The sequence below is a fragment of the Chiloscyllium plagiosum genome, unplaced genomic scaffold, assembly GCF_037043375.1.
Source record: "Chiloscyllium plagiosum isolate Xiang-an unplaced genomic scaffold, Cpla_swu_hap1 HiC_scaffold_2, whole genome shotgun sequence".
Classification (NCBI taxonomy): Eukaryota; Metazoa; Chordata; class Chondrichthyes; order Orectolobiformes; family Hemiscylliidae; genus Chiloscyllium; species Chiloscyllium plagiosum.
The window spans coordinates 19,953,050-20,068,132 of record NW_028270140.1 but is presented as its reverse complement, the minus strand read 5'-3'; the positions used below and the strand labels follow the sequence as shown (position 1 = coordinate 20,068,132).

The following is a 115,083-nucleotide window of genomic DNA, read 5'->3' as shown; positions in this document are numbered from 1 at the left end:
CAGTGGTGCGTGTATGGTATAAGCTGCCAGAGGAAGAGGTGGATCCTAGTACAATTACAACATTTAAATGAATAGGCAGGGTTTAGGGGGACATGGGCCAAATGCTGGCATATGGGACTAGATTAATTTAGGATATCTGGTTGATATGGACAACTTGGGTTGAAAGGTCTGTTTCTATGCTGTTCAGCACCATAACTGATTCTACATGCACTATGGCAACAAGAGTAGGTAACATGCTAGGAACTGCGCAGCAGGTAACTCACCTCCTCACTTTCCACAGCTTATTCACCATCTACAAGACACATTGGATACTCCCCACTTGCTTGGATGAGTGCAGCTTCATCAACATTCAAGAAGCTTGACAGTAACCGCTAAAAGTAACCGCTACTTTAGCCACACATCCAAAAACATCCACTCCCTCCACCACCAAAGCTCAGCAGCAGCAGTGTGTAACATCTCAAGATGAACTGCAGAAATTCACCGAAGATACCTTGGCAGCATTTTCCAAACCTATGATCACTGTCATCTAGAAGGACAGGGTAGAAGAAAAATGGGAACCCTACCACCTCCAAGTCACTCACTATCCTGGCTTGGAAATATATCACCATTCTTTTCATGTCGCTGTGTCAAAATCCTGGAACTCCATCCCTGGATTGGAGAGAATGGAAATTGTGAGTCTACCTAATGCAAATGAATAAAACATTTGAGTTGTTCATGAAAACTGCTCTCATTTCCTCCTACCATTCTAATTTTAATAGATAATAATGCAAAGGCAATACTCACCAGTCTTTGGCACCTAGTCACAGGCCTTTAAGAAATAATTCACCCAGCATAATTTAACAAGCATACGTTATTTATAAAAGATATTTAAAACCTGGACACCACAGTTTATTCATAACTAATTATCAACATAATTCAAAGAAAGGAAAGTGCTGGATATAAAGAAAGAACAGTATAGCAATTTGCTTTTTAACACTTTATTACCTTGTTGAAACTTCTTTTCTCTTCTTCTACTTCTTGTATTATCTACTTCTATTTCAGATTATTCTCTTTCCTAAGTTTTCATTATGAACTAATTGTGTCTCAGATTTACTCTGTCTTTCTAAATTCAGAAAAAAAAATATTTGTCTCGTTTGTTTCACCTTCCTTCAGATTATTCTCTTTCATAAGTTTTCATTATGAACTAATTGTGTCTCAGATTTACTCTGTCTTTCTAAATTCAGAAAAAAAAAATTGTCTCGTTTGTTTCACCTTCCTTTCTCTCATGAGCAAAAAAAAGGAGCCGACTCTGGTATTTGCCAAAAGGTCATTCATCCAGTTTTGTTTTGAAGCACCTTAAATTGTGCGTCTGATCAGGTTATTTCCTTCTTCTTATTGCTTAGCTTTGGATTTGGCCTGTAGCCATTTCCCGCAGCTTGTTTATTGAGCAAGACTTACATTCTTGTTAGGAAGAGGCAGGAGAGACATTTAGACTTCTTCGGCACAGCAACAGTAACACTACTAACCATGTTTCAAATTTTGCTCATCCTCCTGGTGACTTGGACTGGATCCTGTCTTTGTGGTAACGTGCTTGTCTGGCCCATGGAAACCAGCCACTGGCTGAACGCAAAAAATATTATTGAAGAATTAATCGGAAAAGGTCATAATGTGACTGCCTTGCTAACCACAGCTTCAATCTTTGGAGTAAATAATCAACCAGCGCACATGAAGACAGAAATGGTGGAGGTTCCAAGTGGACCAGAAGACATAGAGACAATGATCGATGTTATGCTGAAGTTGTGGATGTATGAGAAACCCTATCTATCTGCATGGGAGTTCTATGAAAGAATTAAAGTCATTATGTCCAATATGATCACCTCTAACAAGGAAATCCTCAATGCTATGTTAGGGAATGCAGGATTATTGGACAAACTGAGACAATCAAAGTTTGACATCATCCTTGCTGATCCAGTAGTTGTCGGAGGAGAACTGTTGGCTTTACAACTTGGGATTCCTTTTGTCTACACCCTAAGATTCTCCCCAGCTTCTGCAATGGAGAGAAAGTGCGGTCAATTACCAAGTCCTCCTTCATATGTACCTGCTACTTTGTCAGAGCTTCCTAGTTCAATGACCTTTACACAGCGAATTAACAACCTCCTCTCCTACAGCATTCAGGATTTGATCTTTTCCACATTTTGGGGACAATGGGATTCATATTACAGTGAGATTTTAGGTAAGGATTTCAGTTTTATAAATGTTATGGGAGTGCATGAATAGAATTTTAATTTACAATATCATGAATATAAGAAAAATAGGACATTCTCTGACTTAACATGAGTATGAATTAGCAAATGGATTTGCAAGCAAGAAGCTTTTGTAAATGTAATTTGAAGTGTATGTATTTGAAGTGTATGGCTTTTGTCTGCATTGGTTTTAACACAACAAAACAAAATCCAGGAATCAGATCCTGATTTTCCCAATTACAACCCATAACGTGATATGATTCGGCTTTGCCTTGGAGAGAATCAAGTTGCTGCAGTGTTCTCTTTTTAGTGCAAGAAATGGTTTTGAAACAGAAAGGCATTTTTGTTTATTCTTAACTAAACTTTTAAGTCCTTTCCTTTTTCTCTCCACTGTTCGATGAAATGTTCGAAGTTTTATGCAAATTTTTGGAAGTTAATGGCTAAAACAAAGGTTTGTGAAGAAAAGGAAGAGTAATTATTCTTGAGCCAACATTTCTTCCCTCAGCACCAGGTTTGAGAAAGGAGGGAGGAGGGGATGCAATTTCATGCCACCGTATCAGTTTGCATTACTGTTCAGACTTTTCACAATTTTGTTTAGGCTGGTGAAGGATGAAATGTAGAAACCAGCATGAATTGAATCAGTGACTGATTAAGCTTGTTGATGAATTTGTTGTCAGCTCATCAAGGGCCAGTTTGCTATTTTTGCAGGAATGCAAAGGATCCATTCTGGATCTGGAACAAGTGGAAAGGTATGACTGAACAATGAGAAACCAATTAAAGCCAAGTAATTGAATTAGGTGGGCCTATAAAAGGATCCAAAGATAAGAGGAGGTATTGGCTGAACAGAATTAATTGAGCAAATTATCTATGCATTCTTGGTCATGAATGAAGCGATGTTCCTGGGATGAGACTTGGTAAGATGGTGGCGATTCAATAGAACTGCTGTGGATGGCTCTGCCTAACAGCCAAGGTATATTGGTGTTTTATACCTGCCCAACTTATATGGAGGAATTGTTAAAACCTTACAGAACACATATTCATTGACAATTTGGAGTGGGAAGGATGCCAAAAGGGAAAGGAGCGAACAAATAGCGGCAGGGACGACACTCCCTGGCAGCACTGGACACACCAAAGGCCGCAGCAGTGGCCTCTCCTGAACCCCTGGGGGACCTGACGGACTCTCAGGAATTAGCGGCGGTGATGGCAAGATTTACCACAAAGGTTGAAGCTGCAATGGCGGAGACCTGTGCCTAGGTCCAACCCATCGCATCCATTCTGCAGAAGCATGAACGGGAACTTCAGGGCCTCGGAGTGGATGGAGGAGACGGAGGGTCGAACCATGGCCTCGGAAGTGGCAATCGAGTCCTCATCCGGTCGGATCTAGACACTGGAGCAGGAAGTGTGGGCCTTGCGAGGTCGATCACAAGGTCGATGTCCTCAAAATTGTGGTTGGAGGACGAATCTTTAGATTGACGGGCTCCTGGAAGGTGAAGATGGTGGGCAATCAGTCAGCTTCTTTGAACACTGACTGCTGCAGTTCCTGGGCCTTCAAATTGAGTCCAGCCGGCTGCAGATTAAAAGGGCCTATATGGTCACAGTGCACAGGACTGGGCCGGTACAGCACCCCCACCCGGTCCTAGTGCACTTCCTCACATACAAGGACAAGCAAAGAGTGATAGAAGCTTCCAGATTATTGGGGAAAGATCCACAGGCACTGCTGTGCAAGGGGTCAAAAATCACATTTTTCCAGGATTTCTCAGCTGCTGTAATTCAAAAGAGGAAGTCCTTCGATGAAGGTAAAAAGAGGCTGAGGAATCTGGGTATCCAGTATTCCATGAGGCACCCCACAGTGCTCCGTTTCAGCCGTGAGAACTCAGTTTATACGTTTGACTCGGTGGATAAAGCCAAGAACTTTGTAGACACTTTAAAATAGAACGATTGGTCTGAAGAATATGATTAATGTTCGTCCGCTCTTCCTTCTTTCCCTGCTTTTTCCCTTTTTTCTTTCCCTGATAATTAAAAAAAAAAATCTTGGAATAAGTTGTTCCTATTATATTTTTATAACTAGATTTTATCATGGGACATTTTGTGGGTGCCCTCTATTGTTTTCCCTTTTTTTTTGTTTGTTTTCCCTTTTAGTCACACGTAGGGGTGACATGGAGCCAGGAATGGGCAGAGTGCTTATCCTGACTGTCTGTCTTCTTTTACTAACTTAAGGATCATCTTGTTTATTTACTTTTTTTTGCCTAAGGCTGGGGTACAGTCCAGGCCTGAAGGAGCTGTGAAGGAGGGGACGGGTAGGATGAGTGCCCCCTATAGGCAGGGGAGAGAGTCTCCCATTCAAGGTTTTATAGTTGATTTTCTTTGTAGTTTTTTTTTGGCAGCAATAGTTGTTTGTAGTTTTTACATACAAAATTCTGTGACTGTATGAGTCTTCATTTACTTGTGCACGGTGCATTTCAAGCTGGGTTCTCCCTCCCAGGACACTTGCACCAATCAACTGCACCACCCCATGGCCCAACATTTCAACTCCCCCTCCCACTCTACTGAGGACATGCAGGTCCTGGGCCTCCTCCACCATCGCTCCCTCACCACCCGACGCCTCAAGGAAGAACGCCTCATCTTCCACCTCGGAACACTTCAACCCCAGGGCATCAATGCGGACTTCACCTGTTTCCTCACTTCCCCTCCCCCTCACCTTACCCCAATTCTAACCTTCTAGCTCAGCACCATCCTCATGACCTGCCAATCTTCCTTCCCACCTATCCACTCCACCCTCCTCTCTGACCTATCCCCACCTCTATCCACCTATTGTACTCTTCACCCCGGAGGCTCCCTGCCTTCAATCCTGATGAAGGGCTTTTTGCCCAAAATGTCAATTTTCCTGCTCCTCAGATGCTGCCTGACCTGCTGTACTTTTCCAGCATCACTCTAACCTAGACTCTGATTTCCAGCACCTGCAGTCCTCACTTTTGCCAAGGTTGATGCAAGGTCAGGTCTCGTCAATTACAAAGTTGTGTGGGTGAGGCAGTACTGTTCAAACTTGTGGATCACCTGAAAGCTGTTACCTTGCAAAACAGGTAGGAGCAAAACACATCTGGCCCCTCAGAACAGCCAGAAGGCCTGTCAGACCCTGTAGGTTCTTCCCCCTCTGTCCAGTGTTGAGCAAACCTCAGAGTCTCAGTTGGATACAGCCTCGATACCATTACCGCTAGAAAAGAGGAAGCTCTCCCGACCTGCTCCGGATGCAAGAGGCAGGCTGTGATCCAGTAAGCACTGCACATGTCAAGAGTCCATACCAGAGGAACTGGATTTGGGGCGAAAACATTGGAGGAACAGCTGCAAGCCAAAGACCAGGCCTACATCCCCAGACTTAGTGGGGATGGGATGAAGTGAGTGGAATCAGGTTGACCTCACTGACTGAGGTCATTGACCTGGGCCAATCAGGAAAGCCCTGGCTGACCAAAATAACCAGGAGACTCGGGGGGGGGGGGGGGGGGGGGGGTTAAGAAAAGGGAAAAGAAAGAGAAGAAAAAAAATATAACCAGGAGACTAGAATCTCTTCAGTCACAAAAAAAATATAAATGGTAGATTTAGAAACTCCTCAGTAAAAAAAAAAAAATAACCAGGAGAATCTCCTCAGTTCAGGGACTGACTCTGGGCTGGCTGGCATTACAGTCAGTATGTTACTGTTAGTTTCTGCTTCCCTTTTGTTTTGGAGGGGGAAACCTGATTCCTGAACTGGCTGAAATATTTAGCCAGTTTGTTAACTTGCAATCCTCTTTTTTATTTTTTTTTAAACCCTCACACTACCACCTAAGTGCGGTAGTGCTTATTTTATCCCCAGCACCCATGGAACTTGCAATCCTCTTAGTGAGGACTGATTGTTAAACTCCTGACGCATGTAATGTGTTTCAGGTGAAACTCAGTTCTCATTAGGGGATTGTTGTTTCACTGGCTGGTTACAGCCTTTGTGTTACTCTTTTTGAGAAAAGGACAATGTTAATTTTGTGGTAGGGCTTAGCCCTTGGACTGTAGTTTTCTTTGTTTTTTTTTGTATGTGTCTTCACTTTTTTGATTGGTGTTTTGACTGAGCCCTGTGGAAGACATACATTTTACCAGAGGAGCTGTTCCTGTGGGGAGGCCTAGCCCTGGACTGGGCCTCTGAAGATTGAACACCTGTATGCGTGCTGGGAGGTGAGCAGTTGCTGTATCCTGGAGTTTGGGAGAAGACCTTTCCTTCAGGAGTGGACCAAACCCCTGTGAGTTAACTGCACCCGTACTATGTACTGTGTTCTTGTGAGTGGGCCTGGCTCTCCAAGGCTGGACCAGGACTCTGTTGAGACTGAACTGTGGGGTGTGCATTTGCTGCCTCCAGGAGTGGACTCTGCCCTTGATTGTGGACTGTTTTTTAACAACGGATTCTGCAGTTTGGAGCGGCCTCTAATTCTGACATTGCACATTGTATACTGGAGTGGACTCTTCCTGGAAATGGATTCCATATCTTGAAGACTGTATAAATTTGGACTGTGTACCAGAAGGGAGTTTTTTTTTTTGGGTAACTAACTGTGTTGTGGTGTTTCTTGGGTCTATCACCCGCACTGTCTTGCGTGTCCCTGGGTCTGGCAGGCCTTGCTGTGAGCTGGGAGGCTCATGGGTTGTCCTGAAAGCTGTCACCCTGAGAGCCGGAGGGTGGGTAGGCCATGCTGTGAATCTGAAGGTTGGTAGGTTGTCCTAAAAGCCGGAGGGTGGGTAGGTCACCCTGATGCCAGTCACCCCGAGAGCTCGATGGTGGGTAGGCTGTTCTGAGCACTGTCGTCCCGATAAGGGGTAATCGGGACGGGCTGTCCTAGAGGTGGTCGAAAGGTGTCAGAGCAGCCGAGAGCCAGAAGGCAGGTAGGGGTGGGCTGAGATCCGGAAGGCTTGTGGGCTACCCTACACGCTGTCGTCCCAGGGAAGGGGACGGGCTGTCCTAGAGGTCGCCGAAAGGTGTGCCAGGATAGCCCACTGGTCGGAGGTGCAACGGGGTGGGTGAGAGCCCAATGGTACCTAGGGGCAGACCGAGAGCCAGAAGGCGGGTAGCCGTCCTCGGCGCTGTCACCCCGGGCAGGTACTGGGGCGGGCTGCCCCAGAGGTGGTCGAAAGGTGCTGAGGGTGGTTAGTGAAGCTGGAAGGTGGGTAGGCCGTCCTGACTGCTGTCACCCTGGGCGGGTACCGGGGCGGGCTGTCCTAGAGGTGGTCGAAAGGTGTGTCAGGGCGGACCGAGAACTGGAAGGGGCATGGGGTGGACCGAGAACCGGAAGGTGGGTAGGGGCGGGCTGCCTTAGAGCGGTCGGAAGGTGGGAGGGGCGGGGGCTTGCTGGGTCTGTATTGTCTGCACTTTTGTATGTAACGGTATTGTCTAATGTATAAATGTCATTGTCACTGTCTTGTCACATGTGGAACTGGGATTTGAGGTTTGTCCTCCTCTCCCTGTAAAATGGTTGAACGGTAGGGTTCGGGGCCTAGCTTTGCTGCTCCTCTCCCTTGTAAAACTGCTGTCTTTTGTGTACAGCTGTCAATGTTTTTGTAAACTGTTTTGTAATTTGTTTAATAAAATAAAATAAAAAAAAAAAAAAAAAAACCAGGAGACTCGGGGGGGGGGGGGGGGGGGTTAAGAAAAGGGAAAAGAAAGAGAAGAAAAAAAATATAACCAGGAGACTAGAATCTCTTCAGTCACAAAAAAAATATAAATGGTAGATTTAGAAACTCCTCAGTAAAAAAAAAAATAACCAGGAGAATCTCCTCAGTTCAGGGACTGACTCTGGGCTGGCTGGCATTACAGTCAGTATGTTACTGTTAGTTTCTGCTTCCCTTTTGTTTTGGAGGGGGAAACCTGATTCCTGAACTGGCTGAAATATTTAGCCAGTTTGTTAACTTGCAATCCTCTTTTTTTTTATTTTTTTTTAAACCCTCACACTACCACCTAAGTGCGGTAGTGCTTATTTTATCCCCAGCACCCATGGAACTTGCAATCCTCTTAGTGAGGACTGATTGTTAAACTCCTGACGCATGTAATGTGTTTCAGGTGAAACTCAGTTCTCATTAGGGGATTGTTGTTTCACTGGCTGGTTACAGCCTTTGTGTTACTCTTTTTGAGAAAAGGACAATGTTAATTTTGTGGTAGGGCTTAGCCCTTGGACTGTAGTTTTCTTTGTTTTTTTTTGTATGTGTCTTCACTTTTTTGATTGGTGTTTTGACTGAGCCCTGTGGAAGACATACATTTTACCAGAGGAGCTGTTCCTGTGAGGAGGCCTAGCCCTGGGACTGGGCCTCTGAAGATTGAACACCTGTGCGTGTGTGTGTGCTGGGAGGTGAGCAGTTGCTGTATCCTGGAGTTTGGGAGAACACCTTTCCTTCGGGAGTGGACCAAACCCCTGTGAGTTAACTGCACCTGTACTATGTTCCTGTGAGAGGGCCTGGTTTTCCAAGCCTGGGCCAGGACTCATGGAGACTGAACACCTGTGTGCTGTGCATTTGCTGCCTTCAGGAGTGGGCTCCGCCCTTGGTTGCGGACTCTGTTTTTAGCAACGGATTCTGCAGTTTGGAGTGGACTCTATTTCTGACAATGCACATTGTGTACTGGAGTGGACTCTTCCTGGAAATGGATTGTATATTTGGACTGTGTACCAGAAAGGACTTTTATTTTTGTAACTAACTGCATTATGGTGTTTCCTGGGTCTATCACCCGCACTGTCTTGCATGTCCCTGAGTCTGGCAGGTCTTGCTGTGAGCTGGGAGGCTCATGGGCCATCCTGAAAGCTGTCACCCCGAGAGCCGGAGGGTGGGTGGGCCATCCTGTGAACCTGAAGGTTGGTAGGCTGTCCAGAAAACCGGAGGGTGGGTAGGCCACCCTGATGCCAGTCGCCCTGAGAGACAGATGGTGGGTAGGCTGTTCTGAGCACCGTCGTCCTGAGAAGGGGTAACCGGGACAGGTTGTCCTAGAGGTGGTCGAAAGGTGTCAGAGCAGCCAAGAGCCAGAAGGTGCGTAGGGGCGGGCTGAGATCCGGAAGGCTTGTGGGCTACCCTGCACACTGTCATCCCAGGGAAGGGGGATGGGCTGTCCTAGAGGTGGCCGGAAGGTGTGCCAGGATAGCCCACTGGCCGGATGGTGCATCGGGGTGGGTGAGAGCCCAATGGTACATAGGGGCAGACCGAGAGCCAGAAGGCAGGTAGCCGTCCTCAGCAATGTCACCCCAGGCAGGTATTGGGGCGGGCTGTCCCAGAGGTGGTCGAAAGGTGCTGAGGCTTGTTAGTGAAGCCGCAAGGTGTGTAGGCTGTCCTCCGTGCTGTCACCCTGGGCGGGTACCGGGGCGGGCTGTCCTAGAGGTGGTAGAAAGGTATGCCAGGGCAGACCGAGAACTGGAAGGGGCATGGGGTGGACCGAGAGCCGGAAGGTGCGTGGGGTGGGCTGCTTTAGTGGCCGGAAGATGGGAGGGACGGGAGCTTGCTATGTCTGTATTGTATGCACCGTTCATGTAACTGGATTGTCCTTTTATGTACAAATGTCATTGTCACTGTCTTTTAAATGTGAAACTGGGATTTGAGGTTTGTCCTCATCTCCCTGTAAATTGGTTGAACTGTAGGGTTTGGGGTCTGGCTTTGCTGCTCCTCTCCCTTGTAAAATTGCTGTTGTATACAGCTGTAAATATTAACTGTTTTTGGTAAACTGTTTTGTAATTTGTTTAATAAAAAAAGTTATAACCAGGAGACTAGAATCTCTTCAGTCACAAAAAATATATAAATGGTAGATTTAGAAACTCATCAGCAGTAAAAAAGAATTAACCAGGAGAATCTCTTCAGTTCAGGGACTGACTGTGCTGGCTGGTGTTAGTCAGTATGTTACTGTTGGTTTCTGTTACTTTTTTTTTGGAGGGGGAAACCTGATCTCTGAACCGGCTGAATTATTTAGCCAGTTTGTTAACTGGCAATCCTTTTAGTGAGGACTGTTAAACTCCTGATGCACATAATGTTTCAGGTGTAATTCAGTTCTCATTAGGGGATTGTTGTTTCACTGGCTGGTTACAGCCTTTGCGTTACTCCTTTCTCAAAAATAAAAAAAATGTTGTTTTTTTTTTGTGGCAGGGCTTAGCCCTTGGACTGTAGTTTTCTTTACTTTTTGTATGTATCCTCACTGTTTTTGGTGTTTGGACTGAGCCCTTGTGGAAGACATGCATTTTACCAGAGGAGCTGTACCTGTGGGGAGGCCTAACCCTGGGACTGGGCCCTCTGAAGATTGAACACCTATGTGTGTGCTGGGAGGTGAGCACTTGCTGTATCCTGGAGTTCTGGAGAAGATCTTGCCTTCAGGAGTGGACCAAACCCCTGTGAGTTAACTGCACCTTTTAAAATGTACTGTGTTCTTGTGAATGGCCCTGGCTCTCCAAGGATGTGCCAGGACTCCATGGAGACTGAACACCTGTGATGTGGGGTTTGCATTGGCTGCCTTTGGGAGTGGACTTTGCAGCTTGGAGTGGACTCCATTTTGGACAATGCATCTCAAACTGGAGTAGACTCCATTCCTGCGAATGGACTCTACATTTTAGAAGACTCTATATCTGGACTCTGCACCAGAAAGGACTCTTCTTTTTGTCATTAACTGTGTATTGTGGTGTTTGTTGGGTCGATCACTGTCTTGTATGTCCCTGGGTCTGGCAGGCCTTACTGTGAGCTGGGAGGCTCATGGGTCGTCCTGAAAGCTGTCACCCCGAGAGCCGGAGGGTGGTTGGGCCATCCTGTGAACCTGAAGGTTGGTAGGCTGTCCCGAAAGCCGGAGGGTGGGTAGGCCACCCTGATGCTAGTTGCCCCGACAGCCAGATGGTGGGTAGGCCGTTCTGAGCACTGTCGTCCCGAGAAGGAGTAATTGGGACGGGCTGTCCTAGAGGTGGTGGAAAGGTGCTCAGGGTGGTTAGTGAAGCCGGAAGGTGGCTGTCATCACGGGCAGCTACCGGGGCGGGCTGTCCTAGAGGAGGGCGGACCGAGAGCCAGAAGGTGGGTAGGGGCGGGCTGCCTTAGAGTGGTCGGAAGGTGGGAGGGACGGGAGCTTTTTGGGTCTGTATTGTCTGCACTTTTGTATGTAACAGTATTGTCGCATGTACAAATGTCATTGTTGCTGTCTTTTATATGTGGAACTGGGATTTGTGTTTTGTCCTCATCTCTCTGTAAACTGGTTGAACGGTAGGGTTTGGGGCCTGGCTTTGCTGCTCCTCTCCCTTGTAAAATTGCTGTTGTATACAGCTGTAAATATTAACTGTTTTTGGTAAACTGTTTTGTAATTTGTTTAATAAAATATTATAACCAGGAGACTAGAATCTCTTCAGTCACGAAAAAAAACATAAATGGTAGATTTAGAAACTCCTCAGTTTAAAAAAAAAATTAACCAGGAGAATCTCCTCAGTTCAGGGACTGACTGAGCTGGCTGGCCACAGGCAATGTACTGTGCACAAGTAAATAAAGGGTAACTTGGTGAGGGCATACCAGCCTCTGTGCAGTTATTTCACAATGGTACTCGCAAACCTGAATTTTTCTTATTTTAAAGGTAAATATAAGGTGTAACGTTGCAGATGCAATTTGATTGGTCAAACTACCAGATTTAAAGTAAAACACACTTTAGCCATCCACTGTTGTTAAAATGCAGCAAAAAGAATTAGAATTATTTAACTCTTTTGGAAAACTTAACAGATTAATAGATACAATAACTATTAATTATTAACTGTTCCAATATAGCAACATCCCATAAGTACACCCTGAGCAAAATGCAAATTCAGAAAACAGATTGGTTCACATGCAGCTCCTGTATCAGGGAAAGAACTCCCAGCTTTTGGTAACAGAGAGAGGGGGAAAAGTTAGCTTCCAGATCCTCAAGACCCCAACAGCATCTGCTGAAAACTAAAATTAAAAATCCTGGTTCTGTGGAAACCTGACCACTCCCATTTAGGGTGCTACTGTTGCTCTGTATTGAAGAAAAACTAAAGGCCTCACAAATTGTTTACTCTCGGCTCTGTACGATACCCCTGCCTCAAAACCTCTCTTCAAAAAAAAACCAGGACAAAATACACCTCTTAAAGCCACAGTATCATCACAATCAACAAGTTCCTAATGGTGGTAACATGTGCAACTAGATTCTGGATTAGTGGTGCTGGAAGAGCACAGCAGTTGAAGCTCCTCAGATGCTGCCTGAACTGCTGTGCTCTTCCAGCACCACTAATCCAGAATCTGGTTTCCAGCATCTGCAGTCATTGTTTTTACCTCAAATGTACAACTAGAGACCAGTGATGTAAAATTGTCACCAAGAAACCAAATTGGGAATTCAGAAGAAATGTGTTACCAAGGATGTGGTGAGAATGTTAACACAATAGTGAGGTCTAGTTGAGGCAACAAATAAAAATTCCCTTTAAGGAAAATCTAATGAAGTAAGAGAAATAAATATATAATGTTATGAGTTGGATAAAGATTGGTGAGGAGATTTGAATGGATTATAAATGTCAACATGGAATACTTATGCTAACTGATTAGTTTTTATGCTGTATTTTCTAATTTTTTTTCACTATCACCTAATTATATTAGGCACAGCATGTAGCTAAGATCTTTCAAACAAAGAAATTTTCAACTTTTTGCTGTGACTTATAATAATGTTTTAAAATTGCATCTAAAAGCAAAAACAAAACCTGGCTCAGGAAAGGTGCATTGATTAAAAAGCACTTGGAAAAAGCATGCAATAACATCACAAAAAAATTGATTTTTGGCAAATCTGCAAAGCTAGTTTAAGGAGAGCCTTCAAGTACAATTGCAGCAATTCAACAATTCCAGCAAGGCAGGCAGAATCAGCCAATAACTCTGGTAACTAGACAACCAACAGAATAGGAGGAGGAAGTGAGTACTGCAGATGCTGGAGATCCGAGTCAAAATGTGTGGTGCTGGAAAAGCATATCCTGCTCCTCGGATGTTGCCTGACCAGATGTACTTTTCTAGCACCAGACTTTTCAACCAACAGAATAGAGTCCAGCGTCTGGTACTATATGGCGTCCTCTGTGTTACCTCAGAAAACTGAGTTGGAGCCTGCAATATGAAGCACAAAATCAGGTGCAAAGTACTTTTGTTTTATTCGTGAGAGGGATGTGGATGCTGCTGGCCTTGTTAGCATTTATGACCAATCCTGTGGTCTTGGAGAAGGGAGTGGTGAGCTGCCGCCTTTAGTGGCAGTAGTCAGTGGTGTAAAGAAGCACCTATACTACCTTTTTTAAATTCACTCATGGATCATGAGTATAACTGGCTGGGCCAGTATACATTGCCCATCCCTAGTTCTCCTTGAGAAGATAGTGATGCATTGCCTAATTAGAGTCATAGACGTCTGAGCACAGAAAAAGACCCTTCAGCCCATAGTGTCTGTACTGGTCAAAAGCAACTACAGTACCTAACTATTCTAATCCCATTTTTCAGCTCTTGACCCATATCTAGGGGAGCCAATGGCCTAGTGTTATTATTGCTGGACTGTTAATCGCAAAACCCAGGTAATGTTCTGGGGACCAGGGATCGAATCCTGGCATGGCAGATGGTGGAATTTGATTTCAATAAAAATCCAGAAATAAGATTGTAATGATGACGATGAATCAATGTCGATTGTCAGAAAATCTCATCTGTTTACTAATGACCTTTCGGGACAGAAACTGCCATCCTTACCTGGTCTGGTCTACATGTGACTCCAGATCCACAGCAATGTGGTTGACTCTTAACTGCCCTCTGGGGACCAGTTAGGGATGGGCAATAAATGCTAGTCTAGACAGCAACGCCCTAATTCCATGAATGAATTTTATAAAACCTAAAATGTCTTGGCATTGCAGGTGTACATCTGAATACTTCTTAATGGGTTATGAGGGTTTCTGTGTCTACCACCCTTACAGACAGTGTTCCAGATTCCCACTGCCCTCTGAGTGAATATTTTCCTCATATTGCCTCAAAACCTTCTGTTGCTTACCTTTAATCAATATCTTCAGTCATTGATCCTTCCAACAAGGGAAAAGGTTCTTTCCTGGCTATCCTGCTTGTGTCACTCATAATTTTCTCCATCGTAATCATGTTCACCTCTGCTCCGAGGAAGTCAACCCCAGTTTATCCAATCTCTCTTCATAACTAAAACACTCCAGTTCAGGCAACATCCCAGTAAATCATCTTGAACCACTGTAGTCGTGTGCTGTTAATAGATCCACATGCTGTTGGCGAGGGATTTTAATCCAACAACACTGAAGAAATGGATGAAAACGTTCCTCCTCATTTCAGTCATAAATGGAATACTCCGCACACTTAGATTGTGAGCCTAGGTACTGGCCTCTCCTGCCATCGGGAACATTCTTCCTGCATTTACCCTGTCTCGTCATGTTAGAAATTTATATCTCCCTCGTTCTTCTGAACACCAGTAAATACAATCCTAACTGATTCAACCTCTCCTTATATGTCACACCCCATATCCTAGGAATCTGTCCAGTAAACCTTTGTTGCGTTCCCTCTACATTAAGAATATCCTTCTCAGAAAAAGAGGCTAAAATGTACACAATATTTCAGGTGTGGTCTCACTAGGTTCAGTTTGTGAATTGAATACAATTCTGTTGCAGCTATTGGCCCACGGGTGTCCAGCTCATGGGTGTCCAGTTCATGAGTGTCCAGTTTTGAGTTACTAGATCTGTTCAAAGTCTCTCCCAGTTAGCACAGTGGTAATAACATATCATTCAATGGTAAATATAACCTCAGCAGGAAGATGGGACTTCATCTCCACAAGGACTGTGCAGTTGTTATCCCTACCAATACTCGCATGGATGGATGTATCTGTGACATGTCGATTGGTGAGAATCAAGTAAAATAGATTTTTTTCCCTCTTGTTAGTTCCCTCACTTGCCACAGAGTTAATCTAGTCTTTAGTGTTATGTCCCTTGCACTCCAACAACTCAGTCAGTAGTGGTGATACCAAGTCACTGTTGGTGATAGGCATTGAATGCCAGAGCACATTCTATGCCCTTAGCCCTCAATGCCCCCTGCAAGTGATGTTCAACATGGAGCAGTATGGTACATGAGCAGAGGGGGCATGGCAAATGGTAATCAACAGGAGGAGTCCTTACCCACGTTTGACCTGATATCAGGAGGTTTCACAAGGTGCACAGTTAATACTGAAGACTCCAAAGGCAATTCCTTCCCAACTCTGCTGTCACTTCTGGTAGGTCTGTCCTGCTGATAAGACAGAATATACCGAGGGATGATGATAGTGATTTAAAGGGGGCATTGTGATTCTGTATGTCTGTGAGACTTTTGCTTGGCTAGTCTGTGGTTTGCCAATTTTGATCCACGCCATTAGACATTAATGAGGAAGATCTTCAAGAATTAACATGGCTATGTTTGCTTAAGTCAATGTCAGGTGGTCAGTCCAGTTTCATTCTATTCTGTAGACTTTGATTGGCCATTGTAATTTAAGGACAGGGCTAATATTAAGGCTAATATTAATCAAATGCAAATGATTGAGATAATTTTGGTGTATTGCATTTGTGAGACCCCTCAGCATTTAGTTTTACACCAGATTTTACAGGCTCTGAGCAACGAATATGCCAGACATTCCAGCCAATAACTCATTTGTGAATCTTTCATGGCTTAATTTTAACTGCGAATCTTATGGAAGAAAATCCTCTGGTACAAGTTACTATTAGGAGTTAAAACACAGCCCTCTCAAAATGATTGTTTAGAGAGCGATAGTGATCAATGTCGGTGCAGGAATGTTCACGATCATCTGGTCACAGTTTCTCATGAAACAACAGTCAACATTCTTTTGGACAATGTTTTAGAGGAAGAAATGCTGACATGTCAATTTTGAAAACATTAAATTCTTTAAATGTTAAAATGATTGAGTAGTTCTGTTAAAACCATGTTAGTAAATCGTCCTATGGCTGTATGGCAATCAAATATATTTGCTGATACACTCAAATTCACATTAAACTAACTTATAACATCTTTTGACCAACCTGTCAGTGTTCCTTGGTGTCAGGCTCAGACTCAACCAACTTTATCCCAGCCATAGAATCAAAGTCCCTCAAAGTCTGGTTTAGCATTCGCTCTATTTCCCTTGAGAACATTGAGAATGCAAATCCTGTTCTAGACACTGCACACTTACTGAAACAAATGCAAAGTTAGGTCTAGGGCTGCCTGCTTAAGAATGTTTTTGAGTGGTCTGGCCTAGTCTGTAACAGATTGAGGGCTCTTTGCAGGATTTTACACAGCGAGTGATAAGTGCTAGTGTCTTTATTTCTGGTGTTAGAGCTGAAAATGTGTTGCTGGAAAAGCGCAGCAGGTCAGGCAGCATCCAGGGAACAGGAGAATTGACGTTTCGGGCATAAGCCCTTCTTCAGGTCTGGTGTTAGTTTGGTTGGGTAGACAAAGCTTGAGATAGTAATGGCTCTTTCAGTCACCAAAGGTTTTCTGGATGTGGATGAGGTGACTTTGGAGGTTTTGCAATAAGTGAATAAGACCAAGTCGCAAGAATTAGCAGAGAAGCTGGAATTGGAATTGCCTGCTTCTGTGGGGAAAGGAGAGATAATTACAGCAGTAGCCCAACATTTAAACTTGCTGGAGAAACCATCAGAATCGATAGAGATGATGACAATTCAATTGCAAATGAAGCAGCTTGAGTTAGAGGCGAGAGGTAAGGAAAGGGCAGCAGAAATGAAATAGTTTGAGTTACGATTAAAAGTGGAACAGAGAGAAAGAGAGAGAGCAGCAGAACCGAGAGAAAAAGAGCAGCAGAAGAGAGAGAACAAGACAGAGCTTTTGAACTTCAAAAACTAACACTTAAAAAGGAAAGTCAGTGTAAAAGACTGGAGATAAAGGCTGAGGAAAGGCTTAGTGAGGAAGAGAGGGAGGATGAGCAAGCTAAACAAATGCAGTGGCCAGTGGCAATGTGGATTTTGTTGATCCAATGAAATTTGTAGGTAGGGCTAGTGAGATATTCAATTCCTATCAGAGGAGGTATCTGGGGCGTATCAGGAGGTGAAAAAAGCCATGTTAAATGCATATGAGCCTACACTAGAAGCCTATAGACAATGTTTCAGCAATCTAAGGAGGGACCCTGGTCAAACCTATGTTGAGTTTGAAAGGATCAAACAGAGTAATTTTGATAGATGGATAAGAGTTTTAAAAAATGAGCAAACTGATGATGCCCTTAGGTAATTATTTTGGAGGAATTCAAAAATTCACTGCCTGAAGTAGTGCAAACTCATGTGGAAGAGCAGAGAGTTAAAACAGCAAGGTTAGTAGCTGAAGTGGCTGATAATTGTGAGCTGGTCCATAAAACACAGTTTGGCTTCCAGAATCAATTTCAGTCCATGAGGGATACTAACTGGGGCCAAGAGAAATCCTCACGTGGAAATGGAAAGGTAGATCTCGGTGAAGATCATAAGGAGAACTTACCACAGGGTAAAAAGAAACCCTTGAGGGGGACAAAGACATTAAAAAGCTCCAGTGTTTTCATTGTAATAAAGTGGGCCACACAAAATCACAATGTTTGGTGGACTAGGAGAAAGCCAGATGTAGGAAAACCAAACAAGCCTGGAAGTTTTGTTGGACTAGTAACAAAAGACACAAGGGAAGTTAGACATCTGCCTCAGAGTGCACAAGATGATCAGAGGTTGATTAAGGAGCAAGTGCTAGATCTGCTTAAAAAAATATACCTGCAAGGGTAAAGTTTATTCACATAGGTCAGGATGTTACAATATTAAGGGACACAGGATCCTCTCAGTCTGCAAAGCTGAAGGATGAGGAGGTATGCACTCCTGAGGGATTATTGCCAGAAAAGGAACTGGTAACAGGAATTCATGGTGAGACAAAAAGTGCTCAGTTATGTAAAGTGAGGCTGGAGAGTCCAGAGAAGAATGGAGAATTTGTGGTAAGAGTACTGGACAAACTGTCAGCTCCAGGAATACAATTTTTCCTTGCAAGTGATATAGTTGATTCATCGGTAGGCGTGCTGCCTACTATAGGAGAAAGTGAGAACTGCAGATGCTGGAGATCAGAGAGTGTGGTGCTGGAAAAGTACAGCAGGTCAGGCTGCATCCGAGGAATAGGTGAATCAACATTTTGGGCAGGAACCCTTCATCAAAAATGAGGCTGGGAGCCTCGGGGATGGAGAGATAAATGGGAGGGGGTTGCGTCTGGGGAGAAGATAGCTGAGAGTGCAATAGATGGATGGGGGGGTTGGGTAAAGGTGATAGGTCTGAGAAGTGGATGGAGTGGATAGGTGGGACAGGCCACGAGGACGGTGCTGAGCTGGAAAGATGGAACTGGGGTAAGGTGGGGGATGGGGAAATGAGGAAACTCGTGAAGTCCACATTGATGCCCTGAGGTTGAAGGATCCTGAGGTGGAGATGAGGCGTTCTTCCTCCAGGTGCCAGGTGGTAAGGGAGTGGTGATGGAGGAGGCCCAGGACCTGCATTCCTTGGCAGAGTGGGAGGGGGAGTTGAATTGTTCAGCCACAGAGTGGTGTGGTTGATTGGTGCGAGTGTCCCGGAGATGTTCTCTGAAGCACTCTGCGAGAAGGCATCCAGTTTTCTCCCAGGACGACCGGTTCCACCACAGAAGACACCAGATGGCCTCCTTCTTTAAAGACCAAAATTTCCCCTCCCATATGGTTGAAGATGCCCTCCAACACATCTCAACCACATCCTGCACCTCTGCCCTCAAACCCCACCCCTCTAACCGCAACAAGGACATAACCCCTCTGGTCCTCATTTCCACCCCACCAACCTCTGCATAAATTGCATCATCTGCCAACATTCCCGCTACCTACAAATGGACCCCACCACCAGCGATATAGTTTCTTCCCTACCCATATCCATTTTCCACAAAAAATGTTCTTCCATGACTATCTGGTCAGGTCCACGCCCCATAAAAACCCACCCTGCCCTATTGGCAGCTTCCCCTGCCACTGCAGAAATTGCAAAACCTGTGCCCACACCTCCCTCCCCACCACTATCCAAGGCCCCAAAGGAGCCTTCCACACCCATCAAAGTTTCACCTGCACTTCCACAAATGTCATTTACTGTATCCATTACTCCCAATGCAGTCTCCTCTACATTGGAGAGACTGGATGCCTTCTCCCAGAGCGCTTCAGAGAACATCTCTGGGGCACCCGCATCAATCAACCCCACTGCTCCGTGGCTGAACATTTCAACTCCCCCTTCCACTCTGCCGAAGGCATGCAGGTCCTGGGCCTCCTCCTTCGCTGCTCCCTCACCACCTGACACCTGAAGGAAGAATGCCTCATTTCCACCTCGGGACCCTTCAACTGCAGGGCATCAATGTGAACTTCACCAGTTTCCTCATTTCCCCTCCCCCCACCTTACCCCAGTTCCAACCTTCCAGCTCAGCACTGTCCTGATGACCTGTCCCACCGGTCAATCTTCATTCCCACCTATCTGCTCCATCCTCCTCTCTGACCTATCACCTTTACCCCGACCTATTGCACTCTCAGCTACCTCATCCCCACCCCCTCCTGTTTATTTCTACACCCCCGAAGGTCCCAGCCTCATTCCTGATGAAGGGCTCCTGCCGAAATGTTGATTTTCCTGCTCCTCAGATGCTGCCTGACCTGCTGTACTTATCCAGCTCCACACTCCCGTGCTACCTACTCTAGTTGAAAAACCAGTGGAGACGCAGGCAACTGAAGAGTTGGAGAATGTTTAACCAGGAGGTTTCTCTGATTGTGTGATTGCAAGATCATAGAGGCAAAAGTTGAAGCAGGAGAGATCAAAAGGCACAGATAAGCAAGCTGACATAGTGTTATCCGAAACTTACTTTGATCAGATAAGTGGGACAGTGCAGGAGCAAATAGGTAAACATGCCAGTATATTTAGCTCTGCTAAGCTGATTGAATTACAGCAGAAAGACAAGGAGTTAAAACAGGTTTATCAAAAGGCATTTACTGTACTGAGAAAGAAAGTGAATGCATTCCTGTGTGTTATTATTTAACAAATGATGTCTTAATGAGGAAATGGAGACGATCACACATTCAAGCAGACAAGAAATGGGCAGAAGTTCACCAAATTGTTTTGCCAGTCGGGTATAGAAAGGAGGTGTTGCGAGTGGCACATGAGCTACCACTTGAAGGTCATTTAGGGGTGAGGAAAACACAGGCTAAAATACAATGACATTTTTACTGGCCTGGACTACACAAAGATGTCGTTGAATTTTGCCAGACGTGTCAGCTAATTGGAAAACCACAGGCAGTAATAAAACCTGCATCTTTAATACCTATTCCTGCATTTGAGGAACCTTTCACAAGAGTCTTGATTGATTGCGTAGGTCCCCTACCTCAAACAAAGTGGGAATAAGTATTTATTAACAATAATGGATGTGTCAACTAGATTTCCAGAAGCAATCCCATTATGTAACATCACAGCTGAAAGGGTTGTAGAAGAATTACTTAAATATTTTACTAGATACATACTACCAATAGCGATCCAGTCAGATCAAGGATCAAACTTCACATCCAAACTATTCAAGGAGGGTATGGATAACTTGGGAATAAAGCAAATCAAATCTACTGTGTACCATCCAGAATCGCAGGGAGCGTAGAGAGATGGGATCAAACACTGAAGACCATGTTAAGGGCTTACGGTCAGGATTATCCAGATTATTTGGGATAAGGGAGTTCCGTTTGTACTTTTTGTGATCAGAGATGCACCGAATGAATCGAGCAAATTCAGTCCATTTGAATTACTTTTTGGGCATGAAGTAAGAAGCCCATTAAAACTGGTTAAGGAGAAATTAATAAGTCAGAATTCAGAGACCACCCATTTGGACTATGTGTCATATTTTAGAGAATGATTAAATAGAGCTGGAGAGCTGGCATTTAAAATTATCACAGCATACAATGAAACAAGAAGCGGATAAGAAATCAGAAATTCATAATTTTGCAATTGGGGATAAGGTATTGGTGTTACTTCCAGTAACAGGTGAGCCTCTAGAAGCAAGGTTTAGTGGACCATATCAAATTGAGTGAGGTGAACTACTTGATAAGGACTCCAGACAGGAAGAAATCTCAGAGTGTGTCACGTGAATATACTCAAAAGGTATTTTGATAGGGAAGGAAAGCAAGAGGAGAAACACAGAAGGAAGAACCAGGCTCAGAGGATTCTGAATTGGACTTTCCTCAAATCAAATTGGACAATGAAGAAGTTGTCAAAAATTGGGATAAATTATTGAGTTACCTTCCACAAGAAAATCGAAATGACCTGAAACAGTTATTATTACTATCACATGAGGAGATATGCAGTAATAAACTGGGAAGTATGAACCTATTTGTGCATGATGTAGGTATAGGAGATGCTGTTCCGATTAAGCAACATCCTTATAGGCATAACCCTCTAAAGTTGGCACAGGTTCAGAAGGAGATAGAGTGCATGCTCCAAGATGGTATAATTGAAGTGAGTTACAGTGACTGGAGCTCACCCATAGTCATGGTGCCTAAACCAGATGGTACCCAACGGTTATGTGTGGACTATTGCAAAGACAACGCTGTTACAAAGACTGATGCATATCCAATTCCACGGCTGGAGGACTGTGTTGAAAAAGTGGGACAAGCAACTTACATTTCTCAGTTGGACTTGCTCAGGGGCTACTGGCAATACCTCTGTCGGAGAGAGCAAAGGCAATTTCAGCTTCCATAACACCAAATGGACTATATCAGTTCAAAGTCATGCCATTTGTTATGAAACATGCTCCAGCTACATTTCAGAGACTGACTAATAAGGTCATTGTCAGATTACCCAACTGTGTGGTATACATTGATGACCTGGTGATTTTTAGTCACTTAGTTAAGGAACATTTACACCATTTATCGTACTTGTTCGAACAACTTCAGAAGGCAGGCTTGGTGGTAAACCTACAGTTCCTGGGGTTGCGTGGATTTTTGTGCTGAACTTTAGTAGTGTGTCTGCTCCACCCACCGAATTGTTAAAAAAGGGAAAGAAGTTTCAGTGGACAGCAGACCATCGAAAGGCATTTGACAGCCTAAAAACTGTGTTAACCATTGCCCCAATATTAGCCACACCAGAATATACAAAGCCTTTCAAGGTGGCTATCGATGCGGGTGTCGGTGCGGTGCTCCTGCAGGAGGGTGATTAAGGGATAGAAAGACCCATCGGATATTTTTCCGGGAAGTTCAACGTTCATCAACAGAAATATTTAACAGTGGAGAAAGAGACTTTAAGCTTGGTGTTGGCATTACAATATTTCAGTGTTTACACTTCCAGCAATGCATCTGAGATAATCGCATACACTGATCACAAGCCATTGACATTTGTGGAAAAATTTAAGGACAAAAATGCCAGACTGTTTAGATGGAGTTTGTTGCTGCAGCCATTCAATTTGACAATTGTGCATGTGGCAGGTCGCGAAAACATGATAGCCGATGCATTATCAAGACTTGAGTGAGATATGGGAGGCGTTCGGTGGGTGTGCTGTGGTCTGAATTTGCATGGGGTTGTGCATGTTTGCATTTTTATAGTTGAATTGAATTGAATTTATTGTCACATACCAAGGCACAGGTAAAAGCTTTGTCTAGCGAGCAATACAGGCAGATCACAGTTAAGTAGCATAGATAAGTAAATAATAGGTAAACAGTGGCGTAAACAAAAACACATTATGTGCAGGCAAATGTTAGAGTTTGAGTCCATTCAGATTACTAATCGGGTTTTGAAGGGTTAAAAATGGAGCCATCTTTTGGTATTGATGGTTCATTTTTTCTAAGGGGGGAGGTGTCACAAAGCTAGTCCCTTTTTTTCTAAAAACTGTTCCCTGGCTCAAGGAGTCATACAGTCAAGGACTCATAGAGATGTACAGCACGGAAACAGACCCTTCGGTCCAACCCGTCCATGCCGACCAGATGTCCCAACCCAATCTAGTCACACCTGCCAGCACCCGGCCCATATCCCTCCAAACCCTTCCTATTCATATACCCATCCAAATGCCTCTTAAATGCTGCAATTGTACCAGCTTTCACTACTTCCTCTGGCAGCTCATTCCAAACACGTACCACCCTCTGTGTGAAAACGATGCCCCTCAGGTCTCTTTTATATCTTTCCCCTCTCATCCTAAACCTCCGCCCTCTAGTTCTGGCCTTCCCGACCCTAGGGAAAAGACTTTGTCTATTTACCCTATCCATGCCCCTCATAATTTTGTAAACCTCTATAAGATCACCCCTCAGCCTCCGACGCTCCAGGGAAAACAACCTCAGCCTGTTCAGCCTCTCCTTATAACTCAAATCCTCTAACCATAGCAACATCCTTGTAAATCTTTCCTGAACCTTTTCAAGTTTCACAACTTCTTTCCGATAGGAAGGAGACCAGAATTGCACGCAATATTCCAACAGTGCCCTAACCAATGTCCTGTACAGCCGCAGAATGACCTCCCAACTCCTGTACTCAATACTCTGACCGATAAAGGAAAGCATACTAAACGCCGCCTTCACTATCCTATCTACCTGCGATTCCACTTTCAAGGAGCTATGAACCTGCACTCCAAGGTCTCTTTGTTCAGCAACGCTCCCTAGGACCTTATCATTAAGTGTATAAGTCCTGCTAAGATTTGATTTCCCAAAATGCAGCACCTTGTATTTATCTGAATTAAACTCCATCTGCCACTTCTCAGTCCATTGGCCCATCTGATCAAGATCCTGTTGTAATCTGAGGTAACCTTCTTCACTGTCCACTAAACCTCCAATTTTGGTGTCATCTGCAAACTTACTAACTGTACCTCTTATGCTCACATCCAAATCATTTATGTAAATGACAAAAAGTAGAGGACCCAGCACCGATCCTTGTGGCACTCCACTGGTCACAGGCCTCCAGTCTGAAAAACAACCTTCCACCACCACCTTCTGTCTTACATCTTTGAGCCAGTTCTGTATCCAAACGGCTAGTTCTCCCTGTATTCCATGAGATCTAACCTTGCTAATCAGTCGCCCATGGGGAACCTTGTCAAACGCCTTACTGAAGTCCATATAGATCACATCTACTGCTCTGTCCTCATCAATCCTCTTTATTACTACTTCAAAAAACTCGATCAAGTTGTGAGACATGATTTCCCACGCACAAAGCCATGTTGACTATCCCTAATCAGTCCTTGCCTTTCCAAATACATGTATATTCTGTCCCTCAGGATTCCCTCCAACAACTTGCCCACCAGTAAGGTCAGGCTCATTGGTCTATAGTTCCCTGGCTTGTCCTTACCACCCTTCTTAAACAGTGGCACCACGTTAGTCAACCTCCAGTCTTCTGGCACCTCACCTGTGACTAACAATGATATAAATATCTCAGCAAGAAGCCCAGCAATCACTTCTCTAGCTTCCCACAGAGTTCTAGGGTACACCTGATCAGGTCCTGGGCATTTATCCACTTTTATGCATTTCAAGATATCCAGCACATCCTCCTCTGTAATCTGGACATTTTTCAAGATGTCACCATCTATTTCCCTACATTCTACATCTTCCATGTCCTTTTCCACAGTAAATAATGATGCAAAATACTTGTTTAGTATCTCCCCCATTTTCTGCGGCTCCACACAAAGGCCAACTTGCTGATCTTTAAGGGGCCCTATTCTCTCCCTAGTTACCCTTTTGTCCTTAATGTATTTGTAAAACCCTTTGGATTGCCAAAGCTATCTCATGTCCCCTTTTTTGCCCTCCTGATTTCCCTCTTAAGTATACTCCTACTGCCTTTATACTCTTCTAAGGATTCACTCGATCTATCCTGTCTATACCTGACATAGACTTCCTTCTTTTCCTTAACCAAACACTATACCTACCAGCCTTTCCTTTCACCCTAATAAGAATATACTTTCTCTGGAATCTCGTTATCTCATTTCTGAAGGCTTCCCATTTTCCAGCCGTCCCTTTACCTGCGAACGTTTGCCCCCAATCAGCTTTTGAAAGTTCTTGCCTAATACTGTCAAAATTGGCCTTTCTCCAATTTAGAACTTCACCATTTAGATCTGGTCTATCCTTTTCCATCACTATTTTAAATCTAATAGAATTATGTTTGCTGGCCCCAAAGTGCTCCCCCATTGACACCTCAGTCATCTGTGCTGCTTTATTTCCCAAGAGTAGGTCAAGTTTTGCACCTTCTCTAGTAGGTACATCCACAGATTGAATCAGAAAATTTTCTTGTACACACTTAACAAATTCCTCTCCAACTAAACCCTTAACACTATGGCAGTCCCAGTCTATGTGTGGAAAGTTAAAATCCCCTACCATAACCACCCTATTATTCTTACAGATAGCTGAGATCTCCTTACAAATTTGTTTCTCAATCTCCCTCTGACTATTAGGGGGTGTATAATACAATCCCAATAAGGTGATCATCCCTTTCTTATTTCTCAGTTCCACCCAAATAACTTCTCTGGATGTATTTCTGGGAATATCCTCCCTCAGCACAGCTGTAATGCTATCTCTTATCAAAAACGCCACTCTCCCTCCTCTCTTGCCTCCCTTTCTATCCCTCCTGGATTTATATTGGGTTTTAAAGGGAGTTTGCTTCTTTGGACTGTTGTGTGTATTCGGAACAGCATAATTAAGTCTAGCTGGATAGATTGAGTTCTGTAGGGGTTCTTTATTCTGTTCTTTGTGTTTCATTGCATAATTTTGTGAATAACGTTTTTGCCTGTTTTAAAATCCAATAGTTAACCTAGCTATCTTACTCCGAGTAATTTTCACTGTACACTTACCAAAACAAATTGCAAAGTTAGGTCTAGGGCTGCCTGCTTAAGTATGTTTTGAGTGGTCTGGCCTAGGCCATAACAACACTTAAGCACATAATCAATTGAGGGACTATTGGAATATTATACTTGTGATGAATTAGATTAGATTACTTAGTGTGGAAACAGGCCCTTCGGCCCAACAAGTCCACACCGACCCGCCGAAGCGTATACCACCCAGACCCATACTCCTACATTTACCCCTTCACCTAACACTACGGGCAATTTAGAATGGCCAATTCACCTAACCTGCACATTTTTGGATTGTGGGAGGAAACCGGAGCACCTGGAGGAAACCCACGCAGACATGGGGAGAATGTGCAAACTCCACTCATTGTTAAAGCAAAACCTCATCTCCTTGTAAGTATACTTAAACAACTCCAGAGCAGTTATCAGAGAAGAATGGCAGTTCACCGTGGTGCCCTGGCCAATATTTATCCGATGTCTGACATTGTAAAATGGCTTATCTGGTCATTAATTCATCATTATTTGTGGGACCTTGCCATAGGCTAATTGGTTGCCACATTTCAATTGTAAATACACAATAAATGTACTTTAAAGGCTGTAAAGTTTTTCTGGACATCCCAAGTTCTTGAAACGCACATTATTCCCACATATGAGTTCAAATAGTAAGAGGTAATGGGGTACTGCCAATACCATTCACTGAGTAGTAATCTAGAACACTAGACTAATGTTCTGGAACAAGGGTTTGAATCTCACCATAGCAGCTGGTGAAGTTTGAATTCAATAAGATCTGGATGGTGACCCCAGAACCACTGTCAATTTTCATAAAAATCCACCTGGTTCAGGAACGCTTTTTCAGGATGGAATTCTGGCCTATTTGTGAGTTCAGATCTGCAGTAATGTGGTTGCCTCTTAACTTTCCTCTACATTCTCTAGAGCAAGGCAGCTCCATTTCGGCACCATCCAATTGGCTGGTCATGCTTTGCGTACAGCCTGAGTCACAGTTGGCTCTGTATTAGTATCAAGCTCTTTGTGCTTGAGGAGAGCATCTCTGCTGCTTTATGACCATGGGGCATAGTCCATGCTGTTGAAAAGGTGTAGGAGATGTCTCAAGCACTACATGACATAAGAGCAACTGATTAACTGATCAGGGACTGGCTTTCATAGTGCTGCTCTAAGACTGGAGGATATCCATGGGGTAACTGTCTGGTCTCCAGTGCCAAAACGGTACACAGCACAAATTGGAGGGACAACGCCTCATCTTCCACCTGGGCAGACTACTGCCCAGAGGACTAACATTGAGTTCTCCAATTTCAAATAACCTCCCACCCCATTCCCCAACTCCCTTCCCAGCCAATCCCCCTCCCTTCCACTGCTCCCTGCCACCAGGTCATTTATTCTTCCCATTGATCAACCAGGTCATATCCTCTACCTATCCCCACTTCATCACCCTGCCCCTGCCACTCACTTCATCTGCAGCTCCCCCTCCACCAACCACCCGCATTCCTGAAGAAGCCTTTCACCTGGAGCATTGACTTCTCCATCTCCTGATGCTGCCTGGCTTGCTTCCAGCCTACTGCCTGTCTACAACAGAATCATTCAGTAAAGAAAGGGGCATTCAGCTGATGATGGCTACACTGTCCTTCGGATAGAGCTTCCAATTAATCCTACTGATGGTGGAATTACCGAGCTCAGCAGTAAGAATAAGTGGCAAAAAGATGTAATAATTGATATTGCAAGTCTTATCAGTACTGTTAACGTTTTGGGTTTGGTGACCCTTCCTCACCGGACCCGAAATATTAACTTTGATTTCTCTTCTCAGATGCTGCCAGACCTGCTGAGTTTTTCCAGCAACTTCTGTTTTTGTTTCTGATTTACAGCATCCGCAGTTCTTTCCATTTTTATCAGTACTATTATTTGCAAACTAATTGGCTAATTTAGCTTGCATTATCAAATGGTGATATGAAGAATGAAACTTCCTTTTCTACTGACAGATCTATAATTCGCTTTTTGTTGTTAGATATTCATTCATACACATAGCAAGCAAACAATAGTAATGACAGATCTTCTTCAAAGCTTGAAGTCCCATTATATTTAGCTTTTGTAGTATTTTTTCACCTAAAAAAATTGAATGGCTATGATAGTTTCTTCCTGCTGCAAATTTGACTATTGGTCTTTTTTATTAAATTTGTGCAAGATACCACTTTTACATGGCTCAGAATTCTTTTGAAACGGACATGAAGTGATTCACAAAACTGGCCTTCATTGATTGTATTGTTGTAATACAGGAGAGTACAATAAATATAAGAAATATACCATAATTATGTTTGATTATTTCCAAGAAAGATGAAGCACTTGATTAATGTGATGTTTTCTGTGTCTAGTATTTGCACCTGCATGAAATTTTCTACTGCTTTTGCGATCCTTCTACAATTAAACCTTCAAAATGTTACCAAATAATAGATTATCATGTGTTCCCATGCATATTGGGATTAGGTTGAGATTACCTAATTTATTTTCTCCAAAACCTTTATAAGACGAGACAGGAATTGTGTGTTTGTATGACGCCAGACTGATTCCTAGGATGGCGAGACTAAGGTATGAAGATTTATTGGATCCATTAGGACTGTATTCACTGGCGTTTAGAAGAATGAGACGGAATTTCACAGAATGTATAAAATTCTAACAGGACTAGTCAGAGTAAATGCAGAGAGGATGTTCCTGATGACTGGTGAGTCCAGAACCAGGGGTCCCAGTCTAAGGATATGGGACAGGTCATTTATGGTTGAGGTGAAGAGGAATTCTCAAAGAGTGGTGAGACTGTGGAATTCTCTGCTACAGAAAGTGGTTGAGGCCAAACATTGAATGCTTGTCATTAATTATAGTTCTTAGGGCTGAAAGGATCAAAGGGTATGGGGAGAAAGTGTGAACAGAGTACTGAGTCGGATGGTCAGCTGTGGTCATATTGAACGGTGGAGCAGAATTGAAGCTTGAATGGCCTACTCCTGTTCCTTTGTTCAATGTTTCAATGTTTCTGTGAGACTTAACTGTAATGATGAATAGGCAGTCAGTTAAGCTATAGTGTCATTATATTCACAAGGAACACCTAATAATCCCTTTAAAAAATTCTAACAACACCTTCATGTAACAAAGTTAAAAATCACACAACACCAGGTTATAGTCCAACAGGTTTATTTGGAAGCATTAGCTTTTGGAGCGCTGCTCCTTCATCAGGTGGTTGTGGAGAATAAGATTGTAAGACACAGAATTTATAGCAAACGTTTACAGTGTGATGTAACTGAAATTATATATTTCATCACCTGATGAAGGAGCGGCGCTCCGAAAGCTAGAGCTTCCCAACAAACCTGTTGGACTATAACCCGGTGTTGTGTAATTTTTTTTAACCACGCCAGTCCAACATCGGTGTTTCCAAATTAATGGAACAAAGCCCTGCTCTTTTCACATTAATGCAACATAATGTTTAGTTCAAATAACATCCTACTTTCTAACATGCCACAGTACAGCATAATGAATAATAAGTAAGAAATTTAATTTCTAAATAGCAATGTAGGAATAATATTTGATTTGATTTGGTTTGATTTCATTTATTATTGTCACGTGTACTGAGATACAGTGAAAAGTATTGGTTTGCATGCTATCCAGGTAAATCACACCTCACAGAAGTACATCAGTATAATAGAACAGAATACAGAATATAGTGTTACACCTAGAGAATAGGTGCAGAGAAAGATGAACATTAATAAATAAGAGGTCCATTCAAAAGTTTGATAACAGCAGGGAAGGAGCTGTTCTTGAATTTGTTGGTACATGTTTTCAAACTTTTCTATCTTCTGCCCAACGGAAGAGAGTGAAAGAGAGTATAACTGGGGTGTGAGGGGTCTTTGATTCTGTTGGCTGATTTCCCAAGGCAGTGGGAAGTGTAGACAGAGCCAATGGATGGAAAGCTGGTTTTTGGAAAGGACTAGGCTGCAATCACAACTCTCAGTAATTTCTTGAGGTCTTGGACACTGCAGTTGACATAATAAGCAGTGATGCATCCAAGTAGGAGGTTTTTCCTGGTGTGTCAATAAAAATTGGATTCTTTGTACCATTCTCATGGATCATGGCTGATCTATACAGCAACTCCTTTTCTTACTTATATTCAATATCACTTGTTACCGTTATAGAAATATGATATTGGGCAATTGGTCCAGCATACACAACCTTTTTGATAGTAAAGAGTAACACTCCTGGGTGTGGAAAATTGTTTCTTTCTAAATTACTCAGCGCTCATTTTAAGATCATGCTCACTTGTTCTGAAACTCTCCATCAGAGAAAACCTTTTCTATCAACTCCATTTGAATCCCTGTTTTATTTCAGGATCTCACTCAGATCAGCTTTCAGTCATCTAAGTGTGAGCCTACCTGAATAAAGTTTTTTGCACCCTGCCTGTGAAATGTAATTCTTTGGGCTCTGGTATAATTCTGGCGAATCGTCATCTTGCTCCTTCCAAAGCTAATTTGGTGTAAAAATGGTGTTAAAAACTTGCCAAATGTTTTATTCTGGATTAGTGGTGCTGGAAAAGCACAGCAGTTCAGGCAGCATCCGAGGAGCAGTAAAATCGACGTTTCGGGCAAAAGTCCTTTATCAGGAATACTTCTCCTCGGATGCTGCCTGAACTACTGTGCTTTTCCAGCACCACTAATCCAGAATCTGGCTTCCAGCATTTGCAGTCATTGTTTTTACCTCGCCAAATGTTTTATAGCCAAGATTCTATAGGATTGAAGAGCATGTCCTCACTTTTCAATTTCAATATCACTTGTTACCGTTATAGAAATATGATCTTGGGCAATTGGTCCAGCATACACAACCTTTTTGATAGTAAAGAGTAACACTCCTGGGTGTGGAAAATTGTTTCACCCATTGAATTAATGGCCAACATGCCTTAGCTTTCTTTACTTGTTAGATCTATGCAGCAGCTAGACAAAAGTCCTCCATCAACCTTGTCTGGAATTGTTGAGTGAATCAAGGTCTATGGTGAGGCCTTACAGAGCATTGACCACTTCCAATACCTCGGGAGTGACTGGTCAGCCAAAGCAGCTATTGATGATGAGATCTAGCACTGCCCCCAATGTGCTAGTGCGGCCTTCAGCCACCTGAGGAAAAGGATATTTGAAGATAACAACATCAGATCCAACACCACGATCATGGTTTATAGTGCTGTGGTGGTTCCCTCCCTCTGTTGACAGCAGACACTTCAAGGCACTGGAACAGTACCACCAACACTACAGGCACAAGCTCCTGTGAATCCACTGCAAAGAAACTCGCACCAACACCAGCGTCATTGACCAAGCCAATATCTCCAGCATCAAAGTACTGAGCACCCTTGATCGACTACAATAGGCTGTGTACATTGCCCTCATGGTCGACATGAGACTCCCGAAGCAGGTCCTTTACTCCCAGCTTCAAAATGGCAGCCGAGCTTCAGGTGAACAGAGGAAGTGCTTCAGTGAAACCCTCAAGGCCTCACTGGTGAGGTGCGGCATCCCCATAGACACCTGGGAATCACTGGTCCAAGACTGTCCAGAGTGGAATAGGAGCATCCGGGCAGCTGTTGAACATCTCAAAACTAGCCATTGGGAAAAAGTGGAAGCCAGACAGAAACAGCAAAAGGAATGCACTGCCACACCAATCCCCAACCCGTCCCTTCCCATGACCACCTGCTGTCCCAAGTGTAACATAGACTATGGAAGCTGCATCAGTCCATACAGCCACCTAAGGACTCACCCTGAGAGTGGAAGACAGTCATCCTCGTCTGCAAGGGACTGCCAATGATGGTGACTAGTGATTTTGTGTACTTTGACACAAAATCCCTTTGTTTCTCTCCACCTAAAATCTCTCAAAGAAAGAAAATATTGCATTTACCTTGGATGTTTTTGGTTAAAAATGGACAACTTGACACTTTGTTACATTGCTGAAAATGTGTTGCTGGGAAAAATGCATCGCCAGACCATAGCAACACGACGGCTGGAGGAAGCGCGCCTCATCTTCCGCCTAGGAACCCTCCAACCACAAGGGATGAACTCCGATTTCTCCAGTTTCCTCATTTCCCCTCCCCCTACCTTGTCTCAATCCCAACCCTCGAACTCAGCACCACCTTCCTCACCTGCAATCTTCTTCCTGACCTCTCCGCCCCCACCCCCACTCCGGCCTATTACCCTCACCTTAACCTCCTACCACCTATCTCATTCCCAACGCCCCTCCCCTAAGTCCCTCCTCCCTACCTTTTATCTTAGCCTGCTTGGCACACTCTCCTCATTCCTGAAGAAGGGCTCATGCCCGAAAGGTCGATTCTCCTGCTCCTTGGATGCTTCCTGACCTGCTGCGCTTTTCCAGCAACACATTTTCAGCTCTGATCTCCAGCATCTGCAGTCCTCACTTTCTCCTACTTTGTTACATTGAATTACACCAACAATAATTTCTTCCCATTCAATCTCTCTCTCCCTCTCTCCCTTCTGCTCCCACCTGCCTTACAAATGCTACATCCTGACTAGAAGTAACCTGCGGAGTTGGATCATTAATTCTATCATCACATTCAATTATTAATACATATGTTATACACCTCAGATACCAGGGAACACCACTGATCATGTTTACCATCAATCAGTGAATGACCTGTCAATCATCTGAATGTAGTTTAGAATGAGAGATACCCATTAAGGTTGTTTGTCTCCGAATTCTATAGCTTCCATTGAGAATGTCATCATCTACATTTTGCATAATCTCAGGGCATAACAATGGGTAAATCACAAGGGAGATGAATTAAACTGATTTCTCATGCCAAAGCTGATCAAGTGAAAACCTGCACTATTTGAATCACATAAGAACTCATCACAGACTTTGGCTCCCTTCTTTACAAGCACTCAAGAATGTTTCTTAAAAGTTACAGCTATGAGGGAAGATAGGATTGGGTTATTTTCCTTATAATAGAGGATGGGGGGGGGGGTAATTTATTTAAGGTCTACATAATGATGAGGGGCTTGAATAGTTTGGAAAAGAAAGACCTATTTCCCCTACTGGAGAGGATAATTACTGAGGGCATAGCTTTAAGCTGATTGGGAAGAGGATCACAGGGAACATTAGGAACAGCTTTTCCACTTAGAAGGTGGTGAGTGCTTGGAATCTGCTGGTGGTGAAGGCAGATATCTTCAACTTGTTTAACAGAAACATGAATCTGTACCTGAGAAGCTGTAACCTGCAAGACTATGTACCTGTTGCTGTAAGTGGAATTAGTGTGGGTACCTACGTTATTCAGCTAGCTTAGCCACAATTCGCTGAATTGCTCCATTTTGTGCTGTAACATATTTTTATGATCTGCATCCAATTCCAAGATTTGAAAGTCCAGTCCAGGTTTTGAACTTTGTTTTGCAGGGCTGAACTTGATCTCCCAAGAGGCCTGGTAAGTGGATCTGCTCTGATTTGTTCAGACACATACTAAGGGAACAACTTTCCAGTGTGTACGTAAAGGTGTGGTTCAAGTAGTCAGTGCGCAACTACAACACTGAATCACACCCGATGGTCATCATGCAGCTTAAATATTTGTTTTCAGTGTTCATCTTTCTCCAGAGGGTTAATGGCGAGAAAGTACTAATCTGGTCTGCAGAAGGCAGCCACTGGCTTAATTTAAAACACGTCATTGAGGAGTTGATCGAGAGGGGCCATAATGTGACTGTAGCTGTTTATTCAAGTTCACTCTATGTAAATTATTCTGAGCCCTCACCCATGTCATTTGAAGTATTTGAGGTACCGTTTACCAGTGAGGAGTACAGAGACATTCTGAATGAATTCGTGAAATTTTCCACTTCCGAGAAACCTTACTTATCTTATTGGAGTAGTTACAAAAGATTCAGTGAGCTGATAGAGAAGGAGACAAAACTGAACAGGCAGGTCTGTGATGGAATAATAATGAACAAAAAGATGCTGCAAAAACTGAAAGAAGCAAAGTTTAAAGTTCTGCTGGCTGATCCTTTACATTATTGTGGTGACCTTTTGGCTATGAAGCTGGGAATCCCTTTCATTTTCACCCTCAGGTTTTCTCCAGGATTTTCAGCAGAGAGGCTGTGTGGACAAATCCCGGCTCCTCCTTCCTATGTCCCTGCGACTCTGTCAGAGCTTTCAGATAAGATGACCTTCACTGAGAGAGTTCAGAATGTATTTAATTTTCCTATGTATGATTGGATATGCTATCACATGTGGACTGATTGGAACTCGTATTACAGTGAAGCATTAGGTGAGTTAGTTCAATTTCTATTGATGGGCAATGGCTTGAACTATTGCTTGTGAACTATCATATATGATAGACATTGTGCCATCTGTGTATTTTTAAACAAACATCATTATTCTTATTCTAACCATATCCATTCTGGAGTTTCTCCCAATTCTTGTGATCAATTGCTGGTGCAAATAACTTAGAAACCTATGGAAGCTATAAATCAAATAAAAACAGAAATATCTCTGATTTCTTTCTGCAGATGCTGCCAGACCTGCTGAGCTTTTCCAAAAATTTCTGGTTTTGATGCAAATAACATTTCAGGGAAGCTTGTTAAAATTGTCTCTCATGATATTGTGGAAACTGATTAATTGACTGGGTTGGACTTCTGAGTTCACTTTGTTTGGTCTTTAAGAATTTTAAAAATCTCCTTTCGCAGTCACTGAAATATTTTAAGAAACTGCAATTGGGAGAAGTTTTTCAATATTGAACGTTTTTTAAAAATTCAGTCTTGGGATGGGAACCTCAATGGTGGTGAAATGCCATTTTAACTGCTGCAGCCGGGTCTTGTGGGTACATCCACAGTGGGGTTAGGCAGGGAATTCCAGGATTTTGACCCAGTGACTGTAAGGACCAATAATATCTTTCAATACTCTAAGTTATTAGGTTTGAACTCTCTCTGACTCAAAATCAGAATGGAGCTACTTTCACAAGAATCCAGATGCTGGCTGAGTGCCTATTAAAAGTTTCAGTGGTCTGAGCAGTTGCTGCAGGGTCAGCTATGTCAGGACTTCTGTATGGTCCTGATGCACAACAACTTCTTGGGAGATCTGTGCCTGAAGTGTGAGTTCTTTGTTTTTATGATTTTAGGGTAAGATCTGACAATTACAGGTACAGACATTCCACAAAGGACTGCTGTTTGTGGAGATTTGTTCAAAGGGGAGACCTGCCCATTATAATTCAAGTTGGAATTTTCTATTATATATAGGTCTGAAAGAGTCTTAATATTTCTTTGAGTGAAGAAAGCACCACTCACAATGATGACTCAGTGATGATTGGTGGAAGAGGAAAGTAGGAGCCTGTGGGAGAGAGACTTATGACTCCCAACATTCTATTATAGTAATGTACAGTCAATTCTTATAACATGTAATTAGTTGTTTACTTTACAAGAATCTTTGCATTCGGTGCAAAGGTGGCTTCTCTCACACATTGATCATTGATTATAGATTATGAATAGCTGGGACCTTAGCACTAATCCTTACGTAACCCCTAGTTACAACTTGCCAACCTGAAAACAAGACAATTATTCCTAGTCTGATTTTTCATCTATTAACCAGTTTATTCCTCCAATCTCACATACTTTAATTTTGTTTGCGAAACATTTGTTTCGGTCCTTATCAAAAGCCTACAGATAATCTAAATATACCACATACACCATTTCCCTTTATCTATTCCATTAGGTGCAATCTCAAAAAGCTCTAACAGTTTTGTTAAACATGGTTTCCCTTTCATAAATCCATATTAATTGGCTAATCTTACAATTATTTTATAAATATCTAGCTATCGCATTCTTTATTTTGCAGTCTAACATCTTCCCTACAACTGATGTTGGGCCTGCAGTTTGTCATTTTATTTTTCTTTCTTAAGAAATGACATTACATTTGCCAATTTCCAAAGTGTAGTAAATATTCCAGAATCTGTGGAATTTTGAAAGATGTAATTATTTGACTTTGCTGCCATTTCTTTTATTCCCAATTATACATTAAACTGGCTCTGCTTGTAAAGGAGGTCTGGCAGCATCTGAGGAGCAGGAAAATTGACATTTCGGGCAGGAGCCCTTCATCAGGAATGAGGCTGGGAGGCTCGGGGGTGGAGAGATAAATGGGAGAGGGGTGGGACTGGGGAGAATGTAGCTGAGAGTACAATAGATGGATGGAGGTGGAGGTAAAGGTGATAGGTCGGAGAGGAGAGTGGAGCGAATAGGTGGGAAGGAAAATTGACAGGTGGGGCAAGTCATGAGGAGGCCTTCTCGCAGACCGCTTCAGGCAACATCTCCAGGCACATTAAGAGGTGTAGAGGAGATGCATCTGTTAAAAATCATTAAGAAAATTATTAATTAAAGAGTAGTGGGAAGGAGCAAGAAAGTGACAGCAGCAGCAGAAATTTGTGCTTTGAGTTTCAGAATGTGATCAAAGGCTGGAGTCACTATGGCACATCTGGGAGATTGGAAATTGTGTACATTACATGTTTTAGGGTGCATAATAAGAGTGTAGGCAGAAAGGAAATAGGTGACCACTGAATAGTTTAGGAGACCAGGCAATTGGTGCTGAACTTCCTTGAGGTCATCTCATTCACTAATTGCTATTTTGATTTGGATAGTGATGAGGGCAATTGTTCCTCAGAATGTGGCCAGAGCCAAGTCTGTGACACCAGGGTTGTTCAGCTGCACAGTTTGTGAGCAAGAAAAGTTTAAGGGCAATAGTAATGAGGATTTAATAGGTAAGGCATTTTTGTAGCTGTGGGAGTGAGTCCAGGATGATGTTTCCTCCCTGCTCCCAAAGTCAAGGATGTCACTGAGTAGTCAGGAGGACATTCTGATGGTGCAGCAGTGAGGCAGGGGTTGAGAATCCAGAAGTCATATCTCACATGGGAACCAATGACGTAGATAGAAAAAAGGAGGAGATTTGGAAAGCAGATTTTATTAAGTTGGGAAAAAGGTTGTAAAGCAGGACTTCAAATACACTGATCTCTGGATCACTCCTAGCTACTTAGTACAGAAATAAGAGGATAGATCAAAGGAACACAAATTCAGAAACAGTGCCTTGGAGAGGACTTTAGATCTCTTAGGCATTCAAACTTTGACTGGTTCTGGGGCAGATGGGAGTTGTACGAGGATGATGAGTTACACCTTAGTAGAACTGGAACCAATATCCACCCAGGAAGATTTGCTAGTACTTTTGGGTAGGATTTAAACTATCTTGGCAGGAAGGGGGTTGAAATTCAGGTAGGAGAGAGATAAACCTGAAATTGGTCTTTTATAAAAAACTAGTAAACTAAGTTGTAAGGAAGTGCAAACAAAGGCCCACATCAAATAAGGTTTGGTTACAGAAAAATAGTTACTTGGTAATGCAGAACTGCAGGGCAGAGATGGGTACTGCAGATGCTGGAGATTAGAATCAAGATTAGAGTGGTGCTAGAAAAGCTGATGAAGGGCTTTTGCCCGAAACATCAATTTTCCTGCTCTTCAAATGCTGCCTGACCCACTGTGCTTTTCCAGCACCACTCTAATACAGAACTGCAGTACAAATGAGAGAGGCTGTTGATCCTTTTAATCTTCAATTCATCACAACAGATTCACAAGAATACCAAACTCAAAGGCAATAATAATGGGGCAGCACGGTGGCTCAGTGGTTAGCACTGCTGTCTCACAGCGCCAGGGACCCAGGTTCAATTCCACCCTTGGGTCACTGTCTGTGTGGAATTTGCACATTCTCCCTGTGTCTGTGTGGGTTTCCTCCGGGTGCTCCAGTTTCTTTCCACAGTCCAAAAACGTGCAGGTTAGGTGAACTCACCATGGGAAATGCAGGGTTACAGGGATAGAATAGGGGCATGAGTCTGGGTGGGACGTTCTTTGGAGGGTTGCAATGGACTCGATGGGCTAAATGGCCTGCTTCCACACAAGGGTATCTCTGAACTTCACCTTCACAAGAAGAGGAGGCTGATCATCTGGCAAGTAAACTACAAATGTTGCCATGGAATTTGTACCAGGGAACAGTTAACTGACAAGCTTTCATTGAAATTCAAACCAGTCAAGTTGACTCTGATTAGTCAAGGGGAAAAAATGGAAAGAACTGCAGCTGCTGAAAATCTGAAACAAAACAGACATCGCTGGAAAATCTCAACATATCTGTGGAGAGAGATCAGAGTTCATGTTTTGGAAGAAGAATCACACAGATTTTCCACAATTTCTGTTTGATTCATCAAGGCATTGCAAAAGTGAATGGATGAGAGAAAGGCTGGCCCCAAACTTCTATTCATTGAAAATGGTGCAATGTGTGGACATTCCCTTTCTATTTGTAAAGACTAGGGCCTTGCATTAGAGTGGATGTGTTTTCTAGTACCAGCAAACTGAGCCATACGGTGAGCCTCACAGGTAATGTTAAATTGGTTGTTACTCACAAACTTGGGATCATTTGGTAAATATTCAAGCACTGAGTTTTATATAATATTGTGTGTTTTTCAAACATAGGCCAGTTGGATATAGTTAGTAAGTTGGCTTTTGCGAACAGTTAGGAGAATGTGAGGACTGCAGATGCTGGAGATCAGTCAAAAAGTGTGGTGCTCCTCTGCACTGGGAAACAGGACGCCAACTTGCAGAACACGGTGCGGCACGGTGGCACAGTGGTTAGCACTGCTGCCTCAGAGCGCCAGAGACCCGGGTTCAATTCCTGACTCAGGCGACTGACTGTGTGGAGTTTGCACATTCTCCCCGTGTCTGCGTGGGTTTCCTCCGGGTGCTCCGGTTTCCTCCCACAGTCCAAAGATGTGCAGGTCAGGTGAATTGGCCAGGCTAAATTGCCCATAGTGTTAGGTAAGGGGTAAATGTAAGGGTATGGGTGGGTTGCGCTTCGGCGGGTCGGTGTGGACTGTAATCAACATTTCAGAGAACATCTCTGGGGGACACGCACTGAACAACCCTACCGCCCTGTGGCTGAACACTTCAACTCTCCCTCTCACTCCACCAAGAACATGCAAGTCCTGGCCTCCTCCATCGCCAAATTCTAGCCACCTTACACCTGGAGGAAGAACACCTCATATTTTGCCTTGGCACCATCCAACCACATGGGATCAATGTCGATTTCACCAGTTTCCACATCTCCCCCCAATTTATCCTCAGTCCAACCCTCCAACTCATCACCACCCTCTTGAATCGTCCTACCTGTCCATCTTCCTTCCCACCTATCGCTCCACCCTCCTCTCTGACGTATCACCATCAGCCCCCAACCTTCATTAACCTATGGCATTCCCAGCTACCTTCCCCCTACCCCCATACCCCTCACATTTATTTCTCAGCTCTCAGCCCCCATTCCTGATTAAGTGCTTATGCTGGAAACTTCGACTCTCCTGCTTCTTGGATGCTGTCTGACCGGCTGTGCTTTTCCAGCACCACAGTGTTTGACTTCTGCCAACAATTGTGGGGCATTGTTATTTGATTCTATCTGTCTGACTTTGTATGTACAGTATGAACACCAGCATAACACCTATTCATATACTATACTAATCATGTGGCAGCCAATGCATTTTTTTTATCTTCACCACGGTGGAGAAATATAATTTGTGTTCTTTTTGCATGATGGATTCTTCAAGCAGCAAACATTAGATATTACTCAATTTTTCAAGTACTTCATTATTCCAAGTTAATCTGAGGTGGATCACTTTTCAGGACTGCACGTGATGGCTTTAGACCCATTCATGAACTTCCACGCAGAACACAGAGCAATCATTTGGAGAATGTGGGTTAAAGTCTTAACGTAACAAAACCTTATTGCCCAATTGGAACAATATCCCTTTGTGTGTGCAAAGGTACAATTCAAGGAGTGACAACTTGCCCATTGCAGATGGGACATTATGCAGTCCAGGTATCTGTTTGTAGTGTTTGCCCTTCTCCAGAGGGTTACCAGTGAGAGTGTTCTGGTCTGGCCTGCAGAAGGCAGCCACTGGATTAATGCAAAAAACATCATTGAGAATCTGATTGAGAGAGGTCACAATGTGACGGTGGTTGTACAGGCAGCTACAATGTACATAAACTATTCTGAGTCTTCGCCCATAACATTTGAGGTATTTCAAGTACCGTTTAGCCGTGAAGATTACAATGATGTCCGGGGAAGGCTTCTGGAATTCTTCATTTATGAGAACCCTCACTTATCATACTTGGACAGTTACAGAAGATTATTTGCAGCGCTGGAAAATACAAAAAACATGAACTTACAGATCTGTGATGCCGTGATAAGGAATAAACAGTTGCTGCAAAGGCTGAAAGAAGTAAAGTTTAAAGTTCTGCTGACTGACCCTGTACAAAGTTGCGGCGACCTTCTGGCTGTGAAGCTAGGAATCCCTTTCATCTATTCTCTGAGACTTTCTCCAGGATTTTCAGCAGAGAGACTCTGTGGACAAATCCCAGCCCCTTGTTCCTATGTCCCTGCGGCTCTGTCAGAACTTTCGGATAAGATGATCTTCATTGAGAGGATTCAGAATGTCTTTTATTTTCTCATGTATAGTTGGATTAGCAATCAGTTGTGGTGCGATTTAGACTCCTATCACAGTGAAGTGTTGGGTGAGTTACTCTATTATTTAAATGACTTGAATCAGCAATGTGCACAGGAAATAAATCTTTTGGCTGCTAATGGATCACCATCACCAAATCCATTAATGTTAAATGTGTTGCATCTCAATTTTCTGGCTGGGCACAATCCAGAAATCAACGAGGTAAAAACAATGACTGCAGATGCTGGAAACCAGATTCTGGATCAGTGGTGCTGGAAGAGCACAGCAATTCAGGCAGCATCCGAGGACAGGCAAAATCGACGTTTCGGGCAAAAGCCCTTCATCAGGAATAAAGGCAGAGAGACTGAAGCGTGGAGAGATAAGCTAGAGGAGGGTGGGGGTGGGGATAGAGTAGCATAGAGTACAATAGGTCAGTGGGGAAGGAGATGAAGGTGATAGGTCAGGGAGGAGAGGGTGGAGTGGATAGGCACACGTATGGGCCCCAGCTATGCCTGTCTCTTTGTTGGCTATGTAGAGCAGTTGATCTTCCGTAATTACGCCGGCACCACTCCCCACCTCTTCCTCCGCTACATTGATGACTGCATTGGCGCCACCTCGTGCTCCCGCGAGGAGGTTGAGCAATTCATCAACTTCACCAACACATTCCACCCTGACCTTAAATTTACCTGGACCATCTCTGACACCTCCCTCCCCTTCCTGGACCTCTCCATCTCCATCAGTGACGACCGACTTGACACTGACATTTTCTACACACCCACCGACTTCCACAGCTACCTGGATTACACCTCTTCCCACCCTACCTCTTGCAAAAATGCCATCCCGTATTCCCAATTCCTCCGCCTCCGCCGTATCTGCTCCCAGGAGGAGCAGTTCCACCATAGAACACACCAGATGGCCTCCTTCTTTAGAGACCGCAATTTCCCTTCCCACGTGGTTAAAGATGCCCTCCAACGCATCTCGTCCACATCCCGCACCTCCACCCTCAGACCCAACCACTCCAACCCAACAAGGACAGAACGCCCCTGGTGCTCACCTTCCACCCTACCAACCTTCGCATAAACCAAATCATCTGCCGACATTTCCGCCACCTCCAAACAGACCCCACCACCAGGGATATATTTCCTTCCCCACCCCTCTCCGCCTTCCGCAAAGACCGTTCCCTCCGTGACTACCTGGTCAGGTCCACGCCCCCCTACGACCCACCCTCCCATCCTGGCACTTTCCCCTGCCACCGCAGGAACTGTAAAACCTGTGCCCACACCTCCTCCCTCACCTCCATCCAAGGCCCTAAAGGAGCCTTCCACATCCATCAAAGTTTTACCTGCACATCCACTAATATCATTTATTGTATCCGTTGCTCCCGATGCGGTCTCCTCTACATTGGGGAGACTGGGCGCCTCCTAGCAGAGCGCTTTAGGGAACATCTCCGGGACACCCGCACCAATCAACCAAATCGCCCCGTGGCTCAACATTTCAACTCCCCCTCCCACTCTGCGGAGGACATGGAGGTGCTGGGCCTCCTCCATCGCCACTCCCTCACCACCAGACACATGGAGGAAGAACGCCTCATCTTCCGCCTTGGAACACTTCAACCCCAGGGCATCAATGTGGATTTCAACAGTTTCCTCATTTCCCCTTCCCCCACCTCATCCTAGTTTCTAACCTCCAGCAACACGATCCCCTGACGTGTCCGGACTTGTCCGACCTGCCTAGCTCCTTTTCCACCTATCCACTCCACCCTCTCCTCCCTGACCTATCACCTTCATCTCCTTCCCCACTGACCTATTGTACTCTATGCTACTCTATCCCCACCCCCACCCTCCTCTAGCTTATCTCTCCACGCTTCAGGCTCTCTGCCTTTATTCCTGATGAAGGGCTTTTGCCCGAAACGTCGATTTTGCCTGTCCTCGGATGCTGCCTGAATTGCTGTGCTCTTCCAGCACCACTGATCCACAATCCAGAAATGCCCATTTCCAATCAAGTAAAATTAAAATCTCAGCTTTGATGTGGTCAAATGAGTGGAAAATGACTGATTTTACAGTTAATGCCTCTAGTTGTCATGGAGTTGCATTATTGCAGCTCCTGCCCCATATATTCACAGGGCAGTAATAAAACCCTGAGCTCACTCTGGGCCTAGGCTGTGGGAAAACTCAATCTAGCTTCCCCCGCCCCTTCGTTCCCAGATTGTAACAGCTCACTGAGATTTTTGAACAAAATTTCTCACCTCCCACCCAGGATGAGTTTTGCAAATCATCTTTAAACTCTGGACACTGCCCCTCCATGAGGAGGACAGGTCCGAGGAGGTTTGCACATTGGATGTTGATGTACTGCTGTTAACCTTAGAGCCAGAGGCGGAGAATTGTTATCGTGCAGAAGGAACGTCCCAGCGTGTCTGAACCGGCTCTCTGAGAATTTGATCTGAGTGTCTATCTCCACACCTTGCCCCATAAACCCGCACATTGTGTTCTGTTTGATCATGCGATTAAACGCTTCAGTTGAACTTCGGACTGCACTTTCAAGCAGTGCACGATTTACACACTGAGAATGTGTTTTTTTTTCTCTCCTCACAGTTTGCTTCTCTTTTGAAATACTTTACGTCTGTGCTGTCATGTGGATGAGAACATTTTAACCCTATCCTTTATTTAGCCCCTCCTGATCGTGAAAACTTCTATCCGATTGCCTCTTCACTTTCTCTTCTGCAAGGAGAGTAGAGTCAGAGAGTCATAAAGATGCACAGCACAGAATAGACTCTTCGGTCCACCTGGTCCATGCCGACCAGATATCCCAACCCAATCTAGTTCCACTTGCCAGTACCCGGCCCATATCCCTCCAAACCCTTCCTATTCATGTACCCATCCAGATACCTTTTAAATGTTGTAATTGTACCAGCTTCCACCATTTCCTCTGGCAGCTCGTTCCATGCATGCACCACCCTCTGCATGCCTCTTGTGCACTCACTCCATTACATTCAAATTATTTTGAAATTGTGGCACCCAGAACTGTACATAGAACTCCAACTAAGGTCTGACTGGTACAGATGTAAGTACGGCATGCTTTGAAACTGAGTGTACTGTGTGCTTTAGTAACTACTCTCATTACTGACCTGCCACCTTTATTGAGTTGAGATGATTTTATAGATCGGGCTAACGGCAGGTGTCTTTTCCCTGGGATAGGGGATTTTAAGATGAAGAGGCCCATTTTTAAGGTGAGAGGAGAGAGATTTAAAAAGAACTGAGGGGCAAATTATTTATATAGAGGGTGTTTCACATGTGGAATGAACTTTCTGAAGAAGTGGTGAATGTGGACACAGTTACAATATTTAAGAGACACTTGGATAAGTACATGAATAGGAAAGGTTTGCAGGGATATAGACCAAGTGCATGCAGGTAGGACTAATTTAGTTTGGGATTATGTTTGCCATGGACTGGTTGAACTGAAGGGTTTGTTTCCATGATATATAATCCTGTGGACTCTATGACTGTATACACACCCAGGAACCTTTGCCCTTACACACCTTTTAGAGTAGAACATTTAATTTTGATTAGAGTAGAGATTAGATTAGATTACTTACAGTGTGGGAATAGGCCCTTCGGCCCAACAAGTCCACACCGACCCTCCGAAGAGCAACCCACTCAGACCAATTCCCCTACATTTACCCCCTCACCTAACACTACGGGCAATTTAGCATGGCCAATTCGCCCAACCTACACATCTTTGGACTGTGGGAGGAAACCCATGCAAACATGGGGAGAATGTGCAAAATCTTCACTGACAGTTGCCCAAGGCAGGAATTGAACCCGGGTCTCTGGGACTGTGAGGCAGCAGTGCTAACCACCGTGCCGTTTTATATTTTTCTTTATGCCTAAATGTATCACCTCACACTACATTGAATTTCATTTACCACCTTTTCACCCACCCCATCAATTTGTTAATGCCCTTTTGAAGTTCTATTCTATCCCATTTTGGAAATGTTCCAACTTTTGTATCATAGAATAAAAAAATCCGTACAATGTGGAAACAGGCCATTTGGCCCAACAAGACCACACCGACTCTCCGAAGAGTATCCCATGCAGAATCATTCCCCTATACTCTATGCTTCCCCTGACTAATGCACTTAACCTACACATCCCTGAACACAATGGCCAATTCACCTAACCTGCACATTGTTGGACTGTGGGAGGAACCCAGAGGAAACCCACGTGGACATGGGGAGAATGTGCAAACTCCACACAGTCATCGAGGGTAGAATCAAACCTGGGTCCCTGGTGCTGTGAGGCAGCAGTGCTAACTACTGGGTCACCATGCAGCCCCAAATTGTTGAAATTGTCTCCTGCAAACGAAGATCTAGATCATTTATAAGTATCAGAAAAATAAGTGGTCTCGATATTGAACTCTGGGGAACTCCACCACAAACGTTCTTCTGCTCTGAAAAGTACATCCATCATTATAGTACTGTCTGTTTTCTGTTGCTCAGCTAATTTTGGGCTACTGTCCCTTTAAGTCATGAACTATAACTTTCCTCACAAGTCTTGTGTAGTACTGGATTGAAACAAACAGAAATTGCTGACGATACTCAGCAGATGTGGCTGCATTTATGGAGAGAGAAAGAGTTAACATTTCAATTCTGTGATGACTTTTTTTTTAAAGAGTCCGTATGAAGTACATCAACAACATTCCTCTTCGTTACCTCTTCAACAAATGAGGTGGAGGTGCCGTTATTGGACTGGGGTGGACAAAGTTAAAAATCACACAACACCAGGTTATAGTCCAACAGGTTTATTTAAAAATACAAGCTTTCAGAACACTACTAAGCACAGCACTCCAAAAGCTTGTCCTTTCAAATAAACCTGTTGGACTATAACCTGGTGGTTTATGACTTTTAACTCTTCAGCAAACACCAGCTAGTTAGTTAGACACCTAACAGGAACTGGCATAGAGTCAAATTCTGTCAGAACTGAAGTGAGTGGGAATACAAGGAAAAGGTGGATCTGCACAAGGGAGTTGAGACAGCAGGATAGAGGCCATCTAACTCATTAAGCATGTCCCGGTGCTTATGGATCCGACAGAACCATTCTCATTTCATTGTCTGGCAAGAAAAGGCAATAAAGCTCTCCTTAATTCAGTGACTCCCTTCATTTAATGGAGAATAATAAAGATTTCAAGAGGTCATAAGCTGGTCTAAGATGAAATTTAACAGATGAAATGGAACATTCTTTCTTGAAAAATGATTCCATGTGCCAGAAGAATGAAGGAAGCAACAGAAAATAGATGGTATTATTTTAAAAGAAGCAGCAGGATAGAGAAACCTATGAGCATCTGTACACAAAGCTCTGATGCAGACAGGATGTTTTGAGAAGAAATTAGAGTGGTGCTGGAAAAGCACAGCAGGTCAGGCAGCATCCGAGGAGCAGGAAAATCTGTGTTTCGGGCAAAACCCCTTCATCAGGAATGGACTGATGAAGGGCTTTTGCCTGAAATGTTGATTTTCCTGCTCCTCAGGTGCTGCCTGACCTGCTGTGCTTTTCCAGCACCACTCTAATCTTGACTCTAATCTCCAGCATCTGCAGTACCCACCTCCGCCAGGATGTTTTGAGAAGTCTTTCTTATTCATTCATGGGATATGGGTATCACTAGCGAGGTCAGCATTTACTGTCTATCTCAAATTGCCCCAGAGATGGTGGTAGTGAAATACCTTCTTGAGCCACTGCAGACAAGGAGTGAAAGGCCACCTGATACTATGAGAATTCAGAGGGTCTGAAGTCAATGTTGAGGGTGCCAGGATCATCACTCCTGATTATATATCACTGTATCACCATCTCTGAGTCTTTACTGCTGGTGAGACAGGACCTAGCTGTAGTGATGCTGATGACTGGAATATATTGTGTAAAGAATGATTTCATGAGAACGACTATGTCAAGCTGTTGCTTGCCAGTCTGTGAGATACCTCTACAAAGTTTGACACAAATCCCTAACATTGATAAGGTGACCTTTGGGACTGGATTGACAAGACAAGGTTTACCATTGCCTTAATCATTGCCAGATGGTCTGTAAGTTTCATTACTTTCTTTATAATTGTTTAGTACAACTGAGTGGCTTGTTAGGACCATTTCACAGGGTAGTTAGGAGTCAATTACATGGCTGTATGTCTGGTGGAGACAAGTTAAGATAGCAAATTTATTTCACTAAAGGACATCAATGAACCAGGTAGGCTTTTATGTTGATTGACATAATCTCAATTTGGCTACCTTTCAGTTCATATTCTGTTGAATTAATATTTTGCAACTTTCTATGTCCCCAGAACATTAGCCAGGGGCTCTGGATTACTAGTCCAGTGACATTATCCCTATCTTCTAAAGATTGAAGAGGCAAAATAAACCTCTGCTAAACCTTTGTAAATCAAATTGGGCCTGAGCTGGATTATTCTATTAATTTCTGGGTACCATGCCTTAGTATGGATGTAAGGGCTGTGGAGATGGTCGAGAGCAGGTATGATGCCAGAAACACAGATCTTCGGTTATTTTGAGAAGGATTGTTGTCCTTACACCAGAACAAGTCAAGAAATGATTTAATGGAGGTACTGAAAATGATGAGGACTTTTGATAGAATAAATAAGGAGTAATTATGTTTTGATTAGATTCCCTACAGTGTGGAAACAGGTCTTTTTGGCCCAACCAGTCCACACCGGCCCTCCGAAGACTAACCCACCCAGACCCATTCCCCCTAACTGATGCACCTAACTCTACAGGCAATTTAGCATGACCAATTCACCTAACCTGCACATCTTTGGACTGTGGGAAGAAACCGGAGCACCCGGAGGAAACCCACGCAGACAAGGGGAGAATGTGCAAACTCCACACAGACAGTCACCCGAGGCTGGAATTGAACCCGGGTCCCTGGCGCTGTGAGGCAGCAGTGAGCTACCGTGCCGCCCTGTTTATTAGGACTCTGATAATTGGGCAAGCATGGATTGGAGGTATTTGGAATGTATAATCTGAAAAGCTGGTGGTAGCAGGGTCAATCACAGCATTTAAATGGTAATTGAATAAATACTTGAGGAGAGAAGAACTAATGTGAGAGTAATTGGATAATCCTTTCAAAGAGACAATGGACCAAATAGTCTTCATATCCATTCCATCGTTCTGTAAAATGGAGTAACTGTTTAAACCAGTGGATCAGTGGAGGATGTGTGTGAGTATTCATTCTGATTCCTTGAGGTTGGCAAAGTAGGCAAGCATTCGTACCTCATGGACTGAAGAAGTGAGAAAAGCAAATTAGCATTAGAGAAAAAGTAAAATCTGATGCATAAGTAAATTGTTATTTGATACAATGACCTGGTTGTTGGTGGCCCACTTATTTAGTCCTGGTTGCCAACCATTTGCTTGCCACATAGACAATCCACTTTGTGGCCTCTCACCTCCACCTTTCCCCTCACCCTGAGTGATGTTACTGATTGTGGAGACCCTGGAGAAAGCTGATTGTCAATCCACCCTCTTTTGAACAATACTGGAGGACGCTGAAAATCTGATGTACAGAAAAGTAGGATGTATGGGGGTGCCTTCAATGGATAGCAATTCAATGTGAAGGATTTAGCTGAAATCACACAGAAGAATATGTGAACAATGAGAGATGCCTCCTGCTAGAGCCAGATGAAAATTAATAATTGATAGAAAAATTGCTGAATTGGGGAAACAAAATAACCTTGTTGGCCTATTAAAGGTTTCAGCTCATCCAAAACCCTGGCACTTGTATTCTGCCTAGTATGAAATTCCACTCGTCCAGTATCCTGTGTTTACTAACCGACACTGGATCCTGGTTCAACAATGCTTGAGCTTAAAATTCTCATTGCTGTTGTCAAGTACTTCCATATGTCGCTTCACTCCTCCCTATCTCTGTAAACCCCTCTGACCCTAAGCTTTCCTCCAGTCCTGATTCCTGAGCACCTCCAATTTCCTTCACCCAATCATTTAGACCATGACCTCAGCCTGTTACACGAGATCCAGCAACATTGCACTTCTCCCACCCCACACAACTTAACCTGAATATTTCCACCATTCTTTCTATGTTTACATTTTAAAACCCTTTTTATTGTGATTTTGGTCACCCGTTCAAAACTTTCCTTAATTGCCATGGTGCCCATTTTATGTGGCTGATTACCCCTTTATGAAGAGCTTGGAAAGTTAACACTACAGGCGTTATGTCAATGTATTTTTTTTTGTGGATTGTTTTATATTTGGAACCTTTAATGATGCCGTTCATCAAAGCTCTTGAGGTTTGTAGTTTGACTTGTGGGATACAGGTGCCAAGGTTTTGTATGGGGATCCCCCTTGCAGTTGCTACATGCAGCAAAGTTTCCTCCTGCAATTGAACAGATCAGGTCATGGACTGCAAACCCAATCCCTTCATTATGCATTTCCCTAGCCCCTACTTTCACTGTTACAATTAAGGGGTCCTGGGTATAATGTATCTACAGGTGTAACTCAGTTATGCACAGATTCCGAGATCTCTTGGCAGCCATTTTCCTATGCAGCCAGACTGCAGACATATGAAATAATAGCAGATGTAGGCAATTTGACTTCTCGAGCCTGCTGTACCATTCAGTAGGATGATGGCTGATGTGTTTGTGTTTCAAAAATCACATTCCCATCTGCCACAAATAACCTTTGATCCCCTTGCTTAACAAGAACCTATCTACCTCTGCATTAAAGGTATTCAAAGTCTGTGCTTCAGTTACCTTCTGAGGTAGAGAGTTCCACTTGTCACACAAACCTCAAAAGCTGGTCCAACCTATCCTCAGAAGACAACATGCTCATTACAGATATCAGTTTGGTAAACTTTATCTACAACACCTTGAACACATCACCATAAACAAGGAGACCAAAAGTGTCCGTAGTATTTAAGACGTTGTATAACCGAAAATGTAACTGAAGTTTAACATGCTTTTTTTAAACTCCGTTCAATCCCATCATAAAGGATAGCATTGCACCAGCCTTCTCAATCACTCGCTTTACCTGTATACTGTCTTAATGTGACTCATACTCTTGAGTACCTAAATCCCTCTGTACATTGGAATTCCACAGTCGTTCTCCAATCAAGTCATACTCCACATTTTGTATTCTTCTGGCCAAAGTGAACAACTCCACAATTTCCCACACTAGCCCATGTTTTAGCTCAGTTACTCAACCTGTCTATATCTGTCTACAAACTCCTATGTCTTCTTCATACACTATTTTCCTACCTATCTTTGTATTGTCAGTTAACTTAGCTATCTTGCTTTCATTCCTCTCATTTAAGTCATTGATATAAATTGTAAAATCTGAGTGTCAATCACCGAACCCTGCAGCACTGCACACATCATATTCTGGTAAAAACAATGACTGCAGATGCTGGAAACCAGATTCTGGATTAGTGGTGCTGGAAGAGCACAGCAATTCAGGCAGCATCCAAGGAGCAGTGAAATCGACGTTTGGGCAAAAGCCCTTCATCAGGAATAAATCCAGAATCCACATCATATTCTGCTAATCAGTCAAGAACTTATTTCTGCATACACTTATTTTTTTGCTAGCCAGCAAATCTTTTATCTGTGCTAATTTTTAATTGCTCATGTAATAAGATTTTATTTTCCACAAAAGCTTATGGTGTGGCGCCTTATCTAGTTTCTTCTAAAAATTGAGTACAATATGTGTACAAACTTCTCAGTATCCACAGAACATGTTACTCAATCAAGGAACTTCAATAACTTGTATAAGTATGATGTCTCTTTCATATGACATTCTTGGCTTGAGCTGTTTGTGTCACCGTAATCTTACTAGACCATAGGAGGTGCTCTTATTAGAGACAAGCAACTGATGGTGGTTTAACCTGAGGGTCACTAGACCTCAGACAAGGGAAGAGGTTGAGAAGCAGAGTCATTCATGGAAACCTCAAACCAGTGATGGGAATTGAACCCATACTGGTGGCATCACACTGCTCTGCAAGCCAATAATTCAGCTAACTGAGCTAAACCGATTCCCTCTTGGCTTGAAAGCTTATTTTAAAGTAAGGAATGCTTGCCTATCACCTTTAATCGGTTATACTTGTTAGCCCCTTGAACAATTTTTAATAAAGTCAAAAAAAAATCTCAAGATGTATGACAATCAAGTAGTCACAATATCAAATTCAGAAGAAACTTCATTAATTAGAATTTGGGACTAATCTTCCTACAATTTGTCCTTTATGTTCTTTTAATTGTGTGACACTTAGTTTGATCTTTTTCATTTTCACCCATTGTCACACATATTTTAACTTCAGATATGAATTCTTGATGATCCCAGTTGCCAGGCTTAGTTTGGAAAATACAACCAATTTCACAATGTATGTTTAATCATATTTTATGATCTCAGCTGATGTTATTACTGAGGAACTCAGATCACAGACTGAAATCTGGCTTGTTGGATCAATTTGTTTTTTTTTGGTTTCAACAGTGATCTCTCACTGAATCATAACCATGTAATGTCGTATTTTTGGGGTTAACAATAAAACAGGAGTTTATGATGTAAAGGAAGAAGATAAAATATATAATAAACTAATCTATCTGCAGGTAATAAATATTTAGAAATTTAAAGTATAATGTAAAAGTATAGACCTGGATTTTCTGTCTGCCAGATAGTATTAATCCAGCATAGATCAGAAGTAGATATAGGGTCCCTGTAGAATTCATATTCAGGCACACTCTGAAGCATCTGAACCCCTTTCCAATTGGAACTGTATCCACCTGGCACCTAACCCTGTATTCAGTTGACACCCTACCTTCTTGGCACCCTATCTCCTACCCTATCTTCAAGCTCTTCTAAGGTTTTGTGCATGTTGTTTAGCATCAGCACGTCAATTCCAGCATTGAATTTTGGGTCAAGAAGTCATTACCATGCAGCAGAATTGGAGGCCTGTGTAGCTGGTAGGAAAATTAGAGGGACAGCAACCTCCTACCCATATGGCAAAGTTGAAAGTTCCTCTGGGCAATTCCTCTACATCCATCACCCTTTGAAAGTTGCCATTTAGATTAGTTGGCATCAAAGAAAATTGTTACTCAGGAAAAGTTGGACTATTCAATATGTAGCCAAGCTTCAGAACTGCTACTAAACTCACATGCACCCAACTACACTTCCACCAGATCACTTACACTCCCTCCCCAGGGACCAGCCAACTCTTACCCACAGAGACTCAACTATGCACTGTGCTCCGCACTGCTCCAACTCCTGGGATTCATCCCCACGTCGAAGACTATCTGTCGCCATTGAATTTGAGAATCATAGCATCGTAAAGTCCCTACAGAGTAGAAGTACGGCATTCAGCTACTCTGGAACAAACCTCGTCTTTCCCCTTGCCAAAGTCAGACCCAATGCCCCCCAGTCCCATTCCTGACCCCCAGCACTCCATTAAAGTTGCGATGATCTGATCCACCTAAACCTTTCACCCTCAGTATACAAAACATTTTTTGTCAAGCTGAGCTAATGTTGCCAACTGTTTCTGTTCTTTCCCCCAAACATCCTGCTCACCCATTCTAGATTCAAGAGTGGTATTCTGTTGTTACACACATGATGCAATGCCGGATACTTGAATCTATTTCTCTTGGTTCACAGAGTTATCTTCTGATGGCACATCTGAGCTTCTCCTTCATATCCTCCACAACAAAGCGGACAGCAACAGTAGCAGTCTGGTATCCTCCAGTTAGATGGTTCTGGTTTGTAATCAAAATGGTCCACAACAGCCTCTTTAATTACATCTCATTTGGGTGCAGAGTTCTTTGTGTTTGGAAAAGGTGTTGTTGCTGCCATAGGATGGAGGGGCACAGCTTTGTGTGGCTGGAAAGATACAATAAGTGTTTCAAAGTGCCACCTAGGGGTCACAAGTCAGCTGAGTTACCGAGAGGGGATTGTAACTGATCTTAGATGTGATCATACATTTGGGGAAATCATTGATTTCCTTAACTGGGAAATTAACCATTGGAAAATAATCAGCCCATCAAGCCTGCTAGTTTTTTAACAGAGCTTCCAATCAGTCTACTGGCTTTACTTTTCCCTTTAAGTATGCAGTTATTTCAAGTTAATAACCAGTTAATTTTTGAAAGCTCTTATCAAAGTGGATTCTAATCACAACATTTCATATGCCAGTCCAAGTGTTGAATTTCCTGCTACTTTAATGTGGAGAGCTGAACATTGTTCCCAAGAATGTCAATGCCATATCGGGAAATGGATTGGATTTGTTCTGGCCAATACTGAAGCAGCTTTCCAGTGTGTGCATAAAAATATGATTCAAGGAATTAATGTACAACTACAGCTCAGAAACATTCCTGAGGGAACGCCATGCAGCTCAGGCATATGCTTTCAATGTTTCTCCTTCTCCAGGGGGTTACCGGTGAGAATGTATTGATCTGGCCTGCAGAAGGCAGCCACTGGATTAATTTAAAACCTGTCATTGAGATGCTGATTGAGAAAGGTCACAATGTTACTGTTGCTATATACACAGCAACACTTTATGTGAATTATTCTGAACCTACAGCCATGCATTTTGAGGTATTTGAAGTACCATTTACAAGAAAGAAATATGAAGATTTTATGGAGCAATCTCTGTACTTCTGGATCTATGAGAAACCTCATTTATCCAAATGGGACAGTTACCGAAAATTCTCCACAATAATGGCGAATGCAACAAAAAATTTGAGAAAGATCTGTGATGGAATACTGAAAAACCGACAACTGCTACAAAAACTGAAAGAAGCAAAGTTTAAAGTTCTGCTGGCTGACCCTGTACACAATTGCGGTGATCTTCTGGCTCTGAAACTGGGAATTCCCTTCATCCTGACGCTGAGATTTTCTCCAGGATTTACAGCAGAGAGGTTCTGTGGACAGATTCCAGCTCTTCCTTCCTATGTCCCTGCGACTTTGTCAGAGCTTTCGGATGAAATGACTTTCACTGAGAGAGTTCAGAATGTTTTTTATTTTCTCATGTATGATTGGATGTGCTATCAGATGTGGCTTGACTGGGACTGGTATTACAGTGAAGTGTTGGGTGAGTTGGTCAGCTTCTCTTTTTGATGGAAAATGGCTTGAACTGTTGCCAGCAAAGTAGCACTTATGTAAAACAAAACCTGTTATCTGTATGTTTAACCGTTAACCCATTCCATTGATATTATTCTAATTATATTGATGGCTGTTTTCTCCTTAGGTGCTACCTTTATCAGATCCCTTTCCCAAGCCCAGTCTTTTGATGTCAAACGATATTCAAATTTCTTGCCAATCTTATTAGAATACAGTCAAATGAAAAATTGGTGAAAAGTGTCCTTCACCTCTGTCAATCCCTTGGGGGGGGGGGGGGTGGGGGTGGGGTGGGGGAGGGGGTGGGGGTGGGGGAGTTGCTTCCACACCAGGAGAATGGATTCAGTTGTGGCTGAATGGTACAGTTCTGGATCTGCAGATTCTGCCACAGTTCTGGCTGGTGGAGTTTCTTGAGGTGGGGGTTTGGGATGCTCTGGATTCTGCGGACTCCTTTTTTTTTTGCTGCTTGTGCTTGGACTCCATGTGAAGAGTGGAAGTGGTTGGCACCTTTGAGGATGCTTCTTCTCCAGTTTGTGCATATTGGAGATGCTGCATTTGTTTAGAGAGTATTCAGGGTGTCCTTGTAGTGCTACCTCTGCCCTCTTAGTGATCGTTTACTGTTGTGGAGTTTGGAATGGAGCACATGTTCAGAGAGTCTCGTGTCCGGCATGCTGACAGTGTGGCCCACTCATCACAGCTGGTTGTGTATGACCAGTGTCTCTTTACTGGGAATATCGGCCTGAGAGAGGACGCTGATGTTGGTACACCTATGCTGTCAGTGAATTTGAGGAACCCATTATAGACAATATCATAGTAGAATTGCCAACTTACTTTAAACATGACATATAAAATTTAAACTTACTTCACCATCTCTGGTTCACATGAGGCCCTGCACCTAATTAAAAATCTAAAACTGAAGTAATCTTTCCAATTTGGGCTGTGATTCTTTTTTATGCATTTGTTGTTGAGATGTGAACATCACTAACAAGGCTACCATTCATTGCCTTCTCTAATTGCTCCTGGAAAAGAGATGGAGACCTGCCTTCTCAAACTCCTGCACTCCACCTGGCTTTGGGGCAGTCACAGTATGGTTCAGCAGGGAAATGGTTGTACAGTTATGGTAACATAGTGGCAGGTCAGGATGGTGTGAGTCTGATTATGCCCCTGTGAGTACTTTGGAATGTGTTCTTACTCTCTGTGTTATACAAGTGAAGGTCATTTTCTTATTGACTTTTATTTTTGAGTCACTGTAAACGTTTTTGATGCTGTTCATCAACTTGCCTGAGGTTTGTAGTTTGATATGTTTGGTATTCCTCAGAGAGGTCAAAGTAGTATTTTTTGAGATCTCCTGTTAAGATTTTGTCGAGGAGAAAGTGAGGTCTGCAGATGCTGGAGATCAGAGCTGAGAATGTGTTGCTGGAACAGCGCAGCAGGTCAGGCAGCATCCAGGGAACAGGAGAATCGACGTTTCGGGCATAAGCCCTTCTTCAGGAATGATTTTGTCGAGCACTACCTTTTGGTGTTCAGGAGTTACTTTTTCATTCTCATTAACTCACACTACTAGTAACAATACCTTCTATACATGTGGTGATGTGTGTGGTATTTAGACTAATACAGAAGCATAATTAAACATATTCATCAATAACCTCAGTAATGATGAGGTGTCCATTAAACTAAAATCCAAAACACAGAAGGAAAGCTTTGATTTCCGAGAGATCACAGCATGGGAATTGGCACAACAGGCATTAGTTAGCAAGGAAGTGTTTTCAAAATAACTGCCACATACTTCTCCATACAAAAAGCCACCCTCCTACAGACACCTTTGATTGAATGGAGAAATTTAAACCAATGAGTTTCACCTTTCCAATATGTATTTTAGGAGGATCCACTACATTTTTGCAAAGTGTAATCATGCATGAATTTAGACAGCTTTAAATTGCAGATTCTACATTCATTCGCAGGGCGCACTTTAGAGTAGTGATTAAAGTGTCTTTAATCTTCGTATGTTGAGTGTTCCTTTGTTGACGTTTAAAACTGTCGGAGAATTTAGCCCAGTTAATCAGAGATCACAAACACACCGATTGGACTGAGAACTGACAAGGATTTATTTAACAAACCGTGATATCGCAGAAGAGACTTGATCCCACTGAAATAGTCACTGACAGGCTGTTCAGAAGGAGCCACAGCTGCTTCCCTGAACAGAGAGTACATGGAGTGTTATACCCTTACAACAATGAAGTGTCAATTATGAGACAATGGTGTGAGTTGACCAACAAGGAGAAATAAAGTTCATTCATTGAAAAGAATCAAGTGTCTGATATCTGACAGAATTTCTTAATTGACTCAGGAGTTTTCTGATCCTTGGCTGGAGTAGGTATTAGCAGGTTTCATCTGGTATCAATGTGTTCATATTATTGAGGGGGCAAGCAAAGTACCTTTGGTGCCTCTTTGTCTGGGTACCCTTTGTGAAGGCTTGACTCCTAGTGGGAGCGGCTGTGCCCTAAGGACATCGGAGGTGCTGGGCTATTGTGGAATGGGAGCTCATTGTCATTTAATCTGAAGAAATATATTCTCTTGGTCTGGGGCTGGATGCGTCATGTCCTGTGGTATGTGTGATGTCTTGGTGCGGCTGGTTTGGCCAATTTGAGGCATCCTGGGTGGGTTCAATGGCTAAGTGCAGATATTTTGTGTTGTCTGTTTTGTGGCCATGTCATGGGGAGGCTGGGACCTGTATTTTCTCCCACAAAAAACATACTCTTTCTTTTTTGCAGCCTCCCTCTCATATTCCTCTTAGGCAGAAGTGGGTACTGCAGATGCTGGAGATTAGCATCAAGATTAGAGTGGTGCTGGAAAAGCACAGCAGGACAGGCAGCATCCGAGGAGCAGGAAAGTCGACGTATCAGGCAAAAATCTTGATCTTGACTCATATTCCTCTTATCCTGTTTCTCCCCCTCAGGCATCTCTTCTGCCTCCTTCTCTCATCACCCCCTCTTACAGTCTCCTTCTCATCCTACCCTACTTCTACTCTCCCTCATGCAGCCTTCTATTCCTCCCAAGGCCCCTGCTGCCTCCTTGTTACCCACCCTACGTTGCAGCCTCCTTGCCTCCTCATTTCCACTTGCTGTCTCTATCTCCAAACCATCTTGCAACCACCTTCCTTCCCTCCCCAATGTCCTGCCCCAGCAAATGGAACCTTTAGATCCAGCAATGGGCCATCCCACCTCCCAGCCATGGCAAACAAAAAGCAATCTCTGACCCCAGCCTAAGCTAAAAGCAGTTTCTGTTCCTGGCTTTGGTAAAAGCATCCTCTACGTTCCCACCTCAGACCAAGGCATCCCCCTTGACCATGACTGCCTCATTGCCAGCACTTACTTTCCAAACTGTGTCCTCTCCTCCAATCACAGGTTGTTTCTCTCCCAACTTTGCTGCTTTAAAGCTCACAAGTGAAGCACAGGAATGAGTCAGGGTGTGATAAGGAGAGCAGTTCTTCACAATTTCCTTCTATTTAACTTATGGGGGCAACGGTTCTCTAATTATTTGCTGGGCTTTTTGGGGACATTAGAAGTTGGATTTTCCCTTCTTTCCTGTGTTAGCAAGAAGTATAACTGTTTTATATTGGCTGTGCTGGGGCAGCTCATACACGACAGAACCAATGGATGTAGAGGAAAGTAATTCATAAAGGAGGGGGGGGGGGGGGGGTGGTCACTTTCTGATAACCCATCACTTTGTCCCACTCCTGTGCACTTTCTCCTTAAACCTGCCATTGATTCCTTTTTGCAGGTATATCTTATTTACCTCTTGAAAGTTAACCAGAATCCATATAAACCTTAATCCAGTCCAGAAATTAGAATTTGCTTTCACTTCATAATAAAGAAGTGAACTTTTTAACTCTATAAGCTCAACATCCTGTAGTTAAGTAGAGCTAATTGCTCTGATTCATACAGTTGGGCGGAGTTTCCTGCTGCAGTGTGTAGACCAAGGAGGCCTGGGTTCAAGGTGTTAGGACATCACTGAACAGGTTATTGAGAAAAGATCTCTAACTGCTACTCTGAACCACTCTTGATGGTCATCATGCAGCTCACACAATTGTTTCCAGTGTTCCTTTTTCTTCAGAGGGCTACCAGTGAGAATGTGCTGATATGGCCTGCAGAAGGAAGTCACTGGATTAATTTAAAACCTGTCATTGAGGAGCTGATCGAGAGGGGTCACAATGTTACTGTGGTTGTATACTCGTCTGCACTTTTCATAAAACAATCGGAGTCTTCAAGCTTAAAATTTGAAGTGTTTGAAGTCCCATTTGTCTCTGGTTCATATCAAGAGTTTCTGAAAGAAGCAACAGCATTCTTCATGTATGAGAAACCTTTTTTATCTTACTGGGCTGCCTACAGAAGATTCTCAGCAATCATGGCAAATGGAACAAAACTGGCCAGGCAGATCTGTGATGGAATATTACAAAACCACAAACTGCTGCGGAAACTGCAGGAAGCAAAGTTTAAAGTTCTGCTGGCTGACCCTCTACATAGTTGTGGTGACCTTTTAGCTCTGAAGCTAGGGATTCCTTTCATTTTTACTATGAGATTTTCTCCAGGATTTACAGTAGAGAGATTTTGTGGGCAAATCCCAGCCCCTCCTTCCTATGTACCTGCGACTCTGTCAGAATTTACAGATAAGATGACCTTCTTTGAGAGAGTTCAGAATATCATTTACTTTCTCATGTATGATTTGATGTGCAATCAGATGTGGACTGATTGGGACTTGTATTACAGCAAAGTGTTAGGTAAGTTGCAAGATAGATTTGACCCTTTTAATGTGATAATAAATGTGCTTAAATCTTCAACAAGCTGATTATGGACACACAAGGAGATTTTTGCATGGAGGTAGAGTGTAAAGTTGAGGTACTATAAGAATACCTTTCATTTGTTTATGCCAAGGAGGAAGATAATTGCAAATTCAGAGTGAAAGAGGAGGTAGGAGAAAGTGAGGACTGCAGATGCTGGAGATCCGCATCGATGGGTGTGGAACTGGAAAAGCACAGCAGGTCAAGCAGCACCTGAGGAGCAGGAGAATCGACGTTTTGAGCTTAAGCCCTTCATCTGGAATGATGAAGGGCTTATGCTCGAAACGTTTATTTTCCTGTGTCTCGGATGCTGCCTGACCGGCTGTGCTTTACCAGCTCCACACTCTTCGACTCTGAAAGAGGAGGTAGTCTAGTTACCACATGGATTTAAAGTGGACAAACAATTATGAGCATCAAATTATTAGAAAAACAAATTGTTCTTTAGCTTAATAAATCAGCATGAGATAAGGCTATTGAGTGAAATAACATTGGGAGTTGCAGAAGAATTCCCTTAATGGTCCCATCCTTCTTAGATTCAAGTTCTTAGAGAATTGCAAATATTGTTCAAAAATGCGTATGAGATAATCCCACAAATTTGATCCAGTCATTTTAACCTCTTTGCTGAGAATGATTTTTGAAAAGCTGCCTCAGGTTAGGATTAACAATCACTGTTAACTCACCAGAAAACGCAATCACGTTAGGATAATATGATTTTCTTTCAATCATCAATGCTGTTTTTTCTTAATCCACAATTGTACAAGTGATTGTTAATTCTAAATGAAAGAATATGTACATGGACATCTAAAACACATTTGATAAAGTGCCATACAAAAGGCTTGTCAGCAAAGTTCAAATCCGTGAAATAAAAGGGACAGTGGAGGGATGGATGTGAAGTTGGCTGAGTGACAGCAAACAAAGGATAATGATGATTGATTTTTTTTGTCCTTGAGGAACATGAAACATTTAAGAGCTGTGAATTAGGAAGAAGTTATTGATTGACCTTAAGGGAATGTAAACTGGTAGTGTGGATGAACAGACACATTTAATGAAAGGAAATATGAAGAAATATTTTGTTGTGAAGAATTGGGAGAGATAATATAAATTAAAGGATACAATTCTAAATGGGTTGCAGGAATAGATAGACTTGGGTATACCTGTACAAATTGAAAGTGGCAGGATACATCAAGAAAACAGTTCCAAAAAAAAATCACAAAATCTTGGACATTTCAGATCGACACAGAGAGTAGTAAAGGTTATGATGAACCTTCATAAAACACTGGTTTGATCTCAACTGAACTAATGCGTCCACTTCTGTGTTATGAACATTTGAAAGAATGTGAAGGCATTGGAGAAAGACAGAAAGGATTTCTGAGAATGGTTTCAGGGATGACTGGCTTTAGTTAGTTGAATAGACTGGAGAAGCATGAGATACTATTCATGGAAAAAGATGGCTCAAAGAGCATTTGAGAGAGGTACTCAAAGACCAGAGTGGTAGATGGAAGAACATCAGGGCACACCAATTCAAGGTAAATGGCAAAAAAAAAGCTGAAAAGGAAATATGCAATTTTTTTTCCCAGAGGTATGAGTTTAGAATCTGGAATGGACTGAACAGGACTAACTAAGTTGATCTTGCATGGAGCAGAGGCCTGGGATAGAAATGAGAGGCCCAATGTTGCTCCAAGACTAAGACCCACTGCCTTAGAACAAAGCAAAACATTCCCATCCATAAGCAGAGGTGCCAGCTTGACCTCTAGAGCACAGTGGCCCAACCAAACCTCTGGCCCTGCCCTCAGCCTGAATATAACAACCCTGCACCCCAAAATGAGCATACAGGCCCCTATAACTGCTGGCCTGGGTTATTGGCCCTGACGTACCCGCCTGTCTTGTGCCCTAGCATAGACACAAAGGGCTATGCCCCTGTCAACTTATCATCTTGGCCTGTTCCTGCCCCACCGAACTCATCTCTACGTAGCTTGACACTGTCCTATTCCCCCTGGTTCAGGAGCTCCCCACCTATGTTTGGGACACCACCCACGTTCTCCACCTCCTCCATAACTTTTGTTTCCTTGGTCCCCAAAGCCTCATCTTCACGAAGGACATTCAGTCCGTATACACATCTATCTGTCATGTCGAAGGCCTCGAAGCCCTCCATTTTTTCCTCTCCCTTCGTCCCCACCAGTGTCCTTCCACTGAAACTCTCATTTGTTTGGCTGAACTGATCCTCGTGCTCAATAATTTCTCCTTTGAATCCTCCCACTTTCTCCAGACCAAAAGGGTCGCCATGGGCACCTGCATGGGCCCCGGCTATGCCTGTCTCTTCCATTGGGTATGTGGAAAATTCCATCTTCCGCAGCTACACCAACACCATTCCCCACCTTTCCCTCCGCTACATCGATGACTGTATCGGCACTGTCTCATGCTCCCACGAGGAGGTTGAACAGATCATCAACTTGACTAACACGTTCCACTGTGACCTTAAGTTCAACTGGACCATCTCAGACACCTCCCTCCCCTTCCTGGACCTCTCCATCTTCATCAATGGTGACCGATCCAACACGAACATCTACAAACCCACCACCTCCCACAGCTACCTGGACTATACCTCCTCCCACCATGCCTCCTGTAAAAATGCTGTCCATTATTCCCAACTCCGCCTGTGCTGCATCTGCTCCCAGGAGGACCAATTCCATCACAGAAGAAACCAGATGGCTACCTTCTTCAAAGATCTCAATTTCCCCTCCCACGTGGTCAATAATGCCCTCCAGCGCATCTCATCCACTTCCCGCACCTCTGCCCGCAAATTCCACCCCTCCAACCGCAACAAGGACAGAACGCCCCTGGTCCTCACCCTTCACCCCGTCAACCTCCAGATACATTGCATTATCCTCTGCTATTTCCGCCACCTACAAACAGACCCCACCACCAGGATACATTTCCCTCCTTACCCCTATCTGCGTTCTATAAAGACCATTCCCTCCGCGACTCCCTTCTTAGGTCCACCCCCCCCACCAACCCAAACTCCCCTCCTGGCACTGCAAGAATTGCAAAACCTGTGCTCACAACTCCCACCTTATCCCCCCCCCCCCCCCCCCCAGGCCCCAAATGAACCTTCTACACCCATCACAGATTTACCTGTGCTTCCATACACATCATCTATTGTATCCATTACTCCCAATGTGGTCTCCTATACATTGAGAAGACAGGAGACTACTTGCAGAACGCTCCAGAGAACATCTCTGGGGGACACACACAAAACAACCGCACTGCACTGTGGCTGAACACTTTTATTTAAAAATATTTTTATTGAAAAATTTTTCTTTACAAAACTAGCGAGTTACAGAAACATGAAAATATAGTATCATAACATCAAAAACACCAAATAACAATAAACCAACTACTATACTACTCTACAAAACTACACTTATTACAAATCCATAAATAAATAAATAACGTCACTCAGTGCAACAAGACCATTGCTGTCAACTTCTAAGAGCATCAATTATTAAACACACTTTTGTTCAAAATCCTTCCTCGCATGGCCTCAGGTTTATCAGACCAAACCATCCTGCTAGACAAAAGCCCTAATCAAAATGGTGGACAGATCTACTTCCATGTAATTGAAAAAGGGCTGCCATGCCTTGTAAAAGTTGTCCATTTTCTGGTGCATCATATTTGTAAGCAAGTCTAAAAGAATGTGTTCCCAACCACCCCAAAAATCCCGGGGCATTCTCAGACATGCAGCACATCAGAATGCTCTTCCTTGCACAAAGGGTGAGAATATTAAAAAGCTTTTTCCCCATATACATCTAAGTGAGGTAAATTCGGCAGACCCAGGAGCAAAAAGACCAGGCCCACCTTGTCTTTGGTCCCCAAGACCCTCTCTATTACTGCTGCCACAGCACTCCGAGTACACACGGAGCCTGTGGCAGGACCATAAACAATAAATGCAGGTACCTTTATTTATTTTACATTTGGTTAACACTGAAGATGCCCCCTGCTTAAATTTTGCAAGATGATCTGGGGCTAGATGAGCCCTATGAAGAATTTTTAACTGCAGAGCATGGGTCCTATTACATATCGAAATTCCCTTCGCATTCTCACAAATGTTCTCCCATGTTTCCAAAGTGATCTCAACTCCTAACTCTCTCTCTCTCTCTCTCAAAGACCTCCCATAATTGCTCGATGTCACCTGAAGAACCTCCCCCCAACAAATGATTGAGAGTACTCACTGAAAGAGTGTTCTTAGCCTGAAACACCCTCTTTTCCAGATCAAATCTATAACACTCAGTCAAAAGCATGGTCTCCTTCCGGGTAAAATCCCTAATCTGAAAGAAATGCAAGAGATCCCTGTTTCAGTGATCCATATTGCTGAGTTATTTGATCAAATGACATCAACATTTCACCCTCGAACAGATCACCCAAACAAGAGACTCCTCTATCCGTCCAAAGTTTAAACCCGAGATCCATTGTTCCTAGCTGGAAACCTGGCATGCGAACTATGGGAGTAAGAAAAGATGTTTTAGCGATACTACCCTCCATCTGCCTCATTATCCTCCATGCTTTGATCATGATTGTAACTATTGGATTATGGCAGTGTTCTGCAACTGTCCTCATTTTGTCTAAAAACAACAGGTTGATAAGAAGACACTTTGAATGGGAGGCCTCAATGTCCAATCATGTCGACGGTGAGTCCCCACAGGCCCAGTCACTTACAAAAGTTAGGAGGGAGCTCAGGTGATATCTTTTAATGTCTGGGAGGTCCACGTCCCCAAATCCCTGGGGCAATTGCAGTTTTGCAAGCTTAATATTTGGCTGCTTATAACACCAAATAAAAGAACCAAACCAGCCATTCAATTTCTGAAATGTTTGTCTGGGAAAGAGCAAAGGGAGCATCCACAAAGGGTACAATAAGTGAGGAAGAACATTCATTTTGATAAGAGCGAGTCGACCCAACCATGATATTGGAAGCCCCCCCCCTCCCCCAACCAACACCCCCATCTTTGAAGGTCTTGTTTAATCTTGTCATATAAATTTACAAAGTTAGCCTTGAATAACTGATCAAAGCTAGGGGTAACAGAGAGGCCCAAGTAAAGATAACTTCCCTGTGCCCATTTAAAGGGGAACCCACCTTCCACACCAGGTATTCCCCTAAGACTCCCCCATTGGCGTAGCCTCCAACTTTGAAAAATTGATCTTATAACCTGAGAAAGAACCAAATTAAATTATACATTGTATCAAACAGGGTACTGAAACTGCTGGATTGGAGAGAAAAATAAGAACATCATCCTCATATAGTGTAATCTTATGTGCCCTTGACCCCACCTTTGGGACAGCTATATTAGGATCCCCACCAATGGCCTCCCCCAATGGTTCAATCACTATTGTGAAAAGCAAAGGTGAGAGCGGACAGCCTTGCTAACTGCCCCTACCAATGTTAAGATTGTCAGACTTTATACAGTTGGTGAAAACCGTCGCCAGAGGATCATTGTAAAGGATCTTTATCCATCTCGTAATCACTTCACCCAGGCCAAACCACTCCAGGGTATAAAAAAGGTATGGCCATTCCACCCGATCACATGCCAAAGAGACCACCAATCCTTGAACCGATCGCTTTTAGCACACTTGAACCATGTTAAGCAACCTTCTAACATTATTAGAAGATCTGTGACCCTTTATAAAGCCTGTCTGATCTTCTTTAACAAAAGAGAGCAGCACCCCTTCTAACCCCAATGCCAAAGTCTTAGATAAAATTTGAAAATCACAATTTAAGACCGAGATAGGTCTATGAGAAGCACAGTCCTCTGGGGCCTTCCCTTTCTTGAAGATAAGAGAGATATTAGCCTCCCTCTTGAGGATGGCAGGAGGCAACCATGACTATATGAATAGTTATACATGTCTAGCATTGGCCCTGACAGTATGTTTACAAATTCTTTATAAAATTCACTGGGAAGACCATCAGGGCAGGGTGCCTTTCCACTTTGAAGTTGCCTCACCATCTCCTGTATCTCTTGGTCTGATAATGGAGCAGCAAACACCCCAGGAAGATCCAAGTTCCTAAAAAAAGGCTCCATTTTATCCCATCTATCCTCGCAACATTCAGAATGATATAGTTCAGAATAGAACTTCAGAAACGCTGCATTGATCTTTTAGAAGTAAGAGTCCCATACCCTTCCCTAATAGAAGCAATAGATTGGGAGACAGTCTTCTTCCTAACCACATATGCCAAATATTTTCCCCGCCAATCACCATGCTCAAACAACCTTTGCTTCACAAAGGAAAGTTCCTTCCTGGCTGTTTGTGTAAGCATGGAGTTTAAGGGGGATTGAAGGGCTTTAATCTGCTGCAGCTTAATCACTGACGGTCCACTGTAATATGCCATCTCTGCTGTCTTCAATCGTGTCTCGAACAGATGCTGCTGCTTTCCCTTCTGTTGCTTCTGACTAGCCGAGTATGAGATAATTATCCCTCTAGCATCGGCCTTAGCAGTCTCCCAAAGAATGGACGGATTACTAGCTGTTGCTGGCTGAAAATGCTTCAAATTCCCTAGAAAAGTACTCAACAAACTTGCTATACTTGAGGATCAAGGGATCCATTCGCCAGTATTGTGAGCTCATTGCGTTACCCTTAACCCCGACCACTAAATATAATGCTTTGTGATCAGAGAAGGCAATATTCCCAATTGAACACGATACTACCAAATCTGGAAGAGCCGCAGGAGTTAGGGAAAAACAAATCAATCCTCGTATGGCACTCATAAGGATTAGAAAAGAACGTGAAGTCCCTGCCCCTAGGGTGGAGATGTCTCCAAACGTCTATCAACCCCAGTTGCACACGTAGATCACTCACCTGTTTAGGTTGTAGAGAAAGCTTTGGGGGGCCTTTAGGTATTCTATCCAGCGCAGGATCCATAAGGCAATTAAAGCTTCCTCCCCCCCCATAATAATATGCAATGCAAAGACCATCAGCTTAGATTGTGCATCAGTCAGAGATTAAAGGGAGGACAATAGAAATTCAAAATACTGTATTCCTTGCCATGTATTAGGGCCTTAAGGATAATAAACTGACCATATTTATCTTTACCACAATCTATTAAATTAAATGGAAGATTCTTCCAGGCAAGTATGGCCACCCCCTGCTCTTAGTATTAAAGGACGAGAAAAACACCTGATCAAACCTGCCCTGCTGTAACTTCAAGTGTTCCTTGTCATTAAGATGAGTCTCCAGCAACATGGCAACATTTACCTGCTCCTTTTTAAGGCTTGACAACGCCTTAAAACGCCTTGGCAAATGGATCTCTCTAATATTCCAGTGCACCATTTAAGAACGCTGCTAGCCATGATCCTTTACAACCACCTTTGACCTGCTGAGAGGAGGAATTTGACTTACGGTGTGCTTAGCAGATACAAAAGAAGACTTGTGGAGTCTATTTATGAAAAATCAAAAAAACTAAACTAACTGCAAAATGCAAAAGGCACTTAATGGGGAAACTCTACCCCCTGCGCATAGAGGGTGCTTTCACCTCCTATGCACATCTCTGTTCCTCTTTTCCAGCTCGAGGCACAATCCAGACCCAAGTAATAGAAGGAAACAGACAAAGTAATGAGCACTCCAACTACCCCCAATGATATACCAACACCAATCCTCATCAGAGAAAGAAAAACACACCAACAGCAACTACTCTAAGAAGGGGGTAACATTACTAGAAACATAGCAAGAGAAAATAAAACCAAACATTATTGTCCGTGTCTATAAATCCGACCAAATTATTTTAAAGTGTGCAAGAAATTTTCACTTGTTCCGAGGAGTCAAATGACCGTGCCGTCTCCTTGTGAATAATACGAAGCACGCTGGGTAGCTCATCGAATAATGAATATCAAAGTCTCTTAGTTTTTTCTTGACAACATCAAACAATTTCCTTTTAGGGATCACCGCCACAGAAAAGTCCCGGAAAAATATTATCTTAGTTCCCTGATAAGCCAGGGCCTGTGGATCTTTCCCCATCCTTCTGGAAGATTCCAGGACTCTGTCAAACTTCACCCAGTCCACCTCGGCATCCCAGCCTGGAAACTGTGGCAGCTAGTCTTCAAAAAAAGCTTGTGAGCTGCCTACCTTCCACTCCCTCCAGCAGCCAAACGACCCGGATATGTTTCCTTCTACCTCGATTTTCCAGATCATTGACCTGTCCAGTCAAGGCCCGGAAGTGTTTCTCGAGCGCCTGGCTCTGCCCCGCCAAGGACATGACGTCTGTATCCGACGCCATGATCCGCCGCTCGACCTCTTCAACCTGCTTCCTGAGCCCTTCCTACTCCTTCTCATGCTTTTGTAGCATGACCGAAATTGGCTCCAACCGAGTACGATTGTCTTCCGTCAACTCTTTGATCCATCCCTTGGATCGCCATGAGTTCTTCAGCGGCATTCTGCTGCGCTGGTGTCTCTTTCTTGGCTGCCGAGGGAGCTGCATCTGCAGTCGCAGTTACAGGCCCGCCCATTGCCTTTGGCGAGTGACCCATGTGTTGGGGTTTGACTGTATATTGTCCTTACGCCATCCTCGCTCACTCAAAATGTATTTGCAGTAGAACCGCGACTATCTGAACATCAACCAACCAAATCCTGGACCATCTGAACAAGATCCCAAGGCCCTGCAAAAACGGCAGCAGGCAACCCAACATTCAGTTATCAGTTAAACGGCATTATGGTATGTATTGCTGGATAATCAAGAGATGTTCAATAATCGGCAGCTCTTGGCTAACCGGCAGTATGGCATGCATCGAGAAATGCTTGAACAAACGGCACTCAGATTACCGCTTGTTTCCGGCCACCCGAACGATCAATTATCCAAACAAAATACTCCCTGCCCGTGTTGTTTGGACACTCGAAGGTCCACCGCAAAATGGATTCAAATTTAACATCGATTTTCTCCAAAAAAAAGGTGGCGGGGGGGGAGTGGTAGTAAAAATATCATTGCTGCTGGACTGGTGTGCAGATCTCCTCAGATCGCTGCCATCTTGGATCCCCCGGCCGAACACATGTAAGTCCTAAGCCTCCTCCATTGCCAAACCCTTACCACCTGATGCCTGGAGGAAGAACGCTTTGGGACCCTCCAAGCACACCCTGGATTTTAGCAGTTTCCTCATTTCCCCTCCCCTCACCTTATCCCAGATCCAACCTTCCAACTCAGCACCACCCTCTTGACCTGTCCTAACTGTCCATCTTCCTGCCCACGTATCTGCCCCACCCTCCTCTCAGAACTATCATTCCCAACTTCAACCACCTATCGCATCCTCAGCTACCTTCCCCCCAGCTCCACCCCATCCCATTTATCTCTCAACTCCCATGGGCCGCTCCTTCATTCCCGATGAAAAGCTTATGCACGAAACGTCGACTTTCCTGCTTCTTGGATGCTGCCTGACTGGCTATGCTTTTCCAGCACCAGACTCCTTCTGAGGCTAAATGGCCTCCTTCTGATGTGCAAACCTTATATGATTTTGTTCTACAGAGATCATTTTAGGGCTAGAAACCAAATGTATTCAGCATTTGACTACTCAATATTTAATCTTCCTGTGCACTCAAAAATAAAAATGTCAATATGAGCATCTAAGAGATATGTGGCTTGGATGGAGGAAAGTTCCTAGAGTTCTTTGCAACAGCATATCAATTGATTTAATCCATCTTTTCTTCAAAGTTGTTTATTTTCTTTCCAGATGAATGTAGATGGGTGTCAGAGAGGACATTTTAAGGCATTTTTACAAAAATTGTCACAGAATTGTTGATTACTTTTGTTGAAGTGAACAATTGATTTTTATTTCTGTCCTGATCAGTTGCTGTAAAATGAATATGGCTTCTAACTTAATCATTATGGTTTGCTGAGATAATGTTATGTGAGGGTTGTTGAATTTTTGATGCTCTGGTTAAATGTCAGCAATGACTCTGTGATCACATACTTGTCTCTGGGCTGAAGCCAGAGCCAGTGGCTCAATTCCCACTGCAGAGAGTTGGGCATATAATCCAAAACAGCATTAGTGAGTACTGAGAGAGCACTGCACCGCTGAATGTTTTGCTTTTGAATATGACTTTAAAGGAGATCTTGTGTGAACACTATTATTCCACAGCATAATTAGAAGAGAATCTCCCAACCAAAATCTAGAACAGATGTTCTGGTCATTTATTTCATGACATTTGAGGGAGAAACTTGCTGAGTAAATTGTCACAGTCTTGGAGAAAGAAGAGTCAAGCTTACAATCCCAATGGGGTCAAACACGTCATCCCTGTTTCCCGATTGTCTTAGTGATTGTGTCTAATGAGACAACGAACCAATATCTACTGCTATTGTGCATTAAGCTGCATTCTATTTTTAAGACTGTTACCGCTGTTCACCAAACATGCCCTTAGAAGCGTTATGGAGAGAAGGATTGGGCCTTCAGAGGCTGGTGGACACCATAGAGACTAGGGTGCATCATCACCCTGGATAATGTTATCTTGATTTGATTTTTAACAAGTTTCTGCTTTATTTTCATAAACTTTAAAAAAAATCTGAAAGAACTGCAGATGCTGGAAGTCAGAAACAAAAACAGAAGTTGCTGGAAAAGCTCAACAGGTCTGGCAGCATCTGTGAAGAGAAATTAGATTTCACATTTTGGATCAGGTGACCCTTCCTCAGAACAGTTTGATTTTGTTTCTGTTATGCTCCACCCGGGACTGTTTAACCCATTAGAGTTCATTTCAGAAAGAGTATAAAGGAGGATTGGTGATAGCACTCTTCCCCAACCATTAACTGATAGTGGCTAGTTCTTCAGTGCATGGTAGTCAGTGGTGGGATTGTGCTTAAACACCTTAAGGTAACAACAGTGGAAAAAATCCATTTGACCCAGGAGAAAGATATTCAGGTGAAAAGTTAATTCACAACTTTAAAGCCATGACTGCTTTAAGAATACTGCAAGGGTTTGAACAGACAAGCATCCGTAGAAACTGTGAAAGTATTGGCTGGGCAAAACCAAGACACCAGGCTGAAACCTTCATCTCAGAGGTACAGAAATGACAATGGGTGCTAGTAAGAGAGTAAAACAATTAATCACAGTCATCAGTGACATAGTCTTTGGAGAAGAAGGATCTGTAGAGGCACTCCCAGTGCAAGGTTCAGTTCAGAAATGATTGTTTGAATAGCTTGACTGAAGTTTAAAATCACTTTGGGAAAGATGAAAAAAAATGGGTGAGAAGGATATAAGTTTAAAAAAGGAGCACTCACCAGTCACAGTGGGCACTGCTGCCATTGCTAGCAGACAGTATGAGGCTATAGTAATGAAGTGAAGGCTGTTAAATTATTTGATACCAAGACTGCAGCATTGAGAACTCTGTTGAGCAGATTTAAAGTGAAAAAACTTCAGTCTAAAACATTAAGAAAACAGGTTCAGACAGAAGAAAACAGAATGATTCCTAGACTGTAGAAAGATGAAGAGATGCATAATTTAAATTGCACATTTATTGGAATGATTTATTAAAGTGGTGGTCAGAGAGGTTTAAAGCAAAAGTTAAGGAAAGATATGTCCATTGTGTATTAGACTGTGAAAGGCAGGAAACTGTCAGCTTTGTCTACGAAATGGGAAATCTCCATCTTGGCTGCAGAAGACCGAAAAACTTCCATTTTGCCACATGAGGCAGGAAGCCACCATTGTGATCATAAAAATAAGGTGCGGAAATCCTCAGTAGGCCATACAGTATTGCTACTTAACAGAATGTAATGCTTTAGAAGAAGTAAAATACTAGAACATCACTATAATGCAGAATCAGAAGCTTTTTTAGAAAAAAATAACAGTGCTGCGAAAATAGAATGTAAAGCTTGTAAGAGAAGGTCATGAAGGTACTATTGCTATAGTGCAGAATTGTTAAATCAGCTGGGCAGAAGATGAAATGGCATTTATACTGCAAGTTTAAAAGCCAAAGATTACAAACAGTTTTGAGAAACAAATTTAAAACAACTTGAATGTATGTATGATAATAATCACATTAAAAAATAATGTGGCAGGAGAAATGGTACCATCGCAAGATTTAATGTCCGAGATGGACCAAAAATAAAACAGGATTGGAGAAATCAATTCTTAGAGTACAGAATTACTTCAAAATTAAATTTTAAGCTCAAATTGGACAATAAATAAACTATTATAATCAATAGGATATACCCGATGATGCTACAACTTGCTGAAATATATAAGGCACAGACGCTTTTGAAGATGTTTCTCAAGCATTTCATATTATTTTAATCTGAGAGCACGCAATTATTTTGAAGTTAAAAATCACACAACTCCAGGTTATAGTCCAACAGGTTTATTTGGAAGTACAAGCTTTTGGAGCACTGCTCCTTTGTCAGGTAGCTAGTGAAAGAGCGGCACTCCAAAAGCTAGTGCTTCCAAATAAACCTGTTGGACTCTAACCCGGTGTTGTGTGATTTTTAACTTTGTCCACCCCAGTCAAACACCGGCACGTCCACATCACAATTTATTTGAAAGGCACTTGAACCCAACCCTATTTATCTAATGATCTCAGCAGATTAGTGGAAAGCCATACATGGATAACTCTCAAGATTGAAGGTATCCTACATGTAACACTGCAATCAAAGAGCAAATGAAAGCTGACAATGTACTTATAATAAACACAACCAACCAGTCATGTGACTTGAGCCTGCTGGTATGTCTTGACCTCAACATCTTTGAGGAAGCAAAAGGAGTTCAACCAGTCTCGCAATAATAAGTTGTCCAGGAATAAACCATTGCTGACTAACTGGTCAAGGGATAACATAGAAAATTTCTCTAGGCTTCCTAGACCATCTGGCAGAACCCAGAAAGAAAAAAGGTGTTGGCAATAGATTCTACGTTATCATGAGAGTATTGTTATGTACTGTCAACAGGGAGGAAATTGTGACTATAAGAGTGGTATAGCTAAGTTTGCCAGAAATAGCAAATATTGAGAACAAGAGTGAGCAATGCGACTCACTTGACCTCATTGAGGAACCTTTAACTGAAGTTGTTCAGATGGCAAAACAATCTGGTGAAGAAATTGATATAGCAGATTTAGCTTTGTTGCCAGATGAAGACCTGGCTGTAACACAAGAGCAGCTAGTTAGTCCTTTATTTTTCATAGAATCCCAACAGTGGAGAAAGAGGCCATTGGCCATAGAGTCTAACCGACCTTCCAAACAGCATCCCAGCCCCCACCCTATCTTTGTAACCCTGCACTTCCCATGGCTAACCCACCAAGCTGGCACATTCCTGGACACAAGGGGGGAAATTAGAACGGTCCATCCACCTGATCTGCACATCTTTGGACTATGGGAGGAAACTGGAGCTCCCAGCAGAAACCCACACAGTCACAGTGAGAACCATGAAAACTCCACACAGTCAGTCACCCAAGGCTGGAATTGAATCCGGCTCTCTAGGACTGTGAGGCAGCAGTGCTAACCACTGAGCCACTGTGCCACCCTTTTCGAAGAAGAATTATCAATACTAGGAAGCAGTAATCCTTTAGTACCATGACTGAGGATATAATAATGTCCAATTCAGCAGGAAGGCATGCTCAAAGGACCATCAAAGATAACTAACATACTCAACAGTTGAAGTGAACCGCTTATATATTTCAGCAGTGATTTATCAGCAGATTGAGAATAAAGGTTTGCGTGAACTCTATGTAAGTCAGGCAAACATCCACAGATTCAGGAAATGGTAAAAAAAAAAGAAATTGCTTGGTCTACAATTTCAAGATGTTGCAAGAAATGTTTCACGATGCAACCGTCCTCAACGATGACCTTTCATGGGATTAAAAGGTGTCCAGGTGATGTGATAGGGCAGCAGTATGAGTTTTCAGGGAAGAATTTTTCTGAGAAGGGAATTCAACAGTAAAAGAATCCTCCAGATAGGGTAACGGAAGAAGGAGCAGAAGCAGCAACCTCCATGAATGACACTCAAGAGATAAAATATCCTCCACTGGAAAAATGATACAGAGAAGGTCAGAAGCAACTTGCTCAAATCAAAGTCTGATCTTCTAATTACAAAGTGAATGCTAAAATTCACTTTGTAATTCTAAAAGCTTTTCAATCAATCTGTTTATGTGAAATTAGGTCTTGGGAGACATGTAATATTGATAATTGTAAAAGTAGTAAAATTCATGAACTTACTTTAGCTATTGTGAACACCGATTTTTTTGGGGGGAAGATATCCTTGGTTCCTAATTGTCTTAGTAATTACGTTTAATTAGTCAAAGTACCTTGTACCTATTGGTATCATTCAATAAGCCTCACCTGTTAAAGACTCTTGTTAAGACTCACTAGAGATTCATCCTTGACCACTGTTAGCCAAACAGGCCCTGAGAACCAATATGGAGTATTGGTTGAAATGCACTTTTGGCACAGTGGTAATGACCCTACCTCTGGGCTAATAGGGTTGGGTTCAAGTGCTACCTGCCTTGGAGGTGTGTCAAAACATATGTGAAGAAGTTGGTTAAAATTACCTTATAGTGTTGGTCGAGGAAGCACAGTGTCATTGTGATGATATAACTATACTAGCAATCTGGATGCCCAGGATAACACAGTATTTAAATTCCACCACAGCAACTAGTACAACTTAAATTAAACTAATGAAAGTATGGTACTGGCCTCTATAAGATGACAAAAGGGGTGCTTGTGGTGGAGTGGTAGTGTCCCTATTTCTGAGCCATGAGACCTGGGTTCAAGTTCTATCTGTTCCAGAGTTGTGCATAAGTTTATTTAAAATACCTAGAATATAGGCTTTAATCTTTATTCATAGTATACTTTATTCATTAAAAAAATCTATTTGTATATGTATACACAGTCACAAATGCAGTTCAGTTCTGTACAGTTGCGTATCAAGTAAAGAATCAAAATACTGGACTTTGACTCTATCCAAAAAATTAAAGACCTCTCTTATACGTACAATACCAATATTTACATATATTTGAGTCACTAGAAGGGTCCAATAACTGAACGGACCCCCATTTATCTTCAGCAGGAAGACTTCAGACAGTGGGGCCTTTCCCCACTGTGCCTTGGCGGCAGCTGCCCCAAGCTTTAGTGCGTTCCTCAACACACAGTCCTGGACCTTGAAATGTAACAGACTGCAACACTTGGTTGAGGTCAACTCCTTGTTCTGGAAGACCAATACATTTCGGGCAGACCAAATAGGATCTTTCATTGAGTCGATCGTCCTCCAGGTGCAATTGAAGTTTGTGTCAGTGTGTGTCCCAGGGAACAAACCATAGAGCACAGAGTCCCATGTCACGGAGCTGTTCCGGACCTCAACAAAAACCACTGCATCTTTCTCCAGACTTATCTTGCCAAGGCACATTCCACCAGGAGGTGTGTGATAGTCTCAACGTCACCTTGCTTGAAGGGCCATGTGCAGTGGCGCAGACCAACTGCGTGTACATAAAGGGTCTCACAGGTGTGCCCTTCTCACCACAAGCTGAGTGATGTCTTGGTGCTTGTTGGAAAGTTCTGGTGATGAGGCATTCTGCCAAATGACTTTGACAGTCTGTTCAGGGAACAATCGACAGGAACCACCTTTCCTTTTCCCACAGGGTGTCAAGGACACTACATGCTGACCACGTGCTGATGGACTTATGATCAAAGGTGTTTCTCTTTGTAAATCTTTCAATGAGGGACAGGTGATACAGAATGGTCCAACTACTTGGAGCATTCTGTGACAATGAGGCCAGTCCCATCCTTCACAACACTGAGAACTGGTAGAATCTCAGTACGTAGTGACACTTGGTGACATCAAAGGTCGACACAAAGCTTGATGCAGTCACATACAAAGACTGCCAATGAGGATGAGGTTGGGTTCTTTTCCCTGGCTTATTTATAGTTTTGTATATGGAGTCCCTGCAGACATGGTCCATCTTAGACCTCCAGATGAGGTGGGAGATGTCTTGGGTGACTGAAACAGCACAAATTTAGGGGCTGGGCCAGACCTGTACCATGTACAACAACAAAGAGAGTGCCTCACACCTGATGAACAAGTTTTTACCCACAATGGAGAGAGAGAGAGAGAGCGAGAGAGAGAAGTCTTCCAAAAAAACAGTTTTGGGTTCACCTTGAGCAATGCAGTCCTGCCAAGATTTTATGCATGTTCCGACCCCTCCGAACCATATTCACAGCACTTTCCGGTAATCCATCCTAATGGTGAAGGAATAAAGGATCAATCAACCCAGTTCACAAAGTACATAGCCTTGCTCTTGCCTCGATTTGCCTTGGCTTCTGAGGCCATTTCAAACTGGTCACAGATGTTCATGAGTCTACGCACTGACAGTGGATCCGAGCAGAATGTGTTGATGTTGACCATTTACAGGGAGGCTTTTGTCTGCAGGCCTCTGCTGCCTGGAATAGTCATCCCTCTCAGGGCTCACTTCCTTCCTGATGGACTCAGCAAAGGGCTCTATATAACACACAAAAAAGGCAGGAGAGAGTGGGCAGCCCTGCCTGACTCCGGATCTCATTCCCACCTGTTGATTGACACTGCAGTAATGATGTTGGTGTAGAGCAGTTGGATTCAATTTCAGATTCCCTCCCACAAAGCCCATTTTGGAGACCACGTACCACATGTAGGTGTGCAATATCCTGTCAAAGGCCTTCTCCTGGTCCAGACTGATGAGACAGCATCCACCCCACTGTCTTGCATATAGACAATCATATCCCTGAGGAACACAATGCTCTTGTAGATTGTCTTGTCCAGTAGCGCACAGTTTTGGTTGGAATGAATCCCCAATCCCAGAGCAGACCTGACTCAGTTGGCAATGATCTTAGACAGGATTTTGTGGTCTGCATTCAGCAGTGATATTGGTGGCTAATTTCTAATTTCTTCCCTCTTCCACTTCCGCTTATAGATGAGGGGCATGATACCTTTCCTCATGGATTTGCACATGCTACCTGACAGAAGTATTTTGTCCTACACCTCTAGCAGGTCCTGGCTAATCAAGTCCCACAGAGCCGAATACAACTTGGCCAGTAAGCCATCGCTTCAGGGAGTTTTATTCTTTTCTAAGGATCGAGGCCCTTCGTCAGGTCATCCAGAGATAACAGCTGGTTCAGCCTCTCGCACATGCTGTCGTCTAAGACCTCCATGATAGAGGACAGGAATGACTGGGAGGCCACGGCTGTCTGTGGGCTTCAAGTCATATGGTCTGGCATAAAAGGATTTGCCGATCTTCAGGATCAAAACGTATGGTGCTAGAAAAGCACAGCCGGTCAGGCAGCATCTGAGGAGCAGGAGAGTCGATGAAGAGCTTTCCTGATGAAAAGCTTACGCTTGAAACGTTGATTGTTCTGCTCCTCGGATGTTGCCTGACCGGCTGTGCTTTTCCAGCACCACACTCTCAACTCTGATCTCCAGCATCTGCAATCCTCACTTTCTCCTGATCCTCAGGCTGTCAGATTGGGATTACGTTTCCGAGCCATCCTCTTCCTTCAGGCTGCTGAGCACAGAGCTCTCCTTGTGCACCTTTTGGAAGGAGAAACACTGGCATGTTTCATCTTTCTCTATTGTGCGGATCCTGGACCAGAAGATTATCCAAGAAAGAGAATAAGACTTGCTGGCTGTTCACCTCCTGGAGATCCTCTGTCACGTCCATCTCCATTGTCTGCAGCAGGAGTGGGTTCTGCCTGGTTTTCTGGAGTTTGACAGTTTTCCCTGCCTCTCTCTCGCCTCCTGAACACCTTTTGAGTCGAGGTAGTGAGCATCTTGTGACACAGTAGTGATGTCGTTACCTCTGCGCCAGAAAGCCAGATTTCAAGTCCTGTTTATGCTGGAGGTATGTCATTCACATATGTTATTCAAAAATAATTAAAGTATTGACAGCAGCAGTCTATTATTAATTGACAAACAACAGATTCGATGTTTGAGCAGTAGGTGAAAGCTACTTGATTGGTTCTGAAGTGCTTTGTCTTGAATAAGGTCAGGGAATTGCATATGAATACTGTAAATCTTGATTTTTCATATTTGCACATTTCCTGAGTTTCCCCAGGTCTGTATTTAATTAATAGTCTTTCATATGGAACCTCCTAAGATTATGAAAGATGTAATATAAATGCAAACTTTCTTTCTTCATACATTTTATATTTCCACACACCATTCAAAATTCACACCAGAGATTACGCTTTAAAGAACTCAGTTCCACTTCATGAGATGAAATAAAGTTATGTTCTGGATCCAGTCCTGGATTTTAATGTTACTGTCGCTTTGTCACGCAACATTTGAACTTTCTCTCTCATTAATTGATTTGCTCTGACTCATACTAAAAGGAGCAATACGGCATACTTATATAAATGAGAAGTCAGTGTTGTTTTATGACCATACACTCTTGTAATTGGGCACGATGCAGCCGGTTTGCCTGTTTGTAATGTTACTGTCTTTCCGGTGGGTTACCGGTGAAAATGTGTTGATCTGGCCTTCAGAAGGCAGTCACTGGATTAATTTAAAACCTGTCATTGAAGAGCTGATCGAGAAGGGTCATAATGTAACTGTGACTGTGCATGCATCCACAGTTTACATCAACTACTCTGAGCCCTCGTCCATAATGTTTGAAGTATTTGATGTACCGTTTACCCGTGACAGATACAAAGAATTCTTTAATGACATACTGCATTTCTGGATTTATGAAAAAGCCATTTTATCCTACGGAGATATATACAGAAGATTCACAGAAATGATCAGAACAGGAACTGAATTGAACAGACAGATTTGTGATGGAATAATAAAGAACTACAAACTGCTGCAAAGACTGAAAGAAACAAAGTTTAAAGTTCTGCTAACTGACCCTATAAATCCTTGTGGTGATCTTCTGGCTATGAAACTGGGAATTCCATTCATCTTCACTCTGAGATTCTCCCTTGCATCTTCAATGGAGAGGTTCTGTGGACAACTGCCAGCTCCTCCTTCCTATGTACCAGTTGTTATGTCTGAACTTTCTGATAAGATGACTTTTACCGAGAGATTTCAAAATATTCTTTATATGCAGTTATATTCACTGATGAACGAATGGTTTTGGCATGACTGGGATGCGTATTACAGTGAAGCTTTAGGTGAGTTTGAATATTATCTCTTACTAGAGCAAAATGTATTGAAATTTCAGTTTATTCCATGGCGTATGTGTGTGCATACACCCTCTGTCAATTGAAAGATCTCAACAAGAAGAATAATTAGAAAGGATTCGAACAATGGACTGTGCACTACAGGAACCTGCATGCCCATAGAATTGCAAGTACTTTTCACATTCTCAAGAAGTGCAAAAGGACTTTCAAACCATGAGAATAACAGTTATTATGTGGAAAAATGCTGCAGCTAATAAAAGTTCAGCTTCTATTGCTAAGAAAGCATAAAATTATGGATGATGGCACTTCAACAGCCAGTCACAATGGGCCAGGAATGCTAAAGCATCTTGGACAGTATAAAGATTATGTTTTGCCACTTTTAGCTTAAAAAGTGGATGGCTGGCATTTACGAATCAGCGTCAGTGCTTGTGCAGTAGTGATGGCAGAAATCAATCAGGATTCTTACTTTCAAAGGTTATATAGTGGCATTGTAGGATAGAACAAGACATGCCAAAAGACTGAATATTGGTATCCTCAACACTGTCAGCATTTCAATTTCAAACTCCTGATCAATGGGCCACTACAGCTCCATTACGTAGGCATGATTGGTCACCAAACTCCCTCGGTCCGTGCACTTCGTTCTGCGCACGCGCCAGTCACACGGTCCCTCGCCTGCACTGGAATTCTTGATGAAGGGCTTTTGCCCGAAACATCGATTTTGCTGAAGCTCCTCGGATGCTGCCTGAACTGCTGTGCTCTTCCAGCACCATTGATCCAGAATCTGGTTTCCAGCATCTGCAGTCATTGTTTTTACCTGGAATTCTTAGTCATTCGGCGCGTGCGCAATGGTAGCGCTGATCTTTATGCTGTCTGGCGCATGCGCATTGTCGGAGCCGGTTTTCGTGCCATCCTGCACATGCACCGGTGTCAGCTCCTAAGGAAAAACAAGGACTGCAAGATGCTGGAAACCAGAGTCCAGATTAGAGTGGTGCTGTAAAAGCACAGCAGGTCAGGCAGCATCCGAGGAGCAGGAAAATCGACGTTTCGGGCAAAAGCCCTTCATCAGCAAAAGCCCTTCATCCTTTATTCCTGATGAAGGGCTTTTGCCCGAAACGTCAATTTTCCTGCTCCTCAGATGCTGCCTGACCTGCTGTGCTTTTCCAGCACCACTCTAATCTAGACTCCGGTGTCAGCTACTGACAGACCAGCGTTCTGTGAGAGGCACTGTACAGACAGCAGCTTTCTTACATCCTTTAAAATGTACTCGACAAATTTAATTTCATTTCTTTTGTTTCTATGATTTCATCCGTCATTCAGGCTGTGGGTTATACTTTATGTTAGACTTTTGGGTGATTTTTGAGTGAGCATGAGTGATATTTTTTACTCATCTGCCCTTAACCCCGCTTTTCCCATCGGCCCCATTATTTCTATTAAGCGAGGTTTTGCTGGAACGCAACTATGGCGTTACAGGAGCATTACCTGTATGCTCATTCTGTGTCCTCTGCCAGCAATCCTGCCAGTTGGAATGGTTTCTTCCTATTTATGGTATCACAATCGTTCAGTATTTTGAACATTTCTGTTGAATTTCCCATTAACCTTCACTGCCTTAAGGAGAAAAATCTCAACTTGTACTTTAATTTACGTGTGGTCTAAAGACTTGAACAATTCAAATCATACAACAATGAATTGTTTTCTGATTTTGTTTTGCAATTGGAGGAAATTGGGATCAGGGATGAGTTTGTCTGTTGTATGTCTCTTTCTTCTGGACCTAATTGCTGAGGAATTGAAACATGCTGTCATAAATTTCTCTGGAATCTGAATACATTATCCTGAAATCTTTTTTTTAAGAATGCATAGAATAGAAGCTGTCTTGTACAGGGATTTTACCAAAGTTAGGTAAATGATTAAAGAAAAATCTGGCTTGGAAGATTTTCTAACTCTTAATGTCAATGCTTAATGTAATATACAGGAATACTTTTTTTCTTCATTATTTAGATAGGAAAAGTCTAGAGCACTCCTTGCAATCAAATTGTCCGTGTGATTTGTTGTTCTGAAATGGAAGGATTTGTGTTTCATGAATGCTGAAGACCCCTACCATTCTCCTACTCCATCATAATTCCACGTGCGAGGCTTATGTTAGGATTTATTGCAAGGGAACAAGACAGTGGTCAGACTAAGCTATTTTCTTCTTTACACACGCTCAGTCTGTACGCAGTGATGTTAAGATTAAGCAAATCCAAATAAACTTCAGGGGGACTGTGTTTCAGAATCTGCGTAGTGGGTTTCCGGTTTGTAATTCTACTGTGCATGTGGGAGCCCCCGTGTCTGGTGAATGCTCGCACTTTTATTATTCAGAATTGTATGGAAGCAACACACTGTAAGATGGAAGTGTGGAGGAGTCTTTCTAGGCAGACTGTGTTCTATGATAATCAGGCTTTCCGTGTAACAGAAAGTTTTGTTATGTCCTGATCTTTGTAAGATTTTGCAATCAGACGAAGTGAAGCAAATGAAGACGTATAACAGCGCAGCACTGGTAAATGAACAGGAAATGGAGTTACGGGAAATGGTTGTTGCTTAAGCTGGAGAAGTTTTTGAAATGGATCCTTGCTGTGTCATGTCTGGCAGCTGGTGAAGTTTTAAAGGGGTGCAGAGGTAGAGTCCCTACCCAAGACTGTGAGGCGCGGTTCAAATCCCGTCAGCTCCAGATGTGTGTAATAACATCTCTGAACAGTTTGCTTAGAAAAATAGGTTAAATAAGTTCCACATTCTTGGAGCCATCAAAGGATTCTGTTCTGTACTCTTTTCAATGTCATGACATTTTCCCTAAAGAACACCCCCCCCCCACCTTCTAAAACCACTGTGGTTGAGAAGAGTTTTAATGTTATACAGAGTTTTGAAATATAAAGACTTATTTCTATTGTTTTGGATGATGAGTTCTGAGTGTGATAAAGAACGAGCAATTGAAAATAATCACTGAGAATAAAGTGAATGTTTAATAGAGATTCCTGTATGCGAAGAATTGTTGAAGCAGTAATGCTTTGCTGTAGAATGTAGTCAAGGTAGACAAGCAGGAGGCTAGAAGAACACAGCAAGCCAGGAAGCATCAGGAGGTGGAGAGGTCAATGTTTCAGGTCCTGAAGAAGGGGCAAATCCAAAATGTTGATTTTTCCACTGCCTGGCTTGCTGTGTTCTTCTAGCCTCCCGCTTGTCTACCTTGGATTCCAGCATCTGCAGTTTCTTTTGTCTCTACTAAAATATAGTCAAGGCAGATAAGATTGTAACATGCATTTAAAGAAAAATTGCCAAGTATTTGGAGTCGGGAATGAATCAAGACTAAGAGGAAATAGGTCAGATTGGTTAATGGCAAAATGTGCAGTAGTGATGGCAGAAATCAATCAGGATTCTTGCTTTCAAAGGTTATGTAGTGACCTTGTAGGATAGAACAAAACATGCCAGAAGATTGTATTTTGGTACCTTCAACACTGTCAGCATTTCAATTTCAAACTCATGTGGTCAGTGGACCACTACAGCCTATTTACATAGGTACGATTGGTCACCAAGCTCCCTCGGTTCATGCATTTCGTTCTGCGTGCACACCAATGTCCTCCAGCGAAATCTCTGCACTGTCCCAAAGATGCACCGGGATTCTTGGATGTCCGGCGCGTGTGCAATGGTCACGCCAATCTTTGTGCTGACAAGTGCATGCGCTATTTCAGAGTTGCTTGCCATGCCACTCCGCGCATGCACCAGTGTCAACTTCTGATATACAGAGAGCAGCTTTCTTACATCTTCTTAAATATACTCTGTGTAATTTTGTTTCTTTAAGAAGTATGATTTCATCCTTCATTCAGGCTGTTATACTTTACGTTAGACTTTGGGTGATTTTTGAGTGAGCATGAGTGATATTTTTTACTGATCTGCCCTTAACCCCTCTTTTCCCATCAGCCCCATTATTTCTATTAAGCGATTTTCTAATAAGCGAGGTTTTGCTGGAACACAACTATGGAGAATTACCGGTATGCTCATTCTGTGTCCTCTGCCAGCAATCCTGCCAGTTGGAATGGTTTCTTCCTATTTATGGTATCACAATCGTTCAGTATTTTGAACATTTCTGTTGAATTTCCCATTAATTTTCACTGCCTTAAGGAGAAAAATCTCAACTTCTATTTAATTTAGGTTTGGTCTAAAGACTTTAACAATTCTAATTATGCTTGTTTTCTGATTTTCTTTTACACCTTGATGGAATTGGGATCGGGGATGAGCTTGTCTGTTGTTTGTCTCTTTCTTCTGGATCTAATTGTCAAGGAATTGAATCATGCTGTCATAAATTTTCCTGGAATCTGAATAAATCTTACTGAAATCTTTTTTAAGAATGCATATAATAGAAACTATGGGGATTTTATCAAAGTTAATTAAATGATTCGAGAAAAATGTGGCTTGGAAGATTTTCTAACTCTTAATGTCAATGCTTAATGTAATATACAGGAATAATTTTCTTCATTATTTAGATAGGAGAAGTCTAGAGTACTCCTTACAATCAAATTGTACATCTGAATTGGTGTTCTGAAATAGAAGGATTTGTGTTTCATGAATGCAGAAGACCCCTACCATTCTCCCACTCCATTAGAATTCCACTTGCAAGACTTGTGTTTGGATTTATTGCAATGGAGCAAGACAGTGGACAGACTAAGTTATTTTCTCTACAGACCCTCAGTCTGTACTTAGAGATGTTAAGATTATTGACATCATCTCCCCCAACCCCGCCAAACCCAGCAGGCTGGCTGCTCTATCGGGAAGGTTATCAGTGTTCTCGTCTGCAGGGAATAAAGTTAATAACACCAGTCATTTTAAACTTCCCAAAGACCACTTGGTGGTCTCAATTGGTTCGCTGCAACAGCTTAACTCCTGTGGTAGAAAGGTGGCAGGTGACTTCCAACAGCAACCCATTCGATTATCTTCCACCACTTTTTCAATGCCTCTCAATTGGGGAAGATTTTCCTCCCCAATAGAGTCCAATAGCTGCCATTTTTGAGACAGCAATGTGCAAAATACCGAACTGCATTGAGATATGAAGAACAAAATAGTTGAAATGATTTAATCTCACTGTAGACATTGTTACTGATAATGAGTCTCTGGAAAATAATTCCAGTATTACACACTTAATTGTTATAACTTTCTGTTTGTTCTTCTTCTGTTTTTAAAGGTAAACCAACAACATTCTGCGAAACAATGGGCAAGGCTGAAATCTGGCTGATTCGGACATATTGGGATTTTGAATTTCCCCGCCCCCTTCTTCCCAACTTTGTATTTGTTGGAGGGCTTCATTGTCATCCAGCAAAACCCCTGTCTCAGGTAAGACCGAGGAAACAATAGAATCTACTGTTTACAATCAGACCAATAGCAACAAATTAAAGGATGCAAAACAATGTGATGATTTCATAAGGTGCAGTTGGATACTGATTACCCAGCATTTTGTCAAGAACATGTAACTTCATCCAGTTATGGTATAACCAGAGTACATTACGCACATTATTTAGGAAACACACATTTTAGAAAGGCAATGTCTTCATCGCGGGCTTTCCTTTCTCTTGAATCGGAAATGTAGATGCCTATTGGCCATTTTATTTGGGTAAACTCAGCTTCTGCGTTTCCTAAGGGATGCAGTCATTCTGTGCACAAGCCAATGGCAGTGAATCTTTCTTTATTTACACTAACTCTAGCAGGTTTGGCATATTTGACAAGAACAAAAATGCTGGCTGTGCAACTGGAAACGCCAGCAGTAGGCAAGAATTTTCCTGACTGTGTTCCAAAAATCCAAAGCAGACGCAAACCCTGTGAACAAGTCAGCAGAGTCATTCTGCATAATGAGGGAAGCTTCACTTGAAGCAGACTTTGCCTTTCCGGGAGTGACTTGTTCAGCCATCTTAAGAAGTGCAGTGATAGTCTTATCTAACACAGTAAAGTTCTGAGGCAGCTCCCCATTATCTCTCTGATGGGTGGATGACAATCAATCCTTTGTTGAGAAGAGCATTTGGGAATAACTTTTTAATATGTCTGAGTTCCGACTGTCTAGTTCTAGGCTCATTTTTGTATAATTCTTTTATTACTTGAGGATACCTGAAAGCATTTCACAATTAAGTATTTTTGAAGTGAACATATAGCTAGCTTTCACTTTTGAGGTCCTATATGGTCTTCAGTTCAACTTGAATTTAATTAACAGTCCACTCTATTTGCTAAAAGGTGCCCTCTTCTACCATTCTAATTTTTGCAGCACATACTATGGTTGAGTATATATTATAGATAAATTATCTCACATTCATCTGCCCCACACTCCAAACTTTCAAACATGACTTGGATTTGATACTGCTGAAAATGTGTTGCTGGAACAGCGCAGCAGGTCAGACAGCATCCAGGGAACAGGAGAATCGACGTTTCGGGCATAAGCCCTTCTTCAGGAAATTCTCCAGCATCTGCAGACCTCACTTTCTCCTCTTGGATTTGATACTGTCCAGTATTGATGTTTAGCCATGATTCCTTGATTTTGCCATCAATACTGTTCCAACGTTCTATGGAATCTGCTTTTACTATAAAATGAGATGTAAGTGATCCAACATGTCTTTCAAAACTTGAACCACTATGTTCTGATTCTAAGCAAAGAGTAAACATTTTGTGTTGTATATTTTCATCCTTGGAATGTAACGATACCCATCAAGGCCATTTACTCCCTTTGTACTCTCTCTCTGAACTCAATGAAAGGAAGATGTTTAGCAAAAAGAAGGATACTTTGTAGTAACTCAGTTTATGTCACAAGCGATTCTATACCATCAATACATTAGCCATTGTATCACTTGTATTATTCATTCTTCATGTAATCTTTTCACTTTTGGATATTTTGTCTGATGTGCCCATCTTGAAATTAAAATATTGCTATGAATAAGATGTGAACTAAAATACCTTGATATGTTTTATTCCAAGGAATGTTACATAAGAATGGTACACTTAATTTCATTTGCACTCTGTGCACTTTGTGAAAGTAAACCACTGAATTATCACACGTGTTAATTTCTGGGTCAAGTGACTGGGTCCCAGATGTTACAGTCAGTGCAACTTTTAAAAAAAACATTTTTAAGAATTAAAAATTATAAGACACAGGAAACAATACTTAATAGAATGTCAGCAGTGTACAGATTATAAAAGGCTTAGTAGTAGAATTAGCACGTTGACACGTTGAGGGAAGATATGGTAATGTGTTTAACTCACTGCTACGTATCTAGAAATGGTCTTTGTCCAATCTGTATTTTAATGAGAAATCAGAAATGTGATCCTAGTAATTCCTTGTCTGTTTTTTCTCTCCCACCTGTCTTGTGCTCTTTGAACATTAAAATAGCAGAATCCTGTTTAAAAAATGGCCATTTTCAATATAATTTGATAACCAATGCAAACACCAGGCTCAATTAATTAGATAAAATGGCCTGAATCTTTGCTCCCACATTGGGTAGACAGAGTCAGTCCACCTCAGAAGAAACTGCCTGAAATGGTTGAGCTTTCATTCTGCATGTGGTAATGCATCTGGAATCAGGTCCACTGTTCACAGAAATAGTATGGAATTCTGCATGAGTAGTGGGCTGTTTAAAAGGCCCACATTGGTGTTCTGGGACTTTATTCCAGTTATAGTAAAGTCAGTCAAGTCCTCATCCCTTATTCCCTCACACACATCCTGTGCTCCATTCACACCCACTCATGACCCCCACTTTCCATGGCAACCTTAGTCCACACCCATGGTCCTTTATTGCCCTATACCAAATTAATTTGAATTCCTGTCAATTAATTCCCTTAGATCACCCAGTATCCACCACAAGTAGGCGTCAGGAACCACATTAAAATGAAAAATAAAGTATATATTATCATCTTCACTCTTAAAAAGAATTCATTGATAAAGGTTCTTTCAATATATTCAGATTCCTTGAATTTCAAAGAAAAAACTTGTATCCATGGCCTAACATGAAAGACAATTTCATATCCATTTGGAACAGTTAATCAAACCTAATGTGAAAGCAACAACCCCAACCCCCATGTGATACTGATCGGTTGTGGAGGCAGTCTAGGAGTACTAATACTTTAATAATCACCATGAGGCCTATGGGAGGAAACAGCTACAGAAATTGTAAACATTTATTTTTGTATGTAGGTTTGCTCGCTGAGCTGGAAGGTTCGCTTTCAGACATTTCACACCATTCTAGGTAACATCTTCAGTGAGCCTCCGAATGAAGCACTGGTGATTTAGCCCACTTTTTATATATATGTTTTAGTTTCCTTGGGTTGGTGATGTCATTTCCTGTGGTGACATCATTTCCTATAGCGGTGTCACCTCCTGTTTTTTTTCTCAGGAGGTGGTAAACGGGATCCAAATCAATGTGTTTGTTCATAGAGTCCACTGGAATTTATTTTTTATCACTGCAGCCTTTTTTAACTCAAAATTTAAAAATGAGAGGATTTGAAGACTTGACAGGTTGTTCCTAACACAGTTCTTGTATACTTTTTATGTTTATTCTTAACAATACCAAAGAAGTACCTGATCTCAGCTGGTCTCTGGCACCATTTTGGTTCATTCACAAATCTTTTCCATCTCCATGAAAATTTGGGGCCTAATCCCTTTTTGCTTCACAGGAATTGGAAGAATTTGTTCAGAGTTCGGGAGAGCACGGCATTGTGATCTTTTCGCTGGGCTCGTTGGTTAAGAACCTTACGGCTGAGAAAGCTAACATAATTGCTGAAGCACTGGGAGAAATTCCACAAAAGGTTGGCTCGCTTTACAAACTCTGTACGTGCATTTACATGTGGTTTTGCCACTTTCAGTATATTGCATTTTCCTTTATGAGAAAGGTAATGTTTTGCTTGACACGCATCTACAGTATGTGCTCTATAAGACAACAAGACAAAGGAACAGGACAAGTGTTGGTATTTGTGATTCTTCCTCAGCTCCACTTTCAAAACTTGTCAAGCTCAAGGCATGCACTTCCAGACAACAAGGGCAAATGTTGCAGGTCTAATTGTTCAGTTATAGCTATCGTTTTAATTGAACATTGTTGTCTGCTCCATAGATACCAGTATTTTCTTTTGTGGGGGGGGGGGGGTGTTGGTGGTGTAGGCTTGAACCTGAGTTAACATGCTATAGGCAAGAGGGTTCTCGTGGTGACCCAGAACTGCATGAGCTTCTTTTGTTTCTTGTTAAACTTGTCCACATTGTGACTGTAATGACAGTGAATGACGGTTAGCTGCTAACACCCAGCTTTTGTTTCCAACCCTAATTCTGAAATTTTCTGGATTGAGCTTCTGGCCTGTGGCTCCATGGCAATGTTTCACTCTTTTCTGTAATTCATTCTTTTGTAGGAATGTTTTAATTATGAAATAAACAAAGAACTGCAGATGTTGGAGAACTGAATATACTGTAGAAAAGGACATGGAAGATATAGAATGTAGGGAAATAGATGGTGACATCTTGAAAAATGTCCATATTATAGAGGAGGAAGTGCTGGATGTCTTGAATCGCATAAAGGTGGATAAATCCCCAGGACCTGATTGGATGTACCCTAGAACTCTTTAGGAAGCTAGGCAAGTGATTGCTGGGCCGCTTGCTGAGATATTTGTATCATCGATAGTCACAGGTGAGGTGCCGCAAGACTGGAGGTTGGCTAATGTGGTGCCACTGTTCATGAAGGGTGGTAAGGACAAGCCAGGGAACTATAGACCAGTGAGCCTGACGTCGGTAGTGGGCAAGTTGTTGGAGGGAAAGGCAAGGACTGATTAGGGATAGTCAGCATGGCTTTGTGCATGGGAAATCATGTCTCACAAACTTGATTGAGTTTTTTGAAGAAGTAACAAGGAGGATTGATGAGGGCAGAGCAGTAGATGAGGAGTTCAGTAAGGTGTTTGATAAGGTTCCCCATGGGAGATTGGTTAGCGAAGTTAGATCTCACGGAATACAGGGAGAACTAGCCATTTGGATACAGAACTGGCTCAAAAGTAGAAGACAGAGGGTGGTGTTGGAGGGTTGTTTTTCAGACTGGAGGCCTGTGACCAGTGGAATGCCACAAGGATAGGTGCTGGGTCCACTACTTTTCGTCATTTATATAAATGATTTGGATGTGAGCATAAGAGGTATAGTTAGTAAGTTTGTGGATGACACCAAAATTGGAGGTGTAGTGGACAGCGAAGAAGGTTACCTCAGATTACAACAGGATCTTGATCAGATGGGCCAATGGGCTGAAAAGTGGCAGATGGAGTTTAATTCAGATAAATGCGAAGTGCTGCATTTTGGGAAAACAAATCTTAGCAGGACTTAATACACTTAATGGTAAGGTCCTAGAGAGTGTTGCTGAACAAAGAGACCTTGAAGTGCAGGTTCATAGCTCCTTGAAAGTGGAGTCGCAGGTAGATAGGATAGTGAAGAAGGCGGTTAGTATGCTTTCCTTTATCGGTCAGAGTATTGAGTACAGGAGTTGGGAGGTCATTCTGCCGCTGTACAGGACAATGGTTAGGCCACTGTTGGAATATTGCGTGCAATTCTGGTCTCCTTCCTATCGGAAAGATATTATGAAACTTGAAAGGGTTCAGAAAAGATTTACAAGGATATTGCCAGGGTTGGAGGATTTGAGCTATAGGGAGAGGCTGAACAAGCTGGAGCTGTTTTCCCTGGAGCGTCGGAGGCTGAGGGGTGATCTTAATGAGGTTTACAAAATCATGATGCGCATGGATAGGATAAATAAACAAAGTATTTTCCCTGGGGTGGAGGAATCCAGAACTAGAGGGCAGAGGTTTAGGGTGAGAGGGGAAAGATATAACAGAGACCTAAGGGGCAACTTTTCACGCAGAGGGTGTTACGTGTATGGAATGAGCTTCCAGAGGAAGTGGTGGATGCTAATACAATTGCAACATTTAAAAGGCATTTGGAAGGGTAAAGGAATAGGTTTAGAGGGATATGGGCCAAGTGCTGGCAGGTGGGACTAGATTGGGTTGGGATATCTGGTCAGCATGTACGGGTTGGACCGAAGGGTCTGTTTCCGTGCTATACATCTCTATGAATCTATGACTCCAACTGAAACAAAAACAGAAATTGATGGCGAAACTCAGCAGGTCTGGCAGCATCTATGGGGAGAGAAAGCAGAATTAGTGTTTCAAGATTATCAAGCATTAGCAAGGCTTTTGTAATAGCTGAAGCCAAGAGAGTGTCCTTTAGCCAATGTAAGTTTAGTACTCAGATGAAAACCAACCAATTTGAGTTGGTATTACAAGTTATTACACATGGATTCCAACTATTTGCAACAAACCTGGTCAGCATGGATGAGTTGAACTGAAGGATCTGTTTGCGTGCTGTATGACTCTGAAGCACCATTTCTAAGAATTGTTATCCATTGTCTAAAAGCCTCCTTCACATGGTTATAATTTGAAACGTTAATTCTGAGCAAAATGAATAAAGTAACAATCAGCATTCATTTTTACTAATTCAGTTAATAGCTTAAATTCTTTTCACCAGTTTTCATTGTTTTCAAACCAGGCTTTTTGCCTGGCTTCATTGTCATTGTGAATATCTAGTCAGAGGGTCATACAGTCATAGAGGTATTTAGCACGGAAACAGACCCTTCAGTCCAACTCGTCCATGCCGATCAGATAGCCTAAATCTAGTCCCATTTGCTAGCAGTTGACTCATATCCCTCTAAACCTTTCCTATTCATATACCCATCCAGATGCCTTTTAAATGTTGTAATTGTACCAGCCTCCACCACTTCCTTTGGCAGCTTATTCCATACACGCACAACCCTTTGTGTGAAAAAGTTACCCCTTAGATCCCTTTAAATCTTTCCCCTCTCACCTTACACCTATACCTTCTCATATTGGACTCTCCCACTGCTGGGAAAAGACTTCGTCTATTTGCCTTATCCATGCCTCTCATGATTTTATAAATCTCTGTAAGGTCACCCCCTCAGCCCCCAACACTCCAGTGAAATGCCCCAACCTTGGCAACATCCTTGTAAATCTTTTCTGAAAACTTTCAAGATTCACAACATGCTTCCTATAGCAGGGAGACCAGAACTGAAAGCAATGTTGCACTAGTGGCCTAACCAATGTCCTGTACAGTTGCAACATGACCTCCCAACTCCTATACTCAAAGCACTGACCAATGAAGGCAAGCATACCAAACGCTGCCTTCATTATCCTATCCACCTGTAACTCCACTTTCAAGGAACTATGAATCTACACTCCAAGGTTTCTTTGTTCAGCAGTACTCCCCAGGACCTTACCATTAAGTGTATAAGCCTTGATCTTATCAAAGGGAATTGATTATTTAAAAGAATGGGCAGTGTTAAGTCACTCAACATTCCAGGGTAATCACTAGGTCACACACCTCCCAATATTCTTGCCTGGTTATCAGTGCAGTTACAGATATTGTTTGTTTCAGCATTCAGCTTAACCTAAAAGTAAGCATTTAATATCACTTGTAGTTTAGTTTGTAGCTTTCACGAGAAGCTGGCATCAGATGTAACAGTATAACAATTGAGTAATAGTAACTACATAGATACGAAGGAGGTGCTGGCCAGAGTTGATTGGAAGGGGACCCTCGCAGGAATGACAGTGGAGCAGCAGAAGTTTATGAGGATAATTTGGGAGGCACAGTGGAAATTCATCCCAAGAAAGAAGAAATGTACAAAGAGAAGACGAGGTAACCATGGCTGACAAGGGAAGTTAGGAACAGCAGAAGAGCAAAAGAGAAAGTTTACAGTGTACTGAAGATTAGTGGGAAGTCAGAGGATTGGGACACCTTCAAAAACCAGCAGAGGAAACTACAAAATCAGCAATGGTGGGGAGAAGATGAAATATGAGGGTAAGTTACCTAGTAATATAAAAGAAGATTGCAAGAATTTTTTAGATCCTATGAAAGGTAAAAGAGAGGCAAGAATGGACATTGGACCATTGAAAAATGAGACTGGAGAAGTAGTAGTGGTGAACAAAAAAATGGCGAAGGAACTGAATAGGTGTTTTGCAACAGTTTTCATGGTTAAAGACACCAGCAACATACCAGAACTTCAAAAGAATCATGGGCAGAATTGAGTGCAGTGGCCATCAGTAAGGAGAAGGTGCTGGGGAAACTGCAAGTTTTGAAAGCGCATAAATCACCTAACCAAATGGTCTGCGTGCCAGAGTGCTAAAGGAGACAGCTGAGAAGATTGTGGAGTCATTGATGGTGATCTTTCAGGAGGGTCTCGGAGGGCTGGAAAATATTTAATGTAACACCCTGTTTAAGAGAGGGGGGCAGAAGACGGGAAACTGACCTTGGTCATTGGTGAGATTTTAGAATTTATTATTAGGGATGAGATTGCAGAGTACTTAGAAGTGTGTGGTAAAATAGGGCGGAGTCATAATGGCTTCATCAAGGATTGGTCATGCTTGGCAAATTTGTTAGAATTCTTTAAGGAGGTAATGAGTAAGTTAGACAAATGAGAGCCAGTAGATCTGATCTGTTTGGATTTCCAGAAGGCTTTTGACATGGTGCTGTCTAGGAAGCTGCTAAATAAGATAAGAGTCGAAGATGTTAGGACAAGGTACTATCATGGATAGAGGATTGGCTGATGGGCAGAAAGCAGAGATTTGGAATATAGAGGTCATTTTCAGGATGGCAGCCAGTAACTAGCAGAATTGCACGGGGATCTGTGTTGGAACCAGAATTATTCACCTTATACATTAATGATCTGGACGAAGGAACTGAGGGCATTTTTGCTAAGTTTACAGATGACAAAAAGATAGGTAGAGGAGCAGTTAGTGTTGAGGAAACAGGGAGGCTGCTGAAGGACTTGGACAGGCTAGGAGAGCGGGCAAAGAAGTAGCAGTTGGAATATAATATGTGAAAGTGTGAGGTTATGCACTTTGAAATGAAGATTAGAGGCATGGACTGTTTTTGAAACTGGTTATGGTTTTGGAAATCTGAAGCACAAAGGGTCAGACTGCCCTCGGGGTAAATAGGGAAGGGCAATAAATCCTGGCCTATTCAGCGATGCCCAAATCCAGAATGAATAAGAAAGACTTGGGAGTCCTAGTTCACGATTCTCTTCAGGTTCACATTGAGGTACAGTTGATAAAGTGTGGAGCTGGAAAAAGCACAGCAGATCAAGCAGCATCAGAGGAGCAGTGGAGTCGACGTTTCAGGTCAGAATCTTACATCAGAACTCAGGAGGGGGGAAGGGGGCTGAGAAATAAATAGGAGGAGGGGACTGGGGCTGACACTGGGGGTGGGATGGGGATAGATGGATGCAGGTGGGAGGTGATTGTGATTAGTCAGTGGGAAGGGTGCCACCCGTTTTAACGCCCTCTCCCACTCCTCCGATGACATGTCCATCCTGGGCCTCCACCACCGTCAAAATAAGGCCACATGCAAACTGGAGGAAGAACACCTCATATTACACCTCCTCAGCTTACAATCATACGGCCTTAACTTAGAATTCACCAGCTTCCAAATCTTCCCACCTCCACCTCATCCCAAGTCCAGCCCTCCCTCTCTGCCCCACCCCCTTGACTTGACTTTAACTGTCCATCGTCCTTCCCACCTATCCACTCCACTCTTCCCACTGACCAATCACCTCCTCCCTGCATCCACCTATCCCCATCCCACCCTCAGCCCCAGCCTCACTCCCCTCCCATTTATTTCTCAGCCCCCTTCCCCCTTCCCAGTCCTGACCTGAAAAGTTGACTCCCTTGCTCCTCAGATGCTGCTTTTATCCAGCTCCACCCTACCAACCTTCGCATAAACCAAATCATCCGCCAACATTTCCGCCACCTCCAAACAGACCCCACCACCAGGGATATATTTCCCTCCCCACCCCTTTCCGCCTTCCGCAACGACCATTCCCTCCGTGACTACCTGGTCAGGTCCACGCCCCCCTGCAACCCACCCTCCCGTCCTGGCACTTTCCCCTGCCACCGCAGGAACTGTAAAACCTGTGCCCACACCTCCTCACTCACCTCTTCCAAGGCCCTAAAGGAGCCTTCCACATCCATCAAAGTTTTACTTGCACATCCACTAATATCATTTATTGTACACGTTGCTCCCGATGCGGTCTCCTCTAAATTGGGGAGACTGGGCGCCTCCTAGCAGAGCGCTTTAGGGAACATCTCTGGGACACCCGCACCAATCAACCACACTGCCCCATGGCCCAACATTTCAACTCCCCCTCCCACTCTGCCGAGGACATGGAGGTCCTGGGCTTCCTTCACCCCCGCTTCCTCACCATCAGACGCCTGGAGGAAGAACGCCTCATCTTCCGCCTCGGAATACTTCAACCCCAGGGCATCAATGTGGACTTCAACAGCTTCCTCATTTTCCCTTCCCCCACCTCATCCTAGTTTCAAACTTCCAGCTCAGCTCTGTCCCCATGACTTGTCCGGACTTGTCCGACCTGCCTAGCTCCTTTTCCACCTATCCACTCCACCCTCTCCTCCCTGACCTATCACCTTCATCTCCTCCCCCACTCACCCATTGTACTCTATGCTACTCTCTCCCCATCCCCACCCTCCCTTAGCTCATCTCTCCACGCTTCAGGCTCACTGCCTTTATTCCTGATGAAGGGCTTTTGCCCAAAACATCGATTTCAAAGCTCCTTGGATGCTGCCTGAACTGCTGTGCTCTTCCAGCACCACTAATCCAATACATGTCACTCCCCCAATCTCTCTCTGTCACTTACACATTCTGTCAATCAGTGTCCATGGTTGCCTGATTGTCAACCGGTGAAGTGTCATGGGAAGTTTTTGGATTAGGTTGAGGTAGTTTCTGGGTTGCAAATGGAGTCTGTAGTGGAGTTTGTTTGCAAGTCATTTTGTATGCCATTGAGTACACAATGCAGGACAATGTAAAACAACTGTTTGTAGGTCTTTAATATTACATCCAACCCCAAATCCGTAAGAGATCACATTTGTAAGTATGAGTGTCCGTGAATCGACACTTATAAATCAGAGACCCTCTGTATTAAGATGACTCTATCTGCAGTTTCTGTTGTTTATGCTACTAAGGTTCATGGGGTTATGATCAGCAGAAAATTAGGTCAGTGCTGCCTTGTTCGGTTACTCAGGAAGGTTATGTTGGCCTTGGAGTGGGTACAGTGCAGGTTTGCCAGAATGTTACCAGGATTAAAAGGGTTAAATTGTGAGATAGTTTGCTTAAACTTTCATTGTGTTCCTGTAATTGAGGTTGAAGGTGTGTGGAAGTGAAATTTTTAATCTGCAGTAGATGTTTGATAAGAAAGACAAAGAAAAAGCTATGTCCGCTCGTGGAGAAAATGAGTAGTAAAATGCACAATCTTAAAGATAGGCCATTCAAGAGTGAAATCATTTCGTAAGACAGTGTTGTATAAATCTTGAATAACTTCACCCAAATGGTGTAAAATTGGAGCTTTCAAGGTCGAGATTGATTGGCTCTTGTTATGTAAGGTTTTGAGAGTTATACAGTATAGGCAGGATAAGTGGAGTTGACATACAGATCAGCTACAATCTAACTGAATGGTAGAATTGGCTTACGGAGCAGAATGGCTTGGTCTGAGCTTTCCCGTACCACCCCTCACCTCCAACCACTATTGTAGCTAGAAAATCTCTAAAAGGAATGCTGACCCAGAAAGTGGCCCCAAAGTGAAGCCATTTTTAAAAAAAATAAAGTTCCATCTACCATCGAAGGGTTCAGATTCCCATCCCAGCCAGGAGGCCTCACTCAGCCCTAATCACTGAGGTATGCCTAGTGAAAGCAGATTCACCTTTGACTAACTCTATGCCACCTCCTTATACAGGGCCAAGGCGTGGATCTTTCATTTATAGAATTCCTGTACTTAGTCCGACTGCCCTTGTGCTGATAGCTTTGTGATGGTGGTAGGTCCATCCCTGCATAGCTTCACAAAGGCCTGAGAGTTTGTGGCCTTGTAGACTTCCTTGAAAGTTACAATGGGGCTGCATTGGAACAACTATGCAATTTATTTCTCAAAGACTAAATAACATGTTGCGTTCAGCTTGTCCAATTATTCTCAATGTTGTTATCTTTCAGGTTCTTTGGAGCTATGCTGGTGAAAAACCAAAGATGCTAGCATCGAACACAAAGTTGTATAAATGGCTGCCTCAAAATGATCTACTTGGTAAAAATTGAATTCTCACTTTATCACCTATCCTATTTTAAATCTTGTGTGTTTGGGTCTGTAAGAGCTAACTGCTTTCTGGCTATTTATCGCTACAGCGGAGCCTGATCATTTCTCATCCAAACTCTCCGTAGGCACACTTTCAGGATGAGGTGGAGGTGCCAGTGTTGGACTGGGGTGGACAAAGTCAGAAGTCACATGACACCAGGGGGGTTATAGTCCAACAGGGTTATGTGAAATCACAAGCTTTTAGAGCGCTGCTCCTTCGTCAGGTGAGGAAGGAGCAGCTGTCCGAAAGCTTGTGATTTCAAATTAACCTGTTGGACCATAACCTGGTGTAGTGTGATTTCTGACTTTCAGGATGAGGTTACTAGACGGTGATCACAATTAGAGTTTCTGGTTAATTTTCTCATCCCTAAATTCTAGGGATGCTAAGCTCTATTGTAATGCCCTACTGTTACCAAGATCAATATAATCTATTCAATGTAGAGTCAAACAGAACCTTGGGCTATGTGGTTCATTTATTCATTTCACAAACTTATCCTTAAAGCAATGGATTCTGTGGCATTTTGTAATGAATTTAATAAGGTACTGTTGAACATTCCATTCAGCTCTTCATGAATGTCCTGTTTTTAGCTTGAATCCCAAATTATTAAAATAGTTTAATCAAGTTTTAGCTTTTGCTTTTCTAACTGGAACATTAAGCTGCCGTGACATTTTTCAACATTACATTGTGTAATAATAATAGTGTCAACATTGTAAAATAACTTGAAATAGATGTGCACTAGTATTTTTAATGAATTGGTTTCATTCAACCATTTTAAAACAGATCGCAGGGTCAAGTTTTAAAAGAAGACAAAGTTGACACTCCATTGTATTAAAGAAAAATTATTGCAAGTATTAATTTATACCTTCCGCAATCTTCGAGCACTTAAATGTATTTTACAATCAGTTTAAATGTTTGCAAAGTGTACCTTCCATGTAGGAATTGAGCTAACCAGTTTGTATACAGCTAGGTCCCACAAAAACCTCTAAGATAAAAACTAGGTAATCTGTTTTATTAATGTCAATTGACAAGTATATTAGCCAGCGCAATGGAGAAAACTCCCTGCTGTTTTTTTGAATGGTGCAATGAGACCTGGAGAATGAGAAAGGAAGCTGATGTCATGGTTTAAGATATTAACTGAAAGACATTGCCCCCTGTAGTGCAGCATTCTCTCGGAATTGCACTGGAATGTCTTCCAAGATTCAGTGCTCAGGTCTCTGAGGCTTGAATTCCCAACCTTTAGACGTAAATATGATTGCTGCCATTTAGCCTCTGCTGACAATGCAAACTCATTGTATTCTAATACATAGTGTCTTTGGAATTTGATCATACATCACAGTTTAGTTATAATGAAGGCTCAACTGATTTCATTTTCTGCAAATATAATTACAGGACATCCCAAGACCAGAGTATTTATTACTCATGGTGGTACAAATGGTATATACGAAGCTATTTACCATGGGGTGCCCATGATCGGAATCCCTCTGTTTGCGGATCAACCTGATAATATGGCTCACATGAAGGCAAAGGGAGCTGCTGTGGTTCTCAGTTTTATCTCATTGACTAAACAGGATTTAATTAATGCTGTCAACACGGTGATCAATGATGCAAGGTAAGATAATGTTCAAAGTATGCACGAGCAAACCGTGGGGTTGAGTCTTAACTTTTAGAAATTGGTGGGTCAGATCCATGCAAAAGGTTACTGAATTAAAAAGTCTGGAATGAGATGTGAACACACTTTGAACTGGTGCAAGTCTGACTATTTGGCAAGAAAGGAGTGTACCCCAAATCTGCTGGCAGGAAGCAAGTTATTGAAGTGTTGTAATGAGGCTGCATGGCTCAACTCTTGAGTCATTTGACTTTTAACCACAGGAAGCTGGGCTTCCTAGCCCTTGGGAAATTCAGTGGAGGAGGCAAAAAGAGCTGAAACCATGTTAGCTGCCTTTACAGCACTGCTTGTGGGTGAGAAGGAATAGAAGAGTTTTCACCAAGTTCAGTAAGTTAGCAGGTGAACCACCACTCATTCTGAGACCTGTCTGCTTGCCGCAGATGATCATGATCTGGTTGACCCTCTTGATCATCAGTCCCTGGCAGTTGGGATCCCTGAATAGGATACGGGCAACCTGTTGCCCTGAGATTCCAATCTCCTAATCATTGTAAATACCCTCTTGGCAAACCCCTCCCTGCAACCATGTAACAAAGACTTGACTGGGTCACCAACCAAACCAGATCCCACAATCCAAACTAGGTGACCTTGATGTGCTCCCGCTACACCAAACAACCACCAGTCAGACTCCCCCATGACCTGGTCTCTCCTTATAGTGTATCTCACTCCCACAAGATTGTTTATATTCACAGATTTTCTTAGCAGGAGCATCAAACAACTAATATTCTAATGAGTATAAACAAAAAAAAATCAAAATGGGGACACCGACAGTGATTTTACTTAGAGAAATAAATGTGTTTTTGAGAGCAAGTGAGGACTATGAAGCATTTGCATTGGCAGTACGTCAAGAAATTGGCTACAACCCTCCTGCATTTAAGTCAAGCTGTTAAACTGTGTGTAGGAAACCCATTTGGGGAAGTCAGTTGTTTTAAAATTTTTTTTAGCTGACTAATATACTAACGTGGGATTTTGTATTTACCTCATAGAGTCATAGAGATGTACAGTATGGAAACAGACCCTTCGGTCCAACTTGTCCATGTCGACTGGATATCTTAAATTAATCTAGTCCCATTTGCCAGCACTTGGCCCATATCCCTCTAAACCCTTCCTATTCATTTACCCATCCAGATGCCTTTTAAATGTTGCAATTGTACAAACCTCCACCACTTCCTGTGGTAGTTCATTCCATAAACACATCACCCTCTGCGTGAAAAAGTTGCCCCTTAGGTCCCTTTTATATATTTCCCGCTCACCCTAAACTACGCCCTCTAATTCTGGACTCCCCCACTCCAGGGAAAAGCCTTTGTTTATTTATCCTATCCATGCCCCCTCATGATGTTATAAACCTCTATAAGGTCGCCCCTCAGCCCCTGACGCTCCAGGGAAAACAGCCCCAGCCTGTTCAGCCTCTCCCTATAGCTCAAATCCTCCAACCCTGGCAACATCCTTGTCAATCTTTTCTGAACCCTTTCAAGTTTCACAACATTTTTCCGATAGAAAGGAGACCAGAATTGCATGCAATATTCCAAAAGTGGCCTAACCAACGTCCTGTCAAGCCGCAGCATGACCTCCCAACTCCTATACTCTATACTCTGACCAGTAAAGGAAAGCATACCAAACGCCTTCTTCACTATCTACCTGCAACTCTACTTTCAAGGAGCTGTGAACCTGCACTTCAAGGTCTCTTTGTTCAGCAACAGTCTCTAGGACTTTACCATTAAGTGTATAAGCCCTGCTAAGATTTGCTTTCCCAAAATGCAGCACCTCGCATTTATCTAAATTAAACTCCGTCTGCCACTCCTGAGCCCATTGGTCCATCCGATCGAGATCCCGTTGTAATCTGAGGTAACCTACTACGCTGTCCACTACACCTCCAAATTTGGTGTCATCTGCAAACTTACTAACTATACCTCCTATGTTCATATCCAAATCATTTATATAATTACAAAAAGTAGTGGACTCAGCACTGATCCTTGTGGCACTCCACCGATCACAGGCCTCCAGTCTGAAAAACAACCCTCCACCACCACCTTCTGTCTTCTACCTTTGAGCCAGTTGTGCATCCAAATGGCTTGTTCTCCCTGTATTCCATGAGATCTAACCTTGCTAACCAGTCTCCCATTGGGAACCTTGTTGAACGCCATACTGACATCCATGTAGATCACGTCCACTGCTCTGCCCTCATCAATCCTTTTTGTTACTTTTACAAAAAAACTCAATCAAGTTTGTAAGACATGATTTCCCACGCATAAAACCATGTTGACTATCCCTAATCAGTCATTGCCTTTCCAAATACATGTACATCCTGTCCCTCAGGATTCCCTCCAACAACTTGCCCACCACCGAGGTCAGGCTCATTGGTCTATAGGTCCCTGGCTTGTCCTTACCATCTTTCTTAAACAGTGACAACACGTTAGCCAACCGCCAGGCTTCTGGCACCTCACCAGTGACTATCGATGATACATATATCTCAGCAAGAGGCTCAGCAATCACTTCTCTAGCTTCCCACAGAGTTCTAAGGTACACCTGATCAAGTCCTTGGGATTTATCCACTTTAAGATATCCAGCACTTCCTCCTCTGTAATATGGACATTTTCCAAGATGTCACCATCTATTTCCCTACATTCTAAATCTTCCATGTCCTTATCCACAGTGTACACTGATGCAAAATACTCGTTTAGTATCTCCTCCCTCTTCTGCAGCTCCACACAAAGGCTGCCTTGCTGATCTTTGAGGGGCCCTATTCGCTCCCTAGTTACCCTTTTGTCCTGAATGGATTTTTAAAAACCCTTTGGATTCTCCTTAACCCTATTTGCCAAAGCTATCTCATGTCCCCTTTTTGCCCTCCTGATTTCCCTCTTAAGGATACTCCATCTGCCTTTATACTCTTCTAAGGATTCACCTGATCTCTCCTGTCTATACCTGTCTTTTTCTTAACCAAATCCTCAATTTCTTTGGTCATCCAGCATTCCCTATACTTACCCCAGCCTTTCCTTTCACTCTAACAGGAATATACTTTCTTTGGACTCTCATTTACTCATTTCTGAAGGCTTTCCATTTTCGAGCCATCTCTTTACTGGTGAACATCTGCTCCCAATCAGCTTTTGAAATTTCTTGCCTAATACCATCAAAATTGGCCTTTCTCCAATTTAGAACTTCAACTGTTAGCTCAGCTCTATTTTTTTCCATCACTATTTAAAACTAGTAGGATTATGGTCGCTGGCCCCAAAGTGCTCCCCCACTGACACCTCAGTCAGGTGCCCTGCCTTATTTCCCAAGAGTAGGTCAGGTTTTGCACCTTCTCTAGTAGGTATATCCACATACTGACTCAGAAAATGTTCTTGTACACTCTTAACAAATTCCTCTCCATCTAAACCCTTAGCACCATGGCAGTCCCAGTCTATGTTTGGAAAGTTAAAATCCTCTCGCATAACCACTGTATTATTCTTACAGATAACTGAAATCTCCTTACAAATTTGTTTCTCAATTTCCCGCTGACTATTAGGGGGTCTATAATACAATCCCAATAAGGTAATTATCTCTTTCTTATTTCTCAGTTCCTCCCAAATAACCTCCCTGGGTGTATTTCTGGGAATATCCTCCCTCGGTACAGCTATCCCTTATCATAAACGCCCCCTCCCCCCGTCTTGCTTCTCTTTCTGTCCTTCCTGTAGCGTTTGTATCCTGGAACATTAAGCTGCCATCCTGTTCATCCCTGATCCACGACTCTGTAATTGTAATGACATTCTCGTCCCATGTTCCTAACCATGCCCTGAGTTCATATGCCTTCCCTGTTAGGCCTCTTGCATTGAAATAAATGCAGTTTAATTTATCAGTCCTACCTTGTTCTCTGCTTTGTCCCTGACTGTTTAACTCATTTCTTTTCTCAGCTGTACGAATCTCAGATTGACCTCTTTCCTCACTATCTCTCGGGTCCCATCCCCCTTCCTTACTAATTTAAATCCTCCCAAGCAACTGTAGCAAATCTCCCTGCCTTCCAGTTCAGGTGCAATCCATCCTTCTTGTCCAGGTCACGTTTACCCCAGAAGAGATTTCAATGATCCAACAATGTGAATCCTTCTCCCACACAACAGCTCCAGCCATGCATCCATCTGCTCTATCCTCATGTTCTTACCCTCACTAGCTCGTAGCACTGGGAGTAATCCAGATATTACTACCCTTGAGGAACTCCTTTTTTAATTCCTGCCTGACGTTCTATATTCTCCTTTCAGAATCTCAATCTTTTCCCTTCCTATGTTGTTGGTACCAGTGTGTACAATGACCTCCTGCTGGTCCCTCTCCCCCGTGAGAACATTCTGCACCCTCTCTGAGACATCCTTCATCCTGGCACCAAGGAGGCAACACACTATTCAGATTTTTCTCTGCTGGCTGCAGAAACGTCAGTTTGTCACCCGGACTAGAGAGTCACCTAACATAATTGATCGCTTGGAACCCGATGTACCCAACCCGATGTACCCCTCATTACATTAAAGCCAGTCTTGATACCAGAAATCTGGCTGTTCGTGCTGCATTCCCCTGAAAGTCCATCATCCCCTACATTTTCCAAAACAGCATACATGTTTGAAATGGGAATAGCCACAGAACACTCCTATACTAACCGTCTACCTCCCCTACCTTACCTGGAGTTAACCCATCTACCTGATTGTATCTGCGGCTTTTCTCTCTTCCTATAACTGCCATCCATCACACCCCCCCACCTCTTGTAAATTCTTCACTGCCTCTAACTGTCGCTCCAATCGATCCATTTGATCTGACAGGATTTGCAATGAACAACATTCATTGCAGATATAATCCTCAGTAACCCTTAAACTCTCACGGTACTCCCACATCCGACAAGATGAGCATATCACTGTACTAAAGGCCATTTTGGTCTTTCCAATCTACACACCCAGTAAATAACATTGTCTTATTACTCTGCAAAACACTGCTCCAGGCTAACTTAATACTTATGGCTTATATTTTTAAAATTGAATCATGAGACTGATCCCAGTAAAAAAAATATAATCAAGAAAGAACCCACTCTACTCACTATTGTAGATTCACAGCAAGGCTATACTTAAAACTATTCACTTATCTGTTTCTGTGCTGTGACCTCTCCCAAACAGGTGTCTCCAAGATTAGTTGTGAATGTCGCTGTTTGTTAGGTTTTCCTAGACACACTGCGATGTCCAGCGATACATGAATTCAAACAGCAAAGGCAGTAAGTTCGCAGATTCACTGCTGTGTCAGTTAGCAGTGTGGGTTTCTTTCTCTCTCTCTCCCTTACAGACCATGTACTTGCTGCCTTTGTTGTCTTTCTCCCTTTTAAAACTGCTGTTGTTTTGACTTATTTTTTCCAAAAGTTCCAAAACAATGCAACAGCATATAAAACAGTAATTGCTGCTCTTAGGAATTCGAAGAAATCACCTCCAGCACCTAAAATACCTCAAAAAAGGAGCAGTCCGTTACGGCCAGAAATTTTTTTTCCGTCCTCCATCTTAGTGCATTTTTTTCCATTATTCTTTCATGGCATGTGGGGGCATCATTGGCACAGCGAACGTTTTGTTGATTATCCATAATTGCCATTGAACTGAATGACTTGGTAGAATAAGAGTCCAGGTTTGGAGTCATATTTAAGCCAGACAAGGTGAGGTCAGCAGATTCCCTTCCTTTAAAGGGCATTAGAGAACCATATCTTTTTAATATTCATTCATGGATGTGGGTATCACTGGTTGGACCAACATTTATTGTCCATCTCTAGATGCCTTTGAAAACGTGGTTGTGAACTGCCTTCTTGATCTGCCACAGTTCATTTGCTATTAGAGAGGGAGTTCCAGGATTTTGATCTGGAGATAGTTCAGGAATGGTGATATAATTCCAAATTAGAATGGTGAATCGCTTGGAGGGGAACTTGCAATTGGTGATGTTACCATGCATCTGCTGACCTTGTCGTCTTAGATGGTAGGGGATATACCCGGGCAATTTGCCAGCTTGGAGAAAGTGAGGACTGCAGATGCTGGAGATGAGAGCTGAAAAATGTGTTGCTGGAAAAGCGCAGCAGGTCAGGCAGCATCAAAGGAGCAGGAGAATCGACGTCTTGGGCATAAGCCCTTCTTCAGGAATGAGGAGGGTGTGCCAAGCAGGCTAAAATAAAAGATAGGGAGGAGTGACTTGGGAGAGGGGTGTTGGGAATGCGATAGGTGGAAGGACATTAAGGTGAGGGTGATAGGCTGGAGAGAGGTTGGGGGTGGAGAGGTTGGGGAGAAGATTGCAGGTCAAGAAGGCGATGCTGAGTCCGAGGGTTGGGACTGAGAAAAGGTGGGGGAGGGAGGGGAAATGAGGAAGCTGGAGAAATCTGCATTCATCCCTTGTGGTTGGAGGGTTCCTAGGCGGAAGATGAGGCGCTCCTCCTCCAGGCATCATGTTGCCATGGTCTGGCGATAGAGGCGGCCAAGGACCTGCATGTCCGTGGCGGAGTGGGAGGGGGAGTTAAAGTGTTCAGCCCCGGGGTGGTTGGGTTGGTTGGTGCGGGTGTTCCAGAGGTGTTCTCTGAAATGTTCCGCAAGGAGGCGGCCTGTCTCCCCAATGTATAGGAGGCCACATCGGGTGCAGCGGATGCAGTAAATGATGTGTGTGGAGGTGCAGGTGAATTTGTGACGGATATTGAAGAATCCCTTAGGGCCTTGGAGGGAAGTGAGGGGGGAGGTGTGGGCGCAGGTTTTGCATTTCTTGCGGTTGCAGGGTGAGGTGCCGGGAGAGGAGGTTGGGTTGGTGGGGGGTGTGGACCTGGTGAGAGAATCGCGGAGGGAGTGGTCTTTCCGGAACGCTGATAGGGGAGGGGAGGGGAGGGAAATATATCCCTGGTGGTGGGGTCTGTTTGGAGGTGGCGGAAATGACGAAGGATGATACGATGTATCTGGAGATTGGCGGGGTGGTAGGTGAGGACCAGTGGGGTTCTGTCTTGGTGGACGGGTGGGCTTCAAAGGCGGAGGAGCGGGAAGTGGAGGAGATGCGGTGGATAGCATCGTCAACCACGTCTGAGGGGAAATTGCGGTCTTTGAAGAAGGAGGCCATCTGGGTTTTTCGGTATTGGAATTGGTCCTCTTGGGAGCAGATGCGGCGGAGGTGAAGGAGTTGGGAATATGGGATGGTGTTTTTACAGGGGGCAGCGTGGGAGGAGGTGTAATCTAAGTAGCTGTGGGAGTCAGTCGGTTTATAGTAAACTTCCGTGTTGAGTCAGTCGTCCGAGATAGAAATGGAGAGGTCTAGGAGGGGAGGAAGGAGTCTGAGAGAGTCCAGGTAAATTTGAGGTCAGGATGGAAGGTGTTAGTAAAGTGGATGAACTGTTCAACCTCCTTGTGGGAGCACGAGGTAGCGCCAATACAGTCATCGATGTAGCGGAGGAAAAGGTGGGGTGTGGTGCCAGTGTAGCTGCGGAAGATGGACTGTTTCACATATCCGACGAAGAGGCAGGCATAGCTGGGGCCCATGCGGGTGCCCATGGCTACTCCTTTGGTTTGGAGGAAGTGGGAGGATTGGAAAGAGAAGTTGTTCAGAGTGAGGACCAGTTCAGTCAGTCGAAGGAGGGTGTCAGTGGAAGGGTACTGGTTGGTTCGGCGGGAAAGGAAGAAGCGGAGGGCTTTGCGGCCTTCGTGATGGGGGATGGAGGTGTACAGGGACTGGATGTCCATGGTGAAGATAAGGCATTGGGGGCCGGGGAAGCAAATCATGGAGGAGGTAGAGGGCGTGGGTGGTGTCCTGAACGTAGGTGGGGAGTTCTTGGACTAAGGGGGACAGGACCATGTCAAGGTATGCAGAGATGAGTTCGGTGGGGCAGGAGCAGGCTGAGACAATGGGTCGGCTGGGGCAGTCAGGTTTCTGGATTTTAGGCAGGAGGTAGAAACGGGCGGTGTGGGGTTGTGGGACTGTGAGGTTGGAGGTGGTGGATGGGAGATCCCCTGAGGTGATGAGGTTCTGGATGGTCTGAGAGATGATGGTTTGGTGGTGGGAGGTGGGGTCGTGGTAAAGGGGGCAGTAGGAGGAGGTGTCCGCGAGCTGGCATTTAGCCTCAGCAATGTAAAGGTCGGTACGCCAAACTACCACTGCGCCTCCTTTGTCTGCCGATTTGATAGTGAGGTTGGGGTTGGAGCGGAGGGAGTGGAGGGCTGCACATTGCGAGGGTGAGAGGTTGGAGTGGGTGAGAGGGGTGGACAGGTTGAGCTGGTCAATGTCGCGACGGCAATTGGCAATGAAGAGATCAAGGGCGGGTAAGAGGCCAGCACGGGGTGTCCAGGTGGACAGGGTGTGTTTGAGGCGGGAGAAGGGGTCGTCAGAGGGTGGGCGAGAATCCTGGTTGAAGAAGTAGGCACGGAGGCGAAGGTGGCGGAAGAATTGTTTGATGTCTCGCCGTGTGTTGAACTCATTAATCTGGGAACGTAGGGGGATGAAGATGAGGCCTCTGATGAGGACTGATCTTTTATCCTCAGAGAGGGGGAGGTCTGGAGGGAAAGTGAAAATACGGCAGGGCTGGGAGCTAGGACCTGGGACCTGGTGTGGGGCTGGAGCTGGGAGTGGGGGCAGGGTAAGGCGTGGGGGAAGAGTTAGTCATGGGGGTGGGGTTAGGCACGGGGCGGAGATCGGCGCGGGAGCGGAGATCGGCGCGGGGGCGGGATCGGTGTGGGGACGGGGATCGGCGTGGGGCGGGGATCGGGCGGGGCGGAGGCTCATGCGGTGTGGTCGTTGTGCAGGCGAGTGACGTCACTGGGGGTGGAAGTAGATGCGGCGACAGCAACTCCGGGGGTGGAAGTGGCTGCGGTGAATGCAGAAACGGTGTTATTCCCGGTGGTTGTGGACCCGCGGAGGCCGCGAATCTGTCGGTGATGGTCTTCCTGGTGATTGTGGAGGCGGTTGTCTGGGCGGCGATCGCGAAGGGTGCATGGTCGGTAGGGGCGGAAGTGATGTCATGGTTCGCCGTGGCGGCTACTGCACCCGATGTGGCTTCCTATACATTGGGGAGACATGCCGCCTACTTGCGGAACGTTTCAGAGTACACCTCTGGAACATAGCACCAACCAACCCAACCGCCCCGTGGCTGAACACTTTAACTCACCCTCCCACTCCGCCAATGACATGCAGGTCTTTGGCCGCCTCCATCGCCAGACCATGGCAACACGACGCCTGGAGGAAGAGCGCCTCATCTTCCGCCTAGGAACCCTCCAACCACAAGGGATGAATGCAGATTTCTCCAGCTTCTTCATTTCCCCCCCCCCCCACCCCCCACCTTTACTCAGTCCCAACCCTCGGACTCAGCATCGCCTTCTTGACCTGCAATCTTCTTCCTGACCTCTCCGCCCCCTCACCGCATCTACTTCCGCCCCCAGTGACGTCACTCGCCTGCACAACGACCACACCGCATGCGCCTCCGCCCCCGCACCGATCCCCGCCCCACGACCCCATCACCCTCACCTTAACGTCCTTCCACCTATCGCATTCCCAATGCCCCTCCCCCTAAGTCCCTCCTCCCTACCTTTTATCTTAGCCTGCTTGGCACACCCTCCTCATTCCTGAAGAAGGGCTTATGCCCGAAACGTTGATTCTCCTGCTCCTTTGATGCTGCCTGACCTGCTGCGCTTTTCCAGCAACACATTTTTCAGCTCTGATCTCCAGCATCTGCAGTCCTCACTTTCTCCAAGGTGGCAAATTTCCAGGGTATATCCACTACCATCTAAAAGGACAAGGTCAGCAGATGCATGGTAACATCACCAATTGCCTGACCTGCTGCGCTTTTCCAGCAACACATTTTTCAATTTGCCACCTTGTCAGGGAGATGCCATTGTTGTAACTGTCCATGAACAGCTTGGCTAGGGGCATGTCAAGGTCTGGAGCACAGTTTTTTCAGTACTATTGTCAGAATGCTTTCAGGAGTCTTTGGACTGTCTAATGTCTTAAGCCTTTTCTTGATATTTCTTGGAGGTAGTCAGAGTGACTGAATCTGTGATGTTTGCGCCCTTCAGAGGATATTGAGATGTATTACCCAATTTAGACTGATGATTAAACCTTATAATTGTACTGTTGGGCTTCCTCTTCACTGCACATATTTGTGAAACCTCCTCTTGTTTAATTGATATGAAATGTGGCAGGACTGCAGAGCTGGGAAATGGTCCATTGGTGTGGAATTGCTTAGCCCAGTCATGCTTATGTTTCTTCACACACAGGTATTCTTGTGTTGGAGTTTAATTATGGACTAGGCCACACCCCATCAAAACATTTCCAGAAAGTAGCCCGGACCCTAGCATTGCTAGTTGTTTTAAGCAGGTATAACACGGATATTCCAGGAGTGATGCAGCTGGTCAAACCATTTAGTTTTAAACAAAACACAATTTACTTTCAAGATTTACTTACCCAATGAAACACAAACAAAAGAGGACAGAATACTGAATAACTTAACCTATCCACAAACCCAACAGATCATCCCAACTTCATGACGCTGTTTCAAATATTTGCAACAATCCCTATAAACACCCCTTGGCACAAAAGATAAAATCAAGCACAGGGTTTTACAGGAGAGATGTCAGAGGGAGAGTACCAGCATGGACCTGCTTCTTTGGGTCCAGCAGCTTCAAAAACTCTACTGTGCTAAAACTATACCAAACCAGAGAAAAACTGATCTGGGAGAATTGGCCACTCCCCTTACATTGTACAAGTGTCTTATTTAAAAACTTGAAAGCATTTTGCTTGAGACAGTGTCTGTTAGCTATAATTAAACTGGCCCTAAACCCACCCAAACTCTGACTTTCAGAGTCTGTGTCATTTATGACCTCTCTGGAAAAAAAAAGCCAAGGAAAACGTAACCTTGGTAAAGGAGCAGCATTGTCACAGGTTTCACAAGGTTAATACCTTTTTGTTAAGATATGCCTAGTATTGTTGCTGTCATGTGCCCTCCTGCATTTGTTATTGAATAGGGATTGATCGTTGTCTTAATGGTAATGGGAGAGTGGGGTTTATGCCGGGCCATGAGTTTGCAGATTGTCTTTGAGCACAATGCTGCTGCTGGTGGCACACAGTACCTCATGGATGCCCAGTTTTGATTTGCTAGTCTGTCCCATTTGCCATGGTGATTGTATGCCATACAATACAATGGAGCTTACCTTCAATGTGATGCTGCAACTTTATCTCCCTGAGGACTGTGTGATGGTCACTTCTATAGAGACTGTCATAGACAGATGCATCTACAGAGGCAGATAAGGGAGGCTGAAGTTGAGTATATTTTTCTGTCTTGTTTGTTCCTTTACCACCTGTTGCCAACCCAGTGTAGCATCAGTGTTTTGTAGGACTTGACCAGCTCAGTCAATAGTGTTCTTGCTGGCTATTCTTGGTGATGGACACTGAAATTTCCTGCCCAGAATACATTGTCAACTTCCAGTGGCTTCCTCTAATTGTGTTCAATAGGAAAGACCACCAATTCATCAGCTGAGGTTGGGGGCGATATGTGGTGATTAGCAGGAGCTTTCCTTGCCCATGTTTGACCTGATGCTATGAGATTTCCTGGAACTCGCCGTGAAAGTCCAACTGAGGGAGTTGAAGAAATAACGGGAAGTAATTCCAATCATTATGCAACTTTCTTGCCCAATTACGTAAAAGGCTTTTGGTTCACATTTTGTGACAAATTGTTTATTTTTGTCATTGGGCAGTTTACAAATCAGTGATGGATAGAGTGATGCTGAATTTTATGGTCAATTGCTGAGGTTTGTAAACGTTACAGTAAAGATAGTAATCTGCTGCTGAGGCTATTTAACTGCCAACTCATATTGGTGTATTGAAATTAAAAAAATGTTATTAAGGTTAGACAAAGGGATGCGACCAGTGGCTGGCAGCTCCACACTTTCTGCTTCTTCAAGGACTCCTGAAGACCTTTGCAGGATGTTGCAGTTGGCTATATTCAGATGCACTGTACAGGAAACCAATGCCATCACATGTGTTGGGGCAGGCCTAAATGAGCATTTTGTCTGTCAGAATGAGTTGGTATTTGGGGTTGTAGCATTGATTTGCTGTCCATAGATGGAAAATGTCATTAACAGCAGAAAGATGGCAATGCAGGCATCTACCAGGTGTAGAAAGTGAAAACTGTAGATGCTGGAGGTCAGAGTCAAAGAGTGTGGTGCTGGAAAAGCACAGCCAGTCAGGCAGCATCTGAGGAGCAGGAGAGTTGATGTTTCGAGAAGGTAGATGAAGTGGAGGTGAAGGCAATAGGTCGGAGAGGAGGGTGGAGCTTATAGGTGGGAAGGAAGATTGACAGGGAGGGAAGGTCAAGTTGGAAGGTTGGATTTGGGATAAGGTAAGGGGAGGGGAAATGAGGAAACTGGTGAAATCCACATTGATCCTGTGTGGTTGGCGGGTCCCAAGGCAGAAGATGAAGCATTCTTCTTCCAGGCATCGGGTGGCTAGAATTTGGCGGTAGAGCCAATAATGCCCCCTCATGCCATGAAATTCCTCACTGCCTCTAATTGTTGCTCCAACCGATCCATTCGATCTGACAGGATTCGCAATCAACAACATTTATTGCAGATATAATTCTCAGTAACCCTTAAACTCTCCTGAAACTCCCACATCCGACAAGAAGAGAATACCACTGTACTAAAGGCCATTTTGGTTCTTCTAATCTACAGACCCAGTAAATAACATTGCCTTATTACTCTGCAAAACACTGCTCCAGGCTAACTTAATACCTATGGCTTATATTTTTAAAATTTAATCAAGAGACCAATCCCAGTAAAAACATATAATCAAGAAAGAACCCACTCTACTCATTATTGTAGATTTACAGCAAGGCAATACTTAAAGCTATTCACATCTGTTTTTGTGCTGTGATCTTTCCCATTTGAACAGGCTAACTGAATGGGCAAGAAAATGGCAGATGGAATATAATGTGAATAAGTATAAAGTTATTCACTTTAGTAGAGAAAAAAAATTACTTAAATGGCGAGAGGTTTGGAAATGTTGGTGTCCAAAGCGACCTGGGTGTCTTTATTCATAGGTCATTAAAACCTAGCAAAGAAGTGTAACAATTGATAAAGAATGGTGTATTAATCTTCATCACAAAGGAATTTGAGTACAGATGTAAAGATTTCTTCCAACAATTTTATAGAACCTTGGTGTGACTGCATCTGGAGTATTGTGTACAGTGTTGATATTCTTTTCAAAGGAAGAATGTATACATTGTTGATGAAATTCAATAGAAGTTCACTTAAGATGGTGAATTTGAAAAAATGCATTTATGGGATTTGGGATAGCATTTACTGCCTATCTCCATATGCCCTAGAATATGAACCTCGAGTTGAACCATTAGACCATAAAATGTAGGACTAGAGCAGGCAATAAAGCCTTTCCTCATAATGCAATCCAGTAATTCCAGGCATTAGTCAAGTAAACCTTACAGCATTATCATTCCTTCCATAAGAGCAGTGACTAGTATTAATAAGTCATTTTGCCTATGACCCTGAATCCTGGATGCTATGGATAGTCCCCAGCCTACTGGGGCAGTAACCAGATTGCCTGAAAAAAGTAGAATCTGCCTGATATTATCAAGAAATGGGCACCACCAATTAGAAAAATGTAGACAGCTATGGGCTTGAGTTTCCATGTGCCCAAGTATTCATAATTAGTATTTGATTTGCTGTGACTTTGACATTGCCAACAGTATTGACCCATGAGTAGTTTGATATCAGTTGTTGCAGTAAGACTGATGTTCAATGAAGTCATTTTGGACAGTCAGACCAGTTTCCAATGTGCACAAATTTGCTCATAATGCAGCAGTTAGGAATCATGCAAAGAGAAGCTAATGAGGAGGTAAGATAGATAGAAACATCTCTTTGTAACAAACATCACTGATCTGAAATGTGAGTTAAGGTTTTGGATCTAGTTTTATTGATGTTGCTCTTGCTTGATGACTCGTGAGTGTAACAGAGGTAATTTTTTGACTTTAACAAACATTCTAGGTTAAATGACCCAGAGGATATTCAACAGTTTGTAAAAATGAAAGTGATTGCCTGATAAAACTAGCTGTTTGCCAAACAGGAACTCGCCTTTCAATTGGTTCACCGGGGAGAACGGCTTCCTCCTGTCTCTCTATCCCTGATGTTACTTACACCACTCCCTTTGCCTCCTGCTTCCAGCACTTCCTCTGCTGTTCCCTCCTATTGTTATTTTTAAGAATGCCCAGGACTCTGGGGTTGGGTTGGTGAAGGGAGCAAGGATTTCTGTACTTTTTAGTTAGGCTCATCAAAACAGTTGTTATAAACAACAAATATTGGCATTTGGCATGAAGTGTAAATAACACTGTGCTGTATGTCATTGATCAATGGACCTGAATCCTGCAAATGTTTGATCTTACTGTAAAGTTTCTTCTAGCAGTGTAATTCTGCCAATTCTGTCAATAATCAACCGGTTTGATAGAACTGACCTCAAATAAATGTTGGAATTGTGCACATGAAATGCGGACATTGCTGTTCAGATGAAAATAACTATATTAATTGTGCTACTCCTGAGTTACCTATCCTTCCTTTTGCTCGTTTCACCTTTGATGGTGAGCTGCAGAGTAGGGCAGCATACATGAAGGAAACAACACTATACTGCCCACATATCTATGGTCACTGATCTATATGGTTAATTGCCCCATTAAACTCTCAAATTTAAAATTCTAAATTTTCTGTTCAAATTCCACTCTAGCGCAATAATCTTAAATAATTCTGTGCCTTTCCAGTTGTTCTGTCCCACCATTGGCCTATCTTTGTAATCATTTTAAGCTCTGGCTCTGCTTTTCACCCTGTTCTCATCCTCTAAGATATTCCATAAAACAGAACTTCTTTGGCCAAGTTGTTGGCGACCTGTCCTAATGTCATTTTCTTTGGCTCTGTGACAGTTTTTGTCTGATGACACTCTTGTGGAGCTCCTTGGGATTTCCCATTATGTTAAAGTCACTTTGTAAATGCAAGTCATTATTCATACCTGGGTATTCGGACAAAATGAAGGGAGATTGTAAAATAAACTGCTTATGTTTTTCTTAGTTACAAAGAAAATGCACTGAAGTTATCTCGGATTCAACATGACCAGCCAATGACTCCACTGGAGAGAGCGGTGTTCTGGATTGAGTTTGTAATGCGCCACGGGGGAGCTCAACATTTGCGGCCTGCAGCACATTCCCTATCCTGGTACCAGTACCATTGCCTGGATGTGATAGCATTTCTGTTTATCTGTTTAGCAGCCATTGTATTTGCCGTCAAAAAATGCTGCATGTTTTGCTGCCGAAAATGCAGAGGTACAAGGGAAAAGAAAAACAAGGTCGAATAATGGTCTTTAATGAATAAGGTGACAAATTTATAACACCATTTAACTACTTTGAAAGTTATATTAACATGGTTAAAATTACATGGTGCTCTAAATATGCTTAATCAAAACTAAGGATCAAAAAAAATCATTAGAATCAATTATCAATTTATTGATAGTCATAGCAGCAGGGACCCGGGTTCAATTCCAGTCTTGGGCAACTGACTATGTGGAATTTGCACGTTCTCCCTGTGTCTGCGTGGGATTCCTCCCACAGTCCAAAGATGTGCAGGTTTGGTGAATTGGCCATGCTAAATTGCCAATAGTGTGAAGGAATGTGTAGGTTAGGTGCATTAGCTAGGGGAAAATGTAAAAGTAATAGGGTAGGGGAATGGGTTTGGCTGGGATACTGTTTGGAAGGTCGGTGTGGACTTGTTGGGCCAAATGGCCTGTTTCCACACTGTAGGGATTCTATAATTCTATCATTCAACTCACTGCTGAATCATTCATTGCACTCCAATGTTGCATCTGTCAAATTTTAAATTGTGCCTAAAAATCATTGGATTTTAAGCTTAAAAAAAAAAATTCTGGGGGACAAGGGTGTCATTCTTACTAACTTTGGAAAGATACGTGATTCTTCTCACTGCAATCTGTGTGATAAAGATATTGCTGGTAGGTCAGGAGTTTCAGGATTTTGACTCTGTGATGAAAAAGGAATCAAGATATATGCCCAGGTGTGAATGTTGTTTAATAGTTTGAGGACAAGACATTTGAAAACATCTGTCCATTTATTAATTTGCACAGTGATATCTCTACACCAGAAGAAAGATTGGCAGGAAGTCTGCATTATGCTTCAGTGCTCTAACTATTGATAACGAGAAATATGCAATCATCACAGATCAAAATGTTGCACTGAATTTGCCAGATTAGGGCTTCTAATTATTCCTTCATCAGAAAACTCCCATCAAGTATTATGGTTAGTTCACCGTCTGTCATTGCAGCTACTCCTGCCTTGGTTTCCACAGCCAAAATAACTAACGGTGTGCTGTGGATACAGGGTTTCCCAATTTAATGGTTTAATATGTGATAGGTTACTTCACAAGGCCACAAATTCATCCTTCCACAGCACTGAGCTAAGAGGTTGAATTGTAGGAACTGGGCAAGAGGAGGGAAGGGACTAGCTAGAGTATTTGGCGTGTTTTCGCCACTTCCATTATGAGTACTCAACTGCACTGAACACATACACAACATACATGTACACAAATGTGTGTGTGCACACACTCTCAAATGCAAAAAAACCCCCAAAACACACCCTCCCTCTCACTACATGTGCGCGTGCACGCACACACACACCCAGTTAACTGGTTTGCCAAATGATCTGTTGTTGCCAAGATTCACTTCCCATCTCCTCTACAAGGTAAACATAAAAAATTAATATTCTGCCAAACTGTGTAGTTGAGAAATTTAACACACTCAGCCAGCTTAAAACAATTTGATAAAAAACCTTTTCATATGAGCTCTGATGAATATTCATTTAGACTCAAAACATTAGCTTGCTTCCTCTCCATAGATGCTGCCTGACCCACTGTGATCTCCAGCATTTTTTGTTTTCATTTCAGATTCTAGCAATCTGCAGTAATTTGCTCCTCTCAGACCTTTTACATTGACTTGGCAGATATCTCATCTGAAAGTCAACACAACCGCCAGTGCAGCAGTCCCTCAGTACACCTCAAGAAACTTAAGCCATTGATGGGCTTGAAACCATAACCCTATGGATTTCCGACAAGACTTGCCAGGCTTGCAACAAAGTCTGCAAAGCATGGGCTAAATGACTGATGGGTTATCTCTGGGTGGTCATTAGTTTTCTTCACTCATTGGGCCATCTTCATCAATATTGATCTCCCTTGGACATTATCTCTTCAATCATTTTACTGATGGAATGCTCCTGTGTTTGCATGTAACGATTTTTTAAATATCAGACTTAATTGGCATTCTATAAACCCCTATTGACACAACTTTGAAACATTATTTTATTTTTAGCAAGCAGGAAATAGTGTTTAAAATGGTGTTATTGCAAAACATGCTGCATTCTCAAACAAATTTGAGGAGTACTCGAGACTAGGCTTTACTACTATATCACTGTGAGGCAGCAGAATTAATTTAGCTGTCACTCTAAAATGAGTGAACTTAGGAACTTACTACATTTAATTCCTAATCAGACCTAACTCATATTATGGGCTTTATGAAATTTTTTATCTTATTTTTGAAAAACATCCTTCAAATCTGAGGAAGGACCAATTTGAGAGTGTGTCTTCTGCTATCAGGTTGGGTAACCACTTCCCAGCCCCATCCTCACTGTAAAAGTGAAAGTAAATATAGATTTCTGTATTACAAATTGTTTTAATAATAATTAATAAAATGAGATTTTTCAAACTCTGCTTTGTTTACTTTTTTCAAGTTTCACTCATTTAAGAATAGCTTTAGCAGAATGAAAATGTTAACTATTTTATTACTAATTATAAATACAACCTGCCCACTTATGATGGTCTCAAAACTATACAGAGAGTAAAATCTTTGGGCAGAATCTCACACTTTTGAGTGACATGAGATATGGTGGAATGTGTGGCAGAATCGGGTGACAAATGTGTGAGGCTCATCTTGACACCAGGGGCAACTTGCATTACCTTTTATGCTTTTCACAAGCAATGTGATAAAATTCATGTTAGGCAGTGGAAAGTTACCGATTGACTGTGATTATTGCTAAATGCCTTGTTAAACGGCTCAACTCACCTCGGACTCCTATTCTTACCAAATTCACCCAGCGAGTTTGACATTGGGGAAACACGACAAGGAAACCAGAGCTGGTACTCAGTGGATTTAGCTCATCATTTGCTCTGAATGACGTCACCTACAAACAAAACTGCAGCACAGCACAAGATAGACCAGCTGCATGTATACTTCCTACACAGACTTTGGCATGCAACATTTGGAAAGCCCTCACAGCTATCCTGGAATCCCTCTGATACACTGGCGTGAAGTTCAGGGAGCACCAACCTACATTGCAGGATTTACTATCAACTTGTACAGAAGGGCTGCAATAGAGATACTTATTATGCAGGCACAGAACCACACCTCTTGGCGAGATTAGGCTGTGTCTCAGGATGCTGACTTGCTCTCTTAATGCTCGCTCTCTTGATGCTTACCTATGTGCTTGCAGTATCCCTGCCTTGCCTTGTACATAACCAGGCTGTTTGCTTTGCTGTTTAGCAGTCTACAGTGGTGGGACTGCACATTCTGCTGTAAGACAATTTGCTCCATCATTATCACACTGGCA

General features: G+C 43.1%; 1 protein-coding gene across 8 annotated transcripts; it reads left to right on the top strand.

Annotated features, from left to right (window-relative positions):
• The first annotated feature begins 1,487 nt into the window (after positions 1 to 1,487).
• LOC122565115 (UDP-glucuronosyltransferase 2A1) lies at positions 1,488 to 114,182 on the top strand. 8 transcript variants are annotated; one of them, XM_087995193.1, is made up of 8 exons: positions 52,608 to 53,317; position 53,599; positions 77,260 to 77,545; positions 82,758 to 82,906; positions 86,222 to 86,353; positions 94,629 to 94,716; positions 96,155 to 96,374; positions 111,491 to 114,182. In XM_087995193.1, the coding sequence occupies exons 1-8, from the start codon at positions 52,899 to 52,901 to the stop codon at positions 111,771 to 111,773; spliced, it is 1,578 nt and encodes a 525-aa protein (XP_087851319.1). In that variant the 5' UTR covers positions 52,608 to 52,898; the 3' UTR covers positions 111,774 to 114,182. The 8 variants fall into 8 exon arrangements, with proteins under 8 accessions (XP_043576710.2, XP_043576686.1, XP_043576720.2 ...); XM_043720806.2 differs by lacking the exons at positions 52,608 to 53,317; position 53,599 and adding an exon at positions 57,621 to 58,407 and having other exon boundaries at positions 76,919 to 77,545; XM_043720775.2 differs by lacking the exons at positions 52,608 to 53,317; position 53,599; positions 77,260 to 77,545 and adding an exon at positions 1,488 to 2,212.
• Positions 114,183 to 115,083: the final 901 nt, after the last annotated feature.

Coding starts and splice junctions, on each gene's coding strand:
- LOC122565115 (XM_043720806.2), top strand. CDS start 57,693: ATGGTCATCATGCAGCTCACACAATTGTTTCCAGTGTTCCTTTTTCTT. Junction 86,354..94,628: donor TGGGAGAAATTCCACAAAAG/GTTGGCTCGCTT, acceptor GTTATCTTTCAG/GTTCTTTGGAGCTATGCTGG. Junction 94,717..96,154: donor GCCTCAAAATGATCTACTTG/GTAAAAATTGAA, acceptor ATATAATTACAG/GACATCCCAAGACCAGAGTA.